At 46.3% G+C, this 136,639-nt stretch overlaps 3 protein-coding genes across 17 annotated transcripts; 1 reads left to right on the forward strand and 2 right to left on the reverse strand.

Moving 5' to 3' along the window:
* Positions 1–16,955: 16,955 nt before the first annotated feature.
* ANKRD16 (ankyrin repeat domain 16) lies at positions 16,956–36,597 on the reverse strand. 7 transcript variants are annotated; one of them, XM_060159666.1, is made up of 8 exons: positions 36,262–36,597; positions 34,158–34,378; positions 32,588–32,630; positions 29,485–29,593; positions 28,830–28,991; positions 27,646–27,724; positions 25,087–25,265; positions 16,956–17,189 (listed from the first exon to the last, which is right to left on the reverse strand). In XM_060159666.1, the coding sequence occupies exons 1-8, from the start codon at positions 36,579–36,581 to the stop codon at positions 16,956–16,958; spliced, it is 1,347 nt and encodes a 448-aa protein (XP_060015649.1). In that variant the 5' UTR covers positions 36,582–36,597. The 7 variants fall into 7 exon arrangements, 6 of the variants coding, with proteins under 6 accessions (XP_060015649.1, XP_060015607.1, XP_060015614.1 ...); XM_060159624.1 differs by lacking the exons at positions 16,956–17,189; positions 32,588–32,630 and adding exons at positions 31,751–31,876; positions 32,248–32,377 and having other exon boundaries at positions 24,088–25,265; XM_060159631.1 differs by lacking the exon at positions 16,956–17,189 and adding an exon at positions 31,751–31,876 and having other exon boundaries at positions 24,089–25,265.
* A 566-nt stretch (positions 36,598–37,163) lies between these two features.
* On the forward strand, positions 37,164–83,685 carry FBH1 (F-box DNA helicase 1). 8 transcript variants are annotated; one of them, XM_060159810.1, is made up of 21 exons: positions 47,241–47,258; positions 48,434–48,589; positions 49,891–50,474; positions 54,225–54,355; positions 54,462–54,597; positions 56,145–56,335; positions 56,852–56,944; positions 57,298–57,392; positions 59,158–59,326; positions 60,021–60,243; positions 60,866–60,953; positions 61,032–61,118; positions 61,774–61,940; positions 65,789–65,888; positions 65,978–66,099; positions 67,814–67,889; positions 68,476–68,673; positions 69,204–69,329; positions 70,863–70,969; positions 81,202–81,333; positions 81,814–83,685. In XM_060159810.1, the coding sequence occupies exons 3-21, from the start codon at positions 49,956–49,958 to the stop codon at positions 81,982–81,984; spliced, it is 2,931 nt and encodes a 976-aa protein (XP_060015793.1). In that variant the 5' UTR covers positions 47,241–47,258; positions 48,434–48,589; positions 49,891–49,955; the 3' UTR covers positions 81,985–83,685. The 8 variants fall into 8 exon arrangements, 5 of the variants coding, with proteins under 5 accessions (XP_060015784.1, XP_060015793.1, XP_060015802.1 ...); XM_060159819.1 differs by having other exon boundaries at positions 61,804–61,940; XM_060159801.1 differs by lacking the exon at positions 47,241–47,258 and adding an exon at positions 37,164–37,301 and having other exon boundaries at positions 60,866–61,118.
* A 10,113-nt stretch (positions 83,686–93,798) lies between these two features.
* IL15RA (interleukin 15 receptor subunit alpha) lies at positions 93,799–122,890 on the reverse strand. Of its 2 annotated transcripts, XM_060159680.1 has the most exons (7): positions 122,374–122,890; positions 106,111–106,305; positions 104,250–104,342; positions 101,974–102,168; positions 101,365–101,397; positions 97,381–97,465; positions 93,799–94,660 (listed from the first exon to the last, which is right to left on the reverse strand). In XM_060159680.1, the coding sequence occupies exons 1-7, from the start codon at positions 122,453–122,455 to the stop codon at positions 94,510–94,512; spliced, it is 834 nt and encodes a 277-aa protein (XP_060015663.1). In that variant the 5' UTR covers positions 122,456–122,890; the 3' UTR covers positions 93,799–94,509. The 2 variants fall into 2 exon arrangements, with proteins under 2 accessions (XP_060015663.1, XP_060015672.1); XM_060159689.1 differs by lacking the exon at positions 104,250–104,342.
* Positions 122,891–136,639: the final 13,749 nt, after the last annotated feature.

The raw sequence follows: 136,639 nt of genomic DNA on the forward strand, positions 1-136,639 counted from the left end.
GGAGCGGCTGGGCCCGTGAGCCGTGGCCGCTGAGCCTGCACGTCCGGAGCCTGTGTTTCGCAACGGGAGAGGCCATAACGGTGAGAGGCCCGCGTAACGCAAAAAAAAAAAAAAAAAAAAAAAAGTGTAGGAACAAAATAATAATCATAATAAATAGAGAGTTTTAAAATGCTTTGGGATAGATTCTCATTTTAAGAAAATAAAATATAGCATTTTCACTTGAGAAAATAAAAGGAATCCAAATGGCGCTTGTCAGGTGAGAAAACTGCGATGCAGGGAGAGTGACTATCTCCCTGGTGATGACATGGCGGGTGGGAGACGTGGCGTGGGCCCCTCTCCCCTCCCCCCCAGCACCGCTGGTTCCAGGTGACCAGCGGCCCTGCATCCCGGCAGCGGTGGGCCTGCAGCAGGCTCGCTGGTTCCTCTGGTGTTTACGGCCGCAGCGGTTTACTGGCTACTCGGATGAACATCTACAAACATCTGGACCTTTCCTCTTCCATGGCAATAAAAACAACTTCCAAACAGGGTCGGAGGGTCTGTGCTGATGTATCAATCTGTGGAACTGAGCTGTAGATATTTTATTCTTGCCATTTCATTCACATTCAGGTGAGCTTATCGTCATGTTTATCTTGTTTTTGTTCTGTCACAAGGTTTTCAGGTCTCTGATGCTGCAGGTCCCAGTTTGCCTCCCCACACTTCTCTTCAAACAGTGTAGAGCCGCAGGATTCTAGAACAGACGGAAAAGGATTTTGGAGGCCCCACTCAATCTCCCCATTTTATGGATGAAGAAACCCATGCCTAAGAAAGTCTCAGTAGCTTGTACCTCTAACCACCATCTGTCAGTTAATTAAGTTACATTTCCCTGCTGGTAGAATCCCATCAGCATTGTGTATATGTGCTAACACTTTTTTTTTTTTGAGGTATAGTTAACTTACAATGTGTTAGCTTCAGGTGTACAGCTAAGTGATTCAGTTATACAAGCACCCATGTATATATCTTCTTTTTTAGATTCTTTTCCATTATAAGTTATTACAAGACATTGAATATAGTTCCCTGTGCTATAACATAGGTCCTTGTTTATCTATTTTATAGATAGTGGTGTGTATCTGCTAATCCCAAACTCCTAATTTATTTCCCCCTGGCCCCTCCCCATACACTATCATTGTGTGTTTTATGAAAGCCTTGCTTTATGCTGTGAAGATTTTACTTTGGACCCAGGGAATCTCTTCACCTTTCAGCCCTCTGACCTATGAGGTTCGATTCACACTCAGAGCTGACCGTGTGCTTCCTCTCTGCTTTCCAGGGGGCCTGAGCCAGCAAGCCCTGCCCCACTGGCTGTGCTACTGATTACCCTACTGGTCAGCACAGAAGGAGAACTCCCAAAATGCAAATTTAAAAAAATATGCATGGGCTTAATGTATCCTTGATGCCTAGTGCATCTCTCAACAGCATTTCTTTCACTGTTTTAAGTAACATTCTCTTGTAAGCAGGAGTGAGGGCTGGGGGTTCAGAAGCTGGTCAGCAGCCCCTGGTCACCTCAGGTTGTGAAAACACACCCTCTGTCAGCTCTGCATCTCTTGCCCACACTTTCTCTTCTTCTCCCTCTTCCCTGTTTCTCTCTCTCTCTCTCTCTCTCTCTCTCTCTCTCTCTCTCTCTCCCTCTCTTTTTTTGCCTTATTTCTCCCCCTTTCTTGGGTCTTTCTTCCCATGGCACCTTTGACACTTTCCAAGCCACTGACATGAGGTCAACTCTTCCTGTGTGTGCTGTTGGTGTGATGTAATGAAGTGTTTGTTTCCACCCCCTGGAACGTGCAGTAGGTCCCTGTCCCCCCTCCTGTCTCTGTCTCTCTGTCTCTCTCTGTGTCTCTCTGTCTTTGTGTCTCTCTGTTTCTGTCTATGTCTCTGTCTCTGTCTTCCTAGCACTATCAGGTGGTGGGTTTCTAGGGGCTCTGTCTCTCTCTGGGGGCTTTGCTCACTTCAACGTGCAGAGTAGAAGGGCCTGGGATGTGGATGGAGAGCATGCCTCGCTGCGTGGTCACCCTTCCTGCTGCTCATCCAAGTGCCTCCTGGAAGACAGCTCTGAAGATTAGCATGCTCATCAAACAGCTTTATTTGCATATTGGGGTCACAATATGCAAATATTGTCACTCCTGTGGGAGACACCTGGGGATCCTGTGTTGCACAAAGACCATCCCACACTTCTTGCCATACGTGAAACTGGCCTTGACCTGCAGCTCAGCTGGTGGGCAGGAGAAATTCTTGGGCAAGTTCTCACGACCTTAGAACCTAATGTTTCTACGGTGTCAGAACACTAACACTGCAATTCACCCTTAAAAAGCCAGTGGTATATATTTTTATTAATTTTTGATTTCAAGATAACACACATAGTTTTAAAATAGTCAAATTAAACTTGAGTATACAGTGGAAAGTAGCATGTGTTCCTTCCACCCCAGACCTCCACTCCCCACTATTTCTTATGTGTCCTTCCAGAAACATTCTGTACATATACAAGCATAAACCCATGTTTATACGTGCATGGTAGCTTATTTCACCAAGGTGACAAAATCGAGAAGTCTGCCAAGGAGAGCTGAGTGGGAGGATGACATTGCAGTGATGAGCAAGGAGACATCGGGGCCACGGAGAAGATGCAGGGGATGGGGGCCTGGAGGACAGGTGCAGGGACTCTGACCAGGAGACCCAGCTGAGCAGGACAGGGAGGGAGGCTGCCGACAGCGTCAGGGACTGCTTCTCGAATTAATAGTGTGGAGACGCGGGGAGATGGGAAGGGGAAGACATTAAGGGAAAAAAAAACACTATTTGTGGGCTTCCCTGGTGGTGCAGTGGTTGAGAGTTCGCCTGCCAATGCAGGGGACACAGGTTTGTGCCCCGGTCTGGGAAGATCCCACGTGCCGCGGAGCGGCTGGGCCCGTGAGCCATGGCCGCTGAGCCTGCGCATCCGGAGCCTGTGTTCCGCAACGGGAGAGGCCACAACAGTGAGTAGGCCCACGTACCTCAAAAAAAAAAACACACTATTTGTTACAGTTTCTGGTCCCTTAGATCAAGAGGTTACAGGTACAACTTATAACACAGGCCTTTCCAGCCTCCTTTTATGTCAAACGCATCAAGAATGCCCTCGTGCGGGCTCCGGCTGTGAATACATCAGCTCAGGCCACGGAGCCAGTATCTGCCCTTTTCCACCACTTGGTTTTTTCTCTCCTTTCCTTTCAAAGTGTTTCTTTCCTCGTGGCCACCTAATGCTTTTCCACGAGTGCTGGCATGAAACTTCATGACTGTTTCCAACCAGAAGGAACAATGTTCCCTTCAAAAGGTCAGGACTCTTTGGTGACAAACACGATTCAAAACAGCTTAGGAAAAGGGGAGCCGTGTGGATGTTATGTGGCATCACCTAGATCCCCCTTCATGAATAACTCTCCACCTCAAATGCCAGGAGTGCCGTGGCAACCCCTGGGCTGTCAGCTCCTCAAGGGGCTGCATCAGCACAGGAGAGACACCTTGCAGAAAGCCAGGTCCACGTCCAGGGACGCGTCCTTGAGGGCCACATGATCTCGCCCTAGATTTGGAAGGAAGACTCGCTACCCAGAGCCCCCGGGGGCCAGTCCAGGCTGTCCTGTTGCCTGTGTAGCAGTGAGGCTCCTCTGTCCACCCAATCCTGTCCTCCAACCACAGGTGTTGACACCAAGACACTCCCTAATGGGCCACGCGCCCGCCAAACCCCATCTCCATCCCAGCCTGGGCAGGGAAGCTACTGGCTTCTGTAACCAAACCATTCGTGGAGCAGCAGTGCAGCAGCCCGGGACCCATGTACCAGGGGCTGGATCGGGGGTTCGACCAGAGACCTGCTCCATGCTGGCCTCACGCTGGCCGCTCACACCAGAGAGAAACCAGACTTCTCCTGTCTCTTCCTGTTGGGCTGCACCCCACAGGCCTGCAAGCCCTGCACTTGCCCCGCTTTAAGACCAAAGAGAGAGCCCAGAGTCAGCGAACGAGACATCAATGGTTTAATGGATGGGGGAGCTTACGTGTCAGAAGCAGGGTCCTAGAGCGACACCCCAGCACGGTGGGCAGGACATGGCAGCAGGTTTTGCTGGTAGCAGGTGGTGTGAATTGCTAGTTATAGGGGGAATTACATCAGGTTGGCTCCTTGGTTACCAGGGATACTAGCAGAGGGCACGCCCCTCACCACCCCTTTGACAAGAACAATCATCACCTGGGACATGGCAAGTATGTAGGCAGGTCAGTCAGATGAGTGGGGTGTGGGTGAAGCAGGGGCTAGTCCAGCAGAGGATGCACGAAGAGCAAGAGAACAGCCATCTTGAGTGGCCTGACCATACATTGTCCCCAGGGCAGATGCTGGGAAAAGGCGCTGATTGGCCTTGACTGGGGCAGGCGGCTCCAGACTCAGGAAGAAGCAACGCCGGCTGTGTTCAGTTTACCTGTTCAGAGGGGGGCCACAGCCAGGCAACATAAGAGGCAGGAGAGTGCTACTGAGTGGACAAACCATGACCCCCGGACACCATGAGCACCCTGTCCCCATCACTTAGTCTCTGCCGGGGAGCCCCCGCTGTCTGGCCCAGGGGAAGCGGGGGGCAGCATGCTGGGCCGTGACCTTGGAGGTCCGGGATACCCCCTCGCTGCATGCTCCTGTTAACGTTTGTTTCTTCACAGGGTTTAAGTCTCCTGAGGTGGGCATCATGCTTTCTGAACTGGACGCCTCACAGGCCTTCGACTGGGCATAACAAACGTGGTGGGTGAACCGACACTAGTTCCTTGTAGTTTAAACGAAGAGGAATGGCATGGACTGCTTAGCAAGGGTGTCGCTAATCCCCACTTAGATGTACTTTTCAACTCATTCCAGACATTCAAAACAGTGCTAACCTATAAGTACAACAGCCCTTGAGTTTAGTAAGGAAAATGTAACATTAAGAGAATCAAAGCAAATTAAATAAAAACCCCAAACCTAACAAAATCTCTCTTTCACACCCCTCCCCCACCCCCGCAAGCCACAAAGGCCCGGCCAGAACTGCATGAGCTCTGCAGATAGAGAGACCCTCAGGATCTTGCATGGCCCCCTCCCCCCACTGCCTCTGTTCCCTCCGAGAACTGATTGTACCAGGATGGGCCCCTGACCTAAACCAGGCACATCCCCCTCTGGCCACTTTGGAATCAAGACCCTGAGGTGCTGTGGGTCCATTCGGTCCTCAGCTGGGAAGCGATGTGAATGCAGGTGCACAGGGGCTGCACCTCACCAGGAAAGTGCAGAGGTCAGGAAGCAGGGCCTCAGAGACAGGGACTCTGAGGTCCTGGGACTGGGACAGTCCACCTGGAGCCTGTGGAGCCAGGGCACACTTCTTGTGTGTCTTGTCTCTGGTTTTTGTGCTGACGACATCAGCTGAAAGGAAGAGGGTCCAAACAGGCCCTGCCCCTATCCACTGCCCTGCTGTCCATCTCATCCTTCTTTCATTTAGCAAGTGAGCGGCCCAGGTGAAACCTCTCCTGAGCATTTACATCCTGATAGGGATCAATGCATTCTACCGAAGGGACTAACTTTCAAGGAAAGAATTTCAGGCTTCTGCTGGGAGTGCATTTTCCAAGCAATCTGGAAGCTGGGGGGACCTGACTGTATTCTGGGGGCAGGCCCTGGTGAGGACCAAATAAGTGAGAGAATCAGGGGTCTTGTGGCCTTCAGCGTGCGCTGGGCTCCGATCTGAGGTCTCCACACCTGAGGCCTCCCTCACACCTGCCCCGAGCACTGGCCCCTGTGCTTGGCCTGTGGGTGAAGCATGGATGGACATGCGGCCCAAGAAGGGCAAAGGATTCTCTGTGAAAGCAGGGGCCACTTTGGGGAGCGAGTGTGGGTGACCACAAGAGCTTCCCAGGAAAGGGAGATAATTTAGGAATTATACAAACCTAATAGGAGATGAATCCTTTTTTTTCAGAAGGGATTTGGGAGAAACACGTGTATTCCAGGACAGGTAGCTTGCAAGTTGCCACGGAACAAGATGTGGGGAGGAAACAGACTGTGTTAGTCAGGGCTCTCCAGAGAACAGAAGCAACAGGATATATGTAGAGATATACACAAGAGGAGACTTATTACAGGGACTAGCTCATGCCTTATGGAGGCTGAGAAGTCCCCTAATCTGCTGTCTGCAAGCTGGAGGCCCAGGAAAGCCGGGGGTGTATTTCAGTCCGAGTTTGAAGGTCTGAGAGCCAGGAGCAATGATGTGTGAGGCCGGGAGGAGATGGACATCCCAGGTCACCTGAAGCAGAGGGCAAATTTAACCCTCCTCTGGATTGAATTATGCCCCCCGCATTGATGAGTGTGATCTTCTTTACTCAGCCTGCGAACGAGAGGGCTGACGGTGTAAGTTCCAGGTGGAGTCCAGAGGCCTGAGGACCAGGGCACCAATATGTAAGTCCCAGTCCAAGGGCAGGAGAAGACCAGTGTCCAACCCTGCGTCCAGCAGAGACAGCAGATCCCCTCCTCCAACTTTTAGATCTGTTCGGGCATCTGTGTTGGGGAGGGTGATCTTCTTTCCTCAGTTCACTGATACAAATGCTCATCTTTTCCAGAAACACCCTTGCAGCCACACCTGGAAATGTTACCAGCGACCTGGGCACCCTCCGCCCTGTCAGGTGGACACATAATGTTAACCATCACACAGACCAACTGGATTTTAGATCCTCTAGGATTCTACCAGGTATTTAGTGAGATGCATGCCCCCCGCCATGGGTAGATGGGGCCAGTAGAGCCTTTGACTTCAGTGGGAATCAGCGATTTGCTGAAGAAACTCGGTCAATTAGTGGAAAAGTCAATCGTCCAACCAATACTGAGTGACTGGAGGTGCCTGGTACTGTAATGAGGACACGACAGTGGTAAGCATCGCAGGGCCTGCCCTCCTGGAGTCAAGTCTGGTATGAAGGACAGACACTGAACAAGTAGGGGGAAATGGGATGTGAGTTACACAGAAGGGCAGGTGTCAGGCAGACGGCAAGAGAAGCTGGGTGCCCACATTCAGGTCCCCTACATGGGTTCTGCACCCTCCACAGCCTCACAACGGGGTTTCACTGTCATTCCCATTTTACAGATGAAGAAACCGGAGCCTTGAGAGGTTAAAGGTTTTGCCCAACGTCACACCCCCAGTAAATGGCAGAGCTGGGATTTGAACAAAGGTCTCTCTGACACCCAAATCTGGGCTCTTTTGGCTTTCTGTGGCAAATTATAGAAATCCAAGTCAAACTATCTTTGACAAAGAAGAGGATATTTGGGTCCCCTAATTTAGAAGTGTAAGTGTAGGCTTTAAGCGTGGCTAATCCAGAGGCTATGTCACTGGGGGTCCATCCTTCTCTTCAGATATAGGCCCTCCCGAGTGGCAGACTTCATGGCCACCCAGATCATGTCCAGGCCAGTCACCTCAGTAAAGAGCTTCTGCTGTGATGGCCTGGAGAGGACTGTGGGGACATAGCTTTGGTCACATGCCCATCACTAAACCCATTAGGCAACTGGGGGGCGGGGGTGAGGTCCTCCAGTTGCCCAGGCCTGGCCTGAGACTGCCCTTGGGTAGGCAGCAGCCCCACCTGAACTGCATGGAATCAGCTCCCCACAGGAAGAAGGGCTTCTGTTGCCGAAAGAGAGGGAAGGGATGCTGCTCAGACAAAACCAGGCCCACCATGGCTTTTAACCACTATTCTCTGTGTCGAGTTGCCCTTCCACCCTGCACTAAGCAGCACAGCCCGAAGTGCCAAGACTCCGAAGAAGAGAACAGAATGAACGCTAAGGATGAACCACGTTTTATCATAGGACCACCTACCAACCGGTATTTATTCATTCTACCACCTGTTAGCACAAAGTAATTAGCGCTGTTCCAGGCCCAGGGACTAGAGGACTTTTTCTGAAGACACAGGCCCTGCCGTCCAGGTGCTCTCCACCTGGCAGAGGAGGCAAACCGGTAAGAAATTAGAATGTGTTAAAAGAGCAACGATAAAGGGACACGAATGCCTCCAGGATGTGTAAACAATGCTTTCCACTGAAAAACGAAAAGGCAGAAGACTCAGTTAAAAAAAAAAAAAAAATGAGCAAAGAACTCGAATAGACATTCCTCCAAAGGAGGTACACGCATGGCCAACAAGCCCATGAAAAGATGCTCAGCGTCACTCGTCATGAGGGAGATGCAAATCTAAATCATGAGGTACCAGTCCACACCCATTAGGGTGGCTGATGTGTTGAAAAGTAAGACAAAGTATGTGTGGAGAAACAGGGGCCCCCATACACTGCTGGTAGGAATGTAAAATGGTGCAGCCACTGTGGAAAACAGCTTGGCAGTTCTTCAAAAAGTTAAACAGAATTACCCTCTGACCCAGCAACTCTGCTCCTAGGTATACACCCAATATAACTGTAAGCAGGCACTCAAACATATATTTGCACGCCAGTGTTCACACCAGTACAATTCACAAGAGCCAAAAGGAAACCCAGATGTCCATCAGTGGATGAATGTAAAACAAGTTGTGGTCTATACACGCCACGGAAGCTTCATCCATAAAAAGGAATGAAGCACTGATACATGCAGTGAAACTTTGTGCTAAGTGAAAACAGTGCTACACAAAGGTGTTGTATGATTCCATTTGTATGAGATATCCAGCACAAGCAAATCCACGGAAACAAGGAACAGACTGGTGGTTTCAGGGGGCGGGGATGGGGGGGTGGATCGAGGAGTAAGCCCCTGTTTCCTGGGGCTTATTCTGGGGTGATGAACATGTTTTGGAACTAGATAGAGGTGGTGGTTACACAATATTGGAATTGTACTAAATGCCATTGAAGCACTCAGTTTAAAATGTTTAGTTTTATGTGATGTGAATTTCACTCAATGAAAAACAAAAGTGCCCATGAAGTTGTCCGTAAGTTATACAAAGCATATGAGAAGTCAGGTTGGAGAAGGAGGGGTGATTAAGTGCATGGTGGGGTCAGGAGAGCCGTTCTGGGCACAGACTTCCTCTGGGGAGACGCTTTGAGTAACGGAGGCAAGCGCAGCTGTGTGCAGGGACCCACGGTTCCGTTTTCTTCTGATTTACAAGGAGGCTGGTGCTTCTCACCAGGGAGATGGGCCTTCACTGCAGGGTCCCGAGCCCGGCTGTGCTTGCTGGAGCTTGTTTAGAGCTTGCTTGTTCAGAGACGGAGGGAAGGGCTGTTCTCCAAGGACCGTGCGTCCCCTGCCCCGTTGCTGCGGCTGCACAGCATCCTGGGGAGGACAAAGCGGCCCTTGTGTGGATGAAGCAGCTACAAAGTACATTTTCCTCTGGGGGTGAATTGCCACCCTGCAAGGCAGGAAGGTTTCTTTCCATTGCACAGAGCACCTCATTTCATGTCTGAGGGGCCCCGGGCAATGGAGTCCACTCAGGTCTGGGCTGTGCACTGTGGAGGGTGGGGACTTGGGAGGCTAGGGACCGCTTCCTGGAATCAGACGATGGAATCAGACAGAACCTGTTGGCAGGTGTGGCTCTGGAGTTAATGCATGCATGTTCCCTGAAGGTTTCACTTTGCAGTCGGCTTGGGAAAAGGTAAGGCATTGGCATACCCCCTCCATTTCCCCTTATTTTGGGCATTTCCTCCCCATTTAAGGCCCCCTTTCTGACACCCATCAGACTCCTCCTTCTCTTCTCCAGAATCCCCTTCCACGCGTCTGTTCCATCGTTCCGTTCTTTCAAGGTCTCTGACACAAATTCAAACCACTGCTTTGTGGTTCTGCTTTGGACAGGAACTAGCTAGTACTTATCATTAGCCACTTCATTTAACCCTTGTCATTAGCACAGAAAGCAGGTACTGTATTGCTAAGTCCACTGTACTGATAAGGAAACAGACTCAGAGAGATTGGGATTTGGCCAAGGTAAACAGCTGGTTAGTGGCAGGATAGGATTCAAGCTCTAAATTTAATGTTAATAAACTGACCTCTACTAGTAAACCAGTGATTGGAGAAATTATCCCTCCCAAATGACATAATGTCTCAACAGAGTAAAAATGAGATTTCTGTGGTAGCAGAAGTGTATTTGCAGAGAGACGGGAGGTATTTGGACATATATTTTATATGAGGAGGAGGTCTTTCTATAATCCCCAAATTATGTGACAGCCTATTCTACGTGTTATTTAACAGGTTTATTTCACAAAGGCTCAATAGCAGTATTTGCTCTTTAAATTGACAAACAGGTGACTGAGTGAGCACAGGTGCACTGAGGCACTTTCTTCACCATCCTCTTAATTTAAATATATGCTGGAAACAGAATCAAGAGTAAGACTCACCTAAGGCCACAGGCAAGCTGGGATGCTCTTCTCAACTCACTTCAAGTGCTCTGTCTCCTAGGAAGCCCCCAGACGCCCACCCTTTTTGTGTTATCCCCTCCACTAGACCTTGACATCCTGTGCTCAGGGACCGCATTTAAGTAATCATCTTGTCCAGTGCTCTTTTAGTGGGAAAAAGGAGAAAGAGAGGAAGCAAGGAAAGTTTCCAGAAGGTTTATTTACATTTCATTATAAAAAGACAGGCCAACTGATGATCATTTTATGTATAAAAACATCCAATCACTACATTGTACACCTCAATTACTCTTCAACTGAAAAGACAAGCCAATTAAAACACGGGCAAAGGACTTGAACAGATATTTCTCCAACTAAGATGGACACATGGCCAACAAGCATGTGAAAATGTTTAATGTCATTAGTCAACAGGGAAATGCAAATCAAAACCACTTCACATCTGACAGGATGGCCAGAGTTGAAAAGACAGACAATAACAGGTGCTACCGAGGATGTGGCGAAACCGGAACCCTCACACACTGCTGGGGGGAATTCGAAACGGAGAAGCCACTTTGTCACACAGTCTGACAGCTCCTCAAACAAGTGAACTTATACACTGGACCTACTTACACACGGAGCTGTCATAGGACCCAGCACTCTTAGGTATGCATCCAAGAGAAACAAAGACACATGTCCACACAAACTTATGAAAGCATGTTCATAGCAGCATTAATCGTAATGGCCAAAAGGTAAAAACAACCCAAATGTCCATCAGCTGATGAACGGATAAACAACGTGTGGTTTATCTAAACAATGGAATATTATTTGGTCATAAAAAGGAATGAAATGCTGATACATGCTCCAACCTGGATGAACCTTGGGAACATTGAGCCAATGAAAGAAGCAGTCACAAAAGACCACTTGACGTATGATTCCGTTGATATGAAATGTCCAGAAATGGCAAATCCATAGAGGTAGAATGTAAATTAGCAGTTGCAGGGGCTGGCGGTGGGAGTGAGGAGGAGGGGCATGATGGCTAAAAGGCATGGGGTTTCTTTTTGAGCAATGAGGGTGTTCTAAAATCGACTCAAGATGTTCTAAAATCGGTGAGAGCTGTAAGTATCTGTAAATACACTAAAAAACACATTTTAAATGGGTAAGTTGTATGCCGTGTGAATTATATAAAGCTGTTTTTAAAAGAAAGTTTCCAGAAGGCACTGTGCCCCTTTCCACAATTCCTCTTTACTCATAATAAACTTAGTTACTTGAAGTTTTTGAATTTCAATTTTTAGCAAGTCTGATACTGAATTTCAATTTTTAGCAAGTCTGATATACAATATTTTTAAATGCCTCATAAGCATTTTAATAAATACTAATAGTATTAAATATCCATTGTTGAGTTTGCTAAATAAACAACTTAATTTCTTAATATGACATATTTTCTCACAAAAGAATAAAATACTTATTACCTACTAGGAGTTTAGCATCTCTGTTCTCATAATAATCCAAGTCCCCGAGTCTATCTTTATGTTTGAATAGGTGATGTGTCTGCAGCTTCTACACTTGACACTTCTTGTAGCGTAGCAGTGGCCCGGAGGATCTGCAGGAAAAAACAGTCCGCTTCCTGTCAGGCCCCAGAGGAACTGTGAGAACAGTGAGGTAAAGTTACCAGCTTGCTAACCGCTGTCACGAACAGACACCAAACCCTAGCACTGCCCTCCCACCCCATCCCCGGGATTCCCACGCACTGTGACTAAACAGACCCAGGACAGGGAAAGGGAATTCTGCCTTTGATAAAAGCATCTGACAGAAATGAGGGTATTTTTGTTTGTTTTTCGTTTTTTGCCGTACGCGGGCCTCTCACTGTTGTGGCCTCTCCCGTTGCGGAGCACAGGCTTCGGACGCGCAGGCTCAGCGGCCATGGCTCACGGGCCCAGCCGCTCCGCGGCATGTGGGATCTTCCTGGACCGGGGCACGAACCCGTATCCCCTGCATCGGCAGGTGGACTCAGAAATGAGAGTCTTTTGCTTTTTCAGGAAGGTATGTAACATTTGTACAAAAGGCCTGTTTACATTTAACTTTAAATTACAGAGCAACTGGAGGGCTTGATACGTTTGCTTGTTTTGTCAGTTCCCTCCCAAAACCAGCCATGCCTGGTCCCTGGGACCTGGCAGCACCTAGCAGCCCTCAGAGCAGGGGTTCCGTGAGAGGCTTGCGGTTAAATGAACGAGTGATGAGAACGTGTGTGCAGATGGACGAGGGCAGGAAAAAAGTATGAAAAAGTAGAAACACTGTATTTGTGTAATGAGAGTATGATTACATTGAATCCCCTAAAATTGCCTTTTGGTGGGGCTTCTCTGGTGGCGCAGTGGTTGAGAGTCCGCCTGCCGATGCAGGGGACACGGGTTCGTTCCCCGGTCCGGGAAGATCCCACATGCCGCGGAGCGGCTGGGCCCGTGAGCCATGGCCGCTGAGGCTGCGCATCAGGAGTCTGTGCTCCGCAGCGGGAGAGGCCACAGCGGTGGGAGGCCCGCGTACCTCAAAAAAAAAAAAAATTGCCTTTTGGTTTGACTATAATGCTATTAGATAAAATTTGGGTTACAATGTGCACCTGCAATTATACCCACTCAATAGAACCCTATGTAGCAGTTGAGAAGTGTAAGGTGTGCCTATAAAGTACTAGCATGGAAGGATGTCCAAGATATAGTTATGAGAGAAAAAGAAAGTGAACCCCCCAAAGAAAGTATTAAATTATGATTATAGTTTTTGTAGTACCCTCCCCTGCAAATGTATTTGATTACATACATATAGATAAAAATCTGGAAAACTGCTCACTAAGCTGTTACCTCTGGTTGGTTCTGGAAAGGATAACAGGGAACTTTCACTTTCTGTGTTCATAGTTCTATATTGTTTGTGTTATTTGCATGCTTACACTTTTATTTTAATAAACATTTAAAATCTTAAGCCTTTTCTGCCCTTTTATGTTTTCCTGCACTTGATCATGTATTCATTTTGTATAGTTAGCAAAAAAAAAGTTTAAATCACCCATTTTATATTTTTAGTCTTTTCTAAAATTTAGTTTTTATTTTATATTGGAGTATAGTTGATTTACAATGTTGTGTTAGTTTCAGGTGTACAGCTAAGTGATTCAGTTATACATATACATATATCCATTCTTTTTCAGATTCTTTTCCCATATAGGTAATTACAGAATATTTAGAGTTCCCTGTGCTATACAGCAGGTCCTTGTTGAATAAATCACCCGTTTTAGCTACACCTTTTCTGTCTTTGGTAATTGCATTTAAAAAAATCTAATTCTTAAAACTCGTGCTCACACTGAGGCCGGCACAGACCCAATTCTAAACCAGCACTGTCTTTAGCTTTTCACAAGTTACCAGGCTCTCTGATAGGAAGAGCAGCTGTTCTATCAAACGGCAACTCCTTCCTCCCGCAGTGAAAATGTGGAATCACCCAGCTATTTTCATCTGCGTAAATAATAATTTCCTTCCATAACCTGCCTTCTCCCTCTCCTCTCTCTTTCCTGTTTATCTGAGGGGAAGCTGTGTGTGCTGTCTAGCTGGACTTGGCCGTCAGGAAGGATGGTGACCACCTCAGAGGGGATAAACTAGAGGAATTGGTCTTATCAACAATCACCACGTGAGATCTCTCTCTCTCTCTTTTTTTTTTTAAAGAAGAGTCAACTGTGAGTCTTTCGTTGGTCCAGGAATCTCACAATTCTGAGCCTGGGAGTTGGGTCAGTGGCTCCTGACACCTCATCTCCCACGTGGGTCGACCCAAAGGTGCTACTTCCTTCAGGAAACCTCTTCTTCCCTCATGGGAAACAGAGCGAACAGAAGGTGATGATGGCTTCTCAGGGAGCACCCTCTCAAATCTTTGCTCTGAACGCACTCTAAATCACAACCTCCTCATAACTTCCTCTTATTTTACTCAGAGGTATTTTTCAAGCCTTCCTGTAGAACTGGGTATTTCGTTTATAACATAACCTTGGATGTATTTACTCGCCAATCTGCCAGGGGGACGATCTGTTTTGTGATTTGCCCCGTGAAAATATCTAGAGAATAGGATCTTGTTAGTTGCTTGAAAACCACTTGTAAAGAAGAACTGGTTCGAGATGATTTGTGGGTTGTTGTTTTTTTTTTGGTCCTTCCCTGTCCCTGGCCCTTCCCCCCACTTCCTCGTGGGTTAATCGTTTCGAAGGATGTTACTTGCCTACAGAGTGTACCACCCCATCTTTGGATTAAGAGAAAAGGGAAGATTATTGTTGATCCCTGAGGTCTGGGGACCCCTGTTCCATTATTGGACACTGGCAGGTGGGCAACGTCCCCACGGTAAATCAGCCGAGCTGTTGCAATGGGTCACAAAGCTGGGACGTCTGAGAAACTCATGTCACAATCAGTTGCTCCTCTCTCCCTGGTCCCATTCTTCCCTGACATTTGGAAAAATATGGTGAAGATCAGTTAACCCAAGCAATGCAGATGCTGACTATAGAAGAGCCCCAGGTACACGATCTCAGGCCCTGCTGTCGGGCCTGGCAGCCCGGCCTCTCCTGTGAGCTCCTTTGACTTGGCAAAACAAAACTGAAGTGAAAACCAAAAGGCAAAGCAGGGGAAATGTGGTCGGGCTGTTTGCCTGCTGTCATTAGCAACCCACTTTCGATCCACTTACTATTTCGGACACCTGCATAGTAAAAGTGTTTGGTTATTATCATGGGGGGGTGTCCTACACGCTGAAAAAAATGAGTAAGACGTGTGTGTGTGTGTGTGTGTGTGTGTGTGTGTGTGTGTGTGTGTGTGTGTGTGTGTGTGTGTAGGCGGCAGGAAATTCACCCCACTTGTCAGGCTCACAAGTTCGGTGCTGAGGCCAGTGAGAAAAGACAACTTCTGGATTATGTTCTGGCAGATGGAGTGGGAAACTGAAATTCCTGCCTCGGCACAATTCTCACTAATATTTATTGGGTTAATATGCATTGGGTAATAATATGCATTGGGTCTTCGTTGCTGCGCGCGGGCTTTCTCTAGTTGCAGTGAGCGGGGGCTACTCTTCGTTGCGGTGCACGGGCTTCTCATTGTGGTGGCTTTTCTTTTTGCAGAGCATGGGCTCTAAGTACGCAGTCTTCAGTAGCTGTGGCACGTGGGCTTTGTTGCTCCATGGCATGTGGGATCTTCCCGGACTAGGGATTGAACCCGTGTCCCCTGCGTTGGCAGGCGGATTCTTAACAACTGCGCCACCAGGGAGGTTCCCTCTCACTGATATTTAAAAGAGAGAAAATCTCCCAACTATTGGAAAGAGGTAGCGATGCAGCCTGATGCCTTCATGGAGAAATGCCTGGGTGACCGGACGTTCGGGGAGCGTCACACCCGTGACTAAGAGGGCGGGGTGCCAGCTGGGTTTTCAGACACTTGGCTGCAGGGCGGACAAGTTATTGAACTTTGCTGAGCCTCCACTGGATTGGATGGGTGCTTTTTTTTTTTTTTTATTTTTTTTATTTATTTTTTTGATGTGGACCGTTTTTAATGTCCTTATTGAATTTGTTACAATATTGCTCCTGTTTTTTTTATGTTTCGGTTTTTTGGCTGCAAGGCATGTGGGATCTTAGCTCCCCGACCAGGGATCAAACCCACACCCCCTGCACTGGAAGGCGCAGTCTTAACCACTGGACTGCCAGGGAAGTCCCTGGATGGGTTCTTAGACTTAAAACTCTAAGATCTGAAAAATCTTGACGATACTGTTCCCTGTTGCTGTCGGGGAAACTGACACCACACAGTAAGCCATGGAGATGCTTTTAAAGACAGGTTACAAACAAAATAACAATGCCACAGGCCAGCTCTTCGCTCAGCCCCTTCAATGTGCCAGGCGTTGTACTCTGGCGATTTTGCCGGGTGGGTGTTGTGGCCTTTGTGCAGATGAGAACCTTGAGTCACTTGGTGCAGTCTCCCAGACAGTGAAAGGCAGGGAGAGTCCTCTGCCACCCAAGCCTGGTTCCTGGCGTTCATCCTACACACCTGCTCTGACTCGGCATGGGTGAGCTCGGGGGCACCTGAACATGGCATCTCGAGGGGCTGAGATGCCCACAGAGGAGTCACATGACTTTTCACGCTGTCTCTGTCCCTGGTTTGTGAGACGGGAAACAAAGGGGCCACTGTTCAGCAGAAACTGCCCAGCAGAGGCAAGGATGCTCTGTGAACTGGAGTCTCACTTAGGGTCACCAGACCTGGCAAGTGAAAACCCGGGACACCCCCTTAAACCTGAATTTCAGATAAACCGCGAATACTTTGTTAGTGTAATTATATCCTGCGAAATATCTGGGACATATTTATACTACACAGTACCCGTGGTTTACCTGAAATTCAGATGTAACTGCATCTTCTCTGGCAGCCCCAAGCTCACGATATCATATCGTTGTTGTGGACTCCGCTCAGAAAGCCCACGAATCAAAATTCTTTCCATCCTTCGAGGCCCAGCCCAGATAACACGTCTTCTGCGAAGCTGTCTCCTCTCCTGGCCCCCAGCACACTGTGCCTGTCACATAGTCACAGAACAAGCCTTGCTCCTCTCTCAGACATCAGACTCGTGAGGGCAGACGCTGGTCCTTTTCCCGCAGCTCCTTACTGTGGAATTCATTCATTCCACACTATGCCAACTGCAAAGCAGACGTGGATGCTGATCTCGTGGGTTTTCGTTTTGTAGGAAAGCACGGCATTATCCGGGCAGTTATGAACAGCTGCGTGAAGGGATGGGACAAAGTGCTGCAGAAGGGCTGCTCTGAGGCTGGGGTCCTGCACGGCGTCTCTGGGGGGTGGTGCTCAGGGGCCAGGATGAACAGGAGGAACCCACACGACAAGTCAAGAGAAATTTCCAGAAAACACTGAGGGGTAAGAAAATCTGGTCAGTTTGGGGAACTGAAGGCAGGCCTTCGACATGGAAGTGGGACCCAGAGGTCTTCTACGCGGTGGGTGGCATGGGACTGAGCTCCACCCCAAGTGAGGTTGGTGAGTTAGCGGTGGGTAGCGGGGGCACAATATAATCTGTTATAAGCTTTTTGGGCTGCTTGTGAGAATTACACAAAGCGAAGCACCAAAGTGGAAGAAGCAAGACCAGTCAGAGGCCATTATAGGAATTCAGGTGAAAGAGAAATGGGGGAGGCAACGTGGAAAGGGGCTCACTTGCTGTCCCACCTGTTCTGGAACTTGTCGACTCCCCCCAAGAAGTGGAGGCTGTCTCCCTTGGCTCCTGGGTGAGATTTTCCCAGCCGGCCTTGACGGATGGCAGGTGGGGAGGTGATGCTGCGTGACTTTCCCAGGCAGGTGGGGAAAGGCAGTGTGGGTTCTGCCTGCCCTGCCCTCCCCCCACCCCGCATGCTCACCCCTGGGATCCCAGTCTCCGTGAAGCTCACACCAGCCCATAGGGAGAGGCCTCCAGTGGAAGCCCCTGCGAAGACCTGTGGCCACCAACCAGCCACATGGACACCAGACGAGCCACCCGCCATGCCTGGTCTGAATCCCTGACTCACAGCATCCACGAGCACGGGAAACGTTGCTTTGAACCGTTAGACTCTGGGGTAAAATGTTGCGCAGCCATAGTCACTGGAACAAGAGGATCCTGGTTGGAACTTGGGTGGGTAGCAGGGGACCTGGAGAAAAGTAGACCCACCTGAGATGCTGAAAGGAGACAATGTTAACAAGACGTAGTCATGAAAGGGATGGAAAACGTCTCAAGTAGGAAGATAGGAGGAAAGGCCCAGATGGAACACATTTTTTTTTTTTTTTTTTTTTTTTTGCGGTACAAGGGCCTCTCCCTGTTGTGGCCTCTCCCGTCACGGAGCACAGGCTCCGGACGCGCAGGTCCAACGGCCATGGCCCACGGGCCCAGCCGCTCCGTGGCATGTGGGATCCTCCCAGACCGGGGCACGAACCCGCACCCCCCACATCGGCAGGCGGACTCTCAACCACTGCGCCACCAGGGAAGCCCAGAACACATTTTTAAAATCCCTCTTTACGTTTTGAATGGTGCATGCATTTCAGCTCGAGAGCTTCATTCGTTCAGTTTAATAATTTGATCCCTGGTGAAATGCAGATTACTCAGGCACTGGTAAAATTTGAGTTTTTCATTCATTTATTAACATCTTAGCATGGATAAAGATTTTGAGATGAAATTTTCTTTTCAGTAAAGAAAATGGAGGGGGACTTCCCTGGTGGCTCAGTGGTTAAGACTCCACGCTCCCAATGCAGGGGGCCCGGGTATGCTCCCTGGTCAGGGAACTAGATCCCACACGCATGCTGCAACTAAGAGTTCGCATGCCGCAACTAAGGAGCCTGCAAGCCACAACTAAGGAGCTGCCAAGCCACAACTAAGGAGCCCATGAGCTGCAACTAAGGAGCTGGCGAGCCGCAACTGAGGAGCCCGCTTGCTGCAACTAAGACCTGGCGCAACCAAATAAATAAATAAGTAAATTAATTAATTAAAAAAAGAATGATTAAAAAAAGATAATGGAGGCACCTGAGGGCCAAGTGGGGAGATGTCCCCAAGGAAGGAAAGAGAAAGAAAATTCGGGACACAAAATACAAATGATGCCTCCATAGGGCGTCAGCCCTGACTCTTTATCCTGCTGCTGTTACCAAGGGAAGATGCCCACAGGTGACATGCATGTGCTTACCATGTGCTGGTCACCTCAAGCACGACCCCACTGAATCCTCACAATGAACACGGAAGGCAGTGCCACTGCCACACCTTCCACCAGGAAACCGAGCGCAGAGAGGGGAAGTAACTGGCACAAGGACCCGTGCCCGCTCCACACGGGACAGAGCCTGCCTCTCCCCCCCATACCGTTTGCACAGGTGGCCTCTTGTGTCTGTACAACGTCACGCATCTGTGAATGAGTGAGCTGTGCTCTGCTCCTCGGGACTTTAAAAACTGGGGTTAGGGAGTGAGTGTGTGTGTGCGTGCAGGGTGGGGGGACAGGTGATTGCACACAAACAGCCCTCATCAAGGCAGCTCTGGAAATGGCAGGTGGCAGAGATCCCATCTGACCCCCAACTTTGATTCTCTGCCAGCTATCATGGCTAAGCTGTGGCCAGCGGGATGGGAATGGAAATGATACACCTGCCTTCGTTTTTAATTTTTAAAAAAAATTTAAAAAATTTTTAAAGGTTTTTTAAAACATTTATTTATTTTTATTTTTTTATTTTTGGCTGTGTTGGGTCTTCATTGCTGCACGCGGGCTTTCTCTAGTTGCGGTGAGCAGGGGCCACTCTTCGTTGCAGTGCGCGGGCTTCTCATTGTGGTGGCTTCTCTTGTTGCGGAGCATGGGCTCTAGGCGTGCGGGCTTTAGTCATTGTGGCTCGTGGGCTCTAGAGCGCAGGCTCAGTAGTTGTGGCAAACGGGCTTAGTTGCTCCGCGGCCTGTGGGATCTTCCCGGACCAGGGCTCGAACCCGTGTCCCTTGCATTGGCAGGCGGATTCTTAACCACTGCACCACCAGGGAAGTCCCTACACCTGCCTTCCTAAAACGGGGGTGCAACTCACTTTACAGGCTGGTGAGCAGTCTTAGGGCCTGGACCACTGACATCGGGGGTCTGTCTGTCCCCAACTGTCCTAACCCACCCTAGGTTGGCTTTGCCCAGGCTTTTACCTGGGAGAGAAATACACTTGTGTTTATGCCTCTGTTATTTTGGGTATTTGCTATGGGAGAATTTATATTGTAACTAATGTAGGCAACAAAGGAGGTGTGAATAGAGTGGATGGAAGCTCTGAGAAGGAAAAGTTATGCGTGTAAATGTTTTATTGATCTTCCCTCCCCACATGCATGCATATAAGGTCAGGAAGGTGTTTTTGAGAAAATATGGGATCCACACTCATGGAGGCCCATTCTTCTTTGCTTTTGGAGTATGTGTTTTTCTTTACTTGCGGACCTTTCTTACTGAGCGATTTTTGTTTCAGTCTAATGTTAAATGATTAAATTGAGCTAGCTAAGCCCGCGTCCGCTGGAAGAATGGGGAGAGAGCGAGACCAGAGCTGTGGACCAAGGGACAGGGTAACCTGCAAGCTGGACTTCGTTCCTAGGTCTTTTATGTTCATCTGAATCTTAGTTGATTGTGGATTTTCAGCAAAACAGGGAAAAATAAAGTCCATGCATGCGGTAGTCTGGCACAGGTGAATGCTCTAGAATCTGAGAGGTGCTCTGAAGTTATCAGAGACTAATCCAAACAGACATACCCCACTGCATCCAGGCGGTGTCTTTCCACTCCAAGAATTTTAGTTAGCCTCTATGTACGACCATATCTATTCAAAAGAGGTTTTCTAAAAAAGGAGATATATAGGAAATTATCTCTGCAGTGCTGTAGTCTGTTTTTTCTTCACTTATAAACGCACACCAAAAATTTTAGTGACCACGTGAATTTTGTGAAGAGCTAATTCACTCAATATAAAAAAGGCTCTCACAAATCAAGACAAACAAAACGGCAGTCAAATATAATGCAAGACGTTGATTTCACCAGTGGTCTCAGTCAATGGCCTCCCAGTATCCAGGCTCTGGGTGGTGCCCTCTGGCGCATGCTCTGCTTGGCAGGAGGACTTGCTTTGGCTGATGGGATGGGAGTGTCTGCACACACAGGGCAGAGACAGAAGGGCACTGGAGTCTCTTTTTCCTCTGTCCAATCTCTGCCGCTGTCAGGAGAGCAAGCCCGGGCCAGCCTGACTGAGGAAGGGACCCACACAAAGCAGAGCCGACTCCATCCTGCACGGCTGGCTCAAGCGACAGGACGCCACCCGCCCGGCTCAGGTAGGATCAGCAAACCACCGGAGGACCCGAAGCCTCTGGAGAAATCAACAGTTGTTTTCTAAGCCACTGAATTTTGTGGTAGTTTGTTGTTGACTAGGTCATAGCTAAACGAATGCTGATAAAAACTGAAAAAATGTAAATGGCCAGTAAATCAATCTAAAGATCTTCAATCTGATCCATAATTAAAGAAATGCAGGATTACAACAGTGAGATGGTATATCAAGTTAGTAGAAATTAAAAACGTGGTAGCACAGCTCTGGTGATGTGTGTGGGAATCAGGCACTTTCCCAGGTGGTAGATTTTATTTAATTAATTAATTTCAATTTTTAAATTTGTTTCAAAGTTAAACTCAGGACACATTGACTTCATAGGAAATCCACTGGAATGTTCTAGGCTGAACACCTGTTTCCCCTTAGTCTCCCCTAACAGAGCATGTACATGCTAACTACTTTCATTTTGCAGTCACTGCTATCCCACCCCTACCAGTTATACCAAGACCACCTAAACTGTGTGTGTGGTATTCTGGATGTTCTTAGTTATGCCCTAATTTCAATAACTGAAAAAGATTTTCTGCCATAAGCTGTCACTTGAATTCTTTGGCTACTTTTGAAGTCCCAAGAACACTGAAATGATTCTCCTTTGGGGGGATTATTTTATAGGCATTAGTGACTAGCCCCTGGGGCTGTGCTGGTCCCAGGTGGTAGATTTGCTAAGGTATTCCAGCAACACCGAGTATGGTGGGTGTGTGGACTCGAACACCACCTCCTCTTTATGGGATTTCCTACGCTGCAGTACCAGGAAGATTATAAACCACGTTTCCTGGGCTCCCTTCCAGCCACACTTCTGGATGTGAGTTGGATTCTGCTAACTGCAGAGCCTGGAGAGGCGCCCTGATCCTGCCAGCAGTACCACTGGTCCTCAGGCCATCCTGGTAACCGGGCGAGGAACGCCTGGAGCAGTGAACCCTGAACAAGAGGTAATCACCACTCTGCGGTGTTTTTCATCTTGTTTCATGTGCCCCCCGGGATGCCACCCACCCTTAAGTATGCTCTGAGTCTTCCAGAGACGGGGAAGAAGGAAAAAGAGGTTTAGCTCACACCACGAGGCTGGCTGAAATGCCTGCGTCCACCCTGAGGTTGACGTTCTCAGGCCAGAAAAGGCCCCGTGTCAGTGCCTGGGTGGCTGATGAGTGTAGATATTCCCCAGCGCTCTTCTCAGGAAGCCCTTGGCCTGTCCATGTTACAAAGTCAATCACCTTTCTGGGGAATGTTACAAATGCTTTCCCATAGGCCTTCCTCATGCAGGCCAAGCAAATCCTACTGTCACGGCTCAGGTCAAAGGCCAGGCCCCACTTCTACCTCGTTTTTCTCGATAAACATCACATCCCTCTTTCAAATTGGGTCTTGAACCCTCCACACCCTTGCCGGCTTATGAAAGCAATTTTAACAAGTCTACAGACCGTCAAATGTAAGTTCACATTGTTATTCGCGATGGTAGAAAATGTAACACACGTGTTCCACCAACGCCACTCCCTCTAAATACCGATGTCCGTTGAGGTGTTTGCGTGGGTCCACCTGAAGCTGTCTCCTTACCCTCCCTCCGCTCTCCTGTGCGCCTGGAGCTTGGCCTCCACGGACTTCCGGTCCCCCTCCCCCACCTCCCGAAGGACCCGCTCCCTAAACCTGCTTTCAGTCGAATTTGACAAAGCTTCACTGGTTATCCCATCTACATCTCATCTTAACGAGACAAAATAACCTCAAAATGACAACATAAAGGAATAAGTGTGTACAGTCATACGATGGGGCATTAGACAGCCATTAAAGTAAAAGGTCACAGAATTCTGAAGAATATTAGGATGTGCTTGAGATGTAAAGTTGGGGTAAACCGCACATACAGCATCATCTCAACTATGTACATTTACAAAGACTAGGAAGAAGTAAGGGTGGTCATTTCAGGGCAGCGGAATGATCGGTTTTGTTTTCTTCTTTACTTTTTTATATTTTACAATGGGCTCTATTAAAAAAAAAAAGCCTGGGCGAATAAAAGGGACCTTGCTCTGTGCCGCCACCTGCTGGCGGATCTAGGAACAGCAGGCTGGATAAAGAGTTGCTCCCCCCGCCCCCCAACAGCAGAGCTCTCATTTTCTGAGTGTGAGTTTTGTGCTTTCTTTTCCATGTTGCAATCCCTTTTCTACTTTTGTCTTGTAAATACTTTCTTGTACAACTCTCTTTGGTAATGTGTGTTGGGTACCAGCTATTTTCAAATGACAGCAATTCTTTGTATCCCTTCCGGCTTCTGCTCTGACCTCTCACGTGGATCAGCTGTGCTCTCGGAAGGACCAGCCACGGTCTCTGGACGTGGGTCATGGATGAGGCGCTGGGAACCCTGGTGAAGGTGGCAGCCAGCATCGGCGGTCAGCGCCCTTGGTCACATCAGAGCCCCGACGGCTGTGCGGGGAATGCATCTGAGGGGGCGCAGGAGGAGAACTCGGGCTGTGGCAGCAGCGGTCTGGATGTGAAGCCTGAACCAGGGAGTCACCATAAGGTTGGAGCTGACCAGACTGGCCGGGCCTCCTGTAGAAGGAAGGGACCCGGGGAGGCGGGATGAAGGGCGGTGTCACAGCTCAGACAGCAGGCGCAGAATGAATGTACACAGTTTGGGGGAGGCTAGGGTTTTTGGGGTTTTTTTAACAATTTTTTACTTTATATTAGGGTATAGTTGATTTACAATGTTTTTTTTTTTTAATTTTAGGGGGAGGCTAGGTTTTGAGCGAGTTGAGTGTGGGGCAGCCTTGGGACATCCATGCAAAAACGTACAGCCGGCAGCAGAGGGTCAGGGCTGGAGGGGCTCAACGGTCAGGGGGCAGTGAGATGAGAGTGGATGAGACGGGTGGAGGCACACTCAGCACAGGGACAGTGCTGAGCGGGGACAGAAGCATGTATGGGATAGGCCCTGACAGAGGCGCTCACAACAGAGACGGAAAAGGAAGGTCAGAAAGGAAAACCCAGAAGCGTGTTGTCGGAGGTGACAAGAAACGAGCTTCCGGAAGGTGGGAGTGATTGATAATTGAACTGAAAGGATCAGTAACATGAGGGCTAAAGGCACGTTACTTGATTTGGCAATTGGGTCCCGGTGACCTAAAAGCAGCAGTGAGGAAGCCAGGTGGCAGAGGCCGGCAGTACCCATGAACCGGGAACCAAGCACAGGCTCTTCTCTAAGGAGGTCGGGATGAGAAAGGATGCTTGAGATGGAGGATAATTAGGAGGGGCTGCCCCTCTTAAGAGCCAGGGATGGAGCGAGACTGGCCAGGAAAGGCACTCAGCACAGCATCCAGGACACAGCAAGTGCTCAAGAAACAGAAGTTATTGTTCACTCGTTGGCTATCTCATGATCTACAACCTTACCATGGGCCAGGCATTGTTCTGGGCCCTGTAGATATAGTGAGTGAGCAAGAGACATAAAAACCCTGGCCAAGGAGCTTACATTCTCGTGGGTGAGACAGACAACAGAGAAAATAAATAACTCAAGACAGCTGGTATATTCCACAGTGGTAAAAGCTATGGAGAAAACATGAACTAAGGGAAGAAGATATAAAATGTTGAAGGAGGGAACAAAATTCTAGATCTGGTGGCCAGGGACGGGCCCCACTTTTAACACCCAAAGGAAGTGAGAAAAGTACCTATAATTAGGAAGTGAGAGAATAATACTAATGATCACCACCATTGTCATTAGCATTCTCAATATATTACTACTGCGGTAATAGGTTGTAATTATATCATCACCACTATCTTTGCCACAATGAATGTTACTATCATCACTGCCCTCTCTGGCTCTCGAGTAGCTTTGGCAGCAGCATCCAGCAGCCCTGTCCACGCTACAGGGGCGTTTTCAATGGAGAGCCGTGTACTGGAGAACCAAGCATCACCCAACAGACCATCATCACGGCGAGTGTGTAAGGCAGAGGCACAGCTCGGGTGGGAACACACCTGTGTGCAGTCACTGCAAAGAAAAAGCTGCTTCACGTGTGTGTTGAGGGGAGAAGGGCAGCCCCAGACCGGTCTTTCTGTCCCACCTGCAAGTAGGGATGCACGTAACAGGCCATCCTCAGACCCAAAGGCAGGGACACGAAGACATCTCTGGAGCAACAGGAAACGGTTAACTGCAGCTGGAGAAGGTGCAGATGGAGACAGTGTGTGATTCAGAGGTCCCAGTCGTGTTTCTACCAGCACATTTATTTGGTTGTTAGGGATAAAAATCAGCCAGCACCACCTGGGAATAACAGAGAACTGGACATTCCTGCTATTTGCCCAGCCTGGCACGATGCTGAGAACGGGGGTGAGGGCGTGCGATGAGTTCTTACCAGATGACACTGAACGAGGGGACTGAGTCTTGCTTGTGATTGATGCAAACGCTTTTTTAACAGATTGACTTGGACTAATAATTATTATTTGCATATAAAGAAAAAAAGAAAAGGAAAAGAAACAGGAAAAGAATCCAAATGCCTGAGGACTCATCCTTTCTTCAATCTGTTTAAGTTGCTACAAAATTTTTCAAAGTTACAATGTCGACTGTTTCACTTCTGGACAGCCACAAGCTTCCGTGGGCAGATGGAAGGTGGGACAGGAAATGTGACCTGTGGGACAAACCCCATTTTTCAAATGACGTCGTGGAAAGGCTTTGTAAGTATCTTCAATGCGTTTTGAGATGCCTTTATTATCCAAAGGGAGACAATTCAGAACTTGTCATTAAAAAAATAATAACCTCAAGATTAAAACATTATAGCTCAAGGAGCAGTGCTTAGACTACAGAAACGTTTCCATTCCTTGTAAATGTCTATGTAAACAGATCCCAGCATTTCCTTCCAGGCTTTGAAGCCAAAAGTTAAACCACTGCAATGCCAATGAAAAGCCCATGAAAGAAGAAAGTATAAAGGCCAATTATGTTTTACCTCTCAAGGCAATAGGAACTTGCTATATTCTAAATATTATTATCATGGCCTCACCACACACTCTTGATTATAAAACATTTCACACACATACATAACAGTATGTACACTGTATTTTCATGCTTCTCTAAGGATTCCAGACACCGACTTCATCAACATCATCTGACTCCACTGGAAGGGCAGAAAAAGTGAATCAGAGATTATGGAAAGATTCCGATCGTGTGGTGTGCAGTCATACAGCCAGGAAGACAGATGCCTCATCCCTGGGGAATCCGCCACCAAAGCGGGGAGTGCAGGAGAGGGAGGGCAGAAAACACTGGCTACTGGCCCATTTCACTGCATCTGCAAACAGATTCAAGCAGCAGGACGTGGATTACTGTGGGTTCACTGTTTTCCTCTGGAAACGCCCTCCGCTGTTGCGCTGTGGTTGAAGCACTGAAGGACGTCCGGACTCCGTGTGAGCTGCTGAGCCAGGGCGCCTGTCATGTCCAGAGAGTCCCCGAGCCCAGAACACAGGAGGAACTTGACGCAGGCCGCGTGCTGCCCCGCGCAGGCCAGGTGCAGGGCTGGGTGGGGACAGAGGCACCCAGCTCAGTGCATCACCTACAGCAGTACTGACTGGGAAGCAGGATGCCCCTGATAAAAACACTGACTCTTTCAATTGCACAGATTTCATAGTTCCATATTCTTCCCTATGACTTTGCCTATTCTGGATCAAAACATTTTTCCTTTTAACCTGACTTGGTCACAAATGGTTTTAAAAGTAACAAAACCAATCAGAGAGAATTTGAGAGACTTGTCTAAAACAACAAAGTAAGTTAATGAGAAACAGGAGACTTTAAATAGTACAGAAGACATTTTCAAAGTTTTGTGAATTCTCTGTGTAAGTGAAAATATCACCATGAGTGAGAATGACGTAACAGAAAGAAAACCTGCTGACACATCTTCCCATTCTGGTTAGAAATTGGCGCTGAGGGTTTCTGATGTGCTGTGAGCCATGATCCTGGGTCCTGCTCCCCTGTCGTTAGGAGACAGTTTGTGTCCTGGGACTTAGTGATCTTCCTCTGCAGCCCTGGAGTGAGTTGTGAGGCATCACAAGGTCCTACTTAACCCTTGCAAGATGGACACTGGTGCATAGAGTGCTACTGAGAAGGTTTATTCTAAAGTCCAGGTCTAAGGAATTAGCTCTGAATATATCTTTCCGAGCCCAAAATCTAAAAAGTTATAGTGATTAAGGTTTTAAAATACATTCCGTAGAGAGAAGACCTATGAAGAATCTATGTAACACCTGGGGAGCTGGTGTGATCATGGATTAAGATAGAAAGTGCTTTGATGTCACATACGTTGTGTGGTTTAAAATAATCAAAACAACAACAGTAATACCAGCAGCAGTAAGGAGTAGTAGTCATCATCGTTACCATGGTAACAGCAGTAGTTCTATAGCTTTGCAAATGGAGGAGGTGCTTTTTTAAGGAAAAGTTGCTGAGCTACTAGAGGAATAATATTAAAAGTGATGATTTTAACATAGAAGTCCATTGTTTACATGGTTTACATTCCGTTTACTAATAATTTTCAAAGCACGGGTAAAATGAGGTCGTACCTGATCGATTTCTTTCGTCCTTGGCGTTGATGTCGGCACCCAAGGACAAGAGTGTCTGGATTGTGCTTACGTGTCCTTCCTGAGAGTTGAAATAAAGGTGTTACCACTGTAACAACAAAAGCAAGCCTTAAACACAAACTCTAATGCACATTAGGTGCTTTTTCTAAAATACTCGACTGCTGAAACTGAATTTTCATATCCAAAGGAAGGCTCATCACATTACTCTCGAACTTCAGCATAAATCATTAAAGATGTAGGTGATGTTTAGTTATTAGAATACAGATGATCAATTTTGTAGCCAAATCACTGACCACTATGGTTGGGTTTCCCTCAGTGTAAGGAATATAAATCCTGTGATTTACTCAGAAAGCACAATTCTAAATGTCCCAAGCAAACACACTCTTTGCTAAATCTTTAGGGGAGAAATAAACTGGAAAAGAGCGTAACCTCCCCTGGATGGGATTCTTATCATAGCTGGCATTGTCCTTTGTGAAGCAATCGATATACCTTTGTCCAGCCAGTTAGCCTGTCAGTACCTGCTGAGACTGAAACCAAGGCTGCAGGTTCAATCTTCCCACTCGCTTTTATCCCCGTGGCCATAGACCATGCTCTTAGCCCACCCTCAACTGTATACCCACGTTCTCAAAGGGGGAACACGGGCAGGGGAGTGCAGTTCACCAGAAAAATGTTTATTCCTGTTGCTAGGAAAACAAGTAAAGGCAGGCGGCCAATAATATTAAAGATAGTGGCTACTTTTCTAGCGAAAACTTTTGTGTGTCTTCAATACTTCATACATCAGAGAGCCCAGTAAATGCAATTCCCTTTTCTTAAAGAAATCTTCTGAAATCCAGTAAAAGGATAAGGAACTAGGAATTTCATACGATGGATTTTTACGGCTTCAAATAACATTATTCCTGAAAACAAAAAAGGGCAGGAGGGAACACAGAGCCCAGACATTACATGGAGTAAAGGGCTCTTCTCAGTTTCTACCCAGAAACAAATAAAGGCAGGTTTCTATTTAAAGGGCCACAGGGCTTTAGAATCATGACCATTTTAAGAGTATGTCATGGGCAATTTCTTTTTTCCATAGAGATCGAGCAAAAGAACCACGACTACACGGTTACTCATCAACAGAGTTAGGCAAGCCTCAGGAAGCAGGAACACTGTTCTGGAAAGAAACAAACCTTAGCTGCGTAGTGAAGTGCTGTGAGGTGGGTGGAGGCTGCTCTCACATCTACATTGATGCCAAGCTCAGAGACCAAGAATTGGACGGCCTCATTCTGCCCAGTGACTGCTGCCCGGTGGATGGCCTGGGCCCCCAGGGAGTCCTCAGCAGAAACACAAGCCTAGAGGTTGGGAGAGACATGAACAAAAGTAAGGAGCAGAGATATCTGGGTCCATGGACTTCTGACATTTTGGCAAAACTCTGTGGCCTACGTACATTTTCCTGGGCACACGATACATACAAAGCTTTTGTCAGATTCTCAAAGGATGCTCTAACCAAAAAAAATGGTTAAGATTCAACGCTGTAGGCTAAAGTGCCAAACAAATAGAGTTACTGGGGAGAGTCCGTTGTTATTATTATTACGAAACAACTACTATTTATTGAATACTTATTTTGCTAACTGCTTTATGTACGTTATGTTATGTAATCCTTATAGTAACCCTGTTTTACAAATGGAAACACTGCTGCTTCAAGAGGTAAAGGGGACCTCAGAGCGGGGGATGTGGCAGAGCTGAGATTTGAACCCATGATCTGAACAACAATGCTTCCTGTTTATCCCATGATCTAAAACTTGTAGGAAGAACTAAAGGAATAAAACCAAACCATTTCTATACCTTGTGTTTTTCGAGGAGCAGCCTGGCTACGTCGATGTGTCCACACTGGATGGCGTCCGTGAAGGGTGTGAGGCCACACTTGTCTCTGCAGTCCGGTTCATACTGGCACCTAGAGCCCAAACACAAAGTAACAGCTGGGAACAGTCACTGCTTCAAACCCAACTGTGCTGACTCCTGACCACCTGCCTTATGGATGATCCGTGAGAATTGGAGTGCTTGCCCTCCTTCCCCACCTCAGTATCTGTACCGAGCTCTTCGAGAGCAGGTTGGTTTCCCCAGCAAACCTTCTCCTCCTCTAAGCTTCTTGTCACATTTTAGGGACCATGATCTCTCCAGCTTCTCATGCAGAACCTTGAAGTCACCCCTCATCCCTCATAGCCAATCTATTACCAAAACCTCCCAATTCTACATCCAAAATATTAAACAAAACTGTATCCTTGTCTCCATCTTTGTCTTCACCCCTTAAGACCAAGTCAACAGGGACCTCCCTGGTGGCGCAGTGGTTAGGAATCCGCCTGCCAAGGCAGGGGACACGGGTGTGAGCCCTGGTCTGGGAAGATCCCACCTGCCATGGAGCAACTAAGCCTGTGTGCCACAACTACTGAAGCCCGTGTGCCACAACTACTGAAGCCCGTGCGCCTAGAGCCAATGCTCCACAACAAGAGAAGCCACCGCAATGAGAAGCCCACGCAAGAGGGATATATGTATATGTATAGCTGATTCACTGTGTTATAAAGCAGAAACTAACACACCATTGTAAAGCAATTATACTCCAATAAAGATGTTAAAAAAAAAAAAAAGCCCTCACCCCACAACTAAGAATAGCCCCTGCTTGCTGCAACTAGAGAAAAGCCCATGTGCAGGAACCAAGACCCAGTGCAGCCGGGAAAATGAAAAAAAAAGACCAAGTCAACACGCAACAGCCTCCTACCCATTTTTCTCTCTTTGGTTCCAGCCAAGCCATTCTGTTCTCACCACTAACAGAGTAATCTTTTCACCATGTAATTTGGGTACAGCCTCTCCTGGTTAAAAGCTTTAACTACTTCCCAACCACAAAGGACAAAGCCTAAAACCTCAACATGACCTCCCATGGTCAGGATTATGTGGCATCCACTCACTTCTCTGGGATCCTCTGGCCCCTCCTCCCTGTGCTTAAGGCGACCCCCGCTTCTGTCCAGTCCCACTTTCTTCTCGGTCCCACAGCCTATCTGTCCTCCTTCTTCTGTTCCTATTGCTTCATGGTCCTACCTCCTTTCATTCCTACCCGTCTTCCCTTCTCCCCAGTCCTCCCTTCTTCCGTTCCTACCTTCCTCGTGGTCACACCTGTCTCCCCTTCCTCTCGGCCCTACCTCTCAACCTGTTCCATCTTCTTCTGTTCCTACCTTCAACGGTCCTGCCTGTCCCACCTCCTTCTGCTCCCCTGGGTGCCAGGCTCTTTGCTGCCTTTGCACTTGCTGGTCCCCTCTGCTTGGAACATCCTAGTGCCATTCTTCACCTGGCCACTCCAAGCCATCCTTCAAATCTCAGCTTCAGGAGGACCTCAGAGGCCCATCTTCTCCCCCAGATCTACAGGACGACCCCTGCTCCCGCAAAGCATTGTGTACTTTCCCTTTGTAGTATCATCACCATTTGAAATTTTATGACATTTCTGTGATTGTGTGTCTATACTTGGCTTCCACACTAGCCTGCAGGCTGTTAGGGAAAGAACTGTGTTAACTGCTTATCACCCAGTGCTTAACACACACAGGAGGTGCTTAGAAAACATCTGTTGAATGAAGGAAGGAGTATTTATGACTGCAGGTATACAGTCCCAATGCGTAGGAGGCAAGCCCTACACAGTGATGCTTTCGGGGCACTACATGAGGCCTCCTTCTCTTCACTCATCGTCTCCTAGGTAACCACTTCCATCCTATGGATTCAATCGTCACTTCCATGTTGGCGAGGCCCCCTCCTGTATCTCAGCCCACACCTCTCTTCTGGGCTAAAATCTGTGTCTAACTGCCCACTGGATGTCTCTGCCTGGGTGTCTCCCAGGTACACGTGACTCAACATGCCCAAAAGTGACACTGCCAGCTTCTCCCCAAGCCTGCCCCTCCTCCCCAGGTGTCATCTACCTCGGCAGGTGGCACCAGCACAGCACCAGCTGCTTAAACAAGACACCTGGCCATCATCCTGGACTCGTCCTTCTCCCTCATTCCGTTTGTCCCTTTATTCACCGAGATCTGGTGATTCCACCTCTCAAGTGTCTCCAGACCTTTCTCTTCACCCTATAGTCAGCATCGTGGTCCAGCCACCACCATCTCTCCTGTTCAACTGCAACAGCTGCCGGACTGCGTTCACAGCACCCACGCTTGCTCCCCCTCCAATCCATTCTGTTTTGCAACCGGGGGATCTTTGAAAAATGAAAATCTCTTATTATTCAGTGGTATCTTATACGCTTAGTACAAAATCTGGACTCCTCGGGTGGTGCCCAGTGTCCCACTGGCCCTGAATCGCCCTTCCTCTGCAGCCTCCCCGTCACTCTTGGGACACAGCAAGTGCCTATCTTCTTTTGGTCTCTTCCATGCACTGTGTTTGTCCCCGGCCCTGAGCATTCACGGTACTGTCACCTCTGCCAGGAATGCCCCCTCCACCCTGCCCCCATTTTCAGCCTCTTCCAGGTCATAGCATCAGTGTCACTGGGGCCGAGATCCCTCACCCCTAGGCCACGTCCCATGCTGTTGTGGGGACCTCGCAATTCCCTGTAATGCTCATCAGACTCACACGACATGGGCAGCGTCTATCTTCCCTGCCCGTCTGTGAGTTCCATGGGTTGGGGGGGAAAGCGCATTATCTTGTTGCTGTGGTAGCCCCTGTGCCTGGTACAGTGAGTGCTGAGTGAGTATATGAATGTCTGTTGAATGAACAGATAAAAGGCCAATGTTTCCCCAGGTTTGTCAGCTATTTTTGTTTCACCTTCTTTATCTGCTTAAGTCCTTTGTTCATGTCTGTTTTGGTACCTTAGATTCTTTATGAACATTTTGTCTGAGCTCTGATACTATGCAGCACTGATATTAACTGTCAATTAGCAAATATCTTCCTTAATCTGCTGTTCTGTTCTTACCTCTGAAGAAGCACCTCTACTGCCTCTGAACAGCCATGCATTGCTGGGTGGAGAGAGTTGAGAATGAGAGCTTTTTAGCACAAAAACAAAATGCTTCTTCCCTCCTGGCACCTCTCTGTGCCCCATCCCTCTAGCTGTAACTTCCAGGAAAGAGTATTAAGTTAGGTACACTGCCACCGCCCCAGAAAAAGACAAATTTAGCTCGATGAGTGGTAAAGGGTGATGTTTTCACTTAACAGGTACAAGGCTCACACTTGATTATCTTGTCTTTATGAGACTCTGATGGCAAACATTCAATCTTAAACCTGCCTCCTCACTTTCGTGCTACAAATCCCTAGGACCAGTCAGTTTTTTCCCAAGAAATGTAAAACATTTTAAGAGTAATCCATGACAAAATAACCAGGAATTTAATTCTCCTGCTAGAAATAACTATCCTCTATAACAAAGATTTCAAGGGAGTTCCCTGGTGGCCTAGTGGTTAGGATTGCGAGCTTTCTCTGCTCTAACCCGGGTTCAATCCCTGGTCGGGGAACTGAGATCCCACACGCCACACGGCGTGGCCAAAAAAAAAAAAAAAAAAAAAAAAAATTGACTATCTACTCTCCACTATTTTGTGTGAATGACTGGGTACTGACTGTTTCTCCACAAGAGCAGGGTAGTTCGTCAAACAATTCACGAGCAGAGAAGTTTTTCCACTCATGTGCAAAGTTTTATAAAGGATTCTTTAGTCCCTAACTGTGGCCAGAATAACTGTGTGCCTATCTCCTCAATTACATCATGTCACAGGTATTGATTTCAGAGAAACCTAAAAGCCCTGTATTCTAATTCAATGTGCTATCCAGAGGGCTAAAGATTATGTTCTAAATGTCTTGACCTGGACTCTTGGTCTACTTAATGCCCCTTTTGTCTTATACCGTGGTGCTTTTGCTTTCAACTAAAATAATCTACAAATAAACAGTTCAGAGTTAAGGATAATTACTCCAAACAATGAAAATGGTAGTCCAGATTTATATTCAACATTGTCACTAGATAAGTCACATCCATTGAGCCCTGGTATTTAATTATAAGCACCTATATTTATTTAAATGGACAGTACCATAGTAGGTATTACTGAAGATACAAGGAAATAGTCCCCTTTCCTTTTGCTTTTAATAATAATAATGTCAAAATGGTTGTGAAAATAGCAGCTGTAGCTGTCCCGTGCTCACTGCGTGTGGAGCACTGCACAGAGGGCCTTGCATGTGCCTTAATCCCTACGACCTTGTGATACGGACATCATCATTATCATTATTTTGTGGCTGAGGAAACCTGCTCAAGAGACTAAGTTCCTTGCCCAAGGTCAAAGACTTAGTAAGGAACAGAACCAGCCTACCATCTAACTGGGGAGGAGAAGACAAATGTATGTGAAAAGTCACCTAAAACAAGAAAGAAGAGCATGTTAAGGGCCTGGTGACACTGGTTTTAGAAACTAAGTGTTTGCCAAAATACCCCAAAGCTGCTCGTATTCCTTGCCATTTTCCCAACCCCTCGCTCCCTGGTGGGTGGCATCCCACACAGCTCCAGGTCATACCTGCCGTGTGCAGCGGGGTTCTCCCAATCTTGCTCTCTGTCTTCCAGGCAGCTGGGCAAACAGCGAGCAGGTACTGGAGGATCAGAGGGTCGCCTTCTCGGCTGGCAATGTGGAAACTGTTCCAGCCATCTTTGTTCTTCAGCAGTGGATTGGCGCCATGCTCCACGAGGTCCTGGACCACCTCAAGATTCCTCCTTGTGCAAGCCATCATCAGAGGAGTCCTAAGATCAATCGGGACAAGCTGTCAGACGGAAGGGCAGCTGAGGCATTAGAAGCACTCGACCAGGGCTTCAGAAAAACGCACACCCTTGGCAGAGACGGAAGACCTAGAGGACTCGAGAGTCTGGAAAGCAGGAAAACAGCTTTGGCTGGCAACTTCCCTGCCTGTCGTGAGGGCCCTGGGAGAATTAACAAGGGGAAAATGATTGTGACGTGGGTGCCCCTACAGGTGGGGAATACTGAGGAGGCAAAGTTGTTTCTGAACTAGTTTTTAGTATGGCACTGAATTGGAACAGAACTAGTCAAAATCACAGTTTGTGCTTAATATTTGCATAAGAGGTACTCTGCTGGACTTATCCCATTCACCTCAATCAGTAACCGATAATTAAACTGTTCTGAAACGGAGTTAAAACAGAGCAGATGACAAAGTGCCTTGCCGTAAGGAGCCTACATTGGTGGAGCAAATGAAACGGCGTGATTACAATAAGGTTCTGAACTGATGTGTGTCCACAACTATGGGACAGTGAACTACATCACTATCAACTCCTCTTCTCCCACATCAGTGATTTTGTGCTTCTGCCTTCTCATCTGCTATGACTCTCGGAAGCAGGGGCAGGTCTTGTATTACCTCCTGTCCCAGGGGCTGGCCCAGCTGAAGCTCAACGTAACTACATGGGTCTCAGCCAGGATCTGTCCTCTGAGACTGCTTTGACATTACTTAATTACCAACACTATTTTGATTTTTTATTTTTGGTAATGTAGTAATGATAGTGAATGAGAAATCAAGAGGGAGACACCCAGATAAATGAAGGCTGGAATCTTCAAGAAGTGCTTCACAGAGGGAATGAATCCAGGGAAGGGACTTGAGAAAGCCAGCAAGGTGAGAACAGGCAAAAATGTCTCACTGTAACTGCACTTCCTAAGCACACAATCAAATGAAACGTGCCCTTTTAACAGTTGTTTGGGAAGACTGTTTCCTTACCCATAGAACTGGATAAGCATAAGAAAATCAGTTTTGTGCTTAGTCACGGCCAAAGTGCAAACCTCAAAAAGTCACCAGGTCTACGCCCCCCGCCCCCCCATGCCAGTGGGCAAGATGCAGTTTGTTTAGCTATCTGGCTGTCTGATGTGTTCCTTATTTATATCAGATCAGGAATCCCTTGTGGATTCATTCAGGAACTTCATTATGTTATGAATCTTCAGATGTTCATAACCTCTAAGGAGGTGGACAGACATAGTACTAAAAACGATGTGGATCTAACACAATGCAATTACTTTGTGTGATGGTTACAGGTGAGCATCGTTGACTGTGGAGGTGGTCATGCAAGGCTACACGTGATAAAATCACACAGAGTACCCCCCCACACACATGTGTACGTATAACTGGTGAAATCCGAGTAAGTATACTGATTGTAGCAATTGCGGTTCCTTCTTCTTGTTACCTTACTGTGGCTGTTAACATGTTAACTTTGGGGGAAGATGGGGGAAAGGTGCATGGGACTTCTCCCATGTCTTTGCAAATTTCTGAGAACCTATAACTACGAATTTCAAAGTATAAAGTTAAAACAATGTCACTGGTGAAGTAATCATTTAGCTACATGTTCCTAGAAGAACATCCCGCCCTGGGGCTCATGCTATACGTAGGACATATAGACAATTTGTAGTTTGCTTATATTCTATCTGATCATGTACTTCACTGTTCTCTGTTCTATCATGGGAGGCAGTCTGGAACAGAGATCGGAGCAGTTAACCCCATAAGGGTAGCAACAATGTTCTGCTCAATAGGGGAAGGCTGAGGGGCTATGGCGTGGAGGCCGACCAAGGAGCGGGAATCTACGATTCTGCGGGGAATGGTGAGGGTCTCTCCGCAAGTTCCGCCACCTACCAGTCGGCCTTCTTCAGGCAGTCGACCGCGGCCCCTCGGCCCAGCAGATACCGCACGCAGTCCCGGTGGCCCATGGAGGCAGCCTCGTGCAGAGGCCGCTTGTAGTCTCGGTTGGCAGCCTCGATGTCCAGGTCCCAGGCCTCGACCAGATAGGCCAGGATTTCCCGGCGGCCGTGGCGCGCGGCGCAATGTAGAAGGGTGTCCCTGGCCGGCCCCGCGCAGCCGGCGCGCCCCGCAGCCCGCAGCTCCTCCCGCAGGGCACACAGCCGGCCTTCCTGCACCAGCCGGCACAGCCGCCTTGGGTCCGCGGGCGCTGCCATGGCCCCTGGCTCCGCTCCTGGTCCGCCCCCGCCCCCCAAGGGCCCTCCCCGACCCTTCCCCCGGACGCCCCCGGCCTCGCCCTGCCGGCTCGGCCCCGGGCGGGCGCTCAGGTCTCCGGCTGACCACGCGCCCCGCTGGCAGCCGCGAACGCACGCTCGGAGGCTGCAGCCCGCGCTGGTTTCACTTTCCGGCGAAACATTAGGTGAACCGCGGGACCGCCGCTGCCGGTCCCGGTCACAAGCAGAGCGGACCCGCGGGGACGGGGTGGGGCCCGCGCGTCCCCGCCCACAGCCCCGCCCGCCGCAGCCTGCCCCGCCCACAGCATCGGCCCCGCCCCACCCCAACTGCCGCAGCCCCTCAGTGGGTCCCGAGCTCGGAGGAACTCTGGGAAAGTTTCTGTTCGCCTCTTCCGCCCTAGCGGAAGCACGGACGGGGCGGGGCCCGCTAGCGGTAGCCACCCCTTCTCCGGGTGCGCGTTTCGATTGGTCGCCAGAGAAGTCCGTAAGCACGCCCCCTCCGCACGTGCGTTTCAATTGGCCAGGGGCGCATTCCGTCAGCGCCGGCGGCGGGGGCGGAGCTGGTGGAGGAAGTCCGCGGCCTTCTCGGGCTCGCGCTGCCCGGGGGATGCTGGGACTGGGTGTCCGGGCGGCTCTGGCCCGGAGGCGGCGGCGGCGGCGGTGGCGGTGGCGGCGGCGGGACCCCCGGTGTGGAGCGCCATAGTGCGTGAGGCCGACGGCGTGGAAGGGGGCGCGGGCGGGCCCAGTCGTGTGGACGCTGAACCTTTGGGTTCCTCAGCGGGTCCCGCCTCAGGGGGTCCGCGGGGAACTGGGGGCCGGGCGCGGACGCAGAGGGGCGCGGGCCGGCGGTGAGGGGCGCGGCGGGGCGCGGCGGGGCGCGCGCGCTGGAGGCCGAGGCGCCCTGGGAAGCGGGGGCGCGGCGCTGCTCGGCGATGTGGGAGTCGCGGAGACGTGGCCTCCGCTGGGGGCAGCCAGCGTTTCCTTTCCTTCTGCTCTGCTGTTTTGACCTTGGGCGAGTCATTTTATGGTATCCTTTTGCCTCTTTCGTTTGCAGTCGCCCTCCCCCTAACCTGAGTATTAAGAAAATTAAGGTGATGTGGGAGGGCCTTGAGCGGGTGGAGGGTACTTGAGGTCTGAGCAAGCTGTGTGGGGTGACGGGAGACGTGAGGGTAGGTGTTGAGTTCTTTACCCGATCTTCCTGGATGCTCGTCATTTAACCTTCCTGGTGTTTTCAGTTCCTTTAGAGATAAAATGGGAGCAGCTGCTGTTTGCCAGGCCTGGAGACAATTCTGCTTTACATCTTGTATTGTACTCTGGTTTACAAACCACTTTACGTTAATTATCTCATCCGCAAACAACCCTGTAAGGAAGGCATCATGACAGGTGGGGAAATTGAGACCTAAAGAAGTTAGCGATTTTCCCACGGGAGTACAGCTAATAAAGACCTCTGGAAGGAAGGGTGGTAGCCCCTGGTGAGGGTCTGCTAGTGCTTGGCACTCTGCTCAAATAAATTAAGGGAGATAAAATGAAAAAAGACCTCAAAACAAGCTCATTTTACTTGTGAGCGGATTGAATTTGGTTAACTGAGTGTAATATGGATAATCATCAGAGATAGAACCAAGTCCAGTATCAGCTTTGCCAAAGTTATTGTCCCCTTGTATTTTGCCACTTCCAAAAGAAAGGAAGGTGTAAAAGTGCTTTGAAGTGCATCAAGTCTTAGGACATGCCAAGCATTGGTCTTAGCGCAGCTGTTGGTGTTGGTGCAAATGGAAGTTGAGGTATCTGGTAGTTTCACACTTTTTGTTGTTAATCCCCCTCCACATCCTCATTGCCAGTGACTCCACCTTCTCTTGCCTTACGCCTCCAGCTTCCTTGCTTTTAAAAACAAAACGTTTGCAGTATAGGACAGTATTTTAAATTCAAATGATTGGTTATTTAACTGGTATCCCACATGCAGTTCTGCACCTCCTGCCTTCTTTAGGAGCTTATTTTGGTCTGCGTCCCCCTTGAGATAACTAGATGACAATGTATGTTAACCTGTCCACAGCCCCTGTGGTTCTCTGGAGTAAAAGTTTGGTGTAGAGGGGACAGATCTTGACAGTAAGCTAATGGATGGAGCTATACTGGGGTCTTAAAGTTTCCCAGTTGGTCTGCTCATTCCTTTTTGTGCAGGTGTTTGGAATTTGTGGTGTGCCCTGTAGTGACTCATTTCGTATGTGGCTTTCATTGGCATTGTGATTTGCTGCTTGGCTGTCCTCTTTCCTTTATCTTTTGTTGTGTTTCGTGGTTCCGGTGTCGTGATCATTTGACATGTTTTGTGACCTGTGAGTGTGTGAACACCAAACTTGGTATTGGACTTAGAACTCTCATTTCAGATTTGTTGTCATCATCTTTCTCTGCTTGTCATTCCCCTCTATCCTTTCTAGGCTGATTTTATTCGAAGATTGAATGTGAATTCTGTCTTTGCCCATCTGTCAGTGGAATCATCTGCTCTTAGAGCATCTCACCAAAGCGTCTTGAATCTTATGTCTCCAGTTGTCACTCACAGACGTTTGAGGACAAGTCTCATATCTCAGAGTACCTCCTGGAGCTTAACCTGGCATGCTACAGATAATTTTAAAACAGAACAAACAGCCATTTTCAAAACTGAAAGCTTTCATTTTCCGTTCATTCCCGGAAGAAGTGATTAAAACGAAAACACGATTTCTCCTTTACTCTTTAATGTGATTAATCATGTGATCATTGAGCTCTGGCTAAAAACGTCAGTTACCTGTTTTGTTTTTTCTCTTCCAGTCTCACCAGTCCAAAAAAACTTGTTAGGCTTCACTTTCCCCTTCTCCCTATTTTTGCTGCTGTTGCCCTTAGGCCTTGACCACCTCTTGCCTTGGTTGGTAAAGTGACTTTCTGCCTTGCTTTCTTGACAGTCTGCATGTTTACTCATCCTCCGCCTGCCTCCAGAGTTACCATTCTAATGTGTAAATTTGGTTGGTCATTGACCCTGCTTAGAAAAGCGAGATGATTCGCTGAGTTGCCTACATGATAAAGTCCAAATTCCTTGGCATTATGTTTAAGGACATTTATCCTCTGTGTTTCCAAATTCTTTTACATCCTTTTCCACAATCCATGAGCCTCTTGTTCTAATGAAACCCGGCTTACCGGCACACCACTGGTGTGCTATTTCTCTGTGTTTCTGCACACACTGTTTCTTTTGCCTTCCCCGATCCTACTCATCTTGCAAGGCTGAACTCTTCATAAAGCCTTTTTCATCCTTCCTAACTGGTCACTTTTCTTCATTTCATAAGTGCATTTGTGTAGCACTTATAGTGCCTTATGTATAGTAATTTGTGTGTGTTTTGAGAGCTGCCTTATGGACAAGTGACATCGTTTGTTTTTGAATCCTCAGTGTCTCAAATAGCATTTGACCCCAGAGATGCCAAGAGAGGAAGCCCTCATGGTGTTTATAATGAATCTGGGAAATCATAGATACTTAAAAGTGGTTGTGGGTTGAATTGACAGTAGAAAAAAGCCTTTCAAATCTATAAATTCTAGTCTGTAAGTAATGGTTATTTTCTTGTATTTCCGTTCTTCCCCTGTTCTTTCTTTTCCTTGCGAGAAACACGTAGAAAAGCTCTTGCCATCCTTGTTTGCTGTAATAAGTGAGTGCTCTTCCAGGGGAGGAGCAGGTGTTTGTGGGTGTGAGGGGACCTAAGTGAGGTTGGGCCTGCGGGCCTGGACCTTTGGGTTTGTAGGGAAGCGGGATGTAGTGCTGGCAGGGACCCAGCTCTGCACTGAGAGTGAGGACTTGGATATTGTGTTTCCTTTCTGCCTTTGCTTCTTGTAGAGCTAATGGGGACAAAATATTTGGAAGTTTTTTCATTTTGAGTTACAGTATTTTGTGATATTTTCCTTATGCTTGCTATTTTCTAAATACTTGCTATCTTTGGTTATGGTGTTCCACAGTGATTTCTAAAAAGGGACAGAGAATTAAAGCTGAGGTTTTTAGAAGCTGCTTTGAATATTTCTGGATGTGGAAGAGAGCATATTACCTTCCGTAGAAAGAACTCTGGCTTGAGGAGTCAGAAGACCTAAGTTCCATCACCTGAGCCCCAGTGTCATCCTGGCACAATTGCAGGATTGTGCAAGGATCAGATGAGAGTACGTGAAAGAACTTCCAAAAACTGTGAAGCACGTTGGACCTATAACATAGTGTAGGATTTCAAAGCCAAAGAAGACAACCTCAACCTCATCTTCTTCAGAGGGAAGTGCCGTAGTTGTGCATTTGTTCTTTTAATGCATTCATTTCATTAATATTTATGGAGCAGTGAGTGTTGGGTGCTGGGGCCGAGTGCCTTGCTCCTCCCACCAGACTATAAAGCTTTCAGCCTAGGGGCAGAAGACATGTTAATACACGCTTAAACAATGATTAAGAAGACGTTAATAAAACATACTATAGGGACTTTCCTGGTGGTGCAGTGGTTAAGGATCCGCCTCCCAATTCAGGGGACACAGGTTTGAGCCCTGCTCTGGGAAAATCCCATATGCCGCAGAGCAGCTAAGCCTGTGCGCCACAACTACTGAGCCTGCGCTCTAGAGCCCACGAGCCACAACTGCTGAAGCCCGCAGGCCTAGAACTCATGATCCACAACAAGAGAAACCACCGCGATGAGAAGCCCGCGCACCGCAACGAAGAGTAGACCCCGCTCGCCGCAACTAGAGAAAGCCCGTGAGCAGCAACGAAGACCCAACGCAGCCAAATAAATTAATTAATTAAATAAATAAATTTAAAAAACCATACTATAGTAATAGTAATAATTTGTATATAAATGACTTATATTAAATATAGTTGTACAGATAATTGTTGCAGGTCTCTCAGAGACATACAGGGTGGTTTTATTACTACAGGGTGCTGCCTGGGTTGAATGAATACTTTCTGTCGCACTGGAATTGGGGACCAACACCGTTCATGTTGCTCAGATTGGGCTCTTAGTTCTCTCAGGGCGCAGTTTGGCCTGTGAAGTACCTGCTCCTGGTAACGATGGGCCAGCAGTGGGCACCTTTGCTGTCTCACCAGAAACAAGAGGGTGTCCGCTTGATCTGCACGGAGTCCCTCGGAGAAGGGCAGGAGGCTTGTGGGGAGCTAACAGGACGAGGTTGGGTTTCTCTAGATTAGCAAAACCACCCAGCTGGGTTCTTGTTATGAGCTGTTTCTCCAGTCAGGCACCTGTGCTGGTGAGTTATCTTAATTTTTTTTTTAAATGGTTTTTTAATAATCTTTCCTTCCAGGAATTGTAGGCACTTATTATTTTCAGCTTGTCCATTTAGGTCTGTAACCTGTACATTTTGGAGGCCTTTTGTTTTTTCTTTTGTTTTAGTTTTTTTGTTTTTTTGCGGTATGCAGGCCTCTCACTACTGTGGCCTACGCCATTGCGGAGCACAGGCTCCGGACGCACAGGCTCAGCGGCCGTGGCCCATGGGCCCAGCCACTCCACAGCACGTGGGATCCTCCCGGACCGGGGCACGAACCTGCGTCCCCAGCATCGGCAGGCGGACCCCCAACCACTGCGCCACCAGGGAAGCCCTGTTTGTTTGTTTTAATTAATTAAATTTATTTTTGGCTGTGTTGGGTCTTCGTTGCTGCGCACAGGCTTTTCTCTAGTTGTGGCGAGCGGGGACTACTCTTTGTGCTGTGTGGGCTTCTCTTTGCGGTGGCTTCTTTTCATTGCGGAGCACGGGCTCTAGGCGCGCAGGCTTCTAAGTAGCTGTGGCACGTGGGCTCAGTAGTTGTGGCTTGCGGGCCCTAGAGCGCAGGCTCAGTAGTTGTGGCATACAGACTTAGTTGCTCTGTGGCATTTGGGATCTTCCTGGACCAGGGACCAAACCCGTGTTCCCTGCACTGGCAGGCAGATTCTTAACCACTGTACCACCAGGGAAGTCCTGCAAGCCTTTTGGTATAAATTATGATTAACAAATGTAGGGGAATAAGGGAAGTGACTTGTGTCAATTTCAAATGATCCTAGAATGGTTAGGGTAGGTGTGACTGCAATAACAAACAGATCCAAACGTGTAATGACCTCACAATCCAAGCTCATTTCTCAATCCCATAACAGCCTCAGGTGGTTGCAGTTTTGTGTGTGTGTGTGTGTGTGTGTGTGTGTGAGTGTGTGAGCGTGTGAGCATTGTGCGGGAGGAGTGGTGCTCTTTAAAGCAGTTATCCGAGGACCCAGCCTGCTGGAGGGTCTTCCTTTTCGAATGTTTGGCCTCTAAGATTCTCTGGGGTCACCCTTCCCTTCTCTGGATGGGAGCAGCGGACGGAGGAAGGAGCAGGAGAGGCTTTTATGGGCCAGGCCTGGAAGAGGCGCACATCCTTCTATGCACATTCTGTGGGGCCTCCAGCTACCAGCACGATGGGGAAGCGTGGACCAGCCATGTGCCAAGGAGGAAGGGGACTGACAGTCTTCACCACGAAACCAGGAGCAGTCCATTCTGCTTTGTGTGACTTGTTTTTTAAATTGTCTTGCAATCAAGAAGATGACAAAATGAAGCTAGGTGGATTACAACAGAATTGAGTCATAGCACGTACTTCTCATTCAATAAGCGTTGGAGGAAATAACTGTTATTTGCACAATGTCGTGCTAAGTGCTTTGAGGAAGAAGCTGATGAGACATGTTCCCTGCCTTTTCAGGGCTGGTGGTCTCATACAGGTTTAGTGATGATCGTTCCAGGGGGGGCTGAGGAGAGTCTAATCTCCAGCAGTGTGCCTGACTGGGGGCGGGGGTGGGTGGGACAGGTCATCATCAAGGTGAAGAGATCGGTGATTGGCAGAGGGCCGCACTCCAGGTGATCGCCACTTCAGAGTGAGATGCAAGGCCGGGACCTGCACCTGCGGTCCGGTGAGGCGTCTCTCTGTGAGAGGACCATCACAGAAAAAGCAGCGTGGGAATGAGCAAAATTCTGTTTGACAAATGGTTTTCATACTTTTCCAGTGTTTTTCTTTCATCACATCTGAGGGATGTGACACATTTCTGTTAGTTACTGTGGTAGAGTCTCCAAGGGTACAGATACCCACTGTGGCCTGGAGATGATTCCGCTGGGCCTCTGGGGCCTCACGTAGTTTGGTTGTCATCTCCCTCCATCCCTTTAACGGTGCACGTTCCTCACCGACCACTTTAAGTTTGCTTCTTGAAGAAACACGAGCAGCTTCTAATAGTGCCCTTGGAGAGCGATGCAAAGGGCACCTACTGCTCAGAGGACGGAGGAGCAACACGAGGTTTGGGGACTCAGGGAAGCAAGAAGTAGCATTTGAGCATCTTTATTTTGATAAAGTTATATTTGAGCTGCTGGTTTAGAAGTATATTAACAAGAACAGAAGGTGGTTAGAATTTTACTGCAGTAATTTTAAATAACTTCACAAGAACATTGGTGCTGTTAAAATGTAGGCATCTTTTAGGAGACTCAGCACGGTGTGGTCCACGTGTAATTCTGAGCTGCTGGGCTTTGTGAGCCTCTGCATGGGTGTCGCTAGGTACTTGCATCTGTCTTGTCTGGTTCAAACCACATGACTGTGGTGTTAACTCTGCGCGTTAGCTTGTCAGGGTCCTCATTGTGATGAGAAGGGGACCAAGGCTGTTAGGGAGGAGGTCTCCTGGCTCCGGATCCGAGTGCATCACACGGCCTTTGACTTAAGTGCCTTGTTAACTCCGGAGACAGGTGCGGGGGCCCCAGCTCCCCATGCAGTGAGTCACAGCGCTTCATCTCGCAGAGACCTGAGAGGCAAAAAGAATAGTCTCAGTTTCTGACCTCTCACTGAAGTCAGAAAAGTAAGAACGTAAAAGTGCTAGCTCTGCCTCCCAGATGAGCAGTCAGGGCTGTGAGGACCATTCCAGATGGACAGTGTAGGCGGCTGTGCTGGTACCCAGAGGCCAGATGGCCAAGTGTGGGCACCTCTGTCCCCAGCTGCTAGCCTTTGCTCTGTGATGGCTTCATGCAGGACCACTCTGGGCTGTACCAGGACTCTGGAAGCAGAACGCTTCCTGCAGGTCTGTACCAGCGCCAAGGTCCTGGGTCATATGAATTTGAGGGTTTGATATTGTTAATCTTATTCGTTTGTGATTTTATCTATGGAACCTTCTTTAAATAAGATACTGTCTGTTGATAATTTTTCTAGACTGTTTCCAGTTTTAATTCTGGACACTGTATTTGCCAGCTTTGAAACAGTTGGGAATGTTTGAAGAGAAAGCAGAGATCAGTCTCATATCTGGAATCTACACGGTTAGTGGGTTTATCGGCTGGAATTCTTCAACTGCTTCTGTAGTTGACCCAAGTGTGTTTGGAGCACCTGAATTAGGGGCCAGTATTCGTCAGTATAGTCATTCCAGGGTTTCTGCAGGGAATTCGTTCCAGGACCCCCTATGGCACCAAAATCTGAGAGGGCTCAGGCCCCTCAGAGTCCACCCTGTGGACAGGGACCTGTGGATCCCACATCCGCGGATTCAGCCAACCACAGGTGTTGGTGTTTTTCATCTGCAGTTGGTGGAACTCGCAGGTGCGGAACTCATGGATCCCAAGGGCCAACTCTGTTCTGCAAGGCCCATTGTAGCTTCCTTATGTCTTCTGCCAGTCAGCCCAGAGGTCCCCATTCAGACAAAATAGCAATTAGGTTGTTGGCTTTGTAATATGAAGAATTTTGAGCAGAAGAGGTAAACTTTCGTGTCTTATTTTTAAAAAGAATAATCAGATTTCAAGCTTTTTTTTTAATGTGGAAAATTTTCAAATTTATTGTTTTAACATAGAAAAACTGCACATTCATTTTTTCTGCCTCTGTAAGTATGAGGAATATGTTCAACAACAAAATAATTATAAAACCATTATAGTGGAGGGGATGTTTTTTGTTCATAATAAGTAATTAAGATATATGACTTGGCTATTTTTTTAATTAATTTATTTTTTGCTGCATTGGGTCTTTGCCGCTGCGCGCCGGCTTTCCCTAGTTGCGGCGAGCGGGGGCTACTCTTTGTTGCATTGCACAGGCTTCTCATTGCAGTGGCCTCTCCCGCTGAGGAGCACAGGCTCTAGGTGCGTGGGCTCAGTAGTTGTGGCGCACGGGCTTAGTTGCTTCGTGGCATGTGGGATCTTCCCGGACCAGGGCTCGAACCCGTGTCCCCTGCACTGGCAGGCGGACTCCCAACCACTGTGCCACCAGGGAAGTCCCTTGGCTTTTTAAAAGGTATTTTCAGTAATACAGAGTAGGCTGTAATTGGACTGCTGATATACTTCATGTCTTGCCATTAGGTGACATCTTTATAATTTGAAAGTTATTTCAATGTTTTATGCAAATCAGTCACATCTAAGCTTTGTTTAACACAATAAGCAGATGTGTATATTTGTGTAGGGTTTTATAGTTTAACAAGTCTTTTGGAGTGTGTTTTCTCATTTAATCATTGTAACGCCCCTGAGTCTTAGAGAAGCTAAGTGACCAGGGGTCTTCCGGCCACTATGTGGCCAACTTAGGGCTCACACCCAGTTTTTTTTCCTTTTAAGTCCACTGTCCCCTCACTATGTGACACTGCTTTTATCTGGCTGAGCATTTTTTTAAATAAATTTATTTATTTATTTTTGGCTGCGTTGGGTCTTCATTGCTGCATGTCGGCTTTTAGTTGCGGCGAGCGGGGGCCACTCTTTGTTGCGGTGCGCGGGCTTCTCATTGCGGTGGCTTCTCTTGTCGTGGAGCATGGGCTCCAGGCACGTGGGCTTCAGTAGTTGTGGCTCATGGGCTCCAGAGCACAGCCTTAGTAGTTGTGGCACACGGGCTTAGCTGTTCCACGGCATGTGGGATCTTCCTGGACCAGAGCTCGAACCCACGTTCCCTGCATCGGCAGGCGGATTCTCAACCACTGCGCCACGAGGGAAGCCCGGCTGAGCATATTTTTAAGTACTTCTTCATGACTTAAGAGTTATACCACTGCATTTCAACTCTGAATTCAGGTAGTGAAAAGGTCTCTAGCGTCCTTTCAGAGGGGCCTGTAGAACTATTTCTGTGTGTAGAAGTAATTTTTAAAAAGTCTTGAAATATCCATGAAGTTTTTTTAAACTTCCATTAAACCTTGAAAGAATAAACTGAAATTTGGAAGGATCATTTCTGAAGAAGCTAAGGGCTGAGGGGAGTTATTAAGTTTATTAACTGTATCAGATATACTCAGTGGTGTCTTGGTTTCAGACGTTTTCAGGCTTACAGGAAATGTTGAGTGAAATTCTGGCATTTGATACTACAGTTTACTGGAGTATTTTTAGCATCTGAAAATACGGTACTGGCAGGAACTGATTTCTCTGTTGACCGTCTCCTGTAAAGGGTCACGTTTTTATTTTTTTTAATTTATTTTTATTTATGTTATTTATTTTTGGCTGCGTTGGGTCTTTGTTGCTGTGCACGGGCTTTTTCTAGTTGTGGCGAGCAGGGGCTACTCTTCATTGCGGTGCACGGGCTTCTCATTTCAGTGGCTTCTGTTGCTGCAGAGCACAGGCTCTAGGCACTGGGCTTCAGTAGTTGTGCCTCGCGGGCTCTGGAGTGCAGGGTCAGTAGTTGTGGCGCGTGGGCTTAGGTGTTCCACGGCATGTGGGATCTTCCTGGACCAGTGATCAAAACCATCTCCCCTGCATTGGCAGGTGATTCTTTTTTTGTTGTTTTGTTTGTTTGTTTGTTTTTGCGGTACACGGGCCTCTCACTGTTGTGGCCTCTCCCATTGTGGAGCACAGGCTCCGGACGTGCAGGCTCAGCGGCCATGGCTCACGGGCCCAGCCGCTCTGCCGCGTGTGGGATCTTCCCAGACCGGGGCACGAACCCGTGTCCCCTGCATCAGCAGCCGGACTCTCAACCGCTGCGCCACCAGGGAAGCCCTGGCAGGTGATTCTTAACCACTGCGCCACCAGGGAAGTCCGTAAAGGGTCACTTTAATTCTCTTGTATCTGTTCTTGTCCTCCCTTTTTTTTAAGTGTAACTATTCTGTTTTACAGTAGTGTAACTGTTCTATTTAATGCCATAAGGAGGTAGTTAGATCTTACATGCGATAAAATGCAGAAATAGGAATGAAAAAATACCTGGCAGAAAAATGACTAATATAAACAAAAGTATTTCAATACTCTCGAGACAGAATTCTAGGCACAGTCACTGCTGTAGTGTTTTGCTGAGGGAGAATATGAAATTTCCTCCTCTGAAGATGCTGAAAAGTGGGCTCCATTCTCTTCTACTTGGGGGCCTTGCTCCTGTCCTATTACATCAGTGCCCGATGCTCTCGGGGCCGAGAGGGGTGCATGGGGTGGGGTGGGGTGCATGGGGAGAGACATACAGCAGGGGTGGGAAATCTACTGTGACTGTCCGCTTAGTGCCTTCTGCTTCTCAGACTTGGAAAAGCTGGTGTATACAGGGGACAATGCATGAGTATTTTTTGAAAAGCTATAGCCAACTCTTAAAATATTTATGGTTATTATGATAGTATAAATGGCCTGGCTAAAGTCAAGGAAAAGTTGCCAGATCTCCATTTATCCATTAGTGGCAACTTCTTTTTGAATGAGCATTTCATGATCAGGGCTTCTACCAAGTGTGATAGGTAGAAAAGAAGACTATTTTAGGATCTTATTTTAGGATTCTCAAATCCTAACGAAGAGATGCAAAGAAACTATAAAATGACTGAAAGTTGATGGGAATATGGGGAAGAGGGAAAGGGCTGGCTGGGGTGGCCCACAGCCACTGTATTCCTGAAAATTAAGGTTAACTTGCTAGCTTGTAGAATTGCTGATAACTAACAAGTGTCCCATTTCTTCTGCCTGTTGATACAAAACAGTGAGACCGTTTAAGCGGAAGCATCTTACAGCCGTCGACTGCCAACATCTGGCTCGCAGTCACTTGGCCGTGACCCAGCCCTTCGGTCAAAGATGGACAAACAGAGACCCGAACCACGGTCTCTATCCTAGACCCAGAACCAAAAGAGGGACTAGAGGTATGTCTTTCCGCCAAATATCTTGCATTTCAGAATCTGTAGTGTGTGTGGCCTTTGAGTATCTCCTGGTATTTGTAAATACTGCTACTGTGATCTTGTGGTTCTGTTGCAGTAGTTTGACACTTTTTCACTATTTGTGAGTTTTCTATGAAAATTCCATCCTATCATAGTGGTTGGTAAAAGCCCCAGAAAAGCACAGCTGAATGAATTCCACTAGCTGGCTTAACTTTAACGTGGTAGGGAACACGTCCCAGCATCACCACGATACCATTCTGGAACCGTCGTGATTTCCTGACTCTTCAGCAGTCCTCTTTGTCCAATCCATCACTAGGTCCACCGTCTCACTCTTTTTCTCCCAAACGTCCCCTCACTCAGTGCTTTTACAGTAGATTGTGCGCTCAGTCACCTCGTACCTGGGCTGCTGCAATAACCCTCTCCTTGCCTTCAGACTTTATTTTTTCCATATCAGCTCGAATATCAAATAATGTTCCTGAGTACCATTTTCTGTCATGTCACTGCCACTCTCAAGAACCTCCAGTGTGGTATGTTCCCTGTTACTATGAGGGACTCAGGCTCAATCCCCTGACGTTATTACATGCAGGCTCTACTTCTGGCAGATTGTTTTCCTTATGACCCATTTAGTGCCAAGTGAATTCCCACTTTCATTAAACCTGTTTGTATAATCCAGATTGTCTTATTTCCCTGTGATATATCTCATTTCAGAATCCAACTCGGATCTCACTAGTCATCTTCAATTCTTGTGATGTGATTGTAGTCTCTGTTTCCCACTTTTTGGAACCACTGTAACCAATTGTATGAGGCAGTTTTAAACTCGGTGGTTATACAGTGTTTGATATTTTGTCTGTTTTGTGTGTATAAGTCAACTTCTCCTCTGTGTTGTGAGTTCTTTACTGATAAAGACTTATCAGCATGTGTATTTCAGCGTGGAGTCCTAGCACTGAGCAGGTGGTAGCTCTTCATAAATATTGGTGTAATTAACTCCACAATTAGAAAACATCAGAATTTAACCCTGGCCTATTGCAAGGTGTACTGTGGTCCTCACACCATCCAAAGACTGATCTCTGTGCCTTTCCAAATGTGTATCTGACTGTGTGATAGAGCCCGATATAAATATTTTTTGGATTAATCTATTTATATAATCAGTTGACCAATAAAATACATCCTTGTCTCTTTTCTCTATTAAAATAGATAATTTAAAATTAATTTGTCTTATTTGGGTCAACAAAGGGTCATCGGTCATTATTCACTTCTCGTTCACCTTGTTTGGGTTCTCTCTCCAGGTCGAGGATGCCTGGGATACAACCCTGAATTCTTCCTCGCTGGCCAGCAGCGACGCACCAATGACATGGCCAAAAGCAATTCTGTGGGCCAGGACAGCTCTAAGGACTCGGAGGACGAGATGATTTTTGCTGCAGAAGGCCACTGCGCCCTGCCTCAGGGAGGTGATGGAGCAGTACGGCCACGCTCGTCAGGGAAGCGGTCTCGGTCCTTCGAGGACGAGAGGAATCAAGCCACAGGGACCAGTCAGTGGGATGGGGTTTCTAGGAAGACCCCACGGCATCATCTGTCCCTGTCGTGCAGACGGCCCAGGGAAGGCAGGCAGGAAGCAGAGGACGGTGTGTCGTGGTTCTCTGCGCAGCCTGGAGAATCCAGCCAGGAGGTGGAGGACATTGGTCCTGATCCTGTTCCTGACTCTTACTATGGGCTTCTTGGGACCTCGCCCTGCCAGGAACCCCAGAGCCACATCTGCAGCCTGCCCAGTGAGGTCCTGAGGCACATCTTTGCTTTCCTCCCCATGGAAGACCTCTACTGGAATCTGAGCTTGGTGTGCCACTTTTGGAGGGAGATAATCAGTGATCCACTGGTACGGAAAGCGCTTTTCGTTCTCTCGTGTTTTCTCTAAAAAGTCCATGGATTCGCTTCACTTAATGCATACTCCTGACAATGGCGTTTCTTCAGAAATGTTGGTGTCCATTTTGCCTCCAGGATCAAATCCCAATCTCCTGGAGGCAACCGGGACCTTCTGTGTGTGTCCCACCTTATTATTCCAGGCTCATTGCTGACTTCATTCCAGTCCATTCCTGTATTCTGTCCACAACCAATGATGTTCTGCTTCCCAACTGTGGACTGCACAGTACTCCCCTTATGTTGGTCTAATCTGCACCCCACTTCCCCCAGCCAACCAAAAGGGCCCCTCATAGCTCTGTTGATGTCTTTCCTCTTCAAGGCTGCACTCTTAGACTAACGGTTTCCCATTCCATCCCATTGAAATCACTCTCTTCCTTGTGCTATTATATTGATTTATACCTCTGTTCAAGCTTATCGTGTTCTGTTATGGTCTTAGAGAGCCTTCTTCCTCCCTGTAAATTATTAGCATATTGCTAGAGGGCTGGTTGTCCTGTTTGTTTTTGCATTCGGCACTGTCTCACGATGTTCTACATACAGTAGGTGATTAGTAAATGAGTGTTGCGTTTAGTTACAAGAGTACCTTTTGAAGATGACACAGGGGCAGCCCGTGATCTCGGAAAGGATTTCCTGATACCATTATCCTGTGCCCTGCCCTTCCCTTTGTTGTGTCATTATACTTCCCAGGTTCAGGTCTCCAGTAAGCCTGAGGGCTGGGAGAATGTTCTCCTTAGCTTGTATGTCCCTTAGACCAGACATTGGGAAGAAACCAGAGGTAGAGAGTTTAATTTATTCTTCAAATGCATTGAAGTTTAAAACCTTGGAGATGGAGGGAAAGGTGGATATATCAAAACTTAGTACATTTCTCTTCCAAGCCCAAAAGATTTTGGAGGAAATTTCATATCGCTCTTGCTCCATTCTTTGCCTGGGGTCTTGTCTCCTACTTTCTAAGAAATATCTTTCTGTTTTTATTTGTGAACTCTGTTTTGGTTCAGTATTTCTACCCATTTAATTATCTCTCTGATGTGAACTGGGGATAGATGAGGTTTCACTCCATTCTGCTCGAGAAGATTTTGGGAAGATATCCCAGCTTATCCTTACCTCTTGATGTTTTTATCATCACCAGCAATGACTTGGTTATTTTCAGTGACCTTGTCACAGATCTCATTTTCTTTTTATTTCTTGTAGTGTCTTTGTCTGGCTTTGGTATAAGGTTATGCTGGCCTCAGAATAAGTCTGCAAGTGCTCCCTCCTCTTCAGTTTTTTTGAAGAGTTTGAGGGGGATTGATGTTAGTTCTTCTTTAAATGTTCAGTAGAATTTTTCAGTGAAGCAGTCTGGTCCTGGACTCTTAACTTTTTGGGAGGCTTTTGATTACCGATTCAGTCTCTTTACTAATTATTGGTCTGTTCAGATTTTCTATTTCTTCATCATTCAGTCTTTGTAGGTTGTGTGTTCCTAGGAATTTATCCATTTCTTCTACTATATCCAGTTGGTTGATCTGCAGTTGGTCATAGTATTCTTACAAGTCTTGTTATTTCTGTGACATCAGTTGTAATGTTCCCCTCATTTCTGAGTTCAGTTATTTGAATCTTCTCTTTTTTCCAAAATATATCTAAGGGTTGTCGATTTTGTTGATCTTGTTAAAAAAAAAAAAAAAACTCTTAGTTTTATTGTTGTTTTTTTTTTTTTTTTGCGGTACCTGGGCCTCTCACTGTTGTGGCCTCTCCCGTGGCGGAGCACAGGCTCCGGACGCGCAGGCTCAGCAGCCATGGCTCACGGGCCTAGCTGCTCTGCGGCATGTGGGATCTTCCCGGACCAGGGCACAAACCCATGTCCCCTGCATCGGCAGGCGGACTCTCAATCACTGCGCCACCAGGGAAGCCCTTATTGGTTTTTTTTCCTATTTTTCTATTCTCTATTTCATTTATCTCTGCTCTTTAGTCTTTATTATTTCCTCCCTCCTGCTAGCTTTGGGTTTAGTTTGTTCTTTTTATAGTTCCTTTACGTGTAAAGTTAGGTTGTTGATTTGTGATCTTTCTTCATTTTTTAAAAAATATTTTTAAAACATTATTTTATTTTTGGCTGTGTTGGGTCTTCATTGCTGCATGTGGGCTTTCTCTAGTTGCGGTGAGTGGGGACTACTCTTCGTTGTGGTGTGCGGGCTTCTCATTGTGGTGGCTTCTTTTGTTGCAGAGCATGGGCTGTAGGCACGTGGGCTCAGTAGTTGTGGCTCGTAGGCTCTAGAGCACAGGCTAAGTAGTTGTGACACATGGGCTTAGTTGCTCCGCGGCCTGTGGGATCTTCCTGGACCAGGGCTCAAACCTGTGTCCTCTGCATTGGCAGGCGGATTCTTAACCACTGCACCACCAGGGAAATCCAGACCTTTCTTCTTTAATGTAAGTTTTTATAACTATCAACTTAACTTTTAGCCCTGCTTGCACTTCATTCCATACGTTTTGATATGCTGTGTTTTTGTTTTCGTTTGTCTCAAGGTATTTTCTAATTTCTTTGTGATTTCCTTTTTGACCCATTGGTTGTTTTAAGTGTGTTGTTTAATTTCCACATACTTGTGGGTTTTCCAGTTTTCTTTCTGCTACTGATTTCTAGTTTCTATAGTGATTGAAAAACATACTTTCTATAATTTCAGTCTTTTAAAATATGTTAAGACACTTGTTTTGTGTTCTTGTACGTGATCTTTCCTGGAGAATGTTCTATGTATACTTGAGAAGATTGTATATTCTACTGTTGCTGGATGGAGTGTTCAGTATATGCCTTTTTGGTCCAGTGTTGTTTGTTCTATCCATTCTTGAAAGTGGAGTATAGAAGTCTCCTGTTATTATGTTGCTGTTTTTCTCTTCAATTCTGTCAGTGTTTCCTTCCTAGATTTAGGAGCTCTGATATTTGGTACATGCATATTTATAATTGTTATATTTTCTTGGTGAATTGACCCTTTTATCATCAAGTAATATTCTTTGTCTCTTCTAATAATTTTTTTTAAGTTATTTATTCGGTTGCATTAGGTCTTCATCGAGGCACGCAGGATCTTCATTGCAGCGCTTGCTGTGGCACGCGGGGTCTTTGTTGTGGCACGCGGGCTTCTCTCTAGTTGTGCTGTGCAGGTTTTCTCTTCTCTAGTTGTGGCGTGGGCTCCAGGGCATGTGGGCTCTGTAGTTTGCAGCATGCAGGCTCTAGTTGAGGTGCGTGAGCTCAGTAGTTGTGGCACGTGGGCTTAGTTGCCCTGCGGCATGTGGGATCTTAGTTCCCCGGCCAGGGATCGAACCTGTGTCCCCTGCCTTGGAAGGCGGATTCTTCACCACTGGACTACCAAGGAAGTCCCTCTTCTAATAACTTTTGACTTAAAGTCTATTTTGTCTAATCTTAGTATAGCCACAATTCTCATGTTATTTAATCCTTGCTGAAGCTCTGAGCCATTAGTGTCCCAACAGGGACAGGGCACTATTTCAGATAGGGAAATTGAAGCACTGGCTTTTCCCAGATTCTGTAAAAAGTTATGTAGGAACCCAAACCAAGAGCCCCCCCTTCTCCTAGTTTCCAACTAAAATTTGTATAATGTTTCTACCCTATTTGCCCAGCTTTTGAATTGTAGCCTGTGATTGTTTTTCAAGCAGTTATCTATATGTTTGTGGCCTGATCAGTTCTCTAATAGCCATTGCCTGCATGTTGTTTTGGATTTTTTAAACTGTCTAGTTCATTCCTTGGAAAAAGCTGTATCACCGATACCTGATGAATGAAGAGCAAGCTGTCAGCAAAGTGGATGGCATCCTCTCGAGCTATGGCATAGAGAAGGAGTCAGACCTGTGTGTGCTGAACCTCATCCGGTGAGTCCCCGTTTCCTGGGAGGAAGTCAGTTTCCAAAGTCCTTTCCCAGAAATCAGCACTTACTGGATCACCTTTCCCATGGACGCTGCTGTGAATGTCTTACAGCTACACAGCCACCACTAAGTGCTCCCCGAGTGTGGACCCTGGACGGGCGTTGTGGAGTCTGAGGGATCACCTCCTCCTCCCCGAGGCAGAGGCCTGCGTGCGCCAACACCTCCCCGATCTCTACGCTGCCCCTGCCGTACGTGAAGAGGCTGCAGGGAGGGGAGGGCTGGGGAGGTGACACCTTTTCTCTTTGGAAGAAAGTGTATTGGTGATCAAGTTTGGTTGAAGGTTATTTTAGATTTATTTTCAAAATCTTCCTTCAGCCTTTGCTTTGAAGCCTTAATCTTGTCATTGGTCCCATAGAGAAATAAAAGGCTACATTGTTATAGATTCTTTAATTTGGAAGGAATTTTAAAAAGTATTTCATCCAATTTCCCATTCTGTTGAGCGGTTCCAACAGAGGATGGTCATCTAGCCTCTACACACTTTGATTAGTAAGGGCTTCTTTACAAGGCAGCCCATTGTATTGTTGACACCTTGGGTTATTTGAAAGAACCAGAGAAAAGAAGGATTTTGTACTGACACACAGTGAGTTAATGAGAAGCTGGAAATAGTCTCCAGTTTCCTTTGTCTTGTGGCTTCTCATCTGGATAGCGATTCTTCTTAAATTTTGTTTTGGAAGCCACATGCAACCTCAGCCTCATTCTGCAGCCAGTCGAGGGTTGGAAATCCAGCCATGTGCATTTCTCTGTCCATCTTTAGTGAAGTGATTGTCGATGGAGTGAGATTTGTTTCCCAGTATGGTTGTAGTGAAAGGTGTGTGGAACTTTGCTTTTGTGGATGCATTTTTAACAGGGAGGCTTGCAGTAAAGTTAAGAATGATAGTTATATACTTATATGTCTATTATTATTAGTTTTATTTTTATTTGGTTGTGCTGGGTCTTAGTTGCGGCAGGCGGGCTCCTTAGTTGCGGCTTGCCGGCTCCTTAGTTGTGGCTTGCGAACTCTTAGTTGAGGCCTGCATGTGGGATCTAGTTCCTTGATCAGGGATCGAACCCAGGCCCCCTGCATTGGGAGCGTGGAGTCTTGATCACTGAGCCACCAGGGAAGTCCCTATATGTCTGTTATTGATATTTCCATGTTAGTGAACATTTTCTTAGACATTAATAAATGGAGCATACTGTGTCCATAATAATAAATTTTCAATAATTTAATATTTAGTTAACTTAATATTTAATAAGTATTACTAATAATATAAATACTAAATTAACATCTTAATGCCATTGAATTGTCAGTCTTGATTTCCCCCTAAAGACTGCTGTCTTCTTTTGTATCCCCCAGTTTTTGTGCCTCCCAGATGGGCACCCATTTAATAGTGAGCTTGTTTGAGTTGAGTGTCTGGACCTCAGAGCTCACACTGACCTGGTGCGGGTGGGGTGGGCTGGTGAGGAGGTGGGAGGATCACGTCTGTGCAGCGTCTTGCGTTAAGTACTTTATAAATGTTATTTAATCAAAGAAAACTTAAGAACTCAAACCCAAAAATGATGAGAAAGAAGGAATCCAGGGTAAAAGGAGACATGCCTGGTGTTTCCCAAATGTCATTCCGGAAGTTTGCGCTCCGTTTAGATGGTCTGAGGAAGGTACATGAACCCCAAACCTGGCTTTCTTCACCGGCTGTCCCATGTGATTCTTACCGGTTGTGTTTTGGGTCTCGTCTCCTGTCCTGTCCACCTCCCTCCTCAGGGTGTCAACGTGTGGGCCTTGGTGGCGGCCATCATCCTCCTGTCCAGCAGCGTCAATGACATCCAGCAGCTGCTCTTCTGCCTCCGGCGGCCCAGCTCCACAGTGACCATGCCAGACATCACCGAGACTCTGTACTGCATTGCCGTGTTGCTCTACGCCATGAGGGAGAAAGGGATCAACATCAGCAATCGGTAACTGGCCCCCGCCCTGCCCCGCCCCCGCCCTGCCCCTTCCCCGCGTTACCGCTGGGCGAGCCCCACCACCCACTGCTCCGCCAGGTTCTCCGTGAGGTTTGAGTGCAGTGATGCAGGCAGGCGGGCTCTGTGAACGTGAGGTGCCGTGGGGTCGTACACCATCCCCAAGATAGTGTTTACCTACAGGGCTGTTGAGCCTGGAGTGGACGGAGCCTTCTGTGTTCATACGTGGCTACATTTTGTTCCCCAAAGAGCACATCCTGGTCTGTCTCCTTTGCCTCTGCCCATCGCAGCCAGGCAGAACCGTGCTCTCCAAATATTTACCTCCAACAGTGCAGGTAAATATAGCTCAGCTCTAGGTATATTTAAACCCTTTTCTTCCCTTTTTTTCATAAAATGGTGGTACATATTTTATTTTTAGCAATGATTAGGAGTCTAAAAAACATCTGAGGAAAAATAAGATACAGGTCGTGACTGAATTTGAAAATCTCTAATCTGCTTTTTTCCTGTTAGGATTCACTACAACATTTTCTATTGCCTGTATCTTCAGGAGAATTCCTGTGCTCAGGCCACAGAAGTCAAAGAGGAACCATCGGTCTGGCCAGGGTATGTCTGTAAGGGGGTGTGTGTGTGGACGTCTTTGATTCCTGACTCTCGTACTTGAAGAGGAAAAGGTGTTTTGTTTTAACCACTTTATTGAGTTATAATTTACATTACATAAAATTCACCCATTTTAATTGTATAATTCAATAATTTTTAGTAGATTTACTGAGTGTGCAACTAACATCATAACCTAGTTTTAGAACAATTTAATCACCCTAAGGGGGGGCGGCCCTCCCCTTTTTTCTGGTTAAATTTTATTCGTCCCATTTGGTTTCCTGTTTCATTTTTGACAGTCCATCACCTGATCGTTTCAATTCCTTATTCTTTTCCTGATTTCTCTTCTGTAATGATTATAGCAAGAAAACAACCATCCAGCTGACACATGAACAACAGCTGATCCTAAGCCATAAGATGGAACCTCTCCAGGTGGTAAAAATTATGGCATTTGCAGGTAAGGGGACTGCCATTCCTGGAATGCCTCTTACCACCTTACCCACCACCTGCCAGAATATCTTTACCTTAATCTATTATTGAACTGCTGCAATTAAATCATCTAAAAAGCAGTTGCCAAGGAATAAGTGCTTTTTCTTACCGCTGCAGGGGGGCATCCACACTGGGCTTCCTGGTGAACGAATGGCCATAGGAGTTTGTTTGTGGGGTAGATGCCACTGGGATTGATCCAGCCTATTATGTATCATCATATCTGCTCAGACACTGATTGCTTATGGGGCGGTAGGTCATGTGAATCCCTTGTTCAGACAGTGTCAGGAGCTCCTTGATTTCTATAGGGTGAAGTCTGGAAGGGCCTCCTACCTTTTGGTTCTGACATACATTACTCAGTCAGCTAATTGTGCTTCCTGGCTCTTAAAGTACTTGGTTGCTCTTTGAACCTTTGCTCATACTATTTTCTCTACCTGGAATGCCTTCCCGCTTCTTTTCTGCCTAAATATCCTACTAAAAACAACAGCCACTTTATCAAATGTCTGCCCTGTGCTAATCCTAACATTCTGTGAGGTTGGTTTATTTATTTATTTTTTGGCTGCACTGCGTGGCATGCAGGATCCTAATTCCCCAGGGATTGAACCCATGCCCTCTGCGGTGGAAGTGTGGATGGCCAGGGAGTTTCTGGTTCATTTTATGTATGAGGTTTTAAAGCTCAGGGAAATTAAAATGATGTGGTCCAGATTAAATGAGCAAATACGTGGTGGAGGTAGAATTCAAAGCTGGATCTATTTCTCTCCAGAAACGTGCCTTTTCGCCTACCCTCCCCGTCCCCTACTTCCTCTATCTCTCTGCCATCTGACGTTGACCCCCGTCACTTCTGTGTCTTCTTGGTGGAAGCTTCCTCAGCCCTTTGAACCCTCCGTGATTCTGAACTCTCACTGTGACTAATCTGTATTAACTGTTTGGTGCCTGATTACATAGGAAGAATAGCCAACACACACCTTCTGTAAACACCTCCACACTATGTCATTGATCTGTTGATCTTCAAACAGCCCTGGTAGGTAGGAAAGGAGGTGCTATTTTTCTTCTTTCATAGGCGAGATTTTCTTTTTTGTTTCCAGATCCATATTCTTTTTCACTCTAGTGTGTTATCATTATTCTCTTTTTTTTTGTTCCAATTGTTCCAACTGTGTTGGTGTTTTATTCCCAACTAGATTGTAATGCAGGAAGCTTGCTTTGTGTTTGTGACATGCCTAGTGTAGGGCTGAATGTGCAGTAGGTGCTCAGGAAATACTTGTTCAGTGGGTGACAGTTGACTAACTGAATAACTGAATGAAAGGCGGGGAGGAGGGGCAGATAGGATAGTTCAGAACAGGTTGGAAGGATCCTTGAATCTCATTTTCATGCTCCTGCTGTCGAAGCATGAATGGTGCCTAGGCCAGCATAGCTACCGTTTATGAGTTCCTCTGCTGGGTACCTGGGTAATTATCCTGCACACCCTATGAGGTCAGTGTTACCCACACAGGCTGAGGAGCAGACTGAAGTGGCCCCTTTAGAGCTGCAGGGTCTGCTACCTCAACCCAGGTGGCTCTGTCTTGAGTCTGCTGCTCCCTTCACAGCACTGTTTTTAGTTTTCATCAGTACTGGAGAACTTGCCACTGTCTGGTCCCAGACAAGCGGGGAGATAGGCATGGGTGGGACCCGATTATAGCGTCTGTGGGAACCGTTATTCCTGGTCAGAGGGTCACCTCCCTTGCTCTTGGCTTCCTCAGGTACTGGGAAGACCTCCACCCTGGTCAAGTATGCTGAGAAGTGGTCTGAGAGCAGGTTTCTGTACGTGACCTTCAACAAGAGCATCGCCAAGCAGGCCGAGCTCGTCTTCCCCAGCAATGTCATCTGCAAGACCTTCCACTCCATGGCCTACGGGCACATCGGGCGCAAGTGAGCATCATGGTGCCACTGTTGCCATTACGTCCAGTTACTGCTCTCACGTTGCAGTCAGTACACCACAGTGACTCGGAGAAAACTTAGTGCTTTATCTTCACTTACAGGCAGGGAATATGGCCATAGATTGAGTAATTTTTACTTCACCCCATAGAGATATATTGCTACTGAGGGAAGCTTAACACTGTCTCACTGAGGGAGGCATTTTCATGTCTCGAACTGAGGCACAGAAGGTCAGAGTGACTTGCCTAAAGTTCAGGGCATCACCAGTCTGGTTGACCCATTCAGGCTTTCCTCAGAAGCTGGAGGGGAGAAGACGGGGCTGAGGGGCACTTGTTCCAGGCACCCAGGGCCTCTGAGCCATGTCCCCTTGGACGAGAAAGCTTCAGGGAGCTTCGAGGGTCCCCCCCTGGGGCCTCCTGGAGTCTGGTCCACACCTTGGAACAGTGGTATCTGCTGTGAGCCACTTCGTCTCCTGGGTTATTAGATGTGAATTCTGGAAAGCGTAACGGAGCCCTTTCCAATCCTACGAGGACCTCACTCAGCTCCTCAGGCTTTTTTTTGTCACCTGTATGTGCCACTTCCAGTGACCTGGTGGTGTCATTGGAGAGAAGGGGGCAGACCTGGGGGAGACACTAAATCGCGAGTTGCCACAAAAGCCAACCCGGTGCCTTTGGGACGTGCATTGCAGGTACCAATTGAAGAAGAAGTTGAATCTCTTCAAGTTAACCCCCTTCATGGTCAACTCTGTCCTCGCTGAAGGGAAGGGTGGCTTCATAAGGGCCAAGCTAGTATGTAAGACTCTGGAAAACTTCTTTGCCTCGGCTGACGACGAGCTGACGATTGACCACGTGCCCATCTGGTGTAAGAACAGCCAGGGACAGAGAGTCATGGTCGAGCAGAGCGAGAAGCTGGTGAGTGTCTCAGTCCCTTTGGAGTTAGGGCTCGGGAGGAACAAGGGCTCAACACGGTGCCAGCTTGTACTGGTCTTTGATGTCTTTAGAGCTGCTGGCAGGAGGTAGAGGTGGAGGGGAGACCCTAGGCCAGTTGTGCTGGCTGCAAAGTATACAGGGTTTTCTGTGAAGAGCACTCATCTTGCTTAGTCCTCAGCCTGGTCCTCCATTTCACAGATGGGGCTCCTGCCCAGGGTTTATAAGAGCTCGTCGTGGGGTCTGCTGGTCCAGGGTCTAAAGATGTGATTCTCTTTTCTAATTTTTATCAAGTCTTTTCAGTCATTGACCACACTTTTTATGAATTAACTGTCGGTCATAAATCTAGAGGAATCATCCAGCCTTTCTTGGTTCATCAGATGCTGTGCTCCCTGAGCGATGCTCTACCTCTGGGTGTGGTCCAGCCCCTGGCTTTTGCCCATCTGGGCGCCTGACGTTGACATGAGGCCCTCGTGGAGCCGGGGGAGGCCAGGGGGTGGCTGCCGTTCACCGTGAGCTGGGGCCTTTGCTTTGACCCCTGCACATGGACGTGAACTCCTGATTTCAGGGTCATGACCTTCACATCACCGTGTCACTTGCTTTCTAGAACGGTGTCCTCGAAGCGAGCCGACTTTGGGACAACATGCGGAAGCTGGGCGAGTGCAAGGAGGAGGCTTACCATATGACGCACGACGGTACGCACGCGCCCAGTCCTGAGCCCCGCCGTGGACCCGCCTCATTCCGATTTCTGACTCTTCTGCCCCTTCTTGTAGGCTACTTGAAACTCTGGCAGCTCAGCAAGCCTCTGCTGGCCTCTTTTGACGCCATCTTTGTGGACGAGGCCCAGGACTGTACCCCAGGTGATAAACCATTCAGGACACCAGTAGTCCCAAACACATAGCAACAGTGTTGTGAATGTGTAAGAGGACACGTGTGTGCATAAGTCGATGATTCTTGTCTGTCATGAGGAGGAGCGCGTGACGCTTAGTCATTCAGAAACCCTTTGCTGTCTGACTGTGGATTTCAGCACTTGTCTCTCCACCCCCACCCCTCACCCAAAGGAGACTTAATTTTCTCTAAATGTTTTGCTTGCATTATTCTTAAAATATTGGCTGAGCCTAGGTCACCACATGATTGGGTTGAGACTCATGTGGAGGGGGAAAAGGTAGTCAATTTAGAGTGAACAATTTGTGTTGTGTATTTTTCCAGTGGCTGATAGAAAATAGTGTGACTTGGTCATTTTGGGGCCTTAAATTATAATATCAGAGAAGATAACTTGCCTCATTTTATATTTGCCTATGTGGTTTCTTATACTCAATAATTTGTTCAGGAGTAAAAATAATCTGCATTCATAGGGTTAGAAGCTGTTTCTTTTGTTTGTTATAAAATCATTTCTTTGGACTGAGTGCACCTATGCTGGAGGGAAAGATAACTGTTGTCCAGTGTGCAAGCGTTTTCATCCTTTTCTGTCTTAAGTTTGGTTTCTTTTTGCTCCGTGGGTTGGTGTCGCTTCAGAGCCCTTACTTTCCATCTTCTTGGTCGCAGCGATCATGAACATAGTTCTGTCTCAGCCATGTGGGAAAATCTTCGTGGGGGACCCACACCAACAGATCTATACCTTCCGAGGTGCAGTCAACGCTCTGTTCACAGTCCCTCACACGCACGTCTTCTATCTCACACAGGTAAGCGCTGTCTTTTCTTCCCAGTCCCCAGACGCGTATATACACGCAAGCCTTGTGGCTCCCCACCCTGGTTCTCCAGTGTTGACTACATGCCAGGCCCCGTGTAAGGCTTTTCATGAGGCTCACTGTGTGTAGCAAATCCGTGCCTCTAAGCAGTGGCTCTCCGTGGTTCTCAGGGGGTCTGCAAAGTCAAAACTGTTTTCATAATAGTTATCTGCCTCTTGCACTATGTTGACATTTGCACTGATAATGCAAAGTCAGTGGTGAGACTGTGGCTGAGAATCTCGGCTTTGGCACCAGCCGGTCCTAGCAGTTGCCTTATTCTTCACTGCAAGGCACTGAGTCAAAAAAGAAAGTAGGCAGTTCACTAAGAACATATTTTGTTTTTAAGAGTACCATTTTTTTTAATATTTATATTTATTTATTATCTTCATTGTAGCACACAGGATCTTCTGGTTGCGGCATGCAAACTCTTAGTTGTGGCATGCATATGGGATCTAGTTCCCTGACCAGGGATCGAACCTGGGCCCCCTGCATTGGGGGCGCAGAGTCTTACCCACTGGACCACCAGGGAAGTCCCTACTAAGAACATCCTTGATGGCACAGGAAAAATGATTAATTTCATTACTGTAGACCCTTGAGTCCGTCTCTCTCACAGTCTGTGTGATGAAATGGGAAGTAGGATGAAGTCCTTCTGCCCCTGCAGTGTGCTGCTGTCTGACCAGGAGCACTTTTGTGATTGTGTTGTGAGCTCCACCGCTGCTTCTTTCGTTTGTGCTTGAACAAGCAGCTGACAGACCAATTCTGGTTATTCAGACTTGGGGATTTGGCATTTTCTCAAAAACGCATGCTATGAGCTGTGACTTTAAGGAAAACAGCTGACATATGTATTGCCGAAGATAAACTTGCTTTCAAGTGAAATCCAGATTTTGGAAACGTTGTTTCCAGCATGAGCATGGCAACTCCTGGGGCCTTGATTATCTGGAAAAGCTGTTACATGTTCCTCCCCTTTTCAGCACTCATCTTTGTGAGGCTGTCACACCAGGCTGGATGCAGACAGCTCTGAGATTCGGCTGTCTTAAGCTGGGCACTAAAAACATTTGCAAAAATGTAAAAACAGTGCCACTCTTCTCTCTAACTTATGTTTTGGAAAATACCATTTAAAAATTTTTTTTTTATTTTTTGGCTGCGTCGGGTCTTGTTGCTGCGCGCGGGCTTTCTCTAGTTGCGGTGAGTGGGGGCTACTCTTTGTTGCGGTGTGCAGGCTTCTCATTGCGGTGGCTTCTCTTGTTGTGGAGCACGGGCTCTAGGCATGCGGGCTTCAGTAGTTGCAGCATGAGGGCTCAGTAGTTGTGGCGTGTGGGCTCTAGGGCACCGCCGTGGGCTCAGTAGTTGTGGCTCTCAGGCTCTAGAGTGCAGGCTCAGTAGTTGTGGCGCATGGGCTTAGTTGCTCCATGGCATGTGGATCTTCCCGGACCAGGGCTCGAACCCGTGTCCCCTGCATTGACAGGTGGATTCTGAACCACTGTGCCACCAGGGAAGTCCTGAAAAATACCGTTTTAAAAATATGTTCTGTATGTTATCATGTAATGGGGTTATTGTTATATTGAAATGCACTAAAGTTGCTAATGTGGTAATTGTAGGTAGGTACAACTCACGTAAATGATAAGCATCTTTGGGTGCTCACTAATTTTTTTAAAGTATGAGGAGTCCTGAGACTAAAAGGTGTGAAAACCACTGCTTTTAAGAACTTCACTTCTAGTAAGAGGATGTGAGACTGCCAGCGAAAGTGCCAGCGTCATCTAAACTGTGTTCTGTTCTTTTCTAGGAGGCCCTGTAGCCCACTCAGTGACCTTATTTCCTGGAGTTTCCCTTGTTTGCTGTAGTGACTTAGGGTGGCGTCAACCCAGAGGAATTTTTTTTAATAGACGTTTTTTAGTTTCAGATATATAGAAGAGTTGAGAAGATAGTATGGAAAGTTCTTACACATCCTACATTCAGTTTCCTTTATTATTCACGTCTTATATTCGTGTGGTACATTTGCTACAGTTAATGAACTACCGTGGATACATTATTATAAACTAAAGTCCATCATTTATTCAGATTTCCTTGGTTTTTTACCAAATGTCCTTTTTCTATTCCAGGATCTTATTCAGGTGACCCTATCTGCATTCAGTTGTCAAGTCTTCTTAGGCTCCTATTGGCTGTGCTCTGTGGTTTCTCACGCTTGTCTTTTTTTTGGACCTTGAAGAGGACTGGTTAGGTGTTCTGTCGGATACCCCTCTGTTGGTGTTTGTCTGGTGGTTGCACTGATGTTTTGGGAGGAAGGCCTTGGAAGAAAAATTGCCATTTTCATTACAAGGTATTGGGGGCCCGTACTGTCAACATGGTTTATTATTTATTTATTTGAAAAATATTTATTTATTTATTTGGTTGCACTGGGTCTTAGTTACGGCAGGCGGGCTCCTTAGTTGTGGCATGTGAACTCTCAGTTGGGGCATGCATGTGGGATCTAGTTCCCCAACCAGGGATCGAACCTGGGCCCCCTGCCTTGGGAGTGTGTAGTCTTACCCACTGCGCCACCAGGGAAGTCCCCCATCAACATGATTTATAACTGATGATGTTGTCTTGGTCCCCTGGCTGAAGTGGTGCTTGGCAGTTGCCTTCACCGTGAAGTGACTCCCCCCGCCACCCCTCCACACTGTGTGCCTTGGAAGGAAGTCACTGCCCTCAGTGCTCACTCGGGAACAAGAGTTGGAGTGTCTACATAGATTATTCGGAATTCTTCTGCAAAGGAGATTTTGTGTCTTCTCTTCCATTTATTTATTCATTTATTTATTTGTGTCAGTATGGACTCGTGGATCTTTATAATTTGAGTTATGGCTCACTTAGAATAGTTCTATAGCAACAAAGTACTGTTTGTTGAAAGTCTTGCTTTCCTTAGGCTGTTGTTATTGATATTCACCAAAGTACATAATACTTCATTACCTTAAGTTATAAGTGAATGGAAAAAGGCAATAAATACCACAAGTTTGGGCAAGAATGGTGTCTTTCCAGCTACAGTGGTCAAGGGATTAGTGTGTTGGGCTGCGTTTTGAAGTTACTGCCATGCAGCACGGCAGGGGGAGGGCAGGGAACGCTCAGGAAATGGTGATTAGTCCCGTGGCCGGTTATGTAGGGTTTGAATCGATGTTGAGGGAGCCTCAGGGGGCAGGGAGAGACCCCCTTCCTCCCTTAATTTTCTGTATAATATACGCTTCTTTGTTAGAGGCAGTTTGGAAAGAATGGTAGATTTGCTTAAAAGAAAAGTTTGCTGCTGGTCTCGGGGAACGAAGGGGCTTAAGGCTGTCCAGGCTGCAGGAGTCCTGAAAGTCCACACGTCACCTTTTCTTCGTAGAGTGCTCGTCCTTTTTGTGGCGAGGCACGGGGCTTGATGAACACATGAGGGAAAGATTCAAGTGGCAGAGGGAAAGAGGCCAAGTTGGGGAGGCATGAGGTAGGGGTCTCTGAGCTGCGCTGGGAGCAGTGGTAAGAAAACGACTGTAGAAAACATGGTTGAAGATTGTCAAGGTTTGGATTTGGGGGCAAGAGATAAAGAAAAGCAGGTAACTCTCAGGTTTCAAGATAGAAAATGCTATTCTGAAAACTTAGAATGGTGATTCTTTGCTTGCCAAGCTCCTGTTCTGTGTAAGTCAGTTTACAGTAGGGAATTTCCAAGTACCCATTCCAGGTCGGGCAAGTCAGAGATGCTCAGTGGGGTTTGGCGAGGCCAGGCCTTGGCGGTGGTAGCAATGTGCTCACGTTCTTCAGGAGGTGTTAACTCCTTTCATTGTGTTGTTCTCCCACAGAGTTTTAGGTTTGGTGTGGAAATTGCCTATGTGGGAGCTACAATCTTGGATGTCTGCAAGCGAGTAAGAAAAAAGACTTTGGTTGGAGGCAACCATCAGAGTAAGGCTTTCAGTTACACGTATTTGTTACACAGATTAGCTTCCCTCTTTATCTGGATTTGCCCTAGAGTTTGTGCTCTCTCCCAAAAGGTGGCATTCGAGGTGACACGAAGGGGCAGGTGGCCCTGCTGTCCCGGACCAACGCCAACGTGTTTGATGAGGCCGTCCGGGTGACGGAAGGAGAAGTGCCTGCCCGGATCCACCTGATAGGGGTAGGAGTGCGTTTCTGTTCTCTGCTCTCGCCCGGAAACATTGCCGACACACAGAGCCATTGAAAACGGCCCACATGTCCAGGCTTACTCTGCACACAGGCATTTGGGTTTGTGACTGTTCCCGAGCCTGCGCTGTGAAGTCCTTCCCCCTGGCCATTCTGGTCCAGCAAGTCCTGTAAAGTCTGGCCCAGCAAGGACTGTGGACCTTTTCCTCCGATATTAAAAAAAAAAAAAAAGAATGCCCTTCTAACCTGTGTGCATGCGGGGCTGCCAGCTGCCTGTGAGTGTCCTGAGGTGTGATGATCAGTCGTGTAAGACAAGCGAGGTGAGGGCACAGCTGGGAGGTGCCCGGGGCTCCAGATGCAGAGTGGACACTGGTTCTAGCTCTGCTTCTTCACTAACTGTGTGTGGCTTGTGGCAGGCGACTCAGCCCCTCTGTCTCTGGGACAGCGACACTGCCTGTTTCACAGGGAAGCTAGGAGGGTTGAGTGACACGTGTACGGCGTTTTTAACTCTTGGAAGCAAGAGTTTTATGTCTAAGAGACATTCACCCGTTCATGTATGAAAAAAATATTTTCTAGGGCCTACTATGTGTAGACCCTCAGTACATACAGTAAGTGAATCAAAATAAAAAATTTCTGATGCTCCTTTTTTTAATTTATAAAGATTATGTAACCAAGTTACAGAAGTTTTGGAAATTAAAAGGAAAAAAATCACCCTTAATCTCAGTGTTTTATGTAAAAATTCTCATTTTTGCTAATTATTTATGTCTTTGGCCTTATAGTTGTGTATTTTTACACAATTGCATTTAGAGTGTACAAAAAAGAGTATGTGTTTTTTACTCCACCCACGAGCATATTTTCTCCCATGTTGCTATTTGAGTGACTTTACAATACTTTCTCAGTGGATGTAGCATAGTTTAGCCATCTTTGTTATTGTAAGGAAATGGTACTGTTGGAGCATCTTCCATGCCAGGCAGGATGTGAGCTTGTCCTCTCCCCTGTCTCACTCCCACATGTGTCATCCCGCTTGATCACTTCTGGTTACGTTATAATCTGTACTGTCTTATTTTGGTCTCAGTTTGATGTTAATGTTTTATGTGTCCCTTCCCCAAATGATCTAAACCCTTGGAGTGTGGAGCCTTTGTCCTGGGCCCCAGTCAGCGCTCAGTACACGCTTCCCAGTAGAGGTGGGCTGAACTGGGAGGGTCAGGCCCTCTCCTCCAGGAGCTGACCTTTTAACAGATCCAGTACCTGTAAACAGTCTAGTTCTTTCCTCAGAAGGAACAGCGGCGAGTGTTTGTGCTCCACACTCAGTATTCAGGTCTCATCTGTCTTCTTTGCTGCAGCTGTTTTATATTCGTGGAAGGTAGATGATTTAAATTGCCTTCTTTGACATGAAAGCAACATGCAGCTAGTTCTTGCCTTTTTTTTTAAACGTAGGAGAAGTCTGAGGGAGCAGCCAGAGCTTAGCACTGGGTCATCCCGAGTTTGCAGGCTGCATTGTAACCTCTGCTTTTGTGCGTAATGAAGGTTCCCACTCGATGTCTTTATGCTTTGGGTGCAATTTGAGATCTGTTTCCAAAAAAAGCGTCTCATTTCAAAATCCCATCTCTACATTTGCTTTACTTTGTCCTGTTAACAACAGTAACAAAAATAAAACAAAATTAAAAACAACAAAACACCAAAAAATTCCCACCGAAAAACTTTTTCAGGGGATTAAATCATTTGGATTGGACAGAATCATTGATATTTGGACGCTTCTTCAGCCGGAGGAAGAACGGAAGAGACGTGAGTGTCCTCCTTGCTGCGTGGGGTGGACGCAGGCACACAGTGGCGGGGTGGAGGAGGGCGGGCAGGTTCTGAGTCAGTTCCCGTTTGCTCTGGAGGAGCCAGTGTGGCTTCTTCTCATCAGCGGTGGGATGCCAGAGACCTCCTGTTTTCAGAGGCACCGATGGCTCTTTCCAGACCCTTTTCTCAGGAGTCTAAGTTTCTCTGTCACGCTGGCCCCTAGGCCGTCTTCCCCACCATCTTTCTGTCTGCCCGGGTGACCTCACACACCGAGACTTCTGCATGGGCCCCATGTGATCCTTTCTAATTTTCTGTAGCGCTTTCGTTTTTTCATTACTGCACAATTTCGAATCCCTGAGAAGCAGACAAGGATGTCAGCAGGGCTCTTGACCTTGAGTTTGGAGCTGGAGGGGCTATGGCACAGGTCACTGCGCTGACTTGCCCAGGCACCCACGGCAGGTTAGTGATGCCGTCGAGCCTGGACCTGGGTCTCCAGCTCTGAGACCATTCGTTTATCATGTGCTCAGTGAGGAGTGCACGTCAGTGCAGCCTGTGTCACCTTGACCCCTACGCCTGTTCCCTCTAGGAAACCTCGTCATTAAAGACAGGTTCATCAGAAGGTGGGTGCACAGAGAGGGCTTCAGTGGCTTCAAGCGGTATGTGACTGCGGCCGAGGACAAGGAGCTGGAAGCCAAGATTGCGGTCGTGGAGAAGTACAACATCCGGATTCCAGAGCTGGTGGAAAGGATAGAGAGATGCCACATAGAGGACTTGGACTTTGCAGGTGAGGGACACGGGGGCTCTTCACTTCCCCCTGGGGGCGGGGGCAGCCCGCCTCTGGTGCCTCTTGCCAGCGTGGACATCATGGGTGACTAGGGGCGGCTGTGTCAGTGGAACAAGGCTGCTGTTCTCCTGTGGCCCCTTTATTTCTGTTCTACTTCCAGCCCGTAGAAGGGGCTCCTGAGTCCCATCTCTGCTACCGGCTGACCCTTGGCAAACCCCCAGCCTCTTCTGGGCCTCTGTCCCCTCGTGCGTAGGAAGCAGGCGGTGGGCAGCCGCCATGAGCTCTGGACTGGAACTCGGCCGTGTTCGCAACACCTGCAACGAATTTCTACTTTCCCCTCGTCTTTTTTTTGTCTCTCCCTTTTTTATTCTGACTGAGGTTTCCTCTTTCCCCCTTTTTCTGCAGAGCCGCACCCAGGCAAGAAAACGTAATTAGCATTTTGGGAGTGGTGGGAAGTGTAAGCTTTTCACCTCTTTCCTTTCTTTCCCAGTCACCCCCTCATCTGCCCGTCCGCTGTGTTTCTGTTCCAGAGTACATCTTGGGCACTGTGCACAAGGCCAAAGGCCTGGAGTTTGACACTGTGCATGTCCTAGATGATTTCGTGAAAGTGCCTTGTGCTAGGCACAACCTCGCTCAGCTGCCCCACTTCAGAGTCGGTAAGGAGACCGCTGACGCCTCACTGCAGGGCTGCCTTGCTTTTTCTTGCACGGTGTGGCTCCTTGGAAGGATCCTTCTAGAACAAGAAAATCCTCCTGCTCCTAAATTTGTTGTTTTTAGACTGTGTGTTTAGAAAAACTGAGCCTCCAGGGTCCACCTCCCTCAGGGCTGCTCGGAGGGCAGCTGTGTTTATTGCATCCTGTTTAACCTGCACCGGCTCTTCAGCTGTGGGTTTTTCCCCATCAGACAGAAGCTCTAAAACAGTTTACCTGCTCGCCAAGGTGTTTTTCTTTAATTAATTCTCCTTTTTGTTAAAGAGGCCCAAAAATCATACAAGGGATTAGTGTAAGCACTCTATCATTTGTCTGCTTTTGTATCAGTTTATACTCAAGGCTACCTGTTAAACTCTAAGCATCTAAGCATCAGTGCTGTTTTTTTTTTTTGTTTTTTTTTTTGTGGTACGTGGGCCTCTCACTGTTGTGGCCTCTCCCGTTGCGGAGCACAGGCTCCGGACGCGCAGGCTCAGCGGCCATGGCTCACGGGCCCAGCCGCTCCGCGGCATGTGCGATCTTCCCGGACCAGGGCATGAACCCGTGTCCCCTGCATTGGCAGGCGGACTTTCAACCACTTGCGCCACCAGGGAAGCCCAGTGTTGTTGTTTTGGTTTTAAGTCTTATAATAAAACCATTTGAAGTTTTCCCACAAACAGACAAACAAAAGCTCTCTGTTAGTCATGGAGTCAAAATGTGGGTGTTCTGTGCCCCTAGTCTGTTAGAGTTTTGTTTCTTTTCGGAGTTGGTGTTTGTAGGAAAATTTTGCTTATAAAGCCAGCAAATCCTGAGGGTTTTTTGGGGCGATGGGGAGTAGTAAACTTTTTTTTTTGGCTGTGTTGGGTCTTCGTTGCTGCACGCGCGCTTTGCACATGGGCTTTCTCTAGTTGCGGTGAGCAGGGGCTGCTCTTTGTTGTGCATGGGCTTCTCATTGCAGTGGCTTCTCTTGTTGCGGAGCACGGGCTCTAGGCGCACAGGCTTCAGTAGTTGCAGCACGTGGGCTCAGTAATTGCGGCACAGGCTCTAGGGCGTGTGGGCTTCAGTAGTTGCAGCACGTGGGCTCAGTAGTTGCGGCATGTGAGTCCTAGAGCACATGGGCTTCAGTAGTTGAGGCATGTGGGCTCAGTAGTTGTGGTGTGGGCTCTAGGATGCATGGACTTCAGTAGTTGTGCATGGGTTCAGTAATTGTGGCTTGTGGGCTCTCGAGCACAGGCTCAGTAGTTGTGGTGCATGGGCTTCAGTAGTTATGGCTTTCAGGCTCTTGAGCTCAGGTCCAGTAGGTGTGGCGCATGGGCTTAGTTGCTCCACGGCATGTGGGATCTTCCCGGACCAGGGATCAAACCCGTGTCCCCTGCATTGGCAGGCAGATTCTTAACCACTGCGCCACCAGGGAAGACCCGAATAGTAAACGTTTAGATAAGAATATAAATTTCTGTAAGCAGGCTTCTGTGTTGATATTTTTTTCCCCTTTGCTTTCTTCAGAGTCATTTTCTGAGGACGAGTGGAATTTACTGTATGTAGCAGTAACTCGCGCCAGGAAGCGTCTCATCATGACCAGGTCACTGGAGAACATCTTGACTTTGGCTGGGGTAAGAGGACAGCACGAGTTAATTTAACAACGTCCGGATTTTACCGGTTTGAATAAGGGATCAGCCAACCCGGGGCCTTCGAGGCTTTTGGTTGGGGGTCTGCATCAGAAGAGAGGGGCTTCTCTTTCTTGGGTGCTTGGAGGCCGATTGCCAGTGGGGGAGGGTCCTTCCTAACCACAGAAACAAAAACCTGGGTTCTTTTCTACGTTCTTTCCTGAGTCAGTTTTAAAAGTTCTTTTTAAAACACTAACTGCGCTCACGTCTTTGGTGAGTTCTCCCTGCTCCGTTAGCGCTCAGCACTCTTCGGGAAGAACAGCAGGAACGTCCTCTGGGTCTGCACGCCCTCCTTCTTCTCCCTGGTCCCTTTTGGACTGGTGGACTCCAGACTTGGACAGAATGTGTCCTGCCAGGGAGAGCGCGTGTTCAGGCACCTGTCCTTGTCACTGGTGAGAAGCAGGAAAGTGTCAGCCCTCCCTCTTTACCCCTCACAGACCAGCCCCCTCCCCCACCCCCTCATTTCCACGTCTTTTCTGCCTTTCAGGGTCTAGAGGATAAGCTGTTCAGTTTTTTCAACGCTGTTGGGTTGAAACTAGAACAGAAATTTGAGCTAATGGTTACTACTTCGTCTGTCTTTCCCTGAAGCAAAGATTCTTAAGCCTGAAACATAAAACTTACATGTAAAAGAGACTGTAAATATTCTTTTTTTTTTTCTTCCTTTTGGCTGTGCTGCATGGCTTGCAGGATCTTAGTTCCCTGACGAGGGATTGAACCCTGCATTGGAAGTCTTAACCACCAGATCGCCAGGGAAGTCCCTATAAATACTCTTTTTTCCTTAGCCGTCTCCCAAACGTGTGAGGTTTTGTACAGTAGGAGGATTTAGTCCAAGTGCTGTAGTGCGTGTTCTCTCAGAGGTGAGAACACTGGGAGCCGCGGAATCTCAGCTTTGCTGCTCACGGCTTGGGGCCTGGGCTGGGGGAGATGGGGGGCAGTGGTCCTTTCTAGTAAGTGGTGTCCACAGTCTCAGAGTTGGTAAGTGGTGGTAACACAGAACCCTGATGCTCATAATCGAATATCTGTTGAGTGTCTGATGTGTTCCAAGTGCGTGTCTAGGCCCTGGGGTGTGATAGTGGGCTGGAGAAATTCCTCCCCTCACAGAGCCTGAGCTCTAGGACAAGAGATAGATGGTAAACAAGTTAGCAAATAGCATTTCTCTTCACATTCTTGAGGAAGAGTGTGTCAGCGCTTAAAGGGAGCAATTGCAGATGAATATGCTGTATGACCTGTCGTGGCAGCAAAAGCTTCCTGTGTGAGACTGATGACCTTGCATTTTTACTGCACTTTTCTCTGAACCCTCTCTGGCACTTGTCTTCCATGCCTCTCTAAGACAGGCCTGTTTGGCCATAAGAATGTTTCTGGAATTTGAAGTCAGCTGCATGCTTCCCCAGCAGCTTTGCTTTGCCTGGGCCTCACTGTGTGTAACAGCTAATGTGTCAGCGCTTAGAACTGTAAGCCTTTTTCTTTGGCTGCACCCTTGGTGGCACCTGGGTCACCCAGTGGGGTTTCCAGAGCTGACTTAGAGCAGAGTGCTGCCATCTCTTTCTGTCAAGGGCCAGACGGTAAATATCTGAGGCTTTGCAGGCCTGCAGTTTCTGCTGCGTCTTCTCAACTCTGCCACCACAGCAAAGAGAGCTGTGGGCCATCTGTTAACAAACGGTGGGCCACGTCCCAATAAAACTTTATTGACAGCAGCAGATGCTGGTCTGGATTTGGCCCCTGGTTGCAGTTTGCTGACTCCTAGTGTAGAGATAAGCATGGCTTTTTTTAACCTCTAAAACCAGTGCCCTAGGGAGTGAAGTAGGAGAATAATTTTTATGTACAAATAATCTGTACCTACTGTGTGAGTTTTTGCATAAACTTTGATCATAAGTAATTTTTTTTAGAACCTGTAGTATGGTTTTCTTGTAGAACCTGTGTTATGGTAGTGGTTAGATCTGTAACAAAAGCAGATTGTCACATCCGTGACTTTTTGGTTTTTTTTTTTGCGGTATGTGGGCCTTCCACTGTTGCGGCCCCTCCCACTGTGGAGCACAGGCTCTGGACGCACAGGCTCAGCGGCCATGCCTCACAGGCCCAGCTGCTCCGCGGCATGTGGGATCTTCCCGGACCCGGCCACGAAGCCGTGTCCCTTGCATCGGCAGGCGGACTCTCAACCACTGTGCCACCAGGGAAGCCCTCATCTGTGACTTTTAATGGAGGTCTTGTAGAGCAGTGATACTTCACAACATGGGCTACATAAGGAAAATTTTGAGATGTTTTAAAGTTGAGAAAATGATATATCGAATTTCCGTGTACAAATCACCCATGTGTATATTTGGAGTCCACATCTCTAAAACGCCCTGGACCTTTCTCTCGTAACCACGGTCCCATTTTATATCTTATAAAATTTATGGTGATTCCTTATGGGCTCTACTACCCATTCTGCAGTCATACTTTTATGATTATCTCAGAAATGTCTTTTACAGTTGATTTGTTCAAATTAGGACCCAAACGCATGTTTGGTTATAAGGTCTTTTAAGCTTCTTAATTTAGAGCAGCCCAGGACCCCCTGCGTCCTTTCTGACGCTCCTGTCTTTTTGTGGAAACCGAGTTGGTTGTCCCCCAGAACGTCTGCCGTTCTGGGTTTGTTCTGCTGTCCCCCGCCCTGGGCTCCCCATCACTGGAAGTCACTGCAGGGGCATGACTGGATTTGGGTCTAACTGTTCTGGCCAGAATCCTCCATGGGGGGTGGGGTGGGCAGGGGGCTTTGCTTTGTGTTGCATCCCATCAGGAGGCAGTGATTTCAGATTCTCTCCCTCTTAGTGATGCTCAGACTGTTTACCTTTTTAGTAGACAGGGCTAGGAAATCCGTATTTTTGAAAAGAAAAATCAACAGTTCTGATTATTATCATACTGATAATTCCAATCGCAATTTTTAATTTAAACTTCTTGTTGTTAAACGTGACACAAATGTATAAAACACACGGGCGGGTGCAACTAGGGGTGAGGTGGGCGTCCACCCAGGTCAGGAGAGTGGGTCTGCCAGCTGTCCCCACTGCCTTCCTGGTGGCCTCACAGCCAGCACCCCCACCCCACCCCCACCCCCGGGAGTAGCCACCGCCCCAGCTGTGACCACAAGCACTTTCTCACTTTTCCTCAGAGTTTTTTGCCGAGTGTGCACCACAGACAGTGAAAACCTTTTCTTCACCTGCTGTCCTTCTGCTCCCCTTTCGTGAGGCTGCTCTGTGTCCGCACTGTCGGAGCCGGTGGCCAATTGCATTTATAAACCTCATCACTTGTGGTTTTCCAGCCCAATCAGATTTAACCTTTAAGGATTTTTACTTCTTTTAAATGCTTTAATATTTTCTCTTACACTGAAAATCTTGGTTCCGAACAGTATTTATTACTTACTTATTTACGCTATTCTGTGTATAAAAGTTTTAATGTAATACCAGTATTACTGTTGGCAGAATACTGTATGGAATTTAAGATTTCCTACCAGCTCTGTTTCCCCACATTCCACTGAGGATGTGCAGTCAGAAGAGCATGTTCTGAAGGTGCCTGAGATGAGTCTCTCTTTGTGTGGTATGATCACCAGTTTAATTGTAGGCAGATATGTTTCTTTGTCTACACTTCCTGAAAGAATTGCTTTCCTGTTTGATTATCTTTTTTGAATGTATAAAATTTACGTTTTCAAAGTGAAAACTTTGTAACACATGTATCCCCGAGAAGTCTCATTCCCTCCCTGTCTCCTGCAGACTTTCTCTCCCTCCATTGTTGATAGCTAGTTTTTATTTATTTTTAAATTTTTGGCTGCGTTGGGTCTTCGTTGCTGTGCACGGGCTTTCTCTAGTTGCGGCAAGCGGGGGCTGCTATTCATTGTGGTGCGCAGGCTTCTCATCGCAGTGGCGTCTCTTGTTGTGGAGCAAGGGCTCTAGGCGCGCAGGCTTCAGTGGTTGCAGCACGCGGACTCAGTAGTTGTGGCATGTGGGCCCTAGAGCACATGGGCTTCAGTAGTTGCAGCATGCGGGCCCTAGGGCACAGGCTCAGTAGTTGTGGCACACGGGCTTAGTTGCCCTGTGGCATGTGGGATCTTCCCAGACCAGGGATTGAAGCCGTGTCCCCTGCATTGGCAGGTGGATTCTTAACCACTGTGCCAACCAGGGAAGTCCCGATAGCTAGTTTTTAAAAATTAGTTTTTGATTTATCCTTCAGTATTTCTTTTTGCAAATATTGGCAGATATGTGTATATATATTCTTCTGTTCTCCTTTTTCACAGAAAGTAGCATTCTGTAATATCCTGTACCTCACTTTGTCACTGAGAAATAGACATGGAAATCACTCTTTATCAGTTCCTTTTTTTTAAATACATTTTTTAATAAATCTTTACTGGGGTATAATTGCTTCACAATGTTGTGTTAGTTTCTGCTGTATAACAAAGTGAATCAGCTATATGCACACACATATCCCCATATCCCCTCCCTCTTGCGTCTCCCTCCCACCCGCTTATCCCACCCCTCTAGGTCATCACAAAGCACCAAGCTGATCTCCATGAGCTGTGCAGCAGCTTCACACCAGCCATCCATTTTACATTTGGTAGTGTATGTATGTCAGTGCTACTCGCTGACTGCATCCCAGCTTCCCCTTCCCCCCTGGGTCCTCAATCTGTTCTCAACGTCTGCATCTTTATTCCTGCCCTACCACTAGGTTAATCAGTACCATTTTTCTAGATTCCATATATATGTGTTAGCATACGGTATTTGTTTTTCTCTTTCTGACTTACTTCACTCTGTATGACAGACTCTTGGTCCATCCACCTCACTACAAATAACCCATTTTCGTTCCTTTTTACGGCTGAGTAATATTCCATTGTATATACATGCCACATCTTCTTTATCCATTCATCTGTCGATGGACATTTAGGTTGTTTCCATGTCCTGGCTATTGTAAATAGTGCTGCAATGAACATTGTGGTACATGTTATCTTTTTGAATTATGGTTTTCTCAGGGCTATATACCCAGTACTAGGATTGCTGGGTCATATGGTAGTTCTGTTTTTAGTTTTTTTTTGTTTTTTTTTTTTTTGCGCTACGCGGGCCTCTCACTGCTGTGGCCTCTCCCGTTGCGGAGCACAGGCTCCGGACGCGCAGGCTCAGCGGCAATGGCCCATGGGCCCAGCCGCTCCGCGGCATGTGGGACCCTCCCAGAACGGGGCATGAACCTGTGTCCCCTGCATCAGCAGGCGGACTCTCAACCACTGTGCCACCAGGGAAGCCCTGTTTTTAGTTTTTTAAAGGAGCTGCATACTGTTCTCCATAGTGGCTGTATCAATTTACATTCCCACCAACAGTGCAGGAGGGTTCCCTTTTCTCCACACCCTCTCCAGCATTTATTGTTTCTAGATTTTTTGATGCTGGCTCTTTATCAGTTTCTAAAGCTCTTTCTCCTTTTTACAGCTGAGTAGTATTCACCGTGTCCATTTATCATGATTTATGTAGCTCCTCACTGATGGGTATTGGGTTCTTTCCAATCTTTTGGTTTTAAAACTAATGCCACAATGCATAATCTTATGCACAAGTCATGTTCTGTTTTTGCCAGTGTTTCTTGGGGATACATTTCTATAATCTAAATTTCTGGGTCAAGGGTAAATGGATATGTCATTTTTCTAGGTATTGCTAAATTCATCACATGGATTTTATACCTTAGAGTCCCACAAGTTATGTATTAGAGTCTAATAGGCTTTTTAAAACTAACTGGAAGCTTATCAGTTGGTCACTGCATATATTTTATGGGGAAAATGAATTTTCTCCATGGAAAAAAGAACACAGACTCTAGAGAAATACTTCCCCCTTACTGAGGCTGGGCTGGGAAACATCTCTTGGCCCACAGGGTTGGGGGCTCTGAGGAAGCCCCGGAAATATTGCCCATTTGCGTGACTAGATGTTTCTAAGTCTGAAGGACCTTGCGTGAGGACTTCTGCTTTTTCTTTATCGCAGCTGCAATATGAACCAATTTGGGGGCATCCTGTTTCAGAAGTGGCTAAGTCTACCCTCAGCTCATGGGGGATCTTGGAGGTTCTGGAGGGGGAGAGGAGGGTAGTCACTGGAGAAGGTGAAAGCAAGTCGTGCCTGGTGAGGATTTAGAACAAAAGGGAGCCCTTGTTTCCTGCTACCTTATCACCTGTAAGGTGATGAGCCATCCTGGTCTCCCCTGTAACCAAAAGTAGGGCAGGCAGACTCCTTTTTCTCTGACCCCCTTAGAAAATCTAGGTAAACACCTTTTGTTTCTTTAAGTTTTGAGGAAGCGAGGGGATCATTACATTATTGAATTATTAAATGACGTGGAGTTATGCTGGTTGCTCAAAGACGCTTCTCAGCCTCAGCATCTTGGATTCTGAACCCAGCCCTCACGGGTCTCTCCTTAGAACAGGTCCTGCACAGAGTCAGCACTCAGTGCGCATTTGTGGGATGAGGGACAGCAGCATCCCCTCCTGTTGAGAGGCTTTGCGGGCCCAATTCTACAGATCCGGGTCAGACTGGGTCCTCCACGTGGGCGCTCTGAGACCTTGGCAAGTTACTCATTGCTCTGTACCTCTGTTTCCTAGTCTGTAATACTGGCAAAACGGCGATCACCGCACCTCAGAGGAGACGGTTAGAGAAGGGTTGTGATGAGCTGATGAGATAACTGTATTACAGTCGATGGGAGAAGCGTCAGGGTCCTCAGAGATGGCTACTTGTCTTTGAGACGTTGACCTCCAGGGGCAGGGGCCGAGGGAGGCCTGGCATTTAGGAGGAGATTAATAATAAGCAGGACATATAATAGTAAATCATAAAACAGGTAAATCTGATTGCATCGAGATGTAAAGCTTCAGTGTGATAAAGTAACAGCTAACATATAGTTAACCCTTAAAAAAAACCATCTTTCGTGATGCAGTTGTCGTTTTGCCAGTTTTACTGATAAGAAAACTGAGGCACCGAGTAGAATCACCTGCCCAAAGGTGCAATACCCCAAAGTGGGTAGACTGGGCTGTGAACTGAGGTGAGTCTGCAGGGCCTGTGCCCTTCACCGTGCCGGCCGCTGCTTTGCATGAAGTTAAAAGGCCCGTCACGGAGTGGAGGGGACACTTCCCCCATCCGTCCTGCATGTGCTTACTAAGCGCAGCTGTACTCAGCACTGTACTGGGCACAGTGCTGAGGTCGTGGGCATGAGCCAAGCATAACTCTGCCCTCCTTGAGCTTATGTGATTGTGGAAGAGGACCCACACAGTCATAAAGAACTGCACATTCCTGAGACACAGGCAACCTAGTGGGTAAATGGGCAAAGGAAGCCCCAGGGGCCAGGGAATCTGTTAAAAAATTTATATTTATGCAGCCTCCTTGATGGTCAGGGAAATGCAACCTAAAATTGTCTGATGGGTGAGAATGAAGAAGTCTGTCCTTTCAGATTCTGGCCAGGATGGTCGGGGGTGGGCACTGGTTCTCAAAGTGTGGTCAGAGGAACCTTCTGGGAACCTTTCACAATACACACTGTACGTGTACTCCGTGCTCTTCTCATAATACTGGGTAGTTACTTGCCCTTTTCCCTCAGTGCTCTCACAAGTGTACAGTGGAGTTTTCCAGAGGCCACATGGCATGTCGTCACCACAGATTGAACCCAGAGGCAGAGATGGGAGCCCAGTTGCCTTCTTTTAAGCCGGACATGAAAGAGATTTGCAAAAATGTATAGCAATGCTACTCTTCTCGTTAAAGTTGTTTTTTTTTTTTAATAAAAACCCTGCAATTATTTGAGCCATTATTTAAGTGTTACAGGCAGTAGAACACAACGCCTAATTGACATATTAGCTGTCCAGTCTGTTTATTTACTTTTATTGAGCTGGTTTGTTTTCATGGTACCCTTTGTTTTTTTTCTTTTTTGGCCACACTGCACGGCATGTGGGATCTTAGTTCCCCAACCAGGGATTGAACCCGCGCCCCCTGCATTGAAAGGCAGAGTGTTAACCACTGGACTGCTGGGGAAGTCCCTTGTTAAGGTTTTTTTTAATACAGTTGTTTTTCATAAAAATATACAGGTTAACATATGATAGGTTTATTATGTTATGTTTTAAATGAATTAATAAACATTTTAAAACGTTTGGGACTTCCCTGGTGGTACAGTGGTTAAGACTCCAGGCTCCCAATGCAGGGGGCCTGGGTTCGATCCCTGGTCAGGGAGCTAGATCCTACATGCATGCCGCAACTAAGAGTTCGCATGCATCAACCAAGGAGCCCATGAGCTGCAACTAAGACCCGGCACAACCAAAAAACAAAAGTTTAAATTTCTAATCAGGTAAACATTAGTAGCTCTAACTCATGGAAGCAATACCTCTTTGGAGCCTTTAATGTTTATTAGTGTAAAGGAGTCCCGAGACCAAAATGTTTGAAAACCACTGCTCTGCAGCAGTGTTTTTCCAACTGTAGATTGCAATTTATTAACGACTTAGGAACCTAGTTAGTGGGTTATGATGATCTTTAAAAAAAAAAAAGGGAAGTGGAGTAAAGTCTAAAGGAGGAATCAGTCCACAGCATGTGAGGTTACATACTATTTTGTGAAACTGATTTCAGTCTTTCATACATTTATGTGTGTGTAGGTAGAATTGTAGTGCTGAGTGGATTTCTTGGCGTGGATCGGGGTCAGAAAAGGTAGAAAGCCCTGGAGGACCTCATGCATGTGTGGGCGGGAAATCATGTACAAGGATGTTCATTGCTGCGTTGTTGGAAATAACAACGGTAACATCAGTCTCCACACAGAGGGACTGTCTTAATAAAATGTGGGAGAGTGAGATGATTGAATCCTGTACAGCACTTAAAAGAAATGTACTAGGGCTTCCCTGGTGGTGCAGTGGTTGAGAGTCTGCCTGCCGATGCAGGGGACACGGGTTCGTGCCCCGGCCAGGAAGATCCCACATGCCGCGGAGCGGCTGGGCCCGTGAGCCATGGCCGCTGAGCCTGCGCGTCCAGAGCCTGTGCTCCGCAACGGGAGAGGCCACAACAGTGAGAGGCCCACATACCGCAAAAACAAAAACAAACCAAAAAAAACAAAAAGAAATGTGCTAGATGAGAAGCAAACTAACAGTATAACACTTACGTAAATAAATACCTATAAGATGACACCTTATGTTCTTAGAAATATACGTTAAGTGTAAAGCCAGTTTAGAATGGATTGGAAAGGATTCATGCCAGATTCATGATGCTGCTTTCCCCTAGGGAGGGACTGTGATGACAGATGGGCAAAGGGGACTCCAAGAAAATCTCTAATTTTATTTTAGAAAGGATTTCCCACCGTTAGATTGGGAACACTAGTGTTTATTTATTTTCTGTTCTTTCCTAAAGCAGGTAGCCAGATCCTGAAAGAGAGAAAAACCATATAAATCAGAACTTTGGACACGGATTTTGCAAAAATTGGATAAATAGCCAGTTGTAATCCAAAAAAAAATGAAATCATAATTACTTTGTCAGCAAGTATTTGCAGTCTTACTGGTATGCCAGAACCTTGTTAGCCTCCTGTGGGGCAGCAGCAGACCAGACCCTGGTCCCTGTTCTCATGGCATTTCCCGTCTGGCATTTGATCTGGGTGCCCATTGTGTGCAGTCGCTGAGCACTTAGCTCTCGGTGTTGTGTGTCTTCCTCACAACAGCCGGGTGAAGTGGGTGCTGGCTTCTGTGCATTTTACAGATGGAGAAACGGGGGTTTAGAGAGGTTGAGTGTTTGCCCCCTAGGACAGCCAAAGACTTGCAAGATGGTAGTGGGCAGGACTGATGTGGGCAGGTCTTTTAAGCTCATCTGGGCTGTAAAGAGAATATACAAGTCATCCTTAATGATTCAGGCACAGGTCAGCCTAAGATAAAATCCAGAAATAATCCTGAAATATCATTATAGCCAACAGTTTCACATTTGTCCATTAAACCTTTCCTTTTTAAACTGGCCATTTTAGCAAGAATCCAGCTAGACTGGGTCCAGCTGTGAGTGTTCTCTTGGAGACGGTGTTACAGGCAGGAGGAAGGTAGAGAAACGGAGGGAAGATGCAGGGGTCAGTGCTCTTCTCATTCCGGGACTTGTGCAAGGTCTACAGAGTGTTGACAGCCCTCAGCTGTTGGGGTGTCCAAGTAGGAAGTGGCAGAGGCATTGCTGTGACTCTTGTCCTCACTCTTTCCTTCCCAGGAGTATTTCTTGCAAGCAGAGCTGACAAGTAATGTTTTGAAGACAGGCGTGGTCCGCTGCTGCGTGGGGCAGTGCAGCAACGCCATCCCCATGGACACCGTGCTCACCATGCGGAAGCTACCCATCACCTATGTACGTGTCTCGGCCACGACCTCTGCTCTCCGTAGGATTTAGTTCAGTCGTCTTTGTGCCCATCTGGGTTGTGGGTGAGGGAGGTGAAGGGGAAGCTCGTCCAGTCCTTCCACGAGGAAGGCCCAGAGGTGTCTGGTGGGCCTCAGTGTCACAGACGCTGGATCCAGTGGGGCCAGGCTGGGTGACCACAGTCTGGGAGGTGGGCTTGTGTGGACACTCAGGTGAGGACAATTTACCTGGGGGCCCAGTTAGGTTTTTCTTGGCTCTTCATCCCTTGCCTTGATACGTTCTGGGGGATTTGATAGAGCAGAGTCCACCCTGGGCACTTGTGCTGGGGGAGGTACGGCCTCAGGGCCACAGAGGCCCTGAAAGCATCAGTCATGATGGCAGTGCTGGTGGTGGTTGGTTCACACTTCTTGGTGGGAAACGCTTGCCCTTCAATTGTTCCCCCTGCTCCCTTTTTCTCATCCCGCCCTGCAGAGCAACAGGAAGGAAAACAAGGGTGGGTACCTGTGCCACTCATGTGCAGAGCAGCGCATTGGGCCGCTGGCCTTCCTGACTGCCTCCCCCGAGCAGGTGCGCGCCATGGACCGCACCGTGGAGAACATCGTGCTTCCCCGGCATGAGGCCCTGCTCTTCCTTGTCTTCTGAGGTGCAGGGAGCTCTCTCCTCCGGCCGGGATGCTGGGCAGACTCCTGCCTCCGTGGACGGCGGCATGGGGGGCTCCCTCCCCGAGACCGGACTCACTCACAGAGCATCTTCTGAGGAAGATGAAGCCGACTGGAGCTGGACTTGCCGTGTCTCCACCCCTGGAGGTAGCCAGACCCCACTGCCCCTCCTCCACCCCAGCAGGCCGGGGATGCAGGGGATGGTCTTTTGATAAAAAAAAGAAAAAAGAAAAAAAAAGAAAAATTATGTATTTAAACTTTTATTACAAGGTTTCGATTAAACAGGCATTGTAGCACTGGCGTTCCACTGTGTGACGGCCCCTGCCTTCAGCCCTGCTGTTTCTGGACTTTCTCCTTTTCTCCTCTTACTCTTTTCAAAGCTCTGTAACTGTTCACAGTGCACACCAAGCAGAGTAGGAGGTTTATTGTCCAGGGTGACAACTAATGCATCAAAAATGAGATTTTTCATGCTGTGGGGAATCACACATGTATAAGACACAGGGTGCGCCTTTGTCATCACGGGGTTCACAGCCTGAACAGGGAGGCAGCGTGACATATAACAAGACAAGTAGAAAGTGACACTAGCTAGACACCTTGTGTTCCCACAGGTAGAACGGAAGACCAGAAATACCTGAGAGGGAGGCGGAGTAGGCCAGCCACGTTGTGGGGGAGACAGGAGCAGGTGGAGATGGGCAGCTGGTACCTAGTTCACTGCCTGGGGATGCTGGGTGGATGTCGTAATAAAGCTGTTCTTTATAGAGACCAGTGGGAAAACCCACGTTGCTTAGCTGTACATGGATCTGGTTTTTTACATTTTTGCCATGCAGCACTTCAGGGATGCAGATGGCAGGTGAGGGCATTGCCCAGAGAGTTCACCAGCTAGTGTCTGAGCCCAGTCAGCGGAGTGGAGAGCAGACTCCTAGCCTCGTTGCGGCCGCCCCTAACCTCTCCCACGTCAGGCCTCTAGTGGAGTTTAGCGAGCAGGCCGGTGAGTAAAGCAAGGGTGCTGTTGGATCGGGCTGGGGTGCTTGGAAAGGGTGAGGGACACATCTGCATATAGCAGAGAATTCACAGAATGGGCCCTGAAGACAGAGGTGGGACGGGGTGCTTTCATCTGCTCCGCCGGCATGCCTGGCCTCGCCTCGCCTCATTTGGTGCTTTTGGTTAACTCAGAGCAAAACAGCACGTGAAAGGAAATGGTTTGGATTTGGAGGTCACAGTGCTCAGAGTCGTTCAGAAGAGGGGTTTGTGGGGGTGGGTGGCAAGAGGGGCCATGAACACGTTTTCTGGAAATCTGCTTTTACCAACCAGAGAGGAAGCAACTTATTTATTGGGGAGAAGTCATGAATTCTCTAGACCTTCTCAGAGCACCTGATGTGGGGCAGGGCCCTGGTCGCGGGTGTCTGCAGTCAGCCGTGGTCCTGACTTGGAGAGGTGACAGTAAGAGGTGTGATGCGTGTGGGGTGTTTGGAGGCAGGCCGCTCGGGTGTGGGGCAGAGGGCGTCCGGAGAGGGAGCCGCACTGCTGCTCTGGGGCGGGAGGGGTGTCTCTCTCAGAGGTGAGGTCGGAGGGCCACCAAAGCGGGTGGTGCTGGAGTTGTTTTTAATAACAGGGTGAGTCGTTAGCTATTAAAGAAGAAAAGAATATTCTAGAAAGAAGGAAAAACATGAAGTGTTGGTGGTCACGGCACTACCAGGGCAAAATGTCAGCACTAGTATTTTGGTACTTATTTAAAAAATAATAGGATCTAGGAATTGATACTGGTACTTTATTTTTTAAGTGTTAAGAATTTCTAAAAAATCAGTAAAATCAAATGGTTGGTGTGTTTCAAATAGAAAAACAATTTTTAAATACACAGTAAAAATAGAAATGTTATTTATTTTAGTTTCTTATCAGTAATCAGTTTAAGATAGAAATTCCTATATAAAACTTACGATTTTGTTAAATATACTTATAAAGTTAATTATATTCTATTTATTTTTATTAAAAATTTTTTATTGAAGTGTAGTTGATTTACAGTATTATATTAGTTTCAGGTGTACAACATAGTGATTTAATATTTTTATAGATATACTCCATTTAAAGTTTTTAAAAATGGTTATATTTCCCTGTGCTGTACAATATATCTTTGTTGCTTATCTATTTTATACATAGTAGTTTGCATCTCTTAATCCCATACCCTTATCTATAAGTGTTAAATACCCATTATCACTTGAATAAAAGTGATTAGATGGAAAGAGTAAAAGCATTATTCAAAAATGTAAACTAAATACTACATGAAAATGAAAATCTTTTAGATCTTTTATAAGGTATAGTCTTTAAAATATGGGGCTTCCATGATTTCATTTAGTTGTTAATGTATTTTTGTGCACAATTTTCTGTAGAAGTTTGTTTTGTTTTTACACCACGTAAATTGGGAGAAAAAATAATTATAAGCTAGTTCCAAATATTTTTCTTTGGTTCATTAATTTTTAAATAATCCCTCTTATTTGATAACTTAGAGGAGTTCTTTTTTCAGTTGTTTAAGAATGTGCAGTCTACTGATAGCAAGTTCTAGTTTTTTGTTTCAAAGTTAGGATTTCTGATTTGTCTCTGTCTTTGACTTTATCATGTATATAGAGGTTCTGATGCAGAGTTACTCATATAAAAACAAATTATGTTATGTCATAATCCATTTGTTTAGAAGGTATTTGAAATAAAATAAAAATTATTCTTGGAATAGAAGTGTTAAAATATCATAGTGCATTGTAGACTATGCATTAGTTTTTCCTTTCACATAATTATTCTCAAAACATATTTCAGATTTTAGATTTTTAAAAAACTAGGCGATAGTAGTTGACCAACCTGAAATATTGGCATAGAGAAATTTTAAAATGTCACAGAACATCAGCACCTGAAATTGCATTCACTAAAGGTATGCCACTGTAGGAAAGGCTTGGGGAAATGAGATGTGTGTGGCTGGAGAATGTATATAGTAGGAGCAGGCTAGCAAGGGCCAGGTAACAAAGGGCCCGGGACACGAAGGAGTTTGGGTGGTATCCTCAAAGATTATTAGTCAATGTGAGATTTTAAGACATCAGATTTTGTTTTCAGGAAGAACATTCCAGTTGTAGATTGGAGGATGTTTTAAGAAGGTCAGATCAATTAAGAGGCTCAGAGTTGTGATCTCTGCAAGAAATGACAACCACTGGGCTGGACCAAGACAGGCAAAATGGGTTTGGTGAGGAAGGGATGGACCTAGGTGAGTGGTCCTCAGAGTGTGGCCCCAGATGAGCAGCGTCAGCATCCCTTGGGAACTTGATAGAACTGCACATTCTGTTCTTCACCCACATCTACTGGATCAGAACCCATGAGACAGCCCAGCAGCTGGCATTTAACCAGCCCTACAGTGATTCTGATACACACTGAATTCTGAGAACTTCTGCTCTCAGGACTAAAAGGTAGAATCAGTAGGACTTAGTGCTTCAGTGGGAGTGGCGAGTCGGTGATAGGAATCCCGATGGGACCCCTGGTCTTCTGGCTTGTTTTCAGGATGGGTGAGGGTACCCATCATTGGGACAGAAAACACAGGATGTGGTAGGTTTGTATAAAAACAGTGATGGGTTTGGTTTTGACATGTTGAGTTTGGGTGCTTATGAGAAACCCAGGTAGATTTGTCCTGGAGGCTATTGGGAAAACAGGTGTGTACATCAGCAGACCTGTTTGGGCTGGGAGCAGAGGGTTTAGAGCTGTCATGTGTAAGTGGTGGGTGAGGTAGATCAGTGTAGGGGTCTCCGAGCTCACCCCAGCATAGGGTCCAGAGAGAAAAGAGCAGAGGACGACGAGGCTTGGGAGGAAAAAGGAAGAGGATTCTGTGAAGGAAGTGACAGCTAGTTCTGAAAGATAGAGCTGCTGCTGAATTCAGGAGAGGAAGGGGTTTAAGCAGGAGTAAGCTTCAGCATCCAGCACTGTCCAGACCGAGGGGAATGAAGGTACAGAGCCAGAGGTGATGGTGTTAGTGCAAAGCCTATTATCTGCTCTACCTTCACCCAAGGTCATCCTTTAAAGAACCTACCCAGGGCCTCAAGAAGTAGCTGACAGGACTCAACATCCTGGATTGTTTTTTTCCTTTTTTAAATGTCCAATTCAATGGTCCTGGATTCTTTTTTATGTAATCATTTTCCTGGTATTATGTTTTCTTGATCTGGAGCCTGTGACAGAAAAGGTAACATTCTAATGAGTGGTTTGGAGCTGCATGAGGAAGGGCCACTGGCTTCCTGGCCTGAGGTGGAGGGACCTCACTGTCCTGTCCTCCCCCTCTGCTCAGCCCGTTTCACATCTCAGGGTAACTTACACCGTCCCCACTTTGTGTTACCAAATTCTGTATCAGGACACTTGGGGCCATGAGTCCCCCAGACAGAAGCTCTAAAGGGCGTTGAACAGGAAATGTGACGGTTTCGCAGAGGAGGGCAGGCTGTTTCTGGCCTCCCTGCTGTCTCTAGTGTCAGCTTTGCCGCCAGGCTGGTTTCCCCATGGCAAGCTGCCTGTATCTTGTCGGGCAGTGTGTCCAGATGCAGCAGTGAGAAGAAAGCCTGTCCTTTGTGTCTCTTGGGAGCAAGGAATCCTTCCCCAGGAGCTTCCCCTCACGTCTCAGTGGTCAGAACAAGGTCACTTGCCCATTCCTAACCCAGCTGCTAGCAGGAGGGTAGCTTAAAATAATCAGGATTTGCTTTCCTGGAGTCTGGAATGAGGTCTGCTTCCTTTGATATACATGATGGTGTGGAAGAGAATTAATACCCCAAAAGTGGGAACTCGTTTGAAAAGGAAGGAGAGGGGCAGGCAACTGCCAGGGCCTGATTGTCCAGTGTACACATCGATGTCGTCCAGGAAACGACTGCAGCATTTCTTAGCATGGTAGACATACTCGGGACTGTACCTTATTTTATGTAGTTCTCCCGACAAACCTGGAGGAGCGGATGATGAAGCAGCCTTTAGAGTGATTGATCAGTAGCACATAGAATAGTGCTCAGGTTAAAACAAGTGTGATCTCCAAACCCGTGGTATTTCCAGCACCACCATGTCAACAGAACTAGAACTCTTCAAAAAGCCCACATTTGTCAAAAACAAAGCATCAAAGGCTTTCTGATGTTCTCAGCCATGGCATTCTTCAAACCAAATTTTACTGCCAGTTAAAGTGTAGCTACTGTAATTAGGACTTGGGGTGGCAACTAGAATTCTTTCTTAAGCTCTCCCCCTGGGAAGCCCCCAGGCTAAGGCTCTAAGGCTTTTGGGAACAGACCAGAGACACCGCAGCCACATGCAGCCCAGGCGGCCCTGGACAACTTGGAATTAGAGAAGCTCAGGCGCCTCTGGATCACATTCATCTCAAAGGGGGTTCTGAAGATTACACGCTTGTTTTGTAATTAGTGCTTTTGGCTCTCTGCCCAGAGAAATGAGGAAACAGCCCTGGACAGATAACCATCCAAGTTCATGGTGATGGTGTCCATCAGAAGGGGGCCCTTGGGTAGCACCTGGGACTTGCAAGACCCTACGATTCTGCTGATTGCACTCAATCCCTGCAAGACCATCGCTCTTTAAGGCTGCTTTCGTTTCTGTTTGTTTATAATAGTCATCAAGCAGTCCTCCCAGAACGAGTTCGTGTCACAGGCCACCCCAGGGGTTGTAAGAGAAGCACGGAGCTCCACAGTCTGCCTTCCACCTCGTCTGTCATGTGAGCCCCACAAGTGGTCTGTCATTCCAGCTGCTTCCTCCTCTTCTGAACTTGTCACTTGCTTCCCTCTGTCTTTGCCTGTATCGTTCCCCCTATTTAGAACCCTCCCTGCCTATTTCTATTTATTTAAATCACAACCATACTTCAACTCAAGTCCCATTACATCTAAAATACTCCTCAAGTGTCCAGGCCTTTTAGTGATTTCTTCCCCTCCCGAGCTTAACGTGGTAATATTACTGTGTTCACACCCCATGTGGCGTTTATATCTGCTAATGTGTGGTATGAAGTTTTTGCTTCGCTTTGTTTTGCTATGTCTCCCCTTTTTTTTGATCAGGCTGTAAGCACCTACAGGGTAAGAACCAGGTCTTAGCATCTCTAGTGTCTAGAGAGAGAGAGAGAGAGAAAGAAGCAATTCAGAAAGCACTTTCAAACACGGCATTGATCCTCACCTTTGTGAAAAGGACAATGCAGGTGTTGTTATCCCCACTTTAAAGATGGAATGTCGGTCCTTATAGCTTAAGTGACTCTCGCAAGGTGACAGGGCCAGCGAAGGGTAGAGTGCGAGCTTGGCACCCAGGTGGTCCGAGTCCTGTGCTCCTGCCACTGTTTGAGGTACTATTCAGCAAACTCCGCATTTATAGGACACGTAATAAAGGTTACAGGGGCTCAGAGGCGGACGATTTCACACATTTGAGTAACTAATGAAGGCTCCCCGGAGCAGGTAGATACCGAGCTGGCTCTTGAAAGGTAGATTGGATGTAGAGAGGATGGCCAAGGACTGGCAGATAGGTTGACTGTGGACGTCGTGCTTGGCCTGTGGGGACACAGGGAAGCGGTGGGGGGAAAGGTGGAGGAGGCAGCCTGGAGCAAGGCCCTGGATGGCCCTTGTGAGGGCTGTGATTTAGGCGAACAGGCTGCTACGTGATCCTGAGGGTCTGGCTGGCATAATCAGTGAAGCTCTCTTCCTGTGCCCACCGGGGGTAGAACAGGGCCACAGGCTTCTCTTGCAAGGTGACTCCTCAACCAAGGAAGTAGCGATGCTGCCTTGAAGCAAGTGAGGAGCAGCGTTGCCAGGTAAAACGGGCTGCTGCTGAGGACGAGGGAGGGTCCCTGAGGGTAGAGCTGGGAGGCTTGTGAGCCTCCAAATTGCCCCTATATCTTTTTTTTTATTGGGGTATAGTTGATCTACAATGTTGTGTTAGTTTCAGGTGTACAGCATAGTAAATCTTTATACATATACATATATCCACTCATTTTTAGGTTCTTTTCCCATATAGGTCATTACAGAGTATTGAATAGAGTTCCCTGTGCTATACAGTAGGTCCTCATTAGTTATCTATTTTATATATAGTATTGTGTATATGTCAATCCCCATCTCCCAATTTATCTCCCCTCCACCCCCCACCCCATTTCTTAATTCCAATCCTGGGGCCTCGTCCTCATCCAATCAGTGCTCTGTCTTCCAGCCCTCAGGTCTCTTAAACCTGCCGTGGCTGTAAATTCAGCTAACATGATTCAACACTGTAAAGACTTGAGCTCTTAAGTTGGGTTTCCTCTTGACCTTGCATCTCGAAGGCATGCGATTCAGTGCTTACAGAATCTCTAGGTTTTAGACTGTGGCTTGAAACTTGAATAGAGATTTTAGGGATTTGAACTCGTGTTCTCTTATCTAAATTATTCAATGCCATGAATAGTAGCCACCCGGCTATGGCCTTGGATTTTTCCACCCACAATATTTTAGGCCAGCTGTGGTGCAGCCTCCCGGAGCTGGGCTTCAGCGGGCCTGCCGTTCTAGGCCACTCCTGGGGAACTAGTTCACTGCCTGCCCTGGGCCACTGGAGTCCCATCTCAGGCTGCTAGCCGAGCTTACGCTGTTTTCTGCCCTCTCTAAGGCAGATAACCATTCAAAACTATTCCTTCTTTCCCTACTTCTCTGTAATTTGCAATACCTGTTACTAGTACCAAATTCCATACTGGTGCGACCTTCTCAGTGACAAGTAATGAAAACTGAATCTGTAACAAGGAAAGAGAAGATGTATTGGAAGAGTGTTGGGGGCTCGTAGAATCACAGGATGTTGGAGGATTAGGCTAGGGAAACAGGTAGGAACCACAGCAGTCTGGAGAGCTAGGAAACAGGCAGCCTGACAACGTTGGATGCCCCTGAAGCCTTGCTGGGCGCTGCTCCATCAGTTCTGTTGTGTTCCTTCATCCCATAGTCAACACTTCTCACCAGGTGAGGGCATCTGATGGGCCTCATGTGGCTCTGGGGCCCACACCTGGTGGGAGTTGGTGGAGGGGATATTGGCCTTTCTGCGTTGTGGGAGGGAGGTTGCCCCACACGGTGGCGGGTCCCCAAATTGGAGAAGAGGGAGTGTTACATCCCAGATAGCTCAAGACCACAAAAGTAGCATGGGTGGATTTTTAGACAGGCCCTTAGGGGAGAACAGTGTGAACCACAATTCCCTCATAAGTGTAGCGCCATATATTTATAAATTCTGTGAAAACAGTCACACGTTGAATTCCTCATAGGTTCCCACAGTGTGAGGTGTTGGGGATGCTCTGATCTGAATCAGGCTGCTCTTGCCTTCAAGGAGCACAGTCTTACAGGAAAACAAGCAAACTCAAGAGTCTTATGGGAAAACAAGCAAACTCAAGATTCTCGGCTACGTTCTCAAAATTCTGAGGCCAGAATTGAAGAAAGTGGATTGGGCAATTAGGAGCACGGAGAAACCCTTAAATGTGCCTTTTTGGTCCCTGTTCTCCTACTTCCTAATGTCTAGAGAGGGTTTAAAAAGATGAAAGTCAAAGTCTTACTTATTGATCAAGGAAAATCAAGTTAAGATAAAAAAAGATGATGGGCAATCAGTTTTCTTCATGACAAATGTGGTGGAGCACAGGAAATGAGAGAGGAGGGGAAAATGTGAATTATGTAGGTTTGTAGCCAGCTGGTGACATCATCTGGGCTAAAGACCTAACAGCTGTAGAACTTGCAAATCCCTTTGGGTCCTGTGTACCTTGTCCACTAAAAAGTAAAAATAAAAAGATCGACTCTTCTCAGTGCCTGGCAGATACTGACCCCCGATCATTCTCTTCACTCATCTGTCCAACATTTCCTGGATTTATGAAGTGCCAAGAATCGAAAGATAAATGCCACTTCTCTGGTGCCCCTGGGAAGTACTCTGGTATAATCTCCAAAGATGGTTTCCCTTGATTCCTTTCCTCCTTTTTTGTCATCCCCCTCCCCTTGGGGCTGGGTGGCCTGGCGACTTGCTTTGACCAATAAAATGCAACAGATGTGCCCATCAAGTGTGCCAGCTCCTACCTCTGAGGGGCCTGGTGGCTCTTCTTTCAGCCACCTGTAAGCGGTTGGCTGTCCCGAGGCCACCATGCTGTGAGGAAGCCCAGGCTAGCCACGTGGAGAGTTTACACAGGGGAGCACTGGGGCCCCAGGCAGTGAGTGAGGCCTTCTTAGACCTTCACCTCAGCCCAGCCACTAACTGAATGCAGCCGAGTTGACGACACAGAGCAGAACTGCCTGGCTGAGCCCAGTCAGCCCCCAGAGACAGTAACAGTGGTGGTGCAGAGCTGCTGTTGGGGTGGCCTGTGATGCGGTGACAGGTAACTGGAGGAGGTAACCGCACACCAGGTCTTTCTGCAGGACCCTCCCAGGTTGGCTGGATTGGGGCTTCCGGGTAGGAGAGGGGAAGTGGTAGTTTTTGGAGAACTCTCGCAGGCAGCCTACAGGTGGGGGCAGGTGGGAGGGAGTAGGAAGGGGGTCCTGATGCCACATAAGAGGTGCATCTGAGACCCCCGCATACCGTTTATCTGCCCTTCCAGCATACGTTGTTACGGTTTCCATGTCTATTCCTCACTTCCAGGTCACCTTGTGTCCTCCCAGGCCAAGCCCTCTGGGCGTCAGTCACTATTTGTGTGTAAAAATAGGGGCCAGATGTAGAACTTGAAGCAGTGCTTGGAGCTGTCAAAGAAGGCTAGGGAGATGGGTGCAAAAAGACAAGTGGCTGAGTGCCTCCCAGATCACTTCCTTTGTAGCTTTGCCTGAGAACCTGCTACCCTGTCTCAGAAAATTTGGCCTTACTGTGATTAGGAATCTTTTAGTGTATTGATCTAGCATCTGTTAATGACCTTCAGGGCACTGCGTCAGTCTCTGAGAATTCAAAGATGAAAGCACAGTTCTTTTCAAGATGTTCATCACTGCTTGATGGATAAATTCTGAGGCCATGGTATGTTCTGGCATCGTACAGGTTACTTAAACATTTCCCTAGAAGGACTACACCACCTGGTAAGAGAATTCATTTTACCCCTTTAGACTTAAAAAAAAAAAGGAAGAAAGAAAAAAGGTCCTGATTGATTGATTGATCTGTCCCTACCCAACCCCTCTTGGTCCTTTTAGACCTCAGCTCCACCCAGCCCTGCTTCTATGTCTAGATCTAATTTTTGTCATATAATTTACCCAGCTTGAACTTGGTTGGTGCCTGGTAGATCGCAGACTTCCGTGCTGGACCTGAACCGGGTGATTCTGCATCTTCAAAACAGCACCCCGCTGCCCCCCAGAGGTCATCATGTCACTCACTCTTCCAAAGATGATGGTGATTTTGAACCATAAATCCTTGAACTATCCCTGTGACTCAGCCCTCTTCCATCCCATAGAAACCTTTCAGATTCCTGGCTCCACTGAACATCTGCTCTTTTTTTTTTTCCTGTCTAATTAGTTTTAAAATAACAAGGGTCATACACTTAAAGATTCTTGTAAGAACAAACTGGATCCAGTTAATGGTAAACTCTAGAAACTTAGGGGCAAGCAGCTGAAGAGAGAAGCAAGAAGTTTAGGTAATCAGGCAGGTTCAGGATAATCAAGTACTTAAGGCCAATAGTGAATAGAATGGCCCAGCTCATGTGTTAGCAATGAGTTTTCCCACTTGTTGAAACAGATATTTGCAGGTAGTGAAAATGGTGTGGCTCTGAAATCCCCAAAGCAGCCATTTAAAATTCCTCCCCTTCCTTCCTTCACTTTTTAAAAAAAATAAATTTATTTATTTATTTTTGGCTGCGTTGGGTCTTCGTTGCTGTGTGCGGGCTTTCTCTAGTTGTGGCGAGCGGGGGCTACTCTTCGTTACGGTGCGCAGGCTTCTCATTGCGGTGGCTTCTCTTGTGGAGCATGGGCTCTAGGTGCGCAGGCTTCAGTAGTTGTGGCTTGCGAGCTCTAGAGCGCAGGCTCAATAGTCAGGCTTAGTTGCACCGCAGCGTGTGGGATCTTCCCAGACCAGGGCTTGAGCCCGTGTCCCCTGCATTGGGAGGCAGATTCTAAACCACTGTGCTACCAGGGAAGTCCCCCTTCCTTTACTTTTTTTTTTTTTGCGATACGCGGGCCTCTCACTGTTGTGGCCTCTCCCGTTGCAGAGCACAGGCTCCGGATGCGCAGGCTCAGCGGCCATGGCTCACAGGCCCAGCCGCTCCACGGCATGTGGGATCTTCCCGGACTGGGGCACGAATCCGTGTCCCCTGCATCGGCAGGCGGACTCTCAACCACTGCGCCACCAGGGAAGCCCTACTTTTGATGAAGCCATCTAAATTCATGACATGAAGAAGTTTATAAGAAATGGTACTTTGAGAGCCGCGGCAGCTTGTGAATTTGTTGCTGTGCCTATGCCCCACCTCCTGTATGTTTGTGCCGTGTGATGGGGCAGCTGACACCTGGTTTATAGACCTACCCCTGCACCTGCCTTGTTCAGACTCTGTTCAGACTCTGGCATTAATTGAGCCGCATGGCCTTGGGCAAGTCACTTCTCTAGGCCTCAGCTTTTCCCATCTGTAAAAAGAGGAGGTGGGACCAGGCCCATGATTTTATAAACAAAAGTTATAAGCATCAAAGCATGAAAGAAAAGAACACTGTAGAGAAAGAGACAGTGTGTGCACCAGGCATGCCTGGGCCACAACCTGCCACCCGTTGCTTCTGACGTGGAAATGCTATTAAAAATTCTCCAAAACTGTGATCTGACTCGGATTCAGACAAGACTTTTTTTTCTCCTTTGAGAAAGAAAAGCTGAACTCAACCATTTGGGACTCTGCATTCCTGATCTCCTTTTTTTATTTGTGGTACATTTCTCGTGATTCTTTCAGTGCATTTTTTTTTGTATTGAAAATAGACATTTTATTTTGTTTATACAAGACACAATTTCAAAATACAAATCTTATAATATGTAGCTATAAAAGACAAGGATATAAATATAAATGCACATCTATAGAAAATGTCACCAAGTTCAGTTTTCTTTCTGAACGTTTAAGTCAAGAGGATTCACTGGGCACAGTCTCTCTGTTCCCTTTCAATGTGTGCAGAGCACCTAGCTGAGAGAGAGGTTTTAGGAGCTGAAATGCTGGTGTCATCCTCGTAAACATCTCCCAAGCCAGGAGGAGCCTCGAGCGTATTTCTTTTCTTTGTAAACTGCAGGTCCGGGTGAGGAATGGGAGAGAGAGTCGAGTGGATAAGCCTGTTCTGAATGAATGTCATGATGAAATAAAAGCCCTGATAGTAAGACCTGAGACCTTCATTCTCTCCTGGGAAAGTGTCGACCGCTGGGACTTTGGGGACTGGGCCCTGTGCCCCAGGGCAGGGAGCGAGTGTCCGTCCTGAACCCAGAGAACCCACTCATACGGGCGGTGCCTGAGCTGGCCAGTTGGTAAAATGGTACCAGGATGTTTTCTCACCCTGGCGGGCTTTTCCCCAAGGCCGCCACCCCAAGGCTTCTCTAGGTCCTCTTTGGCTGGAGCAGAGCTGGGCCTTCACTGTGGCCTTTGCTGTCCTTGGCGTCCCCTGGAGCCTCCTAGGTCGTGTGGTTCGTTTTCTGTGCCCTCCCCTCTGGCGTCGGTTCCCCCAGTCTTTGGCACGACCTCCATGCTTTCCATTTCAACACTGGGTATCTGGTAAGCTTGCCTGTAAAGCAGGTAATTCACAGGTTTTGAAAAGAGAGATTAGGTCAAAAGATAGTTCATTCTAGGTGTTCAGATGGAGAGCACCTAGATTGCCTCCACTCACAGGTGGTATTTAAATCTTATTTTGTATTTTAAGCCCTTTGTCCACCAAAGTTTACCAATGCTCTTGGAGTGGCCTCCCACACCTTGCCAATCCTCCCTCTGCTAAAGGTGGTGGTTCAAATGCCAGGCACCGTGGAAGGAGTGAGTCACCAGGAGCCCGGCTAAGCCAGGTGTGACAGTCTTAATAAAAATGGTGTAATGGTTACAAAGCTTTTAAAACAGCTCCTGACATTTACTTAGTAAGTGTTAAATAAATAAACAAATGTTGGACTTCCCTGGTGGCGCAGTGGTTAAGAATCTGCCTTCCAATGCAGGGGACACGGGTTCGAGCACTGGTCCAGGAAGCTCCCACATGCCGCGGAGCAACTAAGCCATGCACCGCAAATACTGAGCCTGCACTCTAGAGCCCATAAGTCACAACTACTGAAGCCCGCGTACCGCAGCTACTGAAACCCACATGCCTAGAGCCCGTGCTTCGCAACAAGAGAAGCCACCGTAATGAGAAGCCCATGCTCTGCAACAAAGAGTAGCCCCTGTTCACCTCAACTAGAGAAAGCCCGTGCACAGTAATGAAGACCCAACGCAGCCAGATATAAAGAAATAGATTAGTTAGGGCTTCCCTGGTGGCACAGTGGTTGAGAGTCTGCCTGCTGATGCAGGGGACACGGGTTCGTGCCCCGGTCCGGGAAGATCCCACATGCCGCGGAGCGGCTGGGCCTGTGAGCCATGGCCTGCAGAGCCTGCGCGTCCGGAGCCTGTGCTCCGCAACGGGAGAGGCCACAACAGTGAGAGGCCCGCGTACAGCAAAAAAATAAAAAAGAAAAAGATTAGTTAATTTAAAAAAAAAAACAAAGAAAAAACCACATATTAATCAGTCCTTGAGAAGCCAAGAGTAGGGGATGCAGAGCATCTTAATTCCACAGTTCCCTGTCTGTCGTTGGACATGTGTTTTAGGCCCTGAGTATGTGGGTCTGTGGATTATACAGTCTACCTCCTGAGGATAAGCAACTTTTAGGACATTTTAGAGTAAGCACTTTGAGTTCCTTGGAGTGAGGGCTAAACTGTAAATTAGGACTCTAGGCCAATTTACCAAAAACAATTTTCTAAAAGCCAACTTGTTGAATGACAAATCTGCCTAATAACTTATTTGCAAATTATCAGTTTATGGCAAGAATCGACTCACCAAATGCCCAAGTAGTCACACTTATCAGGTTTACCAATTCTTCTTATAGATATATTTATGATTTTCCATAATATATTGAGTGAATATTGATGTTTTCCTTTTATGAGCATATTTATTGGCCATATATATCAAATTTACAAATCCCTTTAAAAAATATATTTTAATGTATTCTTAAAAAAGATCGTGTATATATTCTTTTCTAATATAGTCAATGAATATATTCATTATTGGGACTTCCCCAGTGGTCCAGTGGTTAAGATTCTGCCTTCCAATGCAGGAGGCGTGGGTTTGATCCCTGGTCGGGGAGCTAAGATCCCACATTGCTGTGGGGTGCACCCAAAGACTAAAATAAATAATGGAAGGAAATTAAAAAACATATATATTCATTATAATCTCCTAAGAATGTAATTTCAAATACAACATTTTATGTGGAAATTATTTACTTGTAATGGTATTCTTAAAATCCTTTTAAAAGTCATTTTCTGTTTTGCTAATATTTTAGCACTTGGGGGGATTTTTTGATGAATTTTTAGGTAAAATATCAACCTTACTTTGATTTCTAAACTGTGAGGTTTGTGGCATTTCTTTTGCTTGGGGTGGTATTAACAGCTTTTGAAGATTTGTGTGAAGTTTTTGATGGCTGTTTTTCATTTTGGCTTTACAGTAGCATTTCATGGAATGTTCATTTTGTCAAAGTTAGGCTCGAAGGGTGATATAGTCTTTGTATTGAGATAATATTTAGAAAAAAATATTTTATAACTAGTGACCAAAAGTTTAGTTTCAACACACCTGATATGTCTGGAACAGCCATATCACTGTGGAATTCTAAAATACTGTCTACTAACTGATGGAAGTACAAAATCAAGGCTAATATGCCACTTGAGGCTTTTACGAAGGAATAGTAAAAATGCGTAAAGATTAGAAAAATAATAAAAACTGAAATTTCAGCAAGTGGCAGAAGCAATCTTGCCACTATTGCTGAAATATAGAATTTCAAGTGTTAGAAATTCCAAGGCCAACATGAATGAACCTATTTATGGGGAAGCATATCTGTATTTAACGAGTACATTCAAGAAGAATACATTCGTGACTGTATCATCAGAATTGCAGATCCATCAGATTGGTTATTTGGAACCTTCTTTCTTTCTGAATCGGCTTTCGGTGAATTGGCCCCGTGTCATCTGTTGGCTTCTGGCTGCCTGGTTCTGACCAGTGGCCTGCAGGCTGCTTTGGAAAGTGAAGGGCACAGGCCCGACTCAGTGACCGCTCAGCCCCGACACTCCTTTTGGCAAACACAGACAGCATGCATGGAAGTGCCTGTGTCTACAGCCAGGAAAGGGGGTCTTCCTTGGACAGGGCAGGCCCGGGGTCATCCATGCAGCCCTTTTCTTGGGGGAGGAAGCATCTTGTGCGGTGTGAGTCTTCTGTCTACTCACCTTGACCGTATGTAACGTACGTAACGTACCAGAAGACATACCACGCACACTCCACAGAGCACGGCGACTGACGTGGAGATGGCCGCTAGAAAGAGAGCAGAATTGAGTTGGCATTGAGCTCGAAGGTCCGGCAGCAGATTTGTTTCTGAGACTGAAAATTCTTTACAGTTTACATTCCTGCAGCGAGATCCAGATGCCTTCCTAGCCAGCTCACCGTTACTAACAGTTCCCTGAGGTCCAGCTGTTCAGCCTATTCTACGTCTGGGCACAAAGGACACTCCTTTCCCACCAACACTGCCAGTACAAACCGTCCCCATTCGCATTATCTTTATCCTCGTCCTTCCCGATCAGTGTGGCATGGGTGACTGGGCAGGGACAGGAGTGAGGCCGGAGGAGGAAGTAAGGGCCTCAGCAATCAGAAGCTGGGCGTGAGCATCAGGGCAAGGGCACCAGCACCCCAGGAGGAGAGGAAGCTGCTGTAAACCCGAAGGTGGGTAAATAGGTCAGGGATCCTCCTCAGTTGTCCCCGCCACAATGTCCCCCTTTTCTCCACCTTCACAGAATCCTGATTTAGAAACAATAGAAGGCAGTGCCATTTTTCTTCCAATTTCATCTTTACTATGTTTTTTTACTTGCAACTTTTTACGGTGGTGTTAAGAAGGGTGTCATGAGGCAGGTGTTACAGATTAGAAGAGAATAAGGTAACAGCTTAGGACAAGGGAAACACATGTTTCGTTGGAGTTGAAAGGACCAGCATTGGGAGGGGGACTTGAGGGTGGAGGACCCGAGGCACCATGGCTTGAGATTGTTAGGGAGGGTGGGATCTTCACATGGAAGCGAGAGGGCTGAGCCTGAGGGCAAGCTGAACAGAACTATCTTTAAAACATTTGTATCAATCATAAGCGCCAAGCAGATTTGGCCAGTTTGCCTTACTATTGTGAAATCTCCCTGCAAAAGAATCACCTATGTGCCCTGTGTGTAAGATGACAGCCCCGACCGTCTGGGGACCCAGGAATCTCACTGTGGACCAGGAGGCACATTCATCTCCTGAATTGTTGAGCTTTTCAGACCTGCACCTATACGGACAGCACACAGCCGTGCGTACAAGGATGAATCACCCATGACGTGGCCTTAAAAATAGAACTTTCCTGAAGAACAGCTAAATATGAGGGGAAATACCCAGATTCTCTGCAGGATAGAAGAGGAAGTGGGTGAAGTTTTTCTCAAGGGCAGTTAGCACGTGTAACAGAAGCTTTGGAGAAGACCGTTTCCTTTGACTCTCTAAGTCCACTACTAGAAATTTATTCTAAGGAAATAGGAAATACATATACAGTATTCACTAAAGTATTGTTTAAAATAATTTTTAAAATGTTAATCTAAATCTCTTATCAGTAGAAAATTAAAATGTGGCATACCCACACAATGGAATATTATTCAGCTTTTTAAAACTATGAAATCTACATTTGTTAATGTGGAAAGATGGCTACAATGTCTTAAGTAAAAAAAGATGGTTGACATAAAAACAAAAAAAAATTTCCAGTAAGCCATGTGTGTATCCATACGCACAGAAAAGTCTTGAAGACTATATACCAAAGTATTAGGTAATACTTCAGGATTGTAGATAACCTTATTTTCTTTTTTAAAAAGTTTTTTTTCCTGATATTTTTGCAATGATATTGTAATCAGAAGAGACACTAAAGTTACAGAAACATAACTAGTTGCACCTAAGTAAATAAAAATAAGCATAGAAAAGTTGTTCCAAAAAAAGTAATGGAAAACATGGGAAATTAGTGGAATTTGTTTTGAGTTTTTAGACTTAACATTAATCATCATTATGACTAAAAGACAAAATTTTTTTATGTGACTCCGTTAAACTATTCCTTCATGTTGACTAATCAGGTTGGCATGCATTTACTGTTCATGGAGAGATTTATTGGAAAAGGCAAGCTGATGTTAACTGTAGTTCCACTTTCACAATGCTGCTTCGTGTTTCTTCTTATTGAGAATAGAAACTGCAGACTCCAACTCAAGTGAGAAGAGCGCCCCTGAGCCAATGATATAACACAGCAATTTGAATTCAGCCATTTGAACTTGGCCTCTTCCTCAGTTATTTCCAGGCAAATTTAGTAAAGAAACCAGAATCACCAAAACAATGGATTAATATATCAACTGCTACGTTCTCCACCCTTTTGTGTTTCCTAGGGGGCACATGGATTGGAGAAAAAGGAAAAGAGATTTGGCGAGACAGAGGAAAGAGGGGAGAAAAGGTGGATGATTGCACAGGAGCCCGGAAGGGCCAGGAGCCCCCACCTTGACTTCAACCTACAGTGATGTTGGGTCTACACTGGGGGAAGGCGGCCAAGGTGGCCAGTGGCCACTGTTCAGTGTGGGTGATGAAAGGGTCCTCTGTACCCACAATGAAGTGTCACCTCACGCCGGTCAGAATGGCCATCATCAAGAAGTCTACAAATAGCAAGTGCTGGAGAGGGTGCAGGGAAAAGGGAACCCTCCTACACTATTGGTGGGAACGCAAATTGGTGCAGCCACTATGGAGAACAGTCTGGCGCTTCCTCAAAAAACTAAAAACAGAACTACCATATGATCCAGCAATCCCACTCCTGCCTATATGTCTGGAAAAAATGAAAATACTAATTTGAAAATATACGTGCAGCCCAATGTTCATAGCAGCAATATTTTCCAAGCCAAGACATGGAAGCAACCCAAGTGTCCATCCACAAATGAACGGATAAAGAGGTGGTATATATATATATATACAATGGAATATTGCTCAGCCATAAAAAAAAAAATGAAATTCTACCATTTGCAGCAGTGTGGATGGGCCTAGAGAATATTATGCTTAGTGAAATAAGTCAGACAGAGAAAGAGAAAATACTGTATGATATCACATATGTGGAATCTAAAAACATAATACAAATGAATGTATTTGTAAAACAGGAACAGCCTCACAGAGAAAACAAACTTGTGGTTACCAAAAGAGAGAGGGAAGGGGGAGGGGCAGATTAGGGGTAAGGGATTAACAGATACAAAACTTTATACGTAAAATAGATAAACAATAAGGATATACTGCACAGCACAGGGAATTATAACCATTATCTTATAATAACGTAAATGGAGTATAATCTGCAAAATTACTGAATCACTATGCTGTACACCTGAAACTAATGTAATATTGTAAGTCAACTATACTTCAATTTTAAATGTGTCCTCTGTGAACATCCAGGGAATCGTCATTTCTTGGCAGTCCGTGCAAACTAGTTAAGCCGCGGGGTAGTGTATTTGATGTGCCGTGTGCCTGCATCTGCTGAAGGCAGTTTTGAAGTGAGAATGTCAATTCCTTACTCCTGGGCAGTGGTTTCTGTTTCTTCCAGTACTGAGCACTCTGCTGGGTTCAGAGTGGGTAATCAATAAATACTTAATTGATCAAATTAAACCGTTAACCTTCCGTAAGCTGAAGGGCATGTAAAGTGCCATTTGCTTTTTAATGAGAAATCTGCGTTTCGTTGCAGCTTAGGACCATATCTGGCACAGGATAGGAACTCAATTTATATTGTTTGAATAGATGAATGACATAATATAGGGGTAGCTCCTGTTAAAGGCTGAGCATATAAACTGCAGCAAATGTACTTCAGCTATGAGAGATGAGAGGTATAATACAGTCTGAAAGATAAACCCTTTACTCCTCGTGCACTAAATGAATACGGCAGCGTAATGGGATGCACCAACTCTGGCTTCTACGCCAGTAGCCTGACAGTGAGAAACTACCGACATTAAGATAAATAGTCAAGTTAGAATTCCATAAACAGGGCGATCATGTAACTTATCTAAACAGAGACACTTCTGAGAGTGAAAGAGGGAGCTGTTGGTGACCATGCTGGGACAGCAGGCATAAGCCAGGTCCGCCCAGCACCCTGGTACTGAGATGCCCTGAGCATAAACACCACCAGGACAAAGGAAAATACTTACCAGTCACAGCTCTGGGATTGTACTGATATGCACCTGCAGAGAAGAGATTGCAGCTCAGTTACTGCCATGGTCCTAAAGGCACTAATTTCTCACTAAGCAAGACAAATCCTGGACAATTTGGCTCCCATCTTAAAGCCTTGAGAGAGTCACGGCTAGCAAAACCAGCCTCACTTTAGCACAGAACCAGGGTCATTGATTTGATTGACGCTGGGCCATGCTTAAGAATCAGATACGCTCTTAGAGAAGATGCCGATTACCGAGCGCTCCCCCATCCCACACACTGTGATTCCAGATCAAGGAAAGCTTCCTCTGGCCTCCCATGTCGGGAGGAGGAAGATCTTATTCTGATTCTTGGCAAAGGCTCTGCCATGTGAATTAATACGGGGAGGCTTGTCACATGTAGGAGACAGGCTTTCTGTCCCCACTGAGCTGAGCCAGGGTGGAGCACAGAGAACCAAGGCTGTGGCAGAGAGCAGGAGGCAAGAGGGTTGCTCAGTCATCCTGACTTTGGATTGGATGGTGTGATGCGATCCGCTTGCTCAGGATCTGCAACTCAGAAGCAGCCTGTGGGAGCTGCCCTCTCCTCCAGCACGCAAAGCCAGCACTAACCGGGCGGGTCCTGCGAGGCCGAGGGGGTGTGTTCCGGAGCCTTGGCTGTTGTCTGAGCTGGGACTTGGGAGGGCTCATTATTGACTACCCCTGTGGTCCCCGCAGAAGGAGCTTTGGATGGCATCAGCCTGGAGCCTGGTCCAGTAGCCAGCCTTGTGGCCACTGTGGTGTCTGACCTGGAAGTAAAAGCTGGCTCTGCAGGGAAGTGCAAGACATGGACAACGAAAATATTGAGAACAGTGTCTTTTCTTGGCTTTGGAAGAGAGTATACTAACACCGGCTCTCGTGAGCCTGCCCCAGCCAGCCCGCCCCCAGCAAACTCCTCCACGGCTCTGGGGGAAAACCCCTTGAGTGGGTAACATCTTCATCCATCTGGAATGGCCAAGGGGCTTTTGAGGACGCTGGAGGATTTATGGTTATTTATCATGGGGCACATAAACTAACCATCCCAAAGATCTGAGTAGAACCAGGCACTAGAGAAGCGTTTACTAGGAGACCCAGCTCAGATAAACAGTGGAACTGTACTGGCCAAAAGACATTGGGATGCTGATTTTAGTTTACTTTTTACATGTTTGCACAAAACATTTGAAATCAGGGGAACCTGAGATTTGCCCTGAGGGATGTGTCCTGGCTTGGCCCCCATTTCGGGGAGGGTGGGCCACCTGCCTTATGTTTAGGTCCTTTACCTCCCCATCCCTCACTAGCCAACGGCTGCCCCAAAGTGTAAAGTGTGGTGGCACAACTCCGCTGTTCTCTTTCTGTGAAAAATGGGTCTTCCACTGTGACAGCACAGTGCTTAGGAGCCCAGCCCTGGAGCAGAGGGTGTGCAAGGGTGGCTGTGAGCCCCGCATCCCGGGCTGTCGGGCCATACAGTCGGGCCACTTCCCCACGCTCTCCCAGCCACGTGGGCAGAGCATGGGTGGGCACCCGTGGCCATGGTACCTGCCTGGGAGATCAATCTCATGTCTGAGGTTTCACTATGCAGCTGCGTCTGCCAAGTGTTTGGGGCATGAAGGCAAGGCTCTGGGACGCCACCCAAACCAGGTGTGACTTGGACCAAAGGGATTCTGGGTACTCCAGCCCCTTCCTTCCGTGTGTCATCGGCTAAGTAACTGGGAGGAAACCTTGCTCCCGCCTCTCCATCCTCCCTTCAGCAGTGGTTCTCAGCCTTGGGCACCTAAGTAAGGGTCCCCAGGAGAGCTTCTAGAACCCTAATTCCCAGATGCTCCCCAGACCACCCAGAGTTCCAAGGAGATTTCAACGAGCATCCACGGTTAAGAACCGGCTCTCCAGGGAGGCAGCCCGAGCAGCACGGTCAACCACAGTGGGATGGCTGTGCCTGGAGGGAAGGGAGGAGAAGGGGACCAGGAAAAGCCTCACAGTGGGTAATGGGCGACAGAAAACCAGGAGTCAAGAGAGGGCATTAGAGGATACAGCGCACGTTGTCCCAGGATGTTCAGCCTCCAAGAGCTCGGATTTTCTTAACATCAGGACGGTGCTGAGGAAATTGGGGTAGAGTTTACCCAAGACTCGGTGGAAATGCAGAACCCTGGCAGCTTCATGCAAGCGTCTGTACTAAAGCAATCACAGGTTATTGGGAGACGGCTCTGCCTGGGTCTCTCCCGGTTCTGCACACCTTGCTAGCAGGGCACTGACGGCCCTTTCTTGACACCGTCTTTTCAAGGATGCTTAGATGGCCTTGGAAGGTGGAGACAGTGCCTCCCCCTGGAACACAAGGCAGACATGTTCATGCCAGCAGTGAAACACTCAGGTTCCTGCTCAGGCTTCCCCTCCAGTGACGTAGGCTGCCTGTACGGGCATCTGTTTAGGCCTGCTTAAGGCATGTGGGGACGAGGGACTTGATGAAACCTGCTGACAGTCCTGTTGCCTGTGGTGCCGGGTAGGAAAGTCCTCCATCTCTGACCCAAGAGGGTCAGGTTTTCTGCCAGCGCCCATGAGACCTGGCAAGGCTGACGTGCAAGGCATTCAGAACCTCAGACCCTCCCCCGTTCTTGAGGCTACATTTCTCCCACAAAGTGTGATCTGGCCTATTAAGAGTGGATTTTAAACTCTTATTAATTATGTATCTGTGAAGCCTGGCTATCAAGCTACTTTGGTTTAAAAGGGAAAATGAAACTAATGTCAATCCTCATTCTTGACGTGAATAAGAGGTGTTTGCAGTGGAACCCTGGCAGTGGTCCATGAATCTGAGGGTTCTCTGTGGACCGGATGGCATCAGGGGATGAGAGTCTGGAGAGAGTCTGTGACATTCCTACCTTTTCCAGAAGGGTTGGGGCTGTCTGGCTCTGGGGTCACCCCTGTCGGTGCTGCTGTGGAGGGTGGCCTTTGGTGAGTCAGGGAGGGGTCTCCTAGAGAGAGGATAACCACATGGCATTTATGATCCTGAGGGTGGAAACTGGTGTGGCTTCAGAACTGGATGTAAATAAAAAATAAATATATAAATTTAAAGTGGACACGTCTGGCTCCCTAGGCTAGGCCAGAAGCACAAGAGATAAACAAGCATCAGTCTGCAGTTCCCATTGCAAACAGACTGCGCACTATTTTTTTCTAGCCTTTCAGAAAGACTGCATAAGTTAAGTATCACGTGTGTTTTATTTTTGGCTGGGATGATAGCAGCGATGTCAACTCAGCTTTATAACGCTGGCTTTTGCTTGGGAAAATAAATGATTATGCGATGGATTGTTTTTGGCACAAGAGGTTGGGGAAAATAATGGAGGCAGCTGTTAGTGGTAAAAGGTGGGGGCTTTGGGGATGAGACCTAAAGGTTCCTCCAGTCTTCGGGTTCTAAAAGTCTACGATTCCAGGCCTCGCCCCCTTCTTTCCTCTCCCGCCTGCAACCCGCCCTGTTCAGTTCGCCATCCTCGATTCATTCACCCAGAGGAATTGGAACTTTGAAGAAACAGTCACTCTCCCTACAGTGGAAAGCCCTCATTTTTGCCCCTGGACTATGGTTCCAGTGGGTCCCCGGACTAGACCGAGGAAGACACCTGTGTTCTCCCAGAAGTTACTGCTCAGACCCGTCCTCACCCAGCTTATCCCTCCAATGGCCCCAGGATGCCGTGGGCGCCATGTTCCCAGCCCAGCTATTCCTCTGCAACAAGCAGAAGGCTCCCTCCTTGCCCGGCCTCTGATGCCTGCATGGTGGCCACGCAGCGGGAGGGGAAGGGATACAGGGCGATCTCAGCGCTACAGATTCAATACAGATTCAAAAAGCCAGAGGGAGTCTGGTTTTTCAAGGAGTCCCCCAGTTGTGAGTTTGCTGTAGAACAGCCCCACTTGTCTGCTTTGCCCAGAGAGGAGTGGCGAATTTTCACAAATACTACGTGAGAAAGTATCACGGCTGGACATGCACCACGTGTGCAATAAATGTTTGTTAAATCATCATTCTCTTGGAAGATCACAGATTAACCTTTCCTTTTCTAGAGTATGGGGCTTAGTATTCCTGAAAATAGCACTACTGGCTTCCACTCCAAGATTGTTTGACTTCTGGTGTGGTTATCCAGCTGTGGATGGTTAAAAAAAAAGGGATTCTGGAGATCTTTCCTCACACCCAGTCTTGAGCTCTGGCGGGACCCCAGACATGATAACTGGGCCAAGGGGCTCTCTGCTCTGTGGGTCTCCGCGCTGCTCTCCGGGGAGGAGAACGGGGAGTGATTTCCTTGCAGGCTGTCTCCTAGGGAGGAATCGGGAATGCTCTCTGGGAAACAAGCATGCTGTGAGCACACACCTTTGTCTGTAGCCAAATTCTTGCTTCTATCATCTTAAAGCACTGAGGTAATAATAGTTAATATTTACCAGATTTCTCTTAATCCTCCTACAAGCCACAATGTTGACATCAGGTCCATTTTCTAGATTAGGAACAAAGAGATCCAAGACATTAAGGCCTTCACTCCAGGTCTCACAGATGGTTAAGTGGCAGAGCCAGGACTTGAACCCAGAACTGTGTGACCCCAAAGCCCATGTATTTCCATCTCCCGGAGGTGTGTTTAGAAGCCCATTTGTTTATTTAGTCTCAGTCCTCAACCCAGATGTCAAGGCCACCTCATTCTGCTGCCCACACTGCAGTCTGCTCTCTGCGTGACCTTGGCAAAAGGGGCGGAGGGACAGTGCACTTACTGATGCACTTGAGATTGGGAGTGGTCCAGTGGGCGATGTTCACAGTCTTGTTAAACACGCACTCGGTCAGGCTGGAGGTCCCGGCTTTACGCTTGAAGCCAGAGTTACAAACATACCGCTCCCTGGAGTTGAGGTTGTAACTCTTGACCCAGATGTCTGCATGTTTCACAGATGTGGGAGTTGGGCACGTGATGCCTGCACAAGTGCAGATGAGAGGGGAGAGATGAAGAGATTTCAGCTTGCTCCGAGGGAACACGGGTGGTAGTCAATAACTTTATAGTTGGGGTCTGGATTATCGTAGGGGCCCCTGGGGATACACCTCAGATTCCAAGCATGTGGAAGATGTTGAGGAAGGGCCCCCACTGTCTAGAAGCTGTCCAGAATCTTGCCTCAAGTACCAGCCATTCAGCATAGCTAGATACCAGGGATCATCAATAGAGACCCCTCTCTCTTGCCCTCCACTCCCATCAGTCTCCAGCCTCAGTATCTCTTAGCCTCTGGATTGCTATCCCTACAAGCCTTTAATCCATTTCCACAAGGCAGCCGGCATCATCTTCAGATGACTTCAAGTTTGATGACTTCACTCTTTCTCGGTTGCCCACTGCTCTTAGAATAAAAACTAAAATCAAGGCTCTGCTGGACCCGGCACTGTCTGCCTCTCCAGCTACTCTTCCCTCTGGCCACACTGGCCTCTGGTCCCCCCATGCCTCTCACCATGCACCTCCCCCACCCACTCTTGGCTGGCCATCTCCTGCCACCCTTCTTAGCTTAGTTCAACATCGCTTCCTCAGGAAAGCCCTCCCTCAGCCCCACAATCAGAATAGCTGTTGGCATTAACCACGACCCCGCGGAGTAACCACTGGCCATAGATGAAAGGCTACACCGATGAGGACTGGAAGAATATTAGTCATGTGTATATATTATATACTGTTTTAAATATATGAAATACTTCATAATAAAAAAGTGGGGGAGGGGAGTTTAAAATACCCTGCCACAGGAAGTCAGAAACCTTGGCTGACCACAGGGCAAGAGAGGGCTAAACCATGCCAAGGGTGGGTATTCAGTGCTTTTCCTGCTAAATGAATGTGAAAAAGGGAGGAGATCCTAGAGTTAGGAATTTTCTCCTTTCTCTGGGCAAGTTAGGGCAGCTTAGGATAAAATTGAAGCCGAGAAGACTTGTGAGGCCATTTGGGAGGCTTCTGGACAGGCTTTTGGGAGACAAGACACAAGTCACTCCCAGCAGACTGTGGATGTGACCAAGTGCATGTGGAGTGAAAAATAAGATACGTTTTATCAGAAGAATGTTACCAAAAGAAGGTAAGAGCCAGAACTAGAACAATTAAAGTTTTCTTAATAATTGCCCCCTTCTAATTAGTTGGAAGTTGAAAGATTTGAGCAAGATTTAGACCCTACGATTTTCTTTGTATGAAACTTGATGGCTAAAACCAGCGTCCTGGGGTTTGCCCCATCCTGGACCTTCATTTCATTTCCGAGGCACCTCTCTGTAGACAGATGCTCAGTAGATCAGCAATCAGCTCCGTAGCTCGTCTAGTGCTGTTAGCATGACACCTAGTGAAGTCCTTTGTTCTCATATCTGAGTTTGGGAACAGGCTAGGATCAGACAGTGCTAGTCTGAAAGTCTGCTGATTTAGCCACCTGAGAGTACTGGGAACAGCCCAACTCCCAAATGGATGAGGTGGGCTCAGTCACCTATCGGGATGAGACAGTGTCCTATCCAGATTAGAGCCTGTGCTACGCCCGGAGTGGGACAGAGTCTGGAAAATGTGACCATCTTCCACAGTTTTGCATGACGTGCTGAGGACGCTGGATTCCAGAACATGAATCTTCATCTGCCTTGGAAAATGTCTCTGTCTTCACCCGTGTGTCCTGGTGGTGCTGAGTTCCTTCTACAGCCTTCGAATAAGCCAGTCTTGTTTGATTTACCCCAACAGAACCTGTGCCTGCTTCCTAGAAATCCGAGCCTTCCTCTGGTCGGGCAGGATCTGGGGTCAGCTTTGACTAGCCACGGGCCCCCCAAATAGCAGCTTTCACCATCCTTCTCACCTGCTCCCTGTGGACTGGGCTGCCTCTGTCCAGGACCCTAGCTTTCTGGACTAGGGACTGCCCCTCTGCCCAGGTCTTGTCCATCTTCTCCTCCAGAGGGCATCCCCTGGGTTTCCACACTCCCCAGCTGCTGGCCTAGGTTTGGATGTCAGAGAATGACTGCCAGAATCACCAGGACACTTATTCACCTGACTCTCAGCGTCACCACCACCTGGACCCCTTATGCCACATCTTGCTGGCCAGGTGGGCCTCTTTAGATATCAAAATCACAAGGAGCCGTCTCCAGGGACTTCCCTGGCGGTCCAGTGGTTAAGACTTCGCCTTCCAATTCCTGGTCAGGGAGCTAAGATCCCACTTGCCTCGCAGCCAAAAAACCAAAACATAAAACAGAAGCAATGTTGTAACAAATTCAATAAAGACTTTAAAAATGGTCCACATTAAAAAAAAATATATCTTAAACAACAAAAAAAGAAGGAGCCAGATTCAGAGTGCCCAGCAGCACTCCGGTCAAGTGCCCAGCAGCCTGCAGACAGGCCAGCCCACTGCTGGGGCGGCTATCAGACCCTCCCCTCCTGCTTCAGGCTCTGTCACTGAGGTGTCAGCATCCTCATGCCGGAGCCCACCTGAGCTCGGTGGGTTAGTCACTCCAGGCTTTACTTTGGTCTCCCCAGTCTCAAGAGGGAAAATGGATTGTTTGCTTTTTGTTCTTAATCCAACCCCTGACTCTTCTTTTAAAGCCCCATTGACATCTAATATTAGATTTTTAAAACTATAACATACAGCCTGCCGTCCTTTATCACTCCATCCTGATGGTGACAACGTTCTCTTTTCGCTTGCGGGGCTTCTATAGTGGACTCAAACATTTTCATTTTCTTTTCAATGAGATCATAAGATAATCGTTATTTCAATGTACCAGTTTTCTAAAAGAAAAATTTCCTACTAATTTGTATGAACAAAGTTCATAGTGAAGAGAAGAAATCTGGCTGTTTAGGTTTACTTCCTTCATCTTCCTCTCTCTCCCATCTGGTCTTTGGGTTGTACCTCTTTCGCCTGAATCCCTTCCCAAACGTTTTTATTCGCTGTGTAGTCCTCAAGTTCAGCTTAATCCACTGATTGTAATTTCAAATGATGTTCTTTTAAAAAAAAATATTTATTTATTTATTTGGTTGCACCAGGTCTTAGGTGCGTCAGGAGGGCTCCTTAGTTGCAGCTCCAGGGCTCCTTTAGTTGTGGCTCACCAGCTTCTTAGTTGCAGCACGTGATCTCCTTAGTTGAAGCATGCGAACTCTTAGTTGCGGCATACACGTGGGATCTAGTTCCCTGACCAGGGATCGAACCCAGGCCCCCTGCATTGGGAGCGTGGAGTCTTATCCACTGCGCCACCAGGGAAGTCCCTCAAATGATGTTCTGAATCTATTGATCTTTCCTCGGCCACCTTTTTTCAGTCTTCCCTGTTTTCTGTGTTGTTTTCAGATTTGGGATTTTTGTCAGCAAATTGTTCTACATCTTCTAAGTCTTAAAATACTCCCCTCCATTTAGGGCGGTGGCTTTCAACTTTGAGTGTCTGTGGCACTCTCTGAAATCAAACATTTGCGCCCTCCCACTCAAGGGGATTTAAAACATTGAGACAATGGCGACCGTGTCAGCAAGTTATAAAGAGCCACTGCCACAGCATAAGGGTATCCATGCTAATGTGTAACTCACTTGGTCATCCTTCAGGGCTGGCTGCTATGTGGGTGGGATAGTTTATTGCGTATAAAAGCACCTAAGTTTATGGTGTATATAATAATTCAGAGTTCTTACAGCCTTCAGTAAATATGCAGTCTGCTTTGTGGTGGTTTGACTTCACCTTAGATTCATAGCAGGTAGTACCCCTCCCAGCTCGACACCCCTTCTGCCAAATGTTGTCATTGCTGGTATATTCACTTGAGCAACAGTGAATTTTACACACTGATCAGAAAATGTGCTGTGCACACAGTTGAGGACCTCTGTTTTACAAGGCAAAGCATGCTGGGCCAGATCCTGAGTGAATGAGTAGTGACTTCTTGTAGCATCCGTAGATTTTCCTCCCAAGCCCATCTCTGCTGTTAAACCTGAGGGCAAAGGTCTGAAGTCACTGTCATCCCTCCTTTTCTTCCTGATTCTCTACTGGAACCAGTCATCAGTGAGTAAGACATACTCAACCTAGGGTCCTCACTGTTGGAGGAAGAAGTTACAACTATGGAAATGGGGAGGGGACGACTGGAATGCACCCTGCGGTGCTGGGATAGAATTGGGGTTGGAGGTGTCAGAATGTAATCATAGTGTGTGTGTACACGTCTGTGTATACGTGATTCTGTGTGTACACGTGAGTGTGTGTGCACACGCTACCTGTGTCCTCTGACAGTGCCTGGAAGCAATGACATATAAGCAGAAAACACATTTAGTACCAAGATCTTTGTCTCCACTAAAAGGAACCTCAGCTTCTTGGAGAAAAGGCTGACCCGGGGCCGGGAGACGGAAAGCACAAGGTGAGCGTGGAATATCTGGTACCAGAAAGTAGGGAAGGGCTTAGAGAATGATGGCAACATGTCAAAAGGATTTAGTGGCCAGGTTGAACTGGCTATTGCTGGCCAATCTGGGACAATCTGAGTGTCAAAACAAATATAATAACAGATTAAGGAGTAAAATAAAACAAAACTCAAGTCTGTGCTAATATAAATAAATAAAGGACTAATAACTAAATAGGGGAGAAGAGAAAGCCTTCAGTATAATGCTAACTAATAAATATAGACAGGATGATGGAATAAGAAAAAAGGACAATGGATGCAAAAATGAGGGACATAGTATTTACGTAGTGTGGCAGATTTGCCCTGCGTCAGTTTAGCTGAGCTGGACACACACACCCTAAATTCCCCTCCCTGCACGGTGTCCAGTTAGCCTGTGACACAAAGATTTTATGTTCAATCTGGAAGGAGGGAAGGAGCATCCATGTTCCTTTGCACTTGGGAGACGGGGGCCGCTGCCGCTCACACACTGTCGCTTATCTGCAGGCTCCCTTGGGTGGCCAAACAGCTCCTCCAGCCCCGTGACTCTTTGCTGCAGCTTCTTCCACCTTTGGGCCTTAGGTGTGTATCTTCTGCCATGATGAGGAGCGCCAGCTTCTGCTGGACACGCTCCTCGTGGAAGCTGGAGTCTTGGAGGGAAGATGAAAGGCCAACATGGGATCCAGCTTGGCCTCACGGCTCCCAGGTGGCTCTTGCTTCCCCCACTTTATGACCATCTTCCCACTCAGACCGTGGCCTGGAGGCTCCGGCTCCAGACACAGAAGGAACAGCTCACCTAGATGGTAACCAGCTCCCACAGCTGCACAAGGTGGTTCTGCTCTTCTTAGATTCTTAGGACCACAATCCTGACTGGTACATAGAGTCCTAAAGAATCTTCCCACAATTAGTTACTAGTTACAATGGGGAAAATGGTAACTATATTGGAGAAAGCTGACAAACACCACCTGAACCAAGTGATCAGAAGTAACATCACCAACACTTGGACAAATAGCTGTCATATCCCTCCTGATCCGATTCATTGACCAGGACACAAGCATCACATCTGTGGTCTCTCTCCCCCAAATCCATAACTAGAATCTAACCACGAGGAAACATCAGATGAACCTAAACTGAGGGACATTCTGAAAAGTAGTTGGCCTGTATTCACAATCAAGAAAGATCAAGAGGGACTTCCCTAGTGGCATGGTGGTTAAGAATCCTCCTGCCAATGGAGGGGACATGGGTTCGAGCCCTGGTACGGGAAGATCCCACATGCCGCGAAGCAGCTAAGCTCGAGTGCCACAACTACTGAGGCCCTCGTGCCTAGAGCCCGTGCTCTGCAACAAGAGAAGCCACTGCAATGAGAAGCCTGTGCACCGCAATGAAGAGTAGCCCCCGCTCGCGGGAACTAGAGAAAGCCCGCACGCAGCAACAAAGACCCAACGCAGCCAAAAAAGAAAAAAAGATGAAAGGCAAAGGGAATGTTCCAGACTGAAAGAGGCTAAAGAAATGTGACAACTAAATGTGATACGTGGTCCTGGATTAGATCCAGAATTAGGAAGAAAACAGCTAAAAAGGACATTAATGGGACAATTGACAAAATTTGAATATTGACTAAGTATTAGATAATAATATTATGTCAAGATTAAATTTCCTAATTTTGATAGGTGTACTATGATTATGTGAGAGTGCTGTTTCTTAGGAAGGTAGGTAAGAGAATGTGTTCTTAGGAAACATACTGAAATATATAAGCATAAAGAAGCATAGTGTCGCCAACTTAGTTTTAAATGCTTCAGAAGAATGTGCACGTGTATAATAAATGTAGATTTATTTAGAGAGATGGGGGAATGGTAAAGCAAATGGGGAAAAATGTAAACAGCTGGCGAATCTGGGTAAAGGATATTCCGAAGGTCTTTGTACTATCTTTTCAACTTCGTGGTAAGTTTGAGGTTGTATTGGAATAAATAAGTTAAAAAATAAGTATCCAAAGAAAAACCACCTGATGAGTGGCACTTGGGCCCTTTCTTTGAGATTTCCTGTTGAAGGAAACTCTATGAGCCCTTGACAACTCAGACCAAGATTACCTTTTGGTCAGGAAAATTTTAATTATTTCCCTAATTGTGGTTTTCATGGTGCCGACCTCCCCTCTTTTCTTGTCCTCTCTCCACACCTTTTATTTAATTTATTTATTTATTTAATTTTTTTGCGGTAGCGGGCCTCTCACTGTTGTGGCCTCTCCCTTTGCGGAGCACAGGCTCCGGACGCGCAGGCTCAGCGGCCATGGCTCACGGGCCCAGCCGCTTCGCGGCATGTGGGATCTTCCCGGACCGGGGCACGAACCTGTGTCCCCTGCATCGGCAGGCGGACTCTCAACCACTGCGCCACCAGGGAAGCCCTTGGTTTCATTTTTGAAAGATACTTTTCCTGATTATTAGAATTCTGGCTTGACAGTTTTGTTTTGTTTTGGCACTGTAAAGATGTCACTCCATTTTCCTATGGCTTGCATAGTTTCTGATGAGGTCTACTGTAATTCTTATCTTTGTTCCTTGTGTATAATGTATCTTTATTCTTCTTATCATGATTTTCTCTTTACTTTTCAGCAGTTTGAATATGATGTGTCTAGCATGAGGTTTTTGGGTTTTTTTTTTCGCGGGGGGCCATTTATCCTTCTTGGTGTTCTCTGAGTTTCCTGGATATGTGACTGAATATCTTTTATAAATTTGTGGAAATTCTCAACTATTATCTCTTCAAATATTTCTTCTGCTCCATTCTCTTCTGTTTCTGGAATTCTGATTACACATATATTAGACTACTTTCTATTGTACCACAGCTCTTGGATACTCTTCTATGGGTTTTTTTTTTTCTTTCATTTTTTCTCTTTATGTTTCTGTTAGAGTAATTTGTACTGACCTATCTGCAAGTTTACTGATTCTTTTCTTGGCTGTGTGAAGTGTTCTGATAAGCCTGTCAAAGGCTTGCTTCATTTTGTTTTTTAAAAATTTTCTAACATTTCCATTTGATACTTTCGTATGATTTCCATCTCTCGGCTGAAATTCCCCATTTACTCGTGAATCCTGTCCATCTTTTTCACTTGAGCCTTTAACATATTAATGATAGTTACTTTAACTTCCAGTATGATAGTTCCAATTTCTGGGTCAACTCTGAGTCTTGTTTACTGCTCTGTCTCTTCATAGTGGGACTGTGCTGTTGTTGCTTTTTGGTATGTCTCATAATTTTTGATTGAACACTGAACTGTGTGTGTAGAACTGAGATAAATAGTATTTATGCCTGAAAATGTGAACACTTCTGCTAAACTGATGATGTGGGGAGGATTGAGTCAATCTAGTCAGCTGTTGAATTGGATTTGGATTTTGTTGTTGCTGTGGTTACCTTCAGAACACCATTGGCTTCAAATTCCTCTAGTCTTATCTTTTTTTTTTTTTTTGCAGTACACGGGCCTCTCACCGCTGCGGCCTCTCCCGCTGCGGAGCACAGGCTCCGGACGCGCAGGCCCAGCGGCCATGGCCCACGGGCCCAGCTGCTCCGCGGCATGTGGGATCCTCCCGGACCGGGGTTGGGGGGGATCCTCCCGGACCGGGGCACGAACCCGCGTCCCCTGCGTCGGCAGGCGGACTCTCAACCACTGCGCCACCAGGGAAGCCCCTCCTCTAGTCTTATCTTGTGCTTAGGGTGGGGGCTAGAGTGGCAGAAGATTCTTCTCAGTGCTCCCGCTCCACCCTCATCTTTTGTCCTTTTCCATTTATCTAAACCACAGGGGTTGTCTCTCTACACTCTTGCCCACCCCACCTTGAGCAGTTGACTGCTGTGTTTTTTCCTTGGTGCTTGCTTGCCTGGATGTGGTGGCATCAGGAGAAGTTCTCTGTGGTCTTAATCCAGCCTCACTCTTAGGCTGGCCCTGTGTGCTTGGCTCTCAGGGTTGGAGTTTTCAGTTATATTGCTTTTTCCTTTCATGGCAGCCAACCTCTCCCTTGTATATTTGACAGGTTTTGTGCATTAAAAAACTTCCTTCCTCTCATCCAGCAGCCACAGCAGTGGACCTCCAGTGGTATTTAGTGTAGGATCTTGACACAGGACCAAGTATATGTGGGGTTATTTATGGACTTGATATTCTGTTCCATTGATATATTTGTCTATTTGTTAATCTTGACACCAATACCATGCTGTCTTGATTACTATAGCTTTATAATAAGTCTTAAAGTCAGGTAGTGTAAATCCTCTAACTTTGTTAATTATTTTCAAAGGTGAGTTTGGTTCTTCACTGGGTTATAGAGTCAGTATATCAATTTCTCAGTATATCAATTTCTAACTGGAAAAAAAAAGCCTGCTGAAAGTTTGATTGGAATTGCATTAAATTTGTAGATCAAGCTGGTGAAGAACTGACATCTTAATAATATTGAGTCTTCTCAGTATCCATAAACACAATATCTTTCTTGATTTATTTATATCTTCAGTAGTTTATCAGAAGTGTTTTATAGTTTTCAGAGTACTAATCTTGTACATATTTTGTCAGATGTATTCCTAAGTATTTCATATTTTTATTTCAACACAAATGGCATTATTCTTATTTTAATTTCTAATTGTTGCTAGCATTTTGTATACTGATATTTGTAAATTAATTGTGTACTCTGCAACTTTGCTAAACACATTCTAGTAGCATTTTTGTAGATTCCATAGGATTTTCTATGGAGATGGTCCCACAGAAATTTCATGATTCTTGGTTATATTATTTTAGTGGTTGCTTTCGGGTTTATAGCATGTGTCTTTACCTTATCACAGCTTACTCTCAGGTGAAATTATACTACTTCACATATATAGTATAAGAGCCTTAAACAATATACTTTCATTTCTCTCTGCCCAGCCTTTGTGCTATTTTGTAATACATTTTGCTTCTACATATTTTATAAGTACCACAACACATTATTATTATTTTTGCTTTAAACAGTTGTTTACCTATTTTATTGGCTATGGATTTTAATAGATGTTTGCTCTGTATTATTTATCATTTCTGGGTATTTTTTTCAGCAGGAGAGTTTTTCAGAATACCTACTCTATCATTTTGCTAAAAAAGGGAGTCTACTTTCTGTTGTGAACAGTCCTCAAAGAAAGATAAATCCATGAATAATTGATACATGAATCCACAGGGTATTAGTATACTGCAGCCAACCCAATCAGCCACATACTGGCCAGTAACTAACTTTACAAAGCTAGACTCTCTCACAAGTGCATTGGAGATAACACATTTGATTGCATCAATAACCTTTCATTTCAGAGGCCTTAATCACATCTTTTGATACTTCAATTATAATTTCTCTATATATTCTCTCATAACATTGTTCCTTAGATAATCAGTGTAAGCAAGTCTCACCTTGTTTACAATATTGTAAGCTCCTGAAGGGGGGGAATATATTTCTCTGGTACTCTTACAGCTCTAACTAAGCCCAGTATGTGATGGGTGTTTTCTCAAGTTAGTTACTAGCTTATGAATCTATAGAGTGGAATGGATGAAGTAATGGAAGTGGGAGAAAATGTAAGATTCTGGCATTTTCAAAGCTCTTAAGTAGCAAAAAATATACATAACAAGTCCTATTGATCATTTAAATGAAGTCACCAAAATAGTTGTGTAGGGCCACACCTCTTTCACTTCTCAGAACCTGTGAATCAGACTTTTTTATCAAGTCAGTTTACAGTCTAGTATGAGTAAGTAGCCCTGGCCTAGTCTTGCATCCAGAGTTCAAGGGTAGCAGGCGCCTCCCAGTCTTCAAGGAAAGTCAGAATCCATTCGAGTATTTTCTTTCTCTTATTCTATTATTTAAATGCCTACAGAATGCTGACTGCAGTAGGATACAGACATATAGGATATGCTTTCTGCCGTCAAGCTCTTTGTGACTCTGATGTCTCAAAAGCATAAAAGCCTCTCTGTGTTCACAGGAATCCATTTTTCCTCATTATTTTTCTGGCTGAAACGCCAGCCAAGCCAACACATTTTTTTCCTATTGGCACTCAGTGTAAGTACCAACCACAGCCAGGTCATGCCCTTAACTCATCAATTCTCTTCTCTCTCAGGCTCATTCACTGAGCTTCTTAATCTACCTTTTGTGTAGTAGGTGGATTCATCACAGTTCAAGTCCTTAAATTATGACTTTTGAAGGCTTGGAAGACTTGAGTGGCTATAGGTTGAAGGGCAAACAAAAAAGGGAAAGAGTGAAATACATTCTATACTTGTAGAACTCAAAAGGAAATCTGCCCCCTCCCCTCTCCCTTACTGATACTGCCTTGCTTCAGGGTTTCATCACCACTTACTGGAACTATTGCAAAAGCCTCCAACTTAGCTTCCTGCCTCCAGACCCTCTTGACTACAGTTTGTTATTCACACTCTTGATAAGAGTAACCCCTTCCACCATGCAGCTCCAATAATATCCCCCCACCAGAGCCCTTAATTAGGTCCCTTCCGCACAGAAGAAAAGTAAGTCTTTCCAAGTGGAAACATTCAGGCAACATCAATCATGTGTAACGAGTAACATGGATATGACTCCAAGAGTATATACCAGGAGATTTTATACATGAATTTACTTAGTTACATACTATTTGGTAAAATCAATTTGGCAGAAGTGATTTAGTCGAATACAAGTTAGTTGAAGTGATGATTTGATTGAAAAAGAATATCCTCAAACATTTCTGCCATTTAAAAAAGACTTTGAGGGCTTTCCTCTTGCCTTTTTTGTTCTTTATAGCTAATTTTCATCCAGTTATTCCTACTCTGTGCTTTTTAGAATATCAGACATTTTGAAACAACCTAAATATTCAACCACTGGAAGGTAACAGAAGCCTACAAATAGCTCTAACAATAAGGAATTGTTTAAACAAGTTGTAAAGGATTATAAATGTATGTATATAATGCACAAATGTTATATGCAGTGACTTTATAGAACCTGATTTTGAGCAATTTGCAACATTTATAAAGCCACAAAAACATTGGCAAACAAGATTGGCTATAATTAATTAAAGATGAATTAGAAAAAAATTCCAAAATTCTAGATCTTTTTTGCATTATTTCTTTTGTAGTTTTAATTATTTCCTTTCATTACAAAAGCAATTCAAATTACGACAGAAAAATAAGAAAAGGCGGACAACTACACACACACAGACACATACACACAGACATAACCTATAATTTTTCTACTCAATGACAACTACTAGATCATCTAGTAAAAACGGAATCATATGATGCATACTACTTGAAAGCAACCCTATTTTATTTATGCAGTCCTCCACTGTTGGACATTTAGGTTGATTTCAACAAATCCCATATTTTGTACATTTAAGTTTTTATCACTTTTTTTGCTATCAGTAGCAGCACAAAGCAATAATGAGATAAAAATGACTTGGAAAAGAAAAAGGTTTTAGCAAAACTTCCCAGATTCTGAAAAATGGTTTAAAAAATGTTTAAAGACATAAGTTTTACAACCACCCCCAAGCACTACACTAGCACCCTGCACAACAAAACCCAAACTGATGAGCAGGGATATTCATCTTCAAACAAATCATTGCCCTTTCCAGCTGCTTTGGGCAAATCATCTGCAGCCTTTCAGGTTACAAGGATCTTTAAGAAGCAAATGACCTCCTAGCCAAGATGATGGGTTTCAACTTGCTGTGTCTGTTAGCGCTGAAAACTAACAGGAACAGATCTGAGACTATTATTTACCCAGCTAGTTGTAAGGAATGAGCTGCCCTGTATAATTCTTGACCAGGATCATACTGCCAAGTAGCAAATCTAATCATCTGTATCCACTTCTAAGCTCACTTAAAAACATCAGGCACCCTCTGTTCTGTTAGCTTTTTGTCCATCTTTACACCAATACCACACTGTCCTGATTACTGTAACCTTCTAACTCTCAATATCAGAAGTGTTGATCCTCCAACTCAGCTGTGTTTCAAAGTTGTTTTGGCTATACTACGTCTTTTGCATCTCCGTGTGGATTTTGGAACCAGTTTGTCAATTTCTATAAGAAAGCCTGCTGGAATTTTGATTTGGGGAGGATTGACAGCTTAACAATAGTGATCTGTCCAATGCATGAACATGATATACCTCCATTTATTTAGATCTCCTTTAATTTCTCTCAGCAGCGGTTTGTAGTTTTCAGTGTACAGGTCTTCCTCATTTTTGTCAGATTTATCCCTACGTATTTCATACTTTTTGATGCTATTGCCAGTGATATTGCTTTTTAAAAAAATTTCAGTTTCCAATTGGTCAGTGCTAATGTCTAGCAATATAATTGATTTTCACGTACGGATGTTTTGTCTACAGCAGCCAGCACATGTATAAACAGCTGATGCTCAAAATAGGTGTAAGAGCAATTCAGCAGAGATATCTTTCCAACAAATGGTGCCAGAATGACTGGATATCCACATGCAATAAAACCCAAAACCAAACCAATACAAAACCTTCAAGCCATACTTCACATTATATGAAAACTTAATTCAAAATGAATCACAGACATCAATGTAAAACCTAAGCTATAAAACTTCTAGAAGTAAACATAGAAGAAAACCTTTGTAACCTTGACTTTAGCAAAGGTTTCTTAGATATGACACTGAAAGCACAGTATATAAAAGAAAAAATTAATAAGCTGAACTTCATCCAAATTAAAAATTTCTGGGTTTCCCTGGTGGTGCAGTGGTTAAGAATCAACCTGCCAATGCAGGGGACATGGGACATTCAATCCCTGGTCTGGGAAGATCCCACGTGCCACGAAGCAACGAAGCCTGTGCACCACAACTACTGAGCCTGTGCTCTAGAGCCCACGAGCCACAGCTACTGAGCCCACGTGCCACAACTACTGAAGCCCACGTGCCTAGAGCCTGTGCTCTGCAATGAGAAGCCACCGCAGTGAGAAGCCCGAGCACTGCAAGGAAGGGTAGAGCCCGTGAGCCACAGCTAGAGAAAACCCATGCACAGCAATGAAGACCCAACGCAGCCAAAATTAAATAAATAAAATAAATAAATTTATATAAAAAAAATTTCTGCTCTTCGTTAGACGCTTATGAGAATGAAAAGACAAGCCACAGACTCTGAAAAAATATTTGCAAATCATATATCTGATAAAGGACTTGTATCCAGAATATAGAAAGAACTCTCAAAACTCAATTCAATAACTCATTTTTTTTAAAAGGGCAGAATATTTAACTAGACACTTTACCAAAAGAAGATATATTAATGGAAAATAAGCACAAGAAGAGACGCTCGACATCATTCATTATTTGGAAAATGCAAATTAAAACTATGAGAGACCACTACACATCTATTAGAATGGAACGATTAAAAAGACAGACTGGCCACACACACACACACACACACACACACACACACACACACACACACACACACACACACAGGTTTTTTTGGGTAACTGTGAGATGATGATGAATGTGTTAACTAATCTTATTGTAGTAATCATTTCACAATATGCACATATATCAAATCATCATGTCGTACACCTTAAACTTACACAATATTATATACCAATTACATATATCTCAATAAAGCTGTAAAAAAATTAAAAATTTTAGAAGTTAAACAACAAAAAAAGACTGGCCATACCAAGTGCTGACAAGGATGTGGAGGAAGTGGAACTCTCACCCACCGCTGGTGGGAGTGTAAATGAGTACAATTACTTTGGAAAATAATTTGGCTGTTTCTTTAAGAATTAAACATACACATGTCACGTGATCCAGCCATTCCATTCCTAGCCATTTTCTCTGCCCAAGAGAAACAAAAACCTCTGTCCACATAAAAACCTATATGTGAATGTTCATAACAGCTTGATATGTGATAGTCAAAAACCGGAGACAACCCCAGAAATGTCCACTATCAAGTGAATGGATTAAAAAACCCTGCAATATCCATGCAGTAGAACAGTGCTAGTAATAAAGAAGAATGGGCTGTTGATACAAGTTACAAGACTGGAGAATTCTCTGAATAATTACTATGAGTGAAAGGAGCCAAACAAGAAAGAGTACAAACTGCATGATTCCGTTTATATAAAATTCTAGAAAATGCAACAAATCAATAGTGACAGAAAGCAGATCTTTGTTGCCTGGGGCACAGGGCTGGGAAGTCAGGATAAACGCAAGATGTAAGGAAGCTTTTGATAGTGATGGTCATGTTTACTCTCTTGACCGTGGTGATGGTTTTGTGACTATACATTTACCTCTGAACTTGTCAAATTGTGCCTTTAAATGTATACTGTTTATTATCTGTCAGTTGTACCCCCGAGAGAACTGTTTAAGAAAAACTAAGAAACACCGGGAGCCAAAAGATGGCAGCAATGCCTTTGTGGGGTCAGAGAGCTATGCTGGTTGATGAGCTTTAGAGAGCTTGCCTGCAGTGTCATCTGCATTTGTAAGCAGACGGCTCATCTTTGCCGGGTTCTGACTAAAGCTGAATTTCACTTTCACATTGTCCAGTCGAGTTGCCCCAGTGCTCTGGCTGTGCCCCACATCTCCCCAGGGGTCGTGTGGGACACTGGCTAGCCAACTGACTCCATCACCAACATAACTCAGATTCTCAGAAGTTGGGGGAAATGCAAACATAGTCTCAGGAAAATTAAACTTTAGGAAACCCTTCAGAGCTATGGGTTCACAGCAGGCCAGCCAGCCACAACTGTGGATGGACGCCTCTGATGGAGTAATGGGTAGACTGGCCCGACTGGAGGTAAGTTATTAGGAGTGTTGCCTTAAACATACACACACACACAGATCATGGGATTACTATCTCCTGGAGAGTCCATGGTTGGTCTTTGGGGTCCCAAACCCCAAAATTATATGGAAGTTTTGGAAGTATGTGCATTCATGTATTTTTCAGAGGAGAGAGTTCGTAGCTTTCATCAGACCCTCAAAGAGCTCCGTGACTGTAACAAGATTAAGGCGCGCCAACGTGGATAAAGCCAGACCCATCTCTCCTTTCTCCTCCCTCTTGTCTAGCTCTCGGGACGAAAATCTACAACCTATAGGACACTCGTTCGAGTCTAACCGGGAAATGACATCTGTGCGACCTAAAGTTCTTCCCGAACACACCCAGCCATCCTCAACTTCGTTCTTCCCCGTTTGCCTGGGACCGCGTACTCCGGGGCGCGCCCCCCACCCCGCGCACTCTCTCGGTTTCCTAGTGCGGAAGAATTTGGAGCTGTTGCCAGGTCCCCCAGGTGTGCAACCTGCCCGACACGTTTTCACTCCTCCGGGACGCACGCAGTCCGTACCCCGTCCTACCCCCCCCCCATATAACCTGCTTTGATCGGAGGGTAGAGACCAGTCGTTTTCCCCGGACCGCCCCATCCCCCGGGGGGACTGCCGGCGGATGAACGCGCGCACAGCTTTCCTCGCGGGGCTGATGCGTTTCTCGAAATCGCTGTAAAACTCTCAACTCCGAGCCCGCATTGCAAACCCCGGCTTCTTCCCTTTGCCTCGGAAATTGGGGAAAACGTAGAATGAAAAGCCCGACCACTCGCTCCCTGCCTTGAGAGGCCAGGCGAGCCGGGGCGCGGGGCCCTGAGCTGACGGTCCCCGCGTCCCTCCACGTGTCCCCGGCGCGCGGGCGCACACCCTTGGGCTGGGGGCCGACCCCAGCCCGGCTTCCCGCTCCCCGCGCGCTCCCTACCCGGCGTCGCCGGCGGTCCGAGCAGCAGCAGCAGCAGCGCGGGGAGGGCGCCGACTCCGCAGCCCCGGAGCCGCCTCGACATGGCCCGACCTCGGCCGCGCCCCCGCCGGCCTCCTCCCGGGCTCGCCGCGGACGCGACGCCCCGCCGCTCGCGCGCTCAGATGTCCACTGCCCGGGAGCAGGCGGCGGGCGCAGCTCCGAGACCGGCCGCCCCGCGAGCCGCATTCGCTTTCGCTTTTGCTTTAGCCCCCGAGGGCTGGAGAGGTGAGAAGCGGTGACAGACCCGTGACTCAGCATCCCCACCCCCTCCCCTGGAAAAAGACCCTATGACCTCCGCGCCGCCGCCCGGTCCCCGCAACGCCACCGGCAGCGCGGGACGGGGACCCGGACTGTGCCCTGAGGAGGCCCGGGGTCCTCCCCGGCTTTGCCCTTCTCGCCCCTGGTTACCCCAGCAGTCCATTCCGTCGTGTGTCCCCGCGACGAGTGGGAGAAGCTTTCGGGAAGCAGACTAGTTCCCGTAAACACGGCCGGTGGGCGTCACACCTGGCTTCGGCTCCACTCGGTCACCTCGCCTCGCTTGTCTCTGCCTGTTGCTCCGACTTCGAAGGTCCTGGACCAGGAGCTGGCGAACGAGTTGCCGCGCGTCCCGCTGGTCCGGGCCGGTGACGCTGAGTGACAGCGGGGATATCGCCGCGGCGCGGCTGGCCCGGTCACGTGACCGGTGCGCCCAGGCCCAGACAGGGAACGAAGCCCAGGCCGCCTGTCCCGAACCTTGCCTGGCTCCCGGCACCGCCACTTTTCTTACTCCTGCTGCATCTTTCTTCCCCAAGAACATTTAAACTATTTGAAGCGGGCGTGGGAGGGAGGACCGACAGTTATTCACCTCTGTGCCTTAGACGATTCGGCTAGCTGCTGCTTTGCAGGTGGCTTTTTTTCTTTCTTGGGATCTCCAGTTAAGCCTGACATTATTGAGAAGCGAGTGTGCAGTGAGAGAGCTCGGGACGCACAATCAGAAATCCCCAGTTCTGGGAGTGAAATTAGGCAGGATGGGTCGTCTCTGGGCTCGGGTCTCCATCTGTTCTCCAGTGGTAACATCCTGAATAACTCCAGTACAACAGCACAGGCAGGGAATGTCATTGATGCAACCCCCAGACCTTACTCAGTTTTAGTCCGCTTTCCGTGCACTCAATGGAGCGTGTGTATTCAGTTCTGGGCACTACACATCACATATGTAGGTGTCTGTGACCACCACTGTCAAGACGGGGAACAGTTATCAAAAGCATCCCTCCCACTACTACTCTTTTAGTCACAGCCACCTTCCACTCTCACCTTCTCCCTAAGCCTTAGCAACCACTGATCTTTTCTCCATCTCTATAATCTTGTCATTTGAATAATGTTATGTAAATGGAATCATACAGTTTGTAACCTGTAGAGGTCAGCTTTGTTCACTCAGTATAATTCCCTCGAGATCCATTCAAGTTGCTGTGTGTCAGTAGTTTGTTACTTTTTATGAGCAGTACTGATGGTTTCTTCTTTTAGAAACATGTGAATCTCTGCCATCCACACCCAAACAGCCCTGTGCTTTTGTATGTGTATTATTTTGCTAGGGCTGCCTTAACAAAGTACCAAGAACTAGGTGGCTTAATGACAGCAGGAATTGGTCCTCTGATCTTCTGGAGGCCAGGAGTCCGAGATCCAGGTGTCTGCAGGGCCATGCTCTCTTGGACGGCACCAGGGGAAGATCCTTCCTTGCTTCTTCTAGCTTCTGGTGTTTGCCGGCAATTCTTGGTGCTCCTGCGTGTGTAGGTGCGTCACTGCAGTTACGTGGCTGGCTTCTCCCTGTGTCTTCACCTCATCTTCCCTCTGTGTCTAAATTTCTCCTTTTTATATGGACACCAGTCGTATTGGATTAGGACCCACCCTAATCCTAATGACCTCATTTTCACGTGGTGACCTCTTAGAGACCCTATTTCCAATAAGGTGACAGTCTGAGTTAGTGGGGGTTAGGACTTCAACATATCTTTTTGGGGTGACACACTTCCACCTGTAACAATATGGTATATTTATTTCTGAGAACAAAGTCCGAGACCTGTTTTCTCAGGCCAAAGGAACTGACCTGGATGCAAAACAGTTGGATCTGGATCCCTGCGGTACAGTGTCCACACCTCAAGGGTGACTCAGATGGGAGCTTGTTTGGGGCCGTCAAATAAGAGGGTCCCTTACAGGGCTGGGGAGCTTGGTCAGCAGCCACCACTCAGGGAAGAGCTGGAGTGAGGACAGGGCTGTGGGGTCAGGAGAGATGATACCTGGGAGCTGGGTCTTCAGCCATCGGCTGTCCTCTGGAGGGGAGCAGACAGTGAACCCTCAGGATGGGAGGGTAACATGTCACACTGGGCCACCAAGAAGGGGAGGCTATGGATCAAGGCTAATGGATTATTCCCCAACCCATTCTCCTCTTCCTCCTCCTTTAGAATCTTAACTTTTTAAAGTAAGATATAATTCCTATAACAGTAAATTCACCACTTTATAGAGTATAATTCAGTGGTTTTTATTCATGACATTGTATAACTATCACCACTATCGAATTCCAGAATAATTCCATCACCCCAAAAAGAAACCCAGGGCCTGTTAGGAGTTCCTCCCAATTTCCCCCCTTCTTAGTTGCTGGTAACTTCAAATCTACTTTCTTTCCCCATGGATTTGACTATTCTCAATATTTCACAGGAATAGAATCAGACGATATGTCCTTCTGTGTCTGGTTTCTTTCACTTAGTGTAATTTTTTTCAAGGTTCATCCATGTTGTAGGGTGCAGCAGTACTTTATTCCTTTCTATGACTGGATAATATTCCATTAAATAGATATTTCACATTTTGTTTATTCATTCACCAGTTCATGGATATTTGAGCTGTTTCCAACTTTTAGCTGTTAGGAATAATACTGCTATGAACATTCATGTACAGGCTTTTGTGTGAACGTATGTTTTCAGTTCTCTCGGGTGTATGCCTAGGAGTGGGATTGTTGGGTCACATGGTAATTCTCAGATTCTTGAAGGACAGCATGAAGACTCGGGGAGCCTTTTAGGAACCAGACACAGCTGGTTCCCAGACTGGGGGCGATCATTCCGCTGCTCACCAAAGGATAGTGTCCTTGGCTTTGGGAGATGCTGACTTAGGAGCTAAGGCAGTATAAGTCTGTAGGCATCAGCTCGTGGGCACCTAGCTGCTGCTGTCAACCTGGGGGCACCGAGGCAGTAAAACGAGACAGAGGGACCCAGAGAAAACTAGTCCACTCACAGGAGGAGTTGTGCTGAAGAGCAGAAAGACAAATGTTGACTGTAAGGGGAAGGAATTGCTTCTCAATCCTCAAAGTATAAAAAATACCACATTTTCTTATTTTTGTAAATCTTCCTATCTGGCTCCAAGCTTCCACTTGCCAAGATCAACACAAATCCGATATCGCTCTCGCCCCATCCTCCAAAGGCAAATGGCTGTCTTCCCTTCCCATGGATTTTGCCAGGAAAAATAGAGAGAGGCCTCTGTCACCTCTGTCTTCTTGGTTATTTCTGGGTGGTCGTTGTCCAAACCCACCCTCCGGCCTCTGGTCTCAGCAGACCTACCTGACCCCCTTTTTTGCACAGCCTCACAGACAATCTAGGCAGATTCTTTCAATTAGCCAAGGTCTTTGTCCAGAAAAGGCCTATTTGGGTCCACCTCCCTGTTACTCTGCAATCAAATAAACAAACACCAAACAAATACATAATCTGTAAACTGCATCCCTCGGGTGGGAGAGCCCCACACTGTAGAATACAAAATCTTGTCTGCTCTTGGGGAAAGTCACCCCTTACTTTCTTCCCTGTGATAAGTAGCAAAAATCTCCAAGAGACCAATCCATTTCTTTCTTTTTTTTTTTTTTTTTGCGGTACGCGGGCCTCTCACTGCTGCGGCCTCTCCCGTTGCGGAGCACAGGCCCCGGACGCGCAGGCTCAGCGGCCATGGCTCACAGGCCCAGCCGCTCTGCGGCATGTGGGATCCTCCCGGACTGGGGCACGAACCCGTGTCCCCTGCATTGGCAGGCGGCCTCTCAACCACTGCGCCACCAGGGAAGCCCCCAATCCATTTCTTGATAACTCAGTTATATTCATTTGCAGCCTCATAGCCATAATTTAATCACGTTTAGTTGAAAAATTAAGCGATGAAATGGATTTTGAATCTTAAAGATTTAAACATGTCAGAGTAGTGTGTGTTTAACAACTATTTAAAGTTTATTTTTTAACTCAAAGTTGTTTTGGAACTTTTTTTAATTGAGGTAACATGATTTATAACGTAAGTTTTATTTGTAAAACATTATATTTCTACTTCTGTCTACCGTACAGCGTGCTCACCACCAAACATTTAGTTTCCCTCTGTCACCATATAGCTGATCCCCTCTACCCATTTTACCCTCCCCCCATCCCTTCCCCTGTGGTAGCCACTATTCTGTTCTCTGTATCTATGTGTTTGTTTTTGTTTGATTTGGCTTGGAACTTTTACTTTTTAATTGACTTTGAAACCACATTCTCTCCAGTTCTGCATATATGGGAATAACAGGACCCACACCACAGGGTGGTTGTGAAAATCAGAGGAGTTAACAAAAGCATTTTGAACAGTGCCCCACATATAACAAATGCTCAATAAGTGTTACATATATGGTACGCAATGTGTAATATATAATATATTGTCCTTTGTAAATTACTTCAGATGATTGTAGAGAAAGTTATCAGCTAAAAATATTAAGTACAAGCTAGGGGTGGAGAAAGGGTTAGGAGAAACGTTATATCTGATACTAAGCCGAGCCAGCTGCCAAGGCGGGGACCAGACGTGTGGAGAAGCCGAGCTGATGTAATGGATTAAGAATATGCAGGTTATGACCTGCTGAACGAGGCAGCAGCAGTCACTCACAGGGTGTCGGCAGGCAGCTTTCTCAGCATCCCAGCTCCCGCTTTGGGGAAGCGAAACCCACGGGGGTCGTTTTGATTGAAGGTGAAGTTTCAATAGACCCACACAGGAAGTAGAGTCATAGACTGATTATTACTTACGGATCGCAGAAGCGAGGGGGCGCAGTGACCCTGGGGAAAAATCAGTCCTCCGTCCCAGGTGGCGGCAAGCAGGAGATGGAGAGCAGGGTAGCGAGCACCTGTTATTTACAAGGTGCTTGGGCGAAGGTCACTAACTTTTCACAGACTTCACTGTAAGGCGTTATTTTAAAAGGTGCCCGAGGAAAAGCAAAGCGGGAACTTATGGCGGCATCCTCAATTCAAGTCTTTATCTAAATGTCCAGACTCTGGGTGTGAGTAAGGTTATCATAGTGTAAAATACCTCAGCAGCAACTCAGAAGACAAAGTTGTTTTTCTCAATAGTTTTTTTTTTTTCTTTCTCCCTCCTCATCGCACCAAAGCACCAAGAAGATAGACAGGGAGGGCTTCCCTGGTGGCGCAGTGGTTGAGAGTCCGCCTGCCGCTGCAGGGGACACAGGTTCGGGCCCTGGTCTGGGAGGATCCCACATGCCGCGGAGCGGCTGGGCCCGTGAGCCATGGCCGCTGAGCCTGCGCGTCCGGAGCCTGTGCTCTGCAACGGGAGAGGCCACAACAGTGAGAGGCCCGCGTACCGCAAAAACAAAACAAAACAAAACAAAAAAAAGGAGATAGACAGGGAGGCCCCATGAACAGATGGTGAGGATAGAAACTCCATCCTGGGTGGAAGTTCCAACAGCTGGGACCAATATTCCCACTTGTGCTGTCACTTCCTACAGCAAGACAACAGCCAACTAAGATGATAAACTTGTAAAGCAAACCTCCCCGAGCTGAATCAGCTTTGTGTTCCACTTTCAGTTACACCAGGAGAATCCCCTACTGACCCTCGTTCACCCAAGATCCCAATTTGGCCTGTCACCCTGGGAGCTCTACCTTAAATCTGCCCCTCCTCTCCTGCCCCCAGCCCGGCCTCTTCTTCCTCCCTTATCTCATCGCCGGTGAGGAGGGCTTGAAGAAGAGGAACAGCTTTCATGAGCCTCCTGCTTTCTCCTTTGTTCGTTAGTTCATCCATAAATAACTCAGGATAAATCCAAGGAAGAAAGTGACAGAACCTTAGGGTTTTAAAAATGCAAACCCATGATTTATCCTGGAATCTCAAACCCAAATGCCCTTAAGGACCCGAGGGCGGGTTGGTGGGCGTGAGAGGAAGTGAGCTGAAAGCTCTTGCAGACTACGGGACTAGTGTGTGTCCAGTGCCACTAGAGTTTTAATTTTTGAAGAAACATTGGAAATATAGGTCCTTGTGTGATATCTCCTGGTTTGCAAATAGTGACTATTGCTTTAGAAAAAAATCAAAACACCATGCAAGCCCAAGAAAGCCCATTCGTACGCTTTGCAACATCTAATATGTAGTAATCTTTTTATGCAGACAACTACTCAAAGTATTTTGATTCCTCCACTATGCTAGAAATTAGAAATATTAATTTATTGGAATGAGTTTGGTTCATGAATTTTAAAATCTTCGATCTATGACCAATCACAGTAGGTGACCCATGACCTCTTGGAACAGTTTGCAGAAGTTTTTTGAGCATGCTCTTTTCTGCAGAAAAGACCCATAACTTTCATTAGTGTTTGTTTCAAAAGGGTCCTTGACCTAAAATATTAAGAATAAAATACCTACAAGTTATAATATTTTATAGACATTGTAATTTTTTTAATGTAAGAACTTATAGGTTCTGAGTTGAAAGATAAGGTATTTAAGAACCTAAAACTCTTACTGATTTCTTTGGGGTTAGAGTTATTGTTAGTGTCATTTCTTTCTCTCTTTCTTTTTTTTTTTGCAAAATGATTTCTCCAGATATGTTATAAAAAATGTAAGAAACATCTTAATAGTTGCGAAGATTGGAAATAACCTAAATGTGCATCAACAGGAAAGTACATACAAGTGAATATAATGCAGTTGTAAAAAAGTTCTCTTTCTACGAATGTGGAAAGATCTCCAAGATATATTGTTTAGAAGACAAATAACCAAACAATATGCAAAACTATGTATAGTATGCTGCCTTTTATGTCAGAAGGGAGAAAATAAGAATATATTTATATTTTCTAGTATTAACACACATATTTGATAACACCCTGGAAAAGCACACAAGAAAGCAATAAATGTGCATTCCTATGGAGGTGGTAACTGAATAAATGGGACATGGGATGAAGGGGGGATGCTTCAATGTATACGTTTAGTTTTACCCTTTTTTCCATATTTTTGAAACATTTATTCTTTTAAAAATATTAATTAATTAATTTATTTATTGGCTGCGTCGGGTCTTAGTTGCAGCACGCGGGATCTTCTTTGGGGCATGTGGAATCTGTCATTGCGGCGCACAGGCTCCTCTCTAGTTGTGGTGTGTGGGCTGCAGAGCACGTGGGCTCTGTATTTTGTGGCACGCGGGCTCTCTCGTTGAGGTGCACGAGCTCAGTAGTTGTGGTGCACGGGCTTAGTTGCCCCGCAACATGTGGGATCTTAGTTCCCCGACCAGGGGTGGAACCTGCGTCCCCTGCATTGGAAGGCGGATTCTTGACCACTGGACCACCAGGGAAGACCCATATTATTTATTCTAAAAACTAAATTTAAAAAGTCTCATGACGACCTTAAACATCCTGTTTTCAAACAGGAATTTTTAGCTCATGGGTAATATTAAGAAATTGAAACAAGGCAAGCCAACAGCTTTGATATGGTTTTGCAGGTATACTTTCCAGTGAAAGTTTACTTTGGCCATTTTATTAGGGATACTTCTAGTGTATAGTATAGTATACTTCTAGTATAAAGTAGCCATTTTAAATAAGAATCCTGAAGTAAACAGGCTTCTAAAATGAGAATGTTTCCAAAATAACTAACCAATAAGAGATTTAAAATCTGGCATTCTGGTAGACCAGAGAGGCTCAATTAGGCAAGATTATTCATCCCTAAAAGATAGTTCATCTCTTTCAGATCGTCTCTTTACACACTATTCCAAAACCAATAGACATTTTTTGTTTGTTTGTTGATGTAGTTGCAAAAAAAAAAAAACAACAACAACAAAAAACTGAAAACAGAGATGTGCTTTATATCTTGTCACTTGATTTAAATGGCCTTAAAAGGAAGGAATGTGTCATTCTTCACCCTTCCTCTTTCTTGCTGGCTGAAATGCAGACATAATGACTGGAGCTCCAGCAGTCATATTGAGCCATGAGGACTCTCAAAACTAGGAGCCACAAGCCACCCATAGAGTAGAGCTAAGATGGAAAGAACCTGGGTCCCTGACACCAGGAGGACCAAAGCAGCTTGGACTGTCTCCCTTTGAATTTGTTGAACCTGAAAGAGAAATAGACATCTACCTTGTTTGTCATTTCTACTTTTGGTTTTTTTCTTACAACTAAACTTATCCTAACAATACACCTAAAAAGAGAAACTATGTTCCAGATAGGCTTGGGTTTTTTCCCTTATAGATTTTCTTTTCATTAGCCCTGGTATTTTCATTTCCTGATACAAGGAAAAACATTTAGTATACTCTTTATTTTCATCAATTTTGAGATACTATTAAGCCTATTTTGACATCTTCATTACCCTTTTGTGATTTAAAATAAATTTTATTATATTTCATTTATAAAAAACATAAAATTATGTTGTATTTTTAAAGAAAAAAGTCTGTTATTATTATACATTAACTTAATAATCAAATTTATAATATAACTAAAAGAACATTGATAAGGTTATAAGATGTGTAAGATTATTCTAATTATTCTCTTATCATCTGAGCCTTCAACAAGTTGTAGTAGTAACATCAAAGATCACTGATCACAGACCACCATAACAAATATAATAATAAGGAAAAGATTGAAATATTGTGAGAATTACCAAAATGGGACACAGAGATGTGAAGTGAGCAAATTGTTGGAAAATGACACCAATAGACTTGCTCGATGCAGGATTGCCACAAACCTTCAGTTTGTAAGAAACACGATATCTGCAAAATGCAATAAAATGAAGTGCAATAAATTGAGGTCTGCCTGTAGAGCTGATAGAACATGCATGCTCATTTCTGGGTATAAATATTGTTTACCTCAGTCTCTATTATTCTTGTACACACAAAATTTAACATTTAATCCAAATGACATCCCCCCAAAACAAAATGAAATGAGATAAAATAGTCAACAGAGCTAGACACAGAGATGGTGCAGATGTTGAAACTATCAGAAACTTTAAAATAACTATAATTAATATATTAAGAGTGTATAGTGGAAAAAGTGGACAACATGCATGATGGGGAATTTGACCAGATAGATGAATACTCTAAAAAAGAGTTAAAGAAAAATGCTGGAAATGAACACCATTTCTTTATGGACTAAATTGTGACCTTCCCTCCTTCCCCCCAAATTCATATGTAGCCCTAACCCCCAATGTGGCTGCATTTGGAGATAAGGCCTGACCTAGCAGACGAATAAGACCATGATATCAGACATGAAGAATTCCTTCAACAGGCTTATTAGCAGAGGGAAGAATCAGTTAACTTGAGGAAAGGACAATAGAAATTATCCACACTGAAACATGAGTGAAAAGGGAGGACAAAAAATACCAGCATCCAGGAACTTTGGGATGATATGAAATGGTCTAACATATGTGTTACTGAGTCCTAGAAGGATGAGAGACAGGAAGATAGAAGAGATAAAAGCTGAGATTTTCCCAAAGTGCATGAAAAACAACAAATTCCAGATCCAGGAATCTCAAAGCACCCTGGTCAAGATAAATACAAATAAAAACACAATTAGCACATCATTATCAGACTGCTGAAAATCAGTGATAAGGTGGAAAATCTTAAAAACAGCCAGAATGAAATAATTGGTAAGGAAGATATTACATTCTGAAGACTTCACATCAGGCACTGTGCAAACCAGAAGATGATAGAGTGACATCATTAAGAAACTGAAAGAAGGGATTCCCTGGCAGTCCAGTTGTTAGGACACCGCACTTCCACTGCAGGGGGCATGGGTTCAATCCCTGGTGGGGGAACTAAGATCCCACAAGACACGTGTCATGGTCAAAAAAAAAAAAAAACTGAAAGAAGAAAAAGTCAACCTAGAACTCAGTGAAAATCTTTCACACAAATGAAAGAAAAATAGTGGTTTTTTGGCAACTAGATGCCAAGAGAATGTATCACCCATAGACCTTCACTACAGGAGATGTTAAAGTAAATTATTCAGGCAGAAAGAATATGAGACTAGAAAGAAGTCTGTATCTACACAAAGGAATGAAGAGTACTGGAAATGGTAAGAATGTGGGCAAATATTGAAAAGTTTTTTCTTATTTTTAATCTCTTAAATGGATAATTGACTCCCTAAAGCAAAAACAGTAACAATGTACTATGGGAATTATAACATATGTAGAAGTAAAATGCATTTCAACAATAGCAAAAAGGATGGGAGAGAGGAATTGGAAATGTACTGCTGAAAGATTATTACACTTAAAGTGAAGTGCTAAATTATTATTTAAAGATAGACTATGACAAGTAGAAAATGTATATTCTTTAGAGCAACCACACACACACAAAAGGTATAGATAATAAACAATAGTGGAATGGAATGGAATCATTAAAAAAATAATCAAAAAAACCCAGGAAATGAGAAAAAAAAGTAACAAGGAATAAATGGGACAAATAGAAAACACATAGCAAGATGATAGATTTAAACTCAACCATATCAACAATTAAATATAAATGGTTTAAGTAACCCAATAAATTAGAGAGATTGTCAGATTGGATTTAAAAAGCAAAACCAACTATATACCATAAGAAACCCAGTTTAGGGCTTCCCTGGTGGCGCAGTGGTTGAGAGTCCTCCTGCCGATGCAGGGGACACGGGTTCGGGCCCCGGTCCGGGAAGATCCCACAGGCCGCGGAGCGGCTGGGCCCGTGAGCCATGGCCGCTGAGCCTGCGCGTCCGGAGCCTGTGCTCTGCAACGGGAGAGGCCACAACAGTGAGAGGCCCGCATACCGCAAAAAAAAAAAAAAAAAAAAAGAAACCCAGTTTAAATATAAAAAGAAATAGGGTAAAACAATGGAAAAAGATATGCTATGTTAATACTAATCAAAAGAAAACTGGGGCTATATTAATTCAAAGTACACTTTGGACAAAGAACATTACCAGGGATAAAGAATATTAAATAAAGAATAATCCTAGGATAAAGAGGGACATCATATACTAACAGGATAAATTAATCAAGAAGACATTGCAGGGTTTCTCTGGTGGCGCAGTGGTTAAGAATCCGCCTGCCAATGCAGGGGACACGGGTTTGAGTCCTGGTCCGGGAAGATCGCACATGCCACAGAGCAACTAAGCCCGCGAGCCACAACTACTGAAGCCCGCGCACCTAAAGCCCGTGCACCACAACAAGAGAAGCCACCGCAATGAGAAGCCCGTGCACCACAACGAAGAGTAGCCCCCGCTCACCGCAACTAGAGAAAGCCCGCGTGCAGCAACAAAGACCCAACACAGCCAAAAATAAATAAATAAATTTATATTAAAAAAAGAAGACATTGCAAAAAACTTTCAACAAAATGAGTATAGAGGGAACATACCTCAACATAATAAAGGCCATATACGACAAACACACAGCTAACATCATACTCAACTGTGAAAAGCTGAAAGCATTCCTCTAAGATCAGGAACAAGACAAGGATGCCCACTCTCACCACTTTTATTAAACATACTATTGGAAGCCCTAGCCACAGCAATCAGACAAAATAAAGAAAGAAAAGGAATCCAAATTGGAAAGGAAGAAGTAAAACTGTCACTGTTTGCAGAAGATCAAAACAGATGAACAAGAGATGAAAAGATGAAGATTTGAATTTCAATATGATAAAAGTTTATCAATTAAATTTTTTTTTCTTTATGGTTACAAGGGTTTTTTGGGGTGTTTTTTGTTTTTTGTTTTTGTTTTTTTTTAAATTTCTTTTAAAGAAATTCTTTGGGGACTTACCTGGTGGTCCAATGGTTAAGACTCCATGCTTCCAGTGCAGGGGGCATGGGTTCAATCCTTGGTCAGGGAACTAAGATTCCGCATGCTTTGCAGTGTGGCCAAAAAATAAAAAAAATAAGAAATTCCTTCCTCAAAGTCAGAAAGATATTAATCTTTATTTTCTTATAAAAAGTTTAAAGTTCAGCTTTTGACCACTAAGTCCTTACTTAATCCATCTGGAGTTAACTTATTTGCGTGCTATGAAATAGAGATCTAATTTCATTTTTTTTTATATGGAAAACACACTTTTTCTAGCTTTGTTTATTGAATAGTCCCTCTGCCATGCTACCTCCTTCATCATTCCCAAGTTTAACTCTCCATAAATAAACTCTTCCAAGAAAGGTGTGTCTCCACGGGATCAAGAAGGACAACATCTCTGGTGAAATATACTGGGTGACTCAGATGAACACCGACTTTATTTCAAGTCATCCCAAACAAGAAAAAGCCAAAGTGTATGCATTTGTCAATAAATAAATATATACACACATTTATACTGGGGGTGAAATGATAAAGAAAATGTGATGACTGATAGGTGTCCATGAAATATAGAACTTTCTTGCAGTTTTGAAAAACTTCACCTTCATCTTTGATGAGAGGTCCAGGGATGCATGCAAGCAAGAGCAATCCTGGATTCCTTATGAGCCATGGAGAACAAGATTTAACCTTCCTTTCCACCTGAGAAAGTAGAGGGAACAAGGCTCAGATTCTGGCAGTGGGTAAAGAAATATACTCTCAACCAGACGTGTTCGTTCCTGATGAATGTTCGGTTGCAATTCCTCAAATCAGTCTGTGAAATCAGAAAGATTGTTTCCAAGACCACCTGGAAGAACTAACAAGAATATATTTCTCTTTTCATTCACATAGGATCCAGATTAATTGTAGAAAACTTAATCCAAATAGCAAGAATAGGAACTGAAATAATCATTAGGGCCCTGAGGAAACACTCCTATTATTGAAGTGGACTCCATGATGGTTCTGCTAGGGCTCTGCTCCAGGGGAAGTGCTGGGTGTCGTATTGAGATGCCCTAGTGCTATGGTGCTCTGCGGAGCCTATAGGGCTTGAAGTCAGGCTGCTGGAGTTTGAGTTTTCCTGCACACGAACCTCCCTCTGCCTCCCTTTTCTCATCTGCAAGGTGGGAACAGAAGTGGGGTTGTTTGGGGTACAGTGAGATTCCAGGTAGGGTCCTAGCCTAGGGTCTGACCTCTTTCAGCAGCTCATTATTATTACTATTAGTCTCATTATTGCTCTTAGTAATAATAGTAGTAATTATTATTCGGCATTTTAATGATGTCTAGCTGACTTGGGTTTTCATGGGCAAAGCTTATAAATAGGACATTTTCTGTGCTCAGTTAGGGTTCATGCTTATTTCCTTCATTTTAATCCACAGCAACATGCCGTTAACCTCTGATTTCTTGAGCCTGGACCTAATCTGGAAGGTCAGAGCCATATTTTAAGGTAATTTCATGCTAGTTACTATGGGACTCCTGAGTTTATGAAAGAAAGCATGCTTGGGTTTGTACTTGCATCAGATCCTACATGACTTCATGGGGAGATTTGGTTTTAAGGGTCATTGAGAGCAGATTGGGCCATAGCCTTTATCTCTTTTTTCAGGTATAAAAATGAAATAACGAGAAAATAAAACACAACAAATTACATATTTTTGAATAGTCTTCAGATAACACAGCTGTCTCTTAAAACTTCAGTCCACAACTCCTCTCTTATTTATTGGCCAAAGCAAGTCACAGAGCCGTGCCTGAGTTTAAGAGGGTGGTCGAGGGAACCTCCTGCATGGTGGAGCGCTGAATATTTTTGAGCACTTGTACCCATTAGAGGCACAGTGTGACCCACTGTACTTGCAGTTTATTTATTTTCTAATATATTTTTTCTCTAAGGGTCCCAGCACATGGTTTGTCCATTCAAAAGGACTGAGAGATCTCTAGGGAGGGAACTACGGGAGAAGAGGAAAGGAAAAGCCCACAAGCCCCACAGATGTACTTTTGGGGAGCAAAGATGCCATCTGATTCCTCCAGGTAGAGTGAGCAGACAGCTGCCCTCACAGGACCCGGGTGGCAGCAGCATTTTAGAGACAATAATTTCTGATTCTAAACCTCTGACCTGCCAGGTGCATTCCATCCTGTCTCGCCCACTCCATGCTTTCCCTCTGTCCACTTCCGTAAGCTCTCAGGTCAATGATTAACTCATAGT

This window comes from Lagenorhynchus albirostris, chromosome 1 (assembly GCF_949774975.1).
Source record: "Lagenorhynchus albirostris chromosome 1, mLagAlb1.1, whole genome shotgun sequence".
In the NCBI taxonomy this organism is placed as follows: Eukaryota; Metazoa; Chordata; class Mammalia; order Artiodactyla; family Delphinidae; genus Lagenorhynchus; species Lagenorhynchus albirostris.

Bases quoted from the DNA above. Each gene is read 5' to 3' on its own strand.
- ANKRD16 (XM_060159624.1), bottom strand. From the start codon at position 36,581: ATGGCAGCGCCCGCGGACCCAAGGCGGCTGTGCCGGCTGGTGCAGGAA. The intron at 31,877-32,247 runs GTGAGTCTGATG...CATTTTTCAAAG, and splicing joins ATAGACGCTGCCCATGTCGT to ATCCCCCGGTTGCAAAACAG. The intron at 28,992-29,484 runs GTATAGAAATGG...CCCAACCTCTAG, and splicing joins TGCTCCTCGAAAAACACAAG to GCTTGTGTTTCTGCTGAGGA.
- FBH1 (XM_060159801.1), top strand. The intron at 54,598-56,144 runs GTACGTGAAGAG...CTCCCTCCTCAG, and splicing joins ATCTCTACGCTGCCCCTGCC to GGTGTCAACGTGTGGGCCTT. The intron at 66,100-67,813 runs GTAGGAGTGCGT...AAACTTTTTCAG, and splicing joins CCCGGATCCACCTGATAGGG to GGGATTAAATCATTTGGATT.
- IL15RA (XM_060159680.1), bottom strand. From the start codon at position 122,455: ATGTCGAGGCGGCTCCGGGGCTGCGGAGTCGGCGCCCTCCCCGCGCTG. The intron at 106,306-122,373 runs GTAGGGAGCGCG...GCACTTGTGCAG, and splicing joins CGGACCGCCGGCGACGCCGG to GCATCACGTGCCCAACTCCC. The intron at 97,466-101,364 runs GTAAGTATTTTC...CTCTCTTTCTAG, and splicing joins CAATCCCAGAGCTGTGACTG to CGGCCATCTCCACGTCAGTC.